The sequence below is a fragment of the Podarcis tiliguerta genome, assembly GCF_965153285.1.
Source record: "Podarcis tiliguerta genome assembly, chromosome: 8".
Lineage (NCBI taxonomy): Eukaryota > Metazoa > Chordata > Lepidosauria > Squamata > Lacertidae > Podarcis > Podarcis tiliguerta.
The window spans coordinates 68,864,565-69,007,859 of NC_139541.1; the positions used below are offsets into that span (position 1 = coordinate 68,864,565).

Genomic DNA, 143,295 nt, shown 5'->3' on the forward strand with positions numbered 1-143,295 from the left:
AAGCGACAAAACGGATCTGTGCCTATTTTACAAAGTAAAAACGGACGTCCACTTTTGCCCCGGGCGCACCTGCCATTGGCATCGGTTGTACGAGGGGTGGGTTCGGGTGCCAGCCGGACGATGCTTCGGACAGCAGAAATGTCTTGTGCCAGTCCTGATTCTGTCAGTCAAGTCTGACTGGCCAGGTGCCTCACTGGTGAGTGTGCCAAGATGGACTGTGCTAGGTTTACACACGGGATTGGCCGAACCAAATCTCAGCCCAGTTCCACGCAGCACGTAAGTGTTGCGGTGCTGGGGAAAATCCTCACCCTCTCACTGGGCTGTTTTGAGGATGAAATGAGATACAAAGAGCTCTGAATCCCATGAAGTGCTGCAGAAATTAATAATCACCCATTAATCCTATAAAGAAACACCTGCTGGGGTATTAGTTCTGTTTCATTACTTATTTGCTGGGAGAGGGTGGGGGAGGGGGGAGAGAGAGATGATTTGGATTTTTTTCCGTATAAATTTTCTTTCCTAGCGACAAGAAAGAGCAGTTCCTCCACAGTTCCTGGGTAATGCTTTGCCAAGCTAACTTGTGACCTTTCAAGCACCCTGCAACTCACACCGCAATAAGCCCTCCAGGAGCCCAATAAACTGCTGGTTTTGGATGCCTGCCCAGGGCTGCGAAAACCATGGCAGCGGGAGTCTGCGAGCGCCTGGCAAGGCTACATTCCATGGTTCGTGGGCCATCCTTTACTATGGTGGGGCCAGAAGTTGGGCAGAGCTGCTCCACTGTGAGGAAGCAGAGGCAGCGTGGTCTAGTGGTCGGAGCGTCCAATGAGGATTGGAGAGACCAACGTTCAGTTTATCCCATGAAGCTCATGGACTGGTCACGACCTCTCAGCCGTTGGGTCCTACCTTACAGGGATGTTGTGAGGATAAATGGGGTGAGGGGAGAACCATTAACACGACCTTGAGCTCCTTTGAGAAAAGGTGGACTATCACAGAATCATTAAGAATTGGAAGAGACTGGGGACTCAGCTACATTCATCAAAAGGCAGTGTTTTGAATGCGTTACAAACATGCAACACCAGATGGCGATGGAGAGCAAACAAAATTTCTTTGCGATTTCCTATAGCATTTTTTTCTTTTAACGGTTTAATTTCTGACTTATTTATACCATTCCCCCCCCCCCGTGTGTAGATCCACCCCCTGTTAAATGCAGGATCTGCAGTGCAAGATGCAACTGAAGCATGCCTGAGATATCGTATCTCCAGAGGAAAGCCCATCGCCTCCTGAGACAGTCTGTTCCACAGTTCTTATTGTTAGGTTCCAACTCTACAGTTCTATGAAATGTATAGTGCAGATGGGACCTTTAGCTGAAATCTGCTTCCTTGCATTTTCCACTCATTGGTTCTACATATAGCCCTGGGAGGAACAGAGAACAAGGACATTGAAGGTGGGGCAAAATCATGGCCCTACTTCTTGTTCTAGGCCAGGAGAGTAGGGAACTTCTTCTTTTTTCCAGACCAAGGGCCATGTTACTCTGGGCAACTTTTGCGGGGGCCACATGCCAGTGGTGGTGGACAGAAGCAAAAGTGAGTAGTGCAACTCATGCAATTTTTACCTTTATCTAGCAGGCTATTTTCTACACGGATCTCCCTGTATTCTCCATCTAGGTAGGAAAATAGCATTCCGTAACACATTCCAGCCAGGCAAAAACACTCAAGGAGGGCGGGAACCAGGCTTGGTCAACGGTGCGGCCCAAAGAGAGAGTGCGTGGAATTGTTGTAGGCTGGGTTGAGTCCCAATAACCAAATAGGATGGCTGTGTTTGGCTCCCGGGCCTCAGGCTTCCCACCCCACACTTTATGCCAGAGCATTTCAACCAGTGTGCCGTGGCACCCTGGGGTGCCTAGAATGATGGTCTGGGGTTCCGTGGGCAACACTGACCTCTCCCTCTTTTCTTCCCTCCCTCCTCTGATGCCCTCTCACATCTCTGCCTCCCAAAGGCTTGCACAACTGTCTGTTGCAGCAGCCCCTGCTACAAGCTCCCTAGGTGAATGGTGTCTCTGGTGCTGGCCAGGGGGTGCTTCCCTGTGGGGTAGCGTGAGGAGGCATCTCTCTCTGGGGCAGGGAGGCAGCTCAGAAGCTGGGGGGCAGCAGCAGCTGCCTGGAGGACTCTCAAGGAGAGGGAAAGGGAGAGGAGAGGCGGCTGAGGGAACACTCCACAAGGGAAGGTTCAAAAAGGGGTGAGGGGCTGCCAGCTCTGCAGGCAAGGGGTGATATAACTGGGCTCCTGAGCCCCACAGAAAGAACATAGTTGATCAAGGGAGCCATGGACCCCAAAAGGTTGAAAACCTCTGCTTTATGCCCTAGAGATGACTAATGTGTGGCAAGAGTTTAATGTTCTGCTCTGTTCTGTGTTGGTCAGGCCACCTCTGGAATGCCGTGTCCATTTCTGGGCAGCAGTTTTAAGCAGTGTGCAACTTGGGCTTGCAGTCTGGTACTCTGTGATTCTGAGTAGGCAGCCTATGATTGCATTAGCTTTTTAAGCAGCTGCATCACACAGCTGGCTCATGTTTCTTTCACGAGTAAACAAGATCAAGGTGCAAACTGAAGGAGGTGTTTGGCAATGCAGATAGCAACAAGATCAGTTCTCATTGCTGAGGCCTCCTCCTTAAGTACTGTAATACGAATGGCAACGGACTGGGCTCTTGGTCTAATGGCAAGACCTGTCCTCCTCACCCCCACCCCCAGGAAATTGTGGTCACTGGGGGTGGGGAGCTGGTTTAGCTCTTATCCTTCAAAGGTTCCAGAGCACAGCTCTTCACTGTCTGCTGTTAATGGATGCTACTCAGTCTTATTTGGGGTGGGAGAAAAATTAAAGCATGTCATTGGAGTCCCTAAGCTGGTGGCAGTGGGTCAGTGCACCTGGTTAGTAACCAAAAGGTTGGTGGTTCGAGCCCATCCAGGGATGGCTGGGGGCAGGATTCCGGCATTGCAGGGGGTTGGACTAGATGGTCCTCGGGGTCCCTTCCAACTGTAGAACTCTATGATGTGCCTGTGCAGGAGGAACATAACCTTCTTCCTGTTAGAATTCCTGCTCCATGATTGCAGTCATAGGATTGTATACGGTATATGTTTTGACTTCACAAAGTGGGAAGTGACGGAGACAGGATGTTTATGTTACTGTGTTCCATGAAGTGGGACTATTGTCCTTTGTTCATTCTCTTTGCTGTCTGATGCTATAGAAAGAGGGAGCCATGTTGCAGTGCTCCATGTGTGTTTATATGGAAATAAAGTAGATCAGTCAAAATGCTGAGTTGCTGAGGTCTGTCACGCATGATGCGCAAACTCTGCAGATCCCTAAGTGTGCCGGTGTCTGTTGGCATTGGTCACTGTGATGTTTGGGCTGAAGAAAGCTTATGAAGCTCCCGAATGAATGACCAGGCGGGCGAGAACATGCCAGTCTGGCATGTGTCTCTGTCAGGGTCCTACTCAAGTGTAGGCCTCCCTACACACCAGGAAGCCACTAGGGTCATTGCAACAGACGAACCCCTTTCCACTCCTCTTCCCATGATGGACAATTCACTATTCGAGACTGCTGAGCAAGGAATGGCAATAGGGCAGAGATGGCTCTACCATTCGTGCTGATTTTTGTACCCGCCTTGAGTCTTTTTGCCTGGATGGAATGTGTGTCCTTGAGCTCTGACAATATCTCCTGCATTAAATGCTTGTGTGTGTCACAGAGCAATGGTCGCTCTCCCCAGGCCCTGTATCCATCCCCTCTGTTGGGGGACAGGGCTCTCTCTGCCATTCAGCCTGTCCTGTGCCCCCTAAGCTAGCCTCCCTCATGTGTGGTTGAGGATGCTCTTCCGTCTCCACAGTTGAAATAAGAATCATAGAATTGTAGCGTTGGAAGGGACCACCAGGATCATCTAGTCCAACCCCCTGCAATGCAGGAATCTTTTGTCCCACATAGGGCTCAAACCCACAACCCTGAGATTAAGAGTCTCATGCCCTACCGACTGAGCTATCCCAGTAGGATCCAGTAGAATCAGCTGTGAGCCTGATTGACTTCTGTGCCTGGAGTTTGGAGGGGAGGGAGGCACCAGTTTTGCTCTTATCCTTGGGCAGCAAAATGTACTGAGGCATCCCTGAAGGCTTCTATGGAGCTGGATGGCTGGTGTGCTCTGCTAAAGGGTTTTGGACTCAGGGCATATTCCCTTCTGCATGAACCCTTTTTAATGATCAGCAGGCCTAGAGAGAAGAGCGTTTTCAGCTTTTGAAGGAGGATGTCCACATAAAAGCATGCAGCTGCTCAACCCCCACGCAACCCCCCCTGAAAAGGGCAGCCCCCCCCGATGGTGCATACAAAGCCTCCATGAGGGTCCATAGTCTGTGTGCATAGGCTTTTCCATAAGTTATGCTGAAGCAGGAGCAAGGACCGTGCTAGAAAACCCCTGTCTCTGTCTAAGCCCAACTCATGCGCAGAGTGCTCTGATGCCACTGGCAGAATCCATGCAGCTGGAGGACAAACCAGCTCGTATTCTGCTGAAGACATGCAGGGGAGGACTGTGGCTCTGCTGTAGTGCATCCACTTCACATGCAGAAGGTCCCAGGTTCGATACCAGGTAGGGCTGGGAATGTCCTGTCTTAAAATCCCGGAGGGCTGTTGCTAGTTAGGGTGGACAAAACTGGGCTAGATGGAGTCTGTACAAGGCAGCTCCCTATATTCCCCACCTCTGCTTAGCCAGGCAGGGCCAACCCTATCATTGGGCAGAGCAAGGCAATTGCTTCAGGCGGCAGATGCTTGGAGGCAGCAGTATGGCTATTCCTCCAGAGCCACTCTCTTCTTTGGCTGGCCGCTCTGTTGATCTGACTCTGTGTAAGGCAGCTTCCTGTGTTCCTGTGCTGTGACTGAAGGCCACCTGCCAAGAGACCCCTATAAAATATACGTCCCTTCCGCCGAGTGCCAAATCTGCTGTCTCTAAGGACACTTGGCTGAGGGAGCCTGGGATGACAAGCCAAAGGCCAGCGCCTTTACAAGTGGCTCTTGTAGGTCCAACGCGAACGAGAGCGGCAGCAAGGCGCATGGCCTGACATGCTAATGTGGTGCGCTGCAGGATGACCTGGTGCCATTGCTCTTCCTGCAATCCGCTCCGATCGCTATTATACCTGAGATTATGCCTGTGCTGCAATGCAGATCGCATACATTGGTCGTGAACTGGCACACACACTGCCTGATAGCACGGAGTGGGGTGTGCAGGCAATCCTTGCCAAGGCGCGCCCAATGCAAATGGGCATTTGTGCGCGCACAGCCTCTGGTCAGTGCAGGTGCTGCCAAGGAAAACAGGACCCTTTGTCCCTGGCAAGGTGTCTGTTGCTAGTGGTCACTTATCAGGGTGAAACGTTTTTGGATGGCAGTCCCCAAATTAGGTTGTCCCTTTTACCTTTCCTTCGGTAACTTTCACAGATGCCGGTGGCTTCCTCTGTCCTTTTGACTTTGACCATGTTTGCAGAACTTGCCTCGTCCCTAAACAGGCTTGCTGTTTCCAGGGTGCTGAGCGCCCTCCTTGTTGCAGAGTGTGTGTGATGCTGCTGCCCTCTGCTGGTAAGAGCTGGCCTGACTTTGGGCGGATTCGAATGTGCCCAGGTATTCACACAGCAAACCCTTGAACTTTTAAAGACCTGTGATCATCGCACCTATTCATGTGAAAGTGAGAGAGCATTGCTTTTAGTCACTGCAAGGAGAAGGATAATAAAATCCTGGTAAAGGAGCTGAAAGGTCTGTATAGTTAAAGCTATGGTTTTCCCAGTAGTGATGTACGGAAGTGAGAGCTGGACCATAAAGAAGGCTGATCACCAAAGAATGGATGCTTTTGAATTATGGTGCTGGAGGAGACTCTTGAGAGTCCCATGGACTGCAAGAAGATCAAACCTATCCATTCTTAAGGAAATCAGCCCTGAGTGCTCACTGGAAGGACAGATCCTGAAGCTGAGGCGCCAATACTTTGGCCACCTCATGAGAAGAGAAGACTCCCTGGAAAAGACCCTGATGTTGGGAAAGATGGAGGGTACAAGGAGAAGGGGACGACAGAGGACGAGATGGTTGGACAGTGTTCTCGAAGCTACCAGCATGAGTTTGACCAAACTGCGGGAGGCAGTGGAAGACAGGAGTGCCTGGCGTGCTCTGGTCCAGGGGGTCACGAAGAGTCGGACACAACAAAACGACTGAACAACAACAACAACAACAACAACAAAGGAGCTGAAGATGCTGTTTGGGTAATGCAAGATCTTCATGTGATCAGAAATCACTGCCCCTTTAGTACAGCCCCGACCTACTAGGAAAAATGGCTAATTTAGACTGCAGAGAGGTAATGTAGAGTTAAAAGTTCAAAAGACAGGTCACTGTTTGTGGTGTGTATATTCAGGCACTGTTGCTTCTGGAAAATAGGTTAGAAAGTGATTCCCACCCCTAATATCAGGGCCACTGGTATGTAGTGCCATCATTTCCATTCTGTTCTAACGTTTTCCATTTTGCACAAAGTATTCAAGAAGACCAGGAAATTCATTTCACATGCCCTGCGTATTCCAGTTTAAGGCCCCCCCCCCCCCAGTCAGGATTCTATGGAACCCACCCAAATCGTGGAGTCAGCACTGCCACCTCCCAGGCCTCCTCCATGGAGAATGGGGTGGATTCCTTGCCTCTGCTTGTTTTCCTTAGGTGCTCGTAAGTGATGGAAGGGGGCAGGTTCCTTAGCAGGCAGCTGTGGAGGAGGGACCAGCGCCGGCATCTCAGCCATCTCACTGACTCGGCAGTCCTACTTCAGGAGAGGTTCAGAAGAGTCAATCTCTGGACACCGGGCACTTGGAGCAAGGTAAGATCATGGTTGGTGTGTGTGTGTGTGTGTGTGTGTGTGAGAGAGAGAGAGATCAGTGCTTTCATTAATGTCCAGTCTGCAAAAAGTAATAGTTCAGTATAAATAAATTTTAAGGTTTTGATGGTAAGATAATGTTAAAATAAATTAAGATAATTAAATGACAGAAAGCAGTGAAAGAGGGAAAGGATTTGCAGATATAGTTAAAACTGGAATACAAAAAAAGGGAGGTGTGAGGAGGTCGAGGAAATAAGTTAATGAAAGATAAGGATAAATATTGGATGTGTTTTAAATTGTTTTTCTTTTTCTTTGTGTTTTGATGTATTGTGTTTTTTGTTCTCTTTTTATTTATTGATATTTTTTTCTTTTTTTCTTATATTTTTTTCCTCTTCTTTTTCTTGTGTCCCCCCCCCCCTGTAACTCTTAAACTTTTAATAAATATTATTTTTTAAAAAAACAAAAAGTAATAGTTCTGCACTCTTCTTTGCTGGCCAGGCTGAACCTAGAGTATTGCATCCAGTTCTGGTCATCACATTTTAAAAGCATTGAAGCACTTTAGAGTTTCCAGGGAGGGGAATCAGGATAGTTGCTGGGTATAGAAACCAAATCCTATGACTTGAGGAGGGACCTGTTGACTTGCTTAGCAGCCGGGGACCAGTTTACTTACCCCATATAAACCCACCTGGCTGCTTCAATATAGCAAACTGGCACGGTTACAGGCATCACTTGACACTCGCTTTTCAGCTGTAAGAAATTTTAGTGTGGCAGTATCTATACTTTGGAAGTCCCTGCCTGTTGACACCAGGCAGGTGCATTCACTCTACTATTTCATGCTGAAAAACATTTTCATTTAGGCAAGCCTGTCTAGACATGTAGATGTTGATGTGCCTTGATCTTTTATGCTGTTGAGTTTAATTGTTTTTCAAGGTTTTTATTGATAATTTAAATATTTATTGTAACCTCTTAGAGGGTTTCCTGCAATCAAGCAGTATATAAATCTTGTGCAGTAAGATAAATAATTGTTTAGCTCGGGGAAGAGAAGATTAAAGGGAGACATGATGGCTGTCTTCTGACTGTTGGATGGGCAGAAGTCGGAACAGATGTTCGCTGTTGCTCTGGAGAGGGCAGAAGGAGATCTGACGGTTGGGCATTGCAAAAAAGAAGAAGGAAAAAGCTTTAATGGCTGTTCAACATTTATATACCACTTCTTTGTAAAAAGGAACCACAGCACCTCTAAAGCTATGAACTAAAATGTCAAAATTCTCAATAAAACCAGTTATTGATACTTTCCCAACAGTGAAAGCTAAATGTTTGAGACTTTTAAGTTTGGGAAAAAAGACAACTGATGGGAGTAATTTAACAAAAAACCAGGTCACCAATGGCTGTTGTGGCCCCATCGAGTCCCGTTGCTGAGCAAGCTGGGGCTAGAAGTCTCTAAGGAACACTTGCCTGAGAGCAGAATCCACATATGAAGTCAAACAGCCCTGAGGTCAGGGAATCCAGGTGACCACTGAGTCAAGGGTCCAGATGTAGAGGAAGAAGCAGCAAGGTAGGGCCTGGAACCACAGGCATTGTTTCCAGCATCTGAGTGCTGCTGAGAGCTCCATTTAAGAAGGCTGAAGCCAGCTGTTTCTCATCAGTACCCTGTTTCTCATCAGTACAACAACAAAGGAGCTGAAGATGCTGTTCTTGAAGGCTGATCAGTTGCAGGTGGAGCCATTCCAGCTTCTCCCCTTCAGGCTGCTGCTCAGCAGGTGAAGCTGACCCCTGGCCCACGACAATGGCACGGATTGTGTGATGTGGAGAAATGGACAGAGAGACGTTTCCTCCCCTCTGTCATGATACTAGAATCCAGGGCCATGCACTGAAGCTGAATGCTGGAAGCACTTCTTTACACAACGCACATTTGAGCCATGGAGTCCGCTAACCTGTGATGTAGCTCATTGACTTCAGTTAGATAAATTCATGGAGGATGAGGCTGCTAGTCGCGAGGGCTGTATATTACCTCCATTATCGTAGGCATTATGCCTCTGGGTACCAGTTGATGGATGGGTATTTCAGAGGCACCTGGGCAGTCACTATGGGAAACAGGGTGCCAAACTAGGTGATCTTTGTTTTGATCCAGCAGGGATCTTTTTATATTTTTAGGACTCGATGCAGTGGTGCTGTTAGGAAAGGACATTGGGGGCAGGAAACCAGGGCCTTGCTCTGCGGAATGAGCAGGAGGGCACCCAAATGCAGCAAAACCACATTTTGAAGCAAGTAAAGCAATAGTATACATCACTCTCTAAAGAGCCTACCTCTGCTGCTACACCATTAAGTACAGAGCCTTAAATTACCTACGTGCATCACTGACTGGATGATCCAGCACAATGATGATCTCCCAGATGATCTCCTTATGTTCTTAAAAAGTCTTTTGCTCCTTCATATTTAAGTCTAACATCATCCACAAGGGCTCGCATGAGGGTAAGGGTGCCAATGGCCCCATCACCATCCCTTACCTTCATCTCTCACAACCGTCTCTGTGATGATTGCTTGCAGGTTTACAAGACCCCGAGACCCTGATTCTTACTTCCAGAGTGACAGCAGGTAGGAATGGTGTCCTGGGGCCTGGGCGTCCTGCTCATCCGTCTCCTCCTCAACCTGATCAACCAAGGTGAGACATACAGAACTTAAGAGGAGCACTGCTGGCCCAGACCAATGATCTATCTGGTCTGCTGTTCTGTTTTGCCCAGAGGCCAGTCACATGACTCCAGGAAGGGTCTAAGCAGGTGAGGTGGCATGGGCTGTAACCTGCCTTGTGAGAGGAAATGGAAGGACACCAACCCCTCCTTCCTTTTCACTTCACCATTGCTACCAAGTGGATATATTGATTATTCTCTGGCTATCTCCACTAAATAACCTGCTGGACTTAACTGGTTCAGTCTCAATATTGGGCAGAATGGTTTGGTTGTGCCAAACCACCCCTCCTGTACTTTTAACCTTCCTGTGCACTTTTGACCATCCTGTGCAAGTAAGCCTTTAAAGCAAAAAGCAAGCATTTTACAACTTGAGTTTTACATCCTAAAACACAATATAAAATACCCCAAAGCCCTAATCCTTCACAGTAGGACATGACAGCTTAGAGCTCCTAACAAGCTGGGTCATATAAGGAAGGATGGGGTGCAGTTCCAAAGGGGTATCAATGCATCTGTTACCCAGATCTTGTGTACAGATCTTTGGAAGTAATAATTGCACCCGATTCTGAGCTGGACAGGATGCATCTAGAGTACTGCATCCAGTTCTGGTCACCACATTTTAATAAGGGCATTGAGGAACTTGAGAAGTCCAGAGGAGGGTGGCTGGAATGGTGATGGGTCTGGAAACCAAGTTCTTTGAAGAATGCTTGAAGGAGCTGGACATGTTTCACCTGGAGAAAAGAAGATTAGGGGAGGAACAAAGGATGCTGATTTATACTGAGTTAGACAACTGGTCCAGCGAGTCCAGCATTGTCTGCACTGACTGGCAGGGGATTTTCACACAGGGGATGTTTTCAGCCCTTCTTGGAGATGCCAGGGATTGGATGTGGGACCTTCTGTATGTATAGCAGATACTCTACCATGACCTGCCACCCTTCCCCATGACAAGCGTCTTTAAATATCAAGCAGCCTTGGCTAGAACCAATGGATAGAAATTTCAAGGAAGTAGATTTCAGCTAAAGATGAGGGGAAATTTCCCAACAGCAAGAGCTGTTTGAGAGTGGAACAGAGGCTGCTGTAGGAGGCGGTGGGCTCTCTTTTGCTTGGAGGTGTTGAGGCACCGACTGGACAGCCACCTGTTTGGAAGGGTGTAGTTGCATTTGAGCTGTTCTCTGATAGCCTCCCTTTTCTTTGCTGAGTTTCAGGGAAGTGGACATTTACATGTAGTTGGCTTGGAGGAAATAGGCAGACTTTGAATGAGCATAACTGTTGGCCATCATTCATATTGTGGATCTCCTAGGTTGCTGTGCTGAGAACCTTCAACAGGCCTTCCGTGTGGAGCCGGATAACGTCACCGTCCATGAAGGGGAAACAGCTCTGCTAAGGTGTGAGGTGGACAACCTATCTGGCATTGTGCAGTGGGTGAAGGATGGGCTTTTGTTGGGACCCAACCAGGACATCCCTAGGTTCCCACGCTACAGCATGGTGAGAGATCCTAGCCAAGGTGAGAATTCTCCAGGTTTTTTGTGTCAGGGTCATTGGAACTAGTTTCCATCAAGCTGCCACTTCCAACTAGCTGCCACTATCAATTAGGGCTGGCCTGCGAAATCTGTGGCCTTCCAGAAGTTGCTAGACTACAACACCCATCATTCCTGGCCATGTTGGCTGGGGCTGATGGGAGCTGGGGTCCAACAACATCTAGAGCAGGGGTGCACAACCTGTGGCCTTCCAGATGTTGTTGGACTATACCTCCCATCATCCTTGATCACTGGCTGTGCTGGCTGGGGCTGATGGGAGCTGTAGTCCAGAAACTACTGGAGGGTTGCAGGTTGTGCACCCCTGATTTAGAGGGCCACAGATTCCTGGTCCTCCGACGTCTGGTTCTGCTTTGCAACACTGCTTCAGCTCTATTTTTGTGAATAAGGTTTTCAAATAATTTCAAGAAAATTGCCAAGGAAGGAAGGGAAGGGAAAAAGCATGGAGACCTCTCCAGTCTTTGCCAGCAATCATGAGAGCTAGGAATATATTTGTGATTTATATTAGGGAACACAGACCCACGATAGGAGTGATGGGGACATTTGTCAGGTTCTGGAGGAAAGACTGGAACTGACTAAGATGTATGTTGGGAGGAATTGTGGTGAAACTGGAAAAAAAAAAAAAAACTCCTCACATTAGGTTTGTATGAACGTGCTGATGCTGTACATTCCATTGGTGCTAAGATATATTGCTTCGTCCACTGCCATCCTACTGTTTTAAATTTTTTTGGGTTGGTTTTTTTTTTTTGGAGAGGATTTAAATGGTTATGATATTGACTTAAGTGTTCTTCCTGTGGAATCATGTAGGATTTTTTTAAGAGGGGAAGCGGTAGCAATTTCTTTATTTAAATAAAACAAAACTGAAATGAAGCCGAAACTTGGTGCTTCTGAAATAACTGATAAATGGCATTTTTAGGACACCAAATCCTGCATTAGGAAGAACAGCACCAGCGTATTAATAATTATGGAGAAGGTGACACAGTACAGTCATACCAGATGCTTCAGGTTGCGTTTTTTCAGGTTATGGACCACCGAAACCCGGAAGTACCGGAACAGGTTACTTCCGGGTTTGAGCAGTTGTGCATGCTCGGAAGCACTGAATCGCAACCTGCGCGTGTGCAGACGCACAGCTGTGGGTTGTGAACGCTGCGGGCATTCCACATGGATCACGTTCACAACCCGTGTGTGCTCTGTATAGTGAAAGAGCTGGGAGAGGATTGGAGAACCCGCTTGGATGGGTGACGGTGCCAGGAGCCGGATAACTAGCAAGAGCAAAGCAGGATTGGAGAATGTGTCCCAGAATGAGAATATTTTGAACCAAACATGGGGGGAAATATCATTTCGACTTGCCCTTACCTTTTGATACTTCAGGCAAGTTTAACCTGCAAATAACAAGGAGCCAACTGGAAGACGATGCCACGTACGAGTGCCAGGTGGGACCCTCAGAGAAAAGCAGAGGCATCATCTCTCGCAGTGTGCTGCTCTCTGTGCTGAGTAAGTGCCAGAAGGAATCTGGGAGCTCACGGTCGGCCCCTCTCCTAATCAATTCATTTGTGTTCCCTCTTCCAGAATTGGTTGAGAAACAGCCATGTGACTCTCTGCGGACCACACCCTTTCCCAGAGGCCACACCCTCTCTGGGTTCTTTTGCCTGCCTTGCACTGTGACAATGCCTCTTTCTTGCTTGGGAGAAGGAGGGAGAGATGTGTGGTGCATGGGCCTGTGTCTGTGCGCACGCCCATAGAAACCTTTGTGTTTCGCATTGCTGGAATGAAGCCTATTGGACAAGAGAAGCGTCACATCCAATGCTCTGCCCACTTCTGCATCTGAACTGGTATGCAGACCCTGGAAGGTTGATCCCAAGAGAATTTGGCCCCTGAGCTGAAAAGGGTCCCCTGATCTGACTGAATCGGCATTAACCCTTTGCACACAATGGTTTTAGCTATGAAAGTGCTGTGTGGTGTCAGGGACCGTGTTGAGGATTGCTGCACTGAGGAGGAATGGTGGGAGCCCCCCTTTCACCCTGCTCCTGCTCCTGAATCTTCCTAGTTTAGACAGTCTAGATTTGGAACAGCGGTTTGCAGAAGGGCATAGTTCAGAAGGCAGAAGTTGGGAAATACTGGATGGGGAACAGCTAGGAGAAGAAACACTGGAAGAGAGAGAGTTAACATATTCACAGCCTCTGGACAGCATTGTTCCACCCAGCCCAAGTTCGAGAAGAGCTCAGAAAGATTCAGAGCAGAAAGCGCAGAGGGTATAAGCTCAGAGTACAAGACGTAGGAGTGACATAGATTAATAGGGACGGATGGAGTGTAAGCCTTAATTGGGAGCACCACCATTCTGGGTTGACGCTTTCTTTTGTCCTTCGCTGTGTTTATTAAAGAAACTAACTGGGAAGAATTCCTTTCATTTGATCTGCTCATTTAGGACCACGGGGGCCAATTCCCTGAAGTCTGACATGTGGGGAGGATGCTTCTGGTGGTGGAAGTGGAGCGAAGAAAAGCACCTGCACCTCACCCTTCTTCACTTTACTTCTTTTCCTTATAGTTCCCCCCAAGAGGCCGCTCATTAGGGAGTACCAGGCCAACAGCACAGTGACCTGGGTGGCTGGCATGGAATATACGGTGCACTGCCAGGTGGAAGATGCCCGGCCTGCGGCCGAGATCACCTTCCGCAGTGGTGAGGAGGTTGCATGAATCCTAGTTCCTTCCACAAGTTGCGGGATTGTTCTTTGGGAGGGGAGGGGCAGGGGCTGATTTTGTGGCATGCTCCCTGCCAGCGGTTTCTGGTGCTCTTTGTGACTTGTAGGGTGGGGAGGCTAACCAGTAGGTGGCGCTGTAACCCATGGCAGGCAGAGGCAACTGATTCTAGTATTTGCTCTATCCTTCTCCCCACTGAGTTCTACAAGGGCAACAGAAAGATGGAGGAGGTGGGGGTGCCACTCTCTGGACTGAGCAGAAAGAGGACGGCAGGCAGGTGGGGCTTGGGTGAAGGCAGACAGAGGTTGGTGGGGCAGTGCCCATTTGCCCTAATGGATCATCCTCCAGTTTCTCTCATTTTCAATGAGCAATGAGATGTTTCTGGGACAATGGTTCCACTGGCTGGTTCACAGGCCCGCTCCGAGGTCCAGAGAGACCTGTGCCACTTCCACATTTTGTGCCCCCCTGGCCATAATAATAATAAACAAAATACGGCACCCACCCAGAAAACATTGAGATATAATCTGAATGTTTTATTTATTTAGGAAATGCTTTTCTAGCCTCTCTCTGTGCAAATGCATTCATCATTGATTGAGGAGGAAATCTAGCTTTTGCACAGTTATAATGAGGAATTCTCATGCATGAATAATTCCTTAGTCAACTAGAGATAAAACTATAGAGAAACTTAAATGTAACATTTCTCCGCCTTTCAACATACATTTGATCCAGCTCCAGACACCAGCAGCGGTTTGTTTATACAATCAGCTGATCTGAGAAGATACATTCACCATGGTGTAATCTTGTGCTATCAGAACCATAAATATTAATATTGGCGGACATTTTAAAGTCTCTAAAATAACACAATCAGATTTGTCGGGGTGCCATTAAAAGTAGCAGAGCAAATGGCAAGACAAGTTTTGGCCCATGGAAGTTTGGGTACAACTCAGTTCATAAAAAGAGAGCTTTGCATTGGATTAAGACAAATAGACTGAGGGAGAGTCACATTCCCATACTATCCGTGTACCTTTACCCTATCAGCTTAGTTCTCTATCTTCTTGTTGTTTAGACTGACATGACTTCAGTTGCATCCTGTTTACAGCTTCCTCCTCCTCTTCCCACTGATTCTTGGACCTCAAGAGGAGAAGTCATCTTTTACTATACTCTGAGAGAGTAGATGAGCAAGCATGGATGCCTTGTTTTCTAGACTAGTTAGGTTGTTGTTGTTTGTTTAAGGGGAACATACTAGACATCATAAAACAGAAGGAAAATTCTCTGGGTGCTTAGATCCAGGGTTTGGGGCAAGTACTCTTTGGTGAGAGAGCCCCAGCAGAGATTTAAAATCACATTCAGCAAAGTAAAGCGTGGAAATATTGGCTGCTAGACCTTTAAAATACCCCCTTCTAAGTTTCTTCCAAAGCTCCGCTTTTCCCTTAGCATAGAAAGAAACCACACGATTGGTAAGTTAAAAATAGTTTACTTACTCTTCAAAGGTCAGATTCATGTGTTTTTCCATACAGCAACAAGAAAAGACAAGCAGTACAACTTAGTTTCAAAAAGTGGGAAATGCTTCTAAGTTATTTGTATAGAAGCACAAAGATGGCTTGGAATATTCAGCTTAGATATCCTTATTAGAAGGGTTCACATGGTGGAAGAAAAAGAACAAAGAGTTTGGTAACCCTACCTCCCAAAGTGAGGGTGTGTAACCTAGCTAAGCCTGGCAGGACAGCTTACTCTGTGGTCTTAACCCCTTCATGCATCCATTAGAGTGAAGTAAGTTGGCTAAATGAGGCTGGATATATGCCACATTCTAGAACTAGAAACCTTTCTATCTGAGTTATGTATTTCCCACAATAAACAACTCCCCCTTTCCCTACACGCATCTCTCTCTGTGTAATTGCAACAGGTAAAGTCTACTCTCTAATCAAGACTCACTAGTTAAACGCTGCTCACACTGCATAGGAAAGAATTTCATTAGGTAATTGGACCCTCTTATCCCAATAGAAATTCTGTTGCACAAGCTGTCATTGAAATGTCCTGGAACTGTGCCAGAGCATGGAAGATGGTGATCTGTGCTTAGAACTTAGGAAGCTGCCTTGTTCTGATTCAGACCATTGGTACACGTGGCTCAGTACTAGCCACACTGCCTGGCTGTGGAGTTCTAGGGTTCCTGGCAAAGAGAAATTCCCTGTGCAATCTGGAAATAACAGTGATTGAGGCTGGGACCATCTGCCTGCACAGCAGACGCTCTCCCACTAAGCTCTGGCCCCTGCCTCATAATCAGAGCCCTGCTAGATCAGATCTAAGTCCTGCATTGTGTTCTCACAGTTGCCTCTGGCAAGCCCTCAAGCAGTTCCTGAGCATAATAGCGGCCTTCTCCTGCAAGCTGGTTTTCAGAGGCATGTTTATTAGTAGGGAAGGGAGGTACCATTCTAGGGTCTCACCTTGGGCACCCAGCTAATTTAGGCCAGTTTTTCCCCTTCCTAGCATGGGGTCCCTCGGAATTCGCTTGCTTCATACTGTGCTAGTCTTGGCGGGGTGGGGTGGGAGGGTATTTTTGAGGGCTACCATGGGGGTATGTGGAAGGTTGACTAGGCCATGGAATTAGCATCCCCCTTACCAATCTTCCCTTTCTCCCCAGGTGACAAGGAAGTGACAGCTGTGTCATCCAGCATCCAACCTGGCTCCAAAGACAAGCTCTTCAGCACAGAGGCAATGCTGAGGTGCGAAGAGCATGGAAGGAGCTCTATAGCGCTAGCCCCCAGTTGCCTTTATGCAGGGCTGCCCTGGGATGCGGGTGGCGCTCTGGTCTAAACCACTGAGCCTCTTGGGCTTGCCAATCAGAAGGTCGGCAGTTCAAATCCCCATGGCGGAGTGAGCTCCCGTTGCTCTGTCCCAGCTCCTGCCAACCTAGCAGTTCAAAAGCATGCCAGTGCAAGTAGATAAATAGGTACCACTGTGGCGGGAAGGTAAATAGCACGTCCGTGTGCTCTGGTTTCCGTCACGGTGTTCCGTTGCACCAGAAGTGGTTTAGTCATGCTGGCCACATGACCCAGAAAGCTGTCTGTGGACAAACACTGTCTCCCTCGGCCTGAAAGCAAGATGAGCGCTGCAACGCCATAGTCATCTTTGACTGGACTAAACCATCCAGGGGTCCTTTATCTTTTTTGTAAAGGCTGCTCTACAGTGGAAGTCAAAAATCTGAAGGAATGTGGAGAGGGTTACATGCAGAGTAGGGGCCAAAGGAGAGGAAAGCTGGGGAAGAATAAATCCTTCCCTTGTGGTTTCTCTCACCTTCTCGTTTTTCCAATCTTAATTTCAGTTTGCCATCTTTCCTCATCAGTTTATATTAAAAAAAATATTCTCCCCAGATACACATTTTTGCATGCAAATGTTCCCTAATCAACACATTTTTTGCAAAGCAATTTCCCCTGCATTTTTGCATGCCGTTTTCACTAACTTATGCATTTTGATGCACACATTTGCCCCTGGTTAGACCCATTTTTGCACCCATTCTTTAGCTGGACAACTGTATTTCCAAATTAGGAGAAGTGAGAATTTCTAAGGCAGCTGCAGTTTGGATTTGTGTATTCCGTTGGAAAGTGCAAATGATGTAGGTTTGTGTGAACCAAACCAGAGCCCCCCCCCCCCAAAAAAAACAATTACTAGCTTTGAATCGCTCCTGTGGTCTCCTCCTCTGCTTTCTTCCAGGATCACTCCCCAGAGCTCAGACAACAGGCAACGGCTGACGTGCGCAGCTTCTAACCCAGTTGCCTTAATCCCAGTTGTTGTCAGCTTCACCATGAATATCCTGTGTAAGTCACTCAGAATGCTTGGTCAGACCTTTCCCTTTTCCAGGGCTAAAGGTAACCGTCAGCATAATCGCCACTAAGTGCCCAAGGAAACTGTTATTTCTTTCCTAATAAAAAAACAAACACAAAAGGATAAGGAATGAGGAGGTGGAGGAGGAAGCGAGAGATCACCCAGGGCAGCTGCAATAAAAGGCAGAAGAAACAAGAGACGATAACAGAGCAAATGGACAAGGGAAAGTATGAGATAATTAAAGGGTAGGTTTGGGTTTTTTTTTTTAAGGTTCTTTTAAAAAAAAGACAAGGTCAGCTTGTGATGGAAATAGCTCGTATCAGCTGGGGTCCAATCCACACCACACTTTTAAAGCACACGTCTTCCCCCAAAGAATCCTGGCAACTGTAGTTTACCGTTCACAGAGCTACAATTCACAGCACCCTCGACAAACTACAATTCACAGGATTTGTTTGTAGGAATACATGTGCTTTAAATGCACTTGAAGATAATGGTGTGGATGTCACCTAAATCTTTAAGGTCTGGTCAACCTGGCCAGGCAAACACCATCCTCCTAAGTCCTTGCAAACAGCCTGTTTGATTTGGGTGTGTTTAGTTTCCTCTGTGGATCAGCGCCTGTCATTCAAAACAGACTTGCGCCCCAGCTTTTGCCCTATCATTTTGACAATGATAACTCAGTAGCCTTTGGCTGATTTAGAGCAAAGGTGCAGAATCTCTGGCCTCTAGATGTTACTGGACTCCAGCTCCCATCTGCCCCGGCCAGTCTGGCCAGCGGTCAAGCATAATGGTCAATGGGGATGACATCTTTGACCATTCCTGAACAGGGAGAGCTTGGCTACCGTAGTTGATGCACTGGTGACTTCAAGACTGGATTACTGCAATGCATTCTATGCGAGACTTCCCTTGCGCTTGCCCTGGAAACTGCAGTTAGGCCCTAGCCTGACACTCTAACCACTGTGTCACACTGTTGCCTTTTATTGCAACTGCCCTGGGTGATCTCTCTTCCTCCTCCACCTCCTCATTCCTTATCACCTCTCCACCCCTATGGAAAAGGAAGGTTGCTGTAGGTAAACAGGAACTGGTGGCCTTAGGGACCTCCTTTCCTTTGAGTTTCAGCCGTATCATTCTTCTCTCTTTGACAGTCCCACCACAGCCACCTTTCATCAAGGGATACGATGGCCCCACAGTAAAAGCCAAGGACAAGATAGAGCTGACCTGTATTTCTTTGAGTGGGAACCCACTGGCTACCCTGCAATGGCTAAAGGTGAGTGGGGGAACTTTGAGGCGCTAGTCTTTTTGTACTGTCTTGTTTGCTGAGTTGAGTCCCACCCGCCCCATTGAGCTCTGGGGAGAGGAGAGCCGTTTTCGTGTGTGCACAATTCTTTTCTTTTTGTGTGGGCGGGACGACAAATCATTTGCTACTGGAGAAAGCCCAGATCCTCCCCCAGGTGTCTGGAGCTTGAGATATTGTACAGCAGACCATGACCCCTGCTCTCCTTAACATTTGGGTGGACATTTCTGTGACTTCTAGGCTGTAAATGCAAAAACGTTGCAGTGAGTGCCACCTGGTGGTAATTATTCTGTTAGCAGCCAGTGAGGGACCTGCAGCCAGATTTTCTGACAGGCTATGTGTTATGACCCCACAATTCCCCTTCTGCTACATCAGCAACAGTACAGCCCTTCCTGTCCCATTATCTGGTGTGGAGTTTTAGCTCAGCTTTCTGTTCTCTTTGATCTCTTCCTGCATTCCTCAATCCACTCTGTCTGTCTTTTAGCCCTTGGCCTCTTCTACCTTCTCCTTGACTTGCTGCAGCCTCCATCTTTTTTTCCAGTCACCTGGTCTTCTTCCCTGCCTCCTCCATCCTTGTTCCTGGTGGGTCTTCTTCTCTTTCAGCACCCCAGCCTCCCCTCTGTGTTTCTCTTTCCTTTCTCCCTTCTTTATAGCAGTAGCTCAACGTTTTGCGATTTGCCCTTCCCTCTCATCAGTTGGAATGTTCATGTATATTCATTGGTGACAAAGCAGCTAAGGATTGCTCGATGTATTGCGACTCTCACATGGTTTGAAACAGCCTGCCTATGGCAGTTGCTCCACATGGTGGCTGTTCTACTGAGGAAGAGCCACAGAGCACATGGCGTTCACACAGAAGACCCAAGATTCAATGCTAGACTTCTACAGGAAAGACCCCTGCCTGAAACTCTGGACTGGCTGCTCCAAGGGGTATAGCTAGATAGACCAGGAGTCTTACAAGCACTAGAAAGCAGCTTCCAACATCCCTGATGTTTTCCAGTGATGGTCATAGAGGTTTTATGAATGGCGGCAGCAAGCCACATGTTGTCCAATTTGTGTATGGTGTTACAAGGTTTGCTGGGCTCTAGGCTCTATCCTCCTTCTCCTCGCCTCTAAGAGAAAGAAGGAAAGAAGTCTGGGAGCCCAAAACAGGTTATTTCCCTGCTTGGTTTGAGAACATTTGCTATTTGCTCAGCCCCTGTACTCATTGAGCTCTGAAGTCATGGTGCCTTAGGGCCAGCCAGATGTTTCTGACTGCCTACTGCTTCTGTCCTCTGCTTCTATCCTGGCATACTACTACTACTGCTAATTTATTTATACCCCACTCATCTGTCTGAGTTTCCCCAGCCACTCTGGGCAGCTCCCAGCAGAATATTAAAAACACAATAAAACATCAAACTTTAAAAACTTCCCTAAACATGCTTGCCTTCAGATGTCTTCTCAAAGTCAGATAGTTGTCTATTTCCTTGACATCTGATGGGAGAGCATTCCACAGGGCGGGTGCCACTACCAAGAAGGCCCTCTGCCTGGTTCCCTGTAACCTCAATTCTCGCAGTGAGGGAACTGCCAGAAGGCCCTCGGAGCTGGACCTCAATGTTTGGACTGAACGATGGGGGTGGAGATGCTCCTTCAGGTATACTGGGCACTGCCAGGCCCCGCCCCTATCTTGTCAACACCGCCCCCTGGTTGGTCAGGTCCCCATCCTTCAGCTTCCAGGCTCTTCCCCCTGGATCTCAGCTATGGGCTTGTGCCTTACAGAACGATGAAGTGATTTCCACGAACTGGGAGACGGACGACACTGGCCAATTGTCCCGGAGTTCCCTCAGCCTCAGCATCACAGCAGAAGACAACATGGCTACAATCAGCTGCCAGGCCTTGAACCAAGTCTTGCCCCTTCCTCTGCAAGCCAGCATCACTCTGCACGTGGTCTGTGAGTGTTGGGACTGTCCCTTCCCAAAACATGCCTGGGTAGTTTGTCATGAAGTTGACTTGTTTCAACCAGGACTTGACTGAATATCCTGCCCTTCCTTTCCTGGGACCACTCATCGCCATAGAAGAGGGAGATATTTGGTGACTTGGGGAGGGGGCAGGCAAATGCTCATTTGTGGGTGCTGTGGCCATGCTTTCAAGTATGAGGTTGCCATTGTGTGTTCTTTTTGCAATACAGTAAGTTTTTCCATCACTTCAAGTGACAGTAGATCACTGGTATTCCTGGAATTAAATGCCCCAATGGGGAAAATGCTCCCTCGTGATAGTGTTATTCCCAGAGGAACTTTTTGGAGGGGAAGATTGGTCAAGGAGCAATGTTTCTTTAACTTTTATTTTAAAAAGAAGTAGAAGGAAGACAAAACCCTCAGCTAACATCTCTTTCAAGGTAATATCACCCCTTGAACGTCCTTAGGAATTCACCCCCTGAAAATTAACCTTGTCTTCAGAAGCATATTTCCCCCTCCCCACCTTTGCGAAACTTACAAAATTAACTGGGCTCAAATACTTTGACTCAGCACTAGTTCCAAGAAACCATAGTTAAGATTAAGCTCATTTTAGGGTTCAGATGGAAAGGTAAACTGTGGTTATTTTAAGATGGAAGCGAAGCCTCCAATCTCCTCCTTTCCACCAGAAGAGAGGGATGGGGAGTATATGCACCCAAATCTCTCCTTGTCTCCTTCCTGTAACTAGAGCTTTTTGCTACATTTGAATACAGACACTATCCTGCACAGGGCTGTCTTAAGCATATGTGGCACCGGGGTGCAAAGATCTGCCCGCGCCCCCCCCCCAAGTTGCCCAGTCCCAGGCGCGCAGGAGGGCGGAGCTGGCCAGCCGCCTCAGCGCGCCGCTGGCTCGGTTGCCCCCGAACGTGCGGCACAGCAGAAGAGTCCGCTGCGGTGCTCCGACCAATGGGTGGGCTCTTCCCCAGACTCAACTTTCGGACCCCAGACTCTAGGCCTGGAGCCCCTGAGAGCCTGGCGCCTGGGTGCCCCACACCCCTATTGCCTATAGGTAGGACGGCCCTGATTTTGCATACCCACTAAACCAGCAGTTCTCAACCTGTGGGTCGCCAGATGTTGTTGGACTACAACTCCCATCACCCCTAGCTAGCAAGGCCAGAGCTCAGGGATGATGGGAGTTGTAGTCCAACAACATCTGGGGACCCACAGGTTGAGAACCGCTGCACTAAACCTTGAAGGCACATTTACCCCCTCAAATAATACTGGGCACTGTGGCTTACACTTCACAGAGTTACAATTCCCAGCAAGCCTTGACAAACTACAACACCCAGAATTCTTTGAGATGAAAAATGTGCTTGGGGTGTATACACAGCCTCAGCCACTAGGTCCATTTTGTAAACGACGACAACAACCTTGCATCCCTTCGCAAAAGTCAAGCATGTTGTACTTTCCCAGAGGCACTTGGAATGACAAACAAAACTGCAACCAACTTTCTTCTCCTGGTGAAAGGGAAAGAAGGACACAATGATTTGAAAACAAAAATGGGCACATCTAAGTCTTGCACTGGGTGACTAATATACTTCTCTCTCCCCCCCCACCCCCGGGCTCTACGTTTTGGATGACAGTTCTCCCTGACCAGGTGAAAATCATAGGCTCAAGTAGCACTGAGGAAAACAAGGAGGTCTCGCTGTCTTGTTCCACCTCTGCCAGCAACCCACCTGTCTTGCTGCGCTGGTGGCTGGGCTGGAAGGAGCTCAGCGCCACAGAGGTCACTGTGTCAGAGGTAGGCAATAGCAGGGGCCCATCCTGCTAGGAGGCTGAGTGAGATGGGTCCTATGTGGACGGTAATTAGAGGGCGTCAGTGGACATTTCATCCTCTCTTGTTCCTGAGCTAAGGAAGGGGCAGGAATTTGAAGGCAAACTTGTTTAATCTTCACTTTCTGAAATGATAGATGAATCAAAACACAGCTGCCCTTTGAAATTCACACTTCTATGAATGTTGCAGTGCACATAATGTGTACGAAAATGTGTATCCTGGAGTCAAACGTGCATCAGAAGGCATGCGTAAGTAAAAATAGGAGACAAAAATGCATTCTGTGAGGAGGAAGTGCTTTGTAAGAATGTGCGTATTGGGCAAAATTGTATAAAAATACAGTGGTGCCTCTGGTTATGTACTTAATTCGTTCCGGAGGTCCATTCTTAACCTGAAACTGTTCTTAACCTGAAGCACCACTTTAACTAATGGGGCCTCCTGCTGCTGCCACGCCGCCGGAGCACAATTTCTGTTCTCATCCTGAAGCAAAGTTCTTAACCCGAGGTAATATTTCTGGGTTAGCGGAGTCTGTAACCTAAAGCCTATGTAACCCGAGGTACCACTGTATATGCATATTGAGAGAGATTTGCACTAAAATGCTGCTGAGTTTTCATGAGGACTTGTCTTTATTTGGGTTTGTTTTCTGTTTTTTTGGTGCAAAGTGTTATGTGGAAAGGTGAAGAACTGAACTTGAGATTGGGAAAATGAGAATGGAGGAAAACCAAACTTGACAGATTCTCCCTTCCCTACTTTTAGATGTCGCCTGCCAACTTTTCCAGACAAACAGGAGATTTTTGAATCCAGGGGGTTGTGTGGGGGCACAAAATGGAGGTGAGGTGGTACATTATGGCAGAGTCCTTTGGGACACTCTCTCTAAGGGTGTCCCAATTTGGAGAGTACTCTCTTTCCAGGGCCTCCTAGCCGATGGGTTCCCAGTGGAAAGGTTCCAGCCCATCAGAGCCTGGGTTGGGGTCCACCACTTCCACCGCTGGTCTTCTGAATCCAGTGGATTCCATTGTCTCCATGCCAAGACTTATCTGCTGGTTCGGATCATGACAGGGAGGGCCTGAAGCATGAGTTTCGGGGCCATGAGCGTGGGAAAGTAAGGGCCTCTGAGAAGACTGTACTGTCCCAGATTGTAGGGGAAGTAAGAACATTGTGTGAACATTGAGGAAGGTTGTAGCTCAGTGGTAGAGCATCTGCCTTTCCTGCAGGAAGACCTAGGTTCAGTCTCTGGCATTTCCTGGTTGGGTTTGGAGTTTCCTCTTCTCTGAAGCCCTGCTGCCAGTCAGTGTAGACAATACCAAGTTAGAGGGACTTGTGGACTTTCAGAGTGCTGGGAAATCAGGGAAGCAGCCATTTTGAAACCAGTTGTTTAGATCTGCCTCTTCTCCCTTCTCAAACTGACAATTGCTGACTGAGGCCTGATATCCTCCTACAGGCAGCTCATGGCGGGATGATCACAGTGTCTAACATCACATACACAGCACGCCGTGAGGACAACGGATTGTCTCTGATCTGTGAGGCCTTCAATGAAGCCATCCTCTACGCCAAGAGTGCAACCGTGACCCTCCGAGTACAGTGTGAGCAGGAGGGATGATTGTGTGTATGTCATGGCAACGGTTGTCATGTGTGACGTGTTTTGAATCCCCCCTTCTCATATCTGTTTCCTCCTTCTCTTCCCCATTCTTGTTTTTGTCCTTCAGATCCACCTCAGAAGATCTGGATTGATGTGCCACCCCCAGAAACATGCTTTCGAGTGGGCACCGTAGTCAAGCTCACCTGCTTTGCCAGCGGCGGACACCCTCTGCCTCGCCTCGAGTGGTACAAGGTGGTCCAGCATTACTGCCTCCAGGGCCAGCGCTACCATTAGGCTGGGTTGGGAAACCTTTTCAGCCTGAGAGCTGCTCTACAAGTCAGGTGGTTGAGGAACAGAGGCAAAACTTGGCAGAACAACGAATGCAAATTTTATCTTCGTACAATAGGCTTGTTTCTAGACACCCATCCTCATACGCTGTCCTCCTTCTTGGCAACCAAGGGACGTGATCAGTGTTCAAGGGCACATCACAGCCAGGCAAAAATACCTGAGGAAGTTGCGAAGCCAGGACAGTGAGGGGCATGGTCTGGGTGAGAGGGTGTTATATACTGAGTTGAATAGGATCCAAACTGCAGCAGTCTGATTGGTCCTAGAACAATAGGATCCAAACTGCAGCAGTCTGATTGGTCCTAGAACAATACAGCAGTATGATTGGTTGGCAGGAACCACCCAATCATGCTCCAGATATAAGTGAATCCACAACCTGATTGGCTTACAGTAGAATTCCAGAATTAGCCAATCATGTGCAGCCCATTGTGTAAATAATGTATATAAAGCAGATACTTTGAGGGGACTTTCATTCATTCCTCCTCACCACTATGAGCTGAATAAAGAGCATGAAATCACTTTGCAACTCTGAGTATATTTCAGAGGGTGTGGTTGGGGAGGGGCTGTCACCCAGAGAGAGTCTCAAGGACCCAGGTAGGAAGGTCTGGAGGCCAAATTTGGGCCCCGGGTCTGAGTTTCCCCTCCATTGCATTAGACAAAGTGAGGTAGATGACAAATGGTAGATGCTGGGGGCAGTAGAAGCGACCCCATGGCTCTTCTTCGTAAGAACCCCTGGCCAGTCCTGAGTGATGGGTGCCCAATTGGCCAATCCCCCCAGAGTGGCTGCCTCTCCGCTTACCCCCACTGCAATCTGGATTCTTTCTACAGGAGAGCAAAGTGGTGAGGGACGGGACAACTCCGGGGTCATCGGGGAACATTGTCTCCAAGGAGCTGCTCCTCACCACGACTGCCAGCGACAACATGGCTGCTTACTACTGCAAGGCATTTGGAAGTTCCAGAACCCCAGCGCTCACTGCAGAGACTCGTCTGCACGTCCAGTGTAAGCTTCAACACTCATGTGCACCCTTCCGGGCTTGATCTGAGTGGAGGGCATGTTTGTGGGGGGACATGTGACTGAGACATAAGAGCAAGATGCTCAAGAGAAATGTAACTGTCTACAGAATCACAGAACTGTAAAATTTTAATGGACCTCAAGGGAGAATTAGTCGAATCCCCTGCAATGTCTATCAATGTCAACGTGGTTCCCCATCTATCTTCTCCATCCTGGGGCTGGGGCAAGGCAGGGTAGTGGCAAGTCTGGGACTGCACCGGCGGAGCCAATCTGACCACTTCACTGGTGCGACTGCAGAGCCCCAGCCTCGTGGCCACCTGCCCCAGCCGCATCTAGGCAGGCTGCAGTGATGCCAATGTCAGAAAAGTGGCTCCATCCCAGTGGGTGGGACAATACCAGGTCCACCAGGCAGCAGGAGAGACCTGATGGATACGTCCGAGCCCCTTTAAACCCAACCAGTTGCCTTGGAGGGGATGGAGCTTGAGACCGCCACCCAGTGATGGCAAGGCTGCTTAAGCTCATTGTTTGCTCCAGACTAAACTATTGATGGGACAATGTTCCAAGCTGGCTGCTCTTAGGTGCCTTGTGTACATCCTGCCTCTGTATTCAGAACCACAGTGAGCTGTCCGTGGTCCTGCCCTCCTCTGAAGCAGCCTGGGTGCCTGCTGAGCTTCACCAGTACATTGTGCAGGGTGCAAGGGCAATATGCCAGGTCATAGCATCTAGCTCACTATTGTCGACAGTGACGGGCAGCGGTTTCCCATGGTTCCAGGCATAATAAGTCTGTTTCCAGCCCTAGCTAGAGAAACCAAGAGTTAAACCTGGGACCTGTTGCATGCAAAGCCCCTCTCTCACTGAGTGGCAGCTTTCACACACAGTCTAGTAGAGGGTGCCTGGGAAGCCACCCTGGCCTCCATTGGGAGGAAGGGTGGGATATAAATAAAATAAAATTGATGACTCAAGCAAGCAAGCATCCTGGGAAGAAGACTGGGCTTTAGAACTCCTGCTCTGCTAGCTTTCCAAATGCAAATGATTTACGATATGGGTGAAACCCATAAATATGGGATTTCCCTCTTCTATTATTTTAAAGTGATAGCATCCATAAGCAAGAAATATTCTTTTTGGCTTGTTTGTTTCTGGTGTATTGATAAGCTCAGCCCCAAGAGTTGTGGCACCACAAGTGGAAAGATAGCTTCCTGAACATAGGAAGCCGCCTTTTACCAAATCACGGCACTGATCTATCCAGCTCAGTATTGTCAACACTGGATTGCTGTGGCTCCCCAGGATTTCCAGAAAAGAGGCTCTCTGAGCCCTATCAAGAGATGCCAGGAATTGAACCCAGGGCCTTCTGCATGTGAGCCAGAGGCTCTGCCACTGAGCTATATCTCCTATCTGTACATATCTCCTATCTGGAGTACTGTGTCCAGTTCTGGGCACCACAGTTCAAGAAGGACACTGACAAACTGGAACGTGTCCAGAGGAGGGCAACCAAAATGGTCAAAGGCCTGGAAACGATGCCTTATGAGGAACGGCTATGGGAGCTGGGCATGTTTAGCCTGGAGAAGAGGAGGTTAGGGGGTGATATGATAGCCATGTTCAAATATATAAAAGGATGTCACATAGAGGAGGGAGAAAGGTTGTTTTCTGCTGCTCCAGAGAAGCGGACACGGAGCAATGGATCCAAACTACAAGAAAGAAGATTCCACCTAAACATTAGGAAGAACTTCCTGACAGTAAGAGCTGTTCGACAGTGGAATTTGCTGCCAAGGAGTGTGGTGGAGTCTCCTTCTTTGGAGGTCTTTAAGCAGAGGCTTGACAACCATATGTCAGGAGTGCTCTGATGGTGTTTCCTGCTTGGCAGGGGGTTGGACTCGATGGCCCTTGTGGTCTCTTCCAACTCTATGATTCTATTCTATGATCAATGCAGAAGGTCTGAATACAGACCTTATACGGCCTTCCCCAATCCACACCCGTCAATTTCTTCTGAATCACAACTCCCATCATGGTCACTGTGGCCAGGGCTGGTGGGAGTTGTAGTTTAAGGCATCTGGAGGGCAGCAGGTTGGGGAAGGGTGGCATGGAGGGTAGAGCTAGGAGGTGGCGCCGAAGCCTGAGTCTTGACAGCCAGCCGCTTTCTTTCCACAGTCCCGCCCCTAAGTGCAAAAATTACGGTGACAGCCAAGGAGGTCAGGCCTGGCCAGTCGGTGACACTTCACTGCAAATCGGGCAGCAGCAACCCTCCAGCCAGCCTCACCTGGCTCAAAGATGGGAAAAGGTAAGAGGATGTCTGACTTCCCCAATGCCCATCCTACATCAGCTTCACCTGCAGGTCTCTCTAGATCTTCAAAGGCCCTTGTCCATTTCTGCCAGGGCTAGTCCAATACATTTTGGAACCTTGGGTAGGATTGTGTCCTTTGACCTCTCACTCTTTGCTCCTCCAGTTTGCTGGAACATCTTAGGGCTCAGTCATGGACAAAGGTGATGTGGACACCCAAGTCTCTCCAGCTTGTTTTCCTGTGTGTATTATTATTATTTCCACTTATAGAGCAGTTATTATCCAAAGTTTTCCAAGTGGTTTACAGTAGGTCAGCGTTCTTCAGCCTTGGATCTCTAGATACCGTTGGGTGACAGCTCCCTTCATCCTTAGCCTTTGGCTAAGTTGGCTGTGGATGATGGGAGCTGCAGTCCAACAGCACCAGGGGACCTGGAGTTGAAAAACACTGCAGTAGGTTACATATGAATTGTAAGTATTGTAAGTAAGGCAGAGGGCCTTCTCGGTAGTGGCGCCTGCCCTGTGGAACACCCTCCCATCAGATGTCAAGGAAATAAACAACTATCTGACTTTTAGAAGACATCTGAAGGCAGCCCTGTTTAGGGAACTTTTTAATGTCTGATGTTTTATTGTATTTTAAATATTTGTTGGAAGCCGCCCAGAGTGGCTGGGAAAATCCAGCCAGATGGGCGGGGTATAAATAATAAATTATTATAGTATTATTATTATATAAGTTCCACAAAAACCATGCTCGGGAGTCACAAGTGGGCAGAGTTGCTGTTGTCCTCAGGTCCTCCTTGGAGGCTTTCCGTAGGCATATTTTTGGCTACTGGGAGAACAAAATTCTGGACTAGATGTGCCAATGGCCTGATCCAGCACAGCTTTTTCTTGTTCTTATAAGTTCTTGTTAGTAGTGTTTCTTCTTCAGGTTGAAGGCAACTAACCCAGAGCAGAAGAAAGCAGAATTTGGAGGGTTTTCCACTTCAGGAAAGGTGACTCTAGTGGTGTCATCTGCAGATCATGGGATGAGAGTAGAATGCCATGCATACAGCTCTGTCCTCTCTGAAGGTGTGAATACCTTCTACCAGCTCACTGTCCTATGTAAGTATGAAGTAGGGAGGGGAGGGAAGTTCAGTTCAGTTTTACATTTGAAGGTGAACCTACCTAAAATTAATGCAAAGCTACCTAAGCCACACTTTCCGAAACAATGTGTGAACCGAAAAGCATCCGCCCTTCAAAATGCATGGTTCTCTGAATTTTGCACTGCAGTTCCCCAACCATGTTTGTAATGTGCATAGAGTAAAATGTGCATAGAAATGCATGAAAATAACAAAGAAAGATGTATTGTATTAGGGAAAACAGCTTGCAAATAACCCAGCATATTAGGCAAAACTGCAGAAAATATGTATGTGGAGAAATGTAAAATAAAATGCTGTTGGATTTTCACAAGGATTTCAAAAACCATTTTGCAAACTGACGGAGAAATGAGGAAAGCAAGCTGGAAGGAACAACCAGGAGGCGGGAGCTGTCACTCATGTGTGTCTTCCATGACCACATTGCAGTTCATTGGGCTGAAATCATGGCTGATTTGTTTACAGTGTTAGCATGTGTTGTCCCCAGGGCGGATGTAAGGCAACGTTTACCCAGAGGGTTTCTGTGGAAGCTCTTTGAAATGTAAGCCTGGCTCTTTGAAATGTACCAGCAACAACCTGCCATATGCTCACATTAGACACCTTTGGGCTTCAAGAAGCAGGAGGGAAAGTCAGTGGGAAAGTCATCTGAGAATCCCTTATTCCTCTGCTTTTTGCACAGTTCCCCCAGAGTTCTCCTCTGAGCAACCTCTAGTAGTGCAGGCCGTGGAGCACGGAGCTGTTCAGCTGCCCTTGCTGGTGTCGGCCAGCCCTCCAGACATCACCTATCGCTGGAGCTTCCTTGGTGAGGTACTCTTGACAGGTGGGTCCAGCATCATTCTTGGAGTGAAGTCCCAAACTGTTGCTGTTATTTTGTCACCAGTGTGCCCGTCTTTTTGCAGACAAATGAGACTGGTCCTGGCTACAAGGAGCTTCCAATCAAAGGGCCAAATTAGATGGGGCATTGAATATCTTTGCATTTAATTTGCACTTTTAAAAAAATGCAAATAGCATCCACACAGTGAGTTATGATAATCACCTGGCTTGCAGCAAGTCAGGAGGAATTTTACCATTTCCTCTCTGGCTGCGGTTCTAAGGAAAGTCCTCCTTTCGAAGCTATTTAGACTGGAAGGAAAATATATTTGTTGACTAATACAGGGGTAGGGAACCTGTAGCCCACACACTGTTGCGGCACTCCACTTCGCATTATCCCTGACTATGGGCCATGCTATCTGGGAGGGAAGGGAGTTGGAGTTGAACAAATATCTCGATGGCCACAGGTTCTCCATCCTGAGTTAATATGCCTCCTAGAATCCTTAGCGGGCTTCATCCTTGTAATGGTTCTAGGGGTTGCTCGTGCGTAAGTTGCCGCCACTCCTGGCTAGGTTGCCTGGTTGAACCCTTTCTGTCTGGACAGCCTCAAGTTTCGTGGCTGCCTCAGTCGCTGGCAGAATCCATCAGTGGGCGTTTCTTGAACCTTTTCCAGCATAAAAGCTGTTTGACGCCCAGTCTTCTCCTACTCTCCCTGCACGGAAGTCTTCTGCGCAGAGAGGGTGTGGGCAGCGGAGTGCCCGTACTCTCTCTGCTGGTCTCTGCGAGGAGTCCTGGAGCCTCCTCTCCGATTCCCTCATCTGCCCCCCTTCTCCCCTGGTGTTATGCTGATTTCCTTCCCCAGCGGATGGGCTGCCTCTCTCCCTACTGGGACCCTCTCCGGCATCCCTCTGGAGCCTTCTCTCCGTCTCCGGCTCCGATGGCAGTTCCCTGACAATCCTTCTGGTGAAAAAAATGCCTTGCAGCAAAAGGGTAAATTGTGCAATGACAGCTGGGTGGGCCAGTGTCAGGAGCAATAAATCACACGGCATCAGCCAACTTAACTCTTTATTCAAGGAAACAAGGTCTGCCTAGTGAGCACAGCAAGTCATCCCAGTAGGTCTTGCCCCTATGAGGCAGTTGTGGAGATTGAAGGTCCCCGCCTCCCCACAGTTGCCTAAGTCTCCTCCTCCTCTGAGTCCTTTCTAAGTAATCTGAGATTCTGTCGCTGTGCCTGTCTTCGCTCCTCCCTCTTCATAACTCTTTTGGTTCTGGGAGACCAGGAGGGAGGGGAGCTGGTCACAGCAGCAGGAGGAGACACCCTGGCTTCCTCACCAACCTGACTCATCTCTGCCTCTTGGCCTCCTCTCTTGCCTCTGATTCTGGACTGCTATCTTCCCCAGACTCTCCCTGCTCACTAAACCCTGTTAGCTCTTCAACTTCCAATCATTCCTCCTCCCAGGCTTTGCCCTCTAACCACTCATCATCATCCCATCACCAACCCCTGGCTCTGAGTCTTCTTCCCTTGGGGGTTCCCCAGTTGCTGCCTCCTGCCACTCCTCTGCATCCAGCCAGTCCATGACAGCCAGCCTGCTCTCTTTCTCTCTCTGGTCTGTTGCTCGCCTGTTCCTAACCCAGTGAAGACTGGTCCATTAGGCCCAGTTGGGCATTGCCCCACCAAGCTCAGCTGTCCTCGGCTAGCCCCCACTTGCTTACCTCTTTAATTGCAAGGGCTATCAGCTTCCTCTTCCTGAGTCTCAGGGTTGCCTTGGTAGAGCTCAGCTGGGCGGAAGACAGGGACAAAAAAACAGAATTAGTTCACTTTCCCTGTCATTGGTTCTGGCTCCTTGACCTCTGTCCCACCAGGTCCAATAGCCAACAGCCACCACTGTCCTTGGCCCTTGCTGAGAGCCAGTGTGGTGTAGTGGTTAAGAGCGGTAGACTCGTAATCTGGTGAACCAGGTTCGCTTCCCTGCTCCTCCATATGCAGCTGCTGGGTGACCTTGGGCTAGTCACACTTCTTTGAAGTCTCTCAGCCCCACTCACCTCACAGAGTGTTTGTTGTGGAGGAGGAAGGGAAAGGAGAATGTTAGCCACTTTGAGACTCCTTCAGGTAGTGATAAAGCAATATATCAAATCCAAACTCTTCTTCTTCTTCTTCTTGTCTGCAATGCTTTCCTTAAGATTGGTCACCTCTCTGTCTTCCTTAGAGGGTTCCCCACGGTATCACCTGCGGGATGGTGGCTCTCTAGAGATCTGGAACCTGACCAGGGCGGATGCTGGCAAGTACAAGATCTACTGCGAGAACCCAGAAGGCCACAATGAAACGGCCCTCTTGTTGGATGTGCAGTGTGAGTATCAGGTGGAGAGGGCATACCATGTATTCCGTCACTTGAAGGATGAGGGGCCTCATCTGTGCTTTTCTGTCCTTTGTGATTATAGCTCTGGCATGCTCTCCTCTGCCTTCCTTCTCTTGGTGTCTCAGCACACATCCTCTCGCAGCTGACCTGGGTTTAGCTTCATGGCTGCTCTTGGGAACCAATGCTACATCACACTCTCTTTGTGCGGTGGTGCGACATAGGAATGGGCAAATCCTTCGGTTTCAGTTTCCATCATTTCCCCAATCTGAAGTGCTATTTGTCACATTTCCCGTTACACACACACACACACACACACGTGTGCATCCCTAAGGCGGTCGGATGGTGCCTTGCTCACCTCCTTCTGGCAACTCCTGAAGCCCAACCAGTGCCAGACATATTGCTCTGCTTTCCTTTGGACCACATCAGCAAAGCTGAGAGGGGTTCTCAACATTTGGGTAGCCCAAGACCTCCATACACCCTGGCCAGGCTTTTGCCCCAGAGAGGTGGTTTGAGTTCACTCCCAGAGGTGTGCTCCATTCTCTCTCTGAACAGCTGGATGCCAACAACGTATACTCTCTCTCTCTCTCTCTCTCTCTCTCTCTCTCTCTCTCTCATCTCTTTATGACATTTGTCAGCATTTTGGAGTTCATTTCTTTTTAATATACACATATTTGAATGCCATCTTACCTAATGCACACACCTTTCCCAGCAATTTCCCTTAATATACACTTAATATACACTAGTGGCCAAAATTGTGGAAACCTTTTGGAAGAAGTGTATTTTTGAGGTTTGATGGCTCATAACACCACTCATAATACCATAAAATTACATATCAGTGGAAAGATAATTTAATGAAGAATGTAATGCAACAAAGTTTGTTCACTTATCTGTATTCTATAAAAAAGTTATTGCCAAATAACCAGAAAAAGGAAGCACAGCTTGCTTAGGCTGAGATGCAGTAGGTTTCCTTCATCTGAGTCTAGCCAATGAGCAGGAGTGTTTAGAGAGCCAATCAGGTGTTTTGAGCAATCAAACTTGGGAATACACTTTCCCCAAAAGTTTTCCACCATTTTGGCCACTAATCTAATTCACTTTCATATGCAATGTTTATAATTCTCTTTATTTATTATTGTGCACACTTTCCCCTGTTAGACGCTTCTTTGTTTGGGAAACTGCATTGCTAAGTGTGCATTTTGCAGGATAGCTGCTTTGGGGGAGTAGCTATTGTTTCGGGATATGTGAATTAGTTAAATTTGCATTAAAATGTGGACCAAATTGAAATTCTTGCCGGTCGATAGCATGCCACCTACCTTTCCCCCCATGAACAGATTCGCCATCCATCCGCAGCATTGGAGACCCAACCTATGTGGACCTGGGGGGCACAGCTGAGATTGAGTGCCAGGCGGATGCCAACCCCACACCTGCAAACATGTTCCAGTGGAGATGGCTGGTAAGTGGCTAGTCTAGACCAGAAGCTGAGGTTAAGGGTGGAAAAAGACTTTCTGTTTGCTTCAAGCTTTTACCCTGTGGCCCTGCTGATGATGCTGGACTACAAATCCCATTATTGCCAACCGTTGGGCATGCTGGCTGGGGCTCATGGGAGTTGGAGTCCAACTATATCTGGAAGGCCGCAGTTTCCTGACCTTTCCAGTCCAAGGGCCGCACTTCTCCTCTGGGTAACCTTATAGGGGCCACACGACAGTCCTGGGTGCACCCAAAGCCAAAATTGGGTGGAGAAATGGATGTGACTCTAATCGACATTCCAGCCATTCAAACAGCTGCATCTCTCCATCCTTGATGCAGGGGAGCAAGAGTCATGAGTTCAACTGTGTCAACAGTTCGATGACACAGTCCAGACAGGCAAGAGCACTGAAGGCGCTGTGGAGCAGGGCTGGTAAAGGGTGTGGTTTTGTGACCTAGAGAAAATTCCAAGGACCAAGTGTAGAGGTTCTGGACAGGACTGGCCCACCCATGAGGGACCTGAAGCAGCTGCCACAGGTGGGAGAGTCCCTCAGGGTGGTGCCTCTGTGGATAATCCCCCTGCCACTGCCAGAGTCACATAGTTAAAGCAGCTTTGGGTGAGATCTTGTGGAGTTTGTGTAGGATCTCACCAGAAGTCACTGCCATGCAACCTTGGTCAGTAGAGGGGGAAGTGGTGGGGTTCTGTTTCGCTACAGGCGGCAAAACAGGCTGGGCTGTCTCTAAGTCCCCCACCCATGCTTATCCTCACTCCCATCCAAAATGCCACAACAGAGGCTGTTACTTGTGAGTAAGAGAGAGATCTTTATTCAGGCTAGGATGGTACAAACTCAGCAGCACACTCAGGGTCCATAAGACATGAAGCCAAAGTACACCAGCAACAAAGCCTTAAGCTGCTTTATTCTGTCAGCCAATAGTCTCACCAGACTATTTATTTCCGCACTTGGCTGCAATATATACTGAACGCCGATGCAATGTAGAGCATCTTTTACTCTCGATGCCAATAGGTTTGCGGGTTTGTTTGCTCTCCATTTCATTAATGCTTTTAGAAATTGTTTATCGCACTTGCATTTATATTGATTGTATTGCGCAGTTTTTATTATTAGGTTATTTGCCGCTCTGGGTACTTTTAGCAGAAGAGAGGGATATAAATAAGCAAATAAATATTGACAGCTCCGTTGCGGCAGTAAAAAATATGAAACCCACTGCACCATGGTTAGTTTGCTTCTGCAGAGAACCAGACAGTTCTTACTCTGTTAAGCTGATGTGGCTTTGGTTGACCACAAACTTGACATGAGCCAACAGTGTGACGCTGCAGCTAAAAAAGCCAAAGCAATTCTGGGCTGCATTAATAGGAGTATAACATCTAGATCAAGGGAAGTAATAGTGCCACTGTATTCTGCTCTGGTCAGACCTCACCTGGAGTACTGTGTCCAGTTCTGGGCACCAGAGTTCAAGAAGGACACTGACAAACTGGAACGTGTCCAGAGGAGGGCAACCAAAATGGTCAAAGGCCTGGAAACGATGCCTTATGAGGAACGGCTAAGGGAGCTGGGCATGTTTAGCCTGGAGAAGAGGAGGTTAAGGGGTGATATGATAGCCATGTTCAAATATATAAAAGGATGTCCTATAGAGGAGGGAGAAAGGTTGTTTTCTGCTGCTCCAGAGAAGTGGACACGGAGCAATGGATCCAAACTACAAGAAAGAAGATTCCACCTAAACATTAGGAAGAACTTCCTGACAGTAAGAGCTGTTCGACAGTGGAATTTGCTGCCAAGGAGTGTGGTGGAGTCTCCTTCTTTGGAGGTCTTTAAGCAGAGGCTTGACAACCATATGTCAGGAGTGCTCTGATGGTGTTTCCTGCTCGGCAGGGGGTTGGACTCGATGGCCCTTGTGGTCTCTTCCAACTCTATGATTCTATGAGTCTATGATTCTAGTAACAGTGTGAGCTAATAAATAGCACCGAGAAAGCAACTGATCTGAGCAAGTTACATGGTCTCCTCCTAACCCCCTCCATCTAGTTCTAAATCTATTCTGTAGTATAGTAGATCAATAAATTTCATAGCTACCAGTCGAAGACAGTAGGTCAGACTTCAGCTGGGTGATACATACAAAGGTGTATAGGTGGGAGACAGAAAGAAAGGGGAAGAAATATAAATCATACAACCTACCCACAATGCCCTCAAAGAACCAACTAATCCCTCCCCCCACATATAGACATTTTTGTTTCAATCAGTAATTGAAAATGGGGTTGGACTTTTCCATCAATTTTGCATAATTTCACTACTTGTGTTGGCAGACCGTCATAAGACGTGGAATATGAATGGCCATAATCTACTTGGGAAGGGCGAGAAAAAAAGAGAGTAATTGAGATACCTGCTGTATCACTTGTGCTCCATGCAGGGCACATGGGCATATGACAGCTGTCATGGGCTGACTGGGAACCCCCAAGGAAACCCGCAGGGGAAGAAGGTTTAGAGCCAGGGAATTGATGATGGAATGATGATGAGTGGTCAGAGGGAAAAGAGGGTCCAGACTGGAAGAAGGAGGTGTCAGAAGCTGAAGAGGCAACAAGGTTTAGTGAGTGGGAAGAAGCTGTGGCAGAGAGCAGTCCAGAATGAGAGGCAGAAGCAGAGGCTGGGGGCGGGGCAAGAGGCAGAGATGAGTCAGGCTGGTGAAGAAGCTGGGGGGGGGGGGTTCTCTTCCTGCTGCTGTTGTCAGCTCCCCTTCCCCGCAGGTCTCAGGGCGGTTCACAGTATAAAATTGCAATATAAGATGAAGGTGTGCTGGAGAAGGAACCAGGGGAAGAGTCTTAGAGAGTGATGGAGTGATGGAGACCTTTGGTCCTCACAATTGCTTCTTTGGGGGCAAGACCTACTGGGAAGAGCTGATGTGATCACTAGGCCTGAGCTGTTTTGATGTCTTTGAATAAAGAAATAAATAAGTCAGAAATTAAACAGTTATCACAAAAGGAAAAAAAAACTGCTACGGAAAAGCGCTTAGATTTTTTTTTTTTGCTCTCTAGTACCATCTGATGTTGCATGTTTATAACACATTCAAATCACTGTTTTTTGTTTTGTTTTTGTTACTAATGTAGCTGAGTCCCAGGTGTTTTATTGTTGACCTGCTCCTGACTCTGGCTCCTGATACCAGCCCTGGCTTGCCAAAATAGCTGCCTTTCATTTTTGCTTTGGCTTCGTGGCCATTTGCTGCGACTGCAAAGGTTTGTGCAAAGGTCCAGGCAGCTTACACAAAAATGACACAGACGGGCGATAGCGTTGTCCACCTTAATCCACTATGGCTGCACCATGGTGTGCATTAACATTTCTATAACGGCTGAGAATGCAAGCCTAGGTAGGCCCAGATTAAAAGGGAGCCTCCCCATTTGTCCCATGAGGCTATTTCAATGAAGGTACGTTGACCTGTCCTATACCTAATGTGTATGACATCAGATGGGCAGGTAAAGATGCAGCTGGGCCACAAAGAGGTTTGCAGGTCAGCTGTGGGCTGGGCTTTGCAAGCTCGGACAAGAAGCTGGTCATTGGGGCTTGCAAAGCACCTTGCCTTAAAATTATTAAAATTCCTATGAGTTATATTGAAGGATAGCAACTGACTAATATCCAGAATGCAGTCCGGATTTCTGCAGAGAGGCCTCAGTTCTCAAGCATGCTCCAGTCAGTACTAAGAACTGATCCCTCTTATCTTGATATTGTACCCAGAATGATTTGGAGCAGAGCCTGGAAGAACTGGGGATTGAATTGCAGTCGGACGGGCTGATAGGGCGACTTCGAGTCCAGGAGGCAAAGCGAGTCCATGCCGGACTCTACGAGTGCCAGGCGGACAATGGGATCTCCCCAGCAGCAAGGAGTAGTGCCCGCTTGATTGTTCGATGTAAGTTTCCTCCTTAGTATTTCTGCAACCCCAACCTCTATATTTTGCCCTGCCCCACCTTCCCTGTGTCCGATGTCCACCATTTATTTCATTCCAATTATATAAAGAGTAAGATCTAAAGATATTGGGTTGTAGCCAATGCTGGTCTTACTCAGAGTAAACCCACTGAAATTCCTGGACATGACTAACTTGGGTCTGTTAATTTCAATGGGCCTACCCTGAGTAGCTGACTAGAACACATTGAGATCTATAATACTAGAAGGCTTACAAACAGTAATAGAGCAACCCAGTGCGCAAAATTAAGCAGGCCGGCTCGGCTTTTTAGTTATTGAACAAAATGTATAGATTGCTTAATCAAAAAAACAAAACCAAACCAAAGCCCCCAAGCAGTTGTCATAAAATGGCGTGAAATATTTATCAAAAATTACAGCTAAAATTAACATTCCTTTTTGTTTTAAAATGAACATGTGTTATGAAATGATCAAAGATACAGATAAAAGCAACAAAATTTAAATCTGAACCCATGTAATAAAACGCCACAATACATAGCACTGTGTTCAACTCAGTTCTGCTCAGAGAAAACTCACTGAAATGAATGGGTCTATGTTATTTGTGTCCATTACTTTTACAGGGTCTACTCAGACTAATTTGGGATCCAGCCCCTTGAGCTCGTAGAGTAGGTCCACTGGAAAAGCCCATTAGTTTCAGTGGGTCTGCGTAGGACTCTCATCGGACACAACTCATAATTCATAATACCCACTGATTTACATAAACTTACGCAGTAAAATTGAAACAAGAATTAAATACTGTGGTTTTATTGCTTTTGAAGTTGGAGCTGAAACTCGGGTGGCTGTTGCAAATATGCTCAGTCTCCTCACAGACCATTCCCTTATGAATGCTGCAAATACTCTCATGATTTCTTCCTTGTTCTACTCCCCTCACTTGTACCGCAGACCCACCAGAGATCATCAAGAGCCCTGGACTGAGGAAAGTGGCGGCTCCAGGAGATGGGAGAAGCCAGGCAGCGCTCCAGTGCCGAGCTCAAGGTGTTCCCACTGTGCACTTTAGCTGGGCCAAGAATGGGGTGTCCCTTGACCTTCAGAGCCCCAGGTGAGAGTTCTCAGGTGAACAGGTAGGTACTTGAGCAGGGAACCTGATAAAAGGCATGAGAAGAAATAGAAGAATCCATCAATTCTGATTCTTTCATTTTCTCATTTATCCTGTCTTAAACTTGGTTCTCCACTTTTCTGTAGCAATTTGCTCCCCCCCCCCTTAAAAAAGGAAAAATAGTGCATGAAAATTCTTGAGCCTTTTGGTGCAAATTTCGCCTGATAAGAACATTTTTGTATGCAATATTGACTGCTGTAGACATTTTTGCAAGCAATTTGCAGAGTGGCTGGTGCAACCCAGCCAGGTACAACAACAACAGCAACAACAACAACAAAATTTCCCCATATATAATCCCCATTTGCATATCCACACACTTCCCCCAAATATATGCATTTTTGTAAAAAATTGTTTGGAGAACTGCGCTGCAAAATCCAGATAACTGCAAATTTCAAAGCCTGCCTGTGTTTCGGTTCTTGTAGTGTTTCGGAAGGAGCAAATCTGATCAAGTTTGACTTTAAATGCGAACTGAATCAAATTTCTCCTCCCATCCTTAGCCAGGAGCGGTTCATCTGTGGGGCGGAGCCACAACAATAACCTCCTGGCGAAAGCGCTGCTGCTGTATGCCAAGAAGGGTCTGTGGTGAGGGCAGCGGCAAGGACACGGCTGTAGAGATGCACTGGTGGGCGCATTAGATTGGCTCTGCTGGTGCATCTCCACAGCCCCAACCTTTCTGCCAATTCCCTCCTCTCCTTCCTGTAACACCAGCAACGCTGCTGATGGGAGGTTCGTGTGGTGGGCCTGCCCCCGCTAGGTGGGCCACTGCTGATATGTGAGGATGCTGTTGAGGTTCATGTCCTGCTCACAGGTTGTTCTGTCATCTGATTGGCCACTGAGAGAACAGGATGCTGGAATAGATGAATCTTTGGCTTGCTGCATCATGGCCTTCCCAATGTCCTTAGTTTGTCTTATAGTGTAAAGGCTATAGCACCATCTCACACTCTCATCCCCTGGTGCCCTCCTAGTTAAGTGCCCCAATAACCCTGGCATCTGCAGGAGCCTAATGTGCAAGTCTTCTGAGATGCATCTGAAATGTCAAATATTGTTTGATTCGAAGGTGTTGCAGGGGCAAGCATCCAGGGACAAGCATCCTTCCGCCAATCCTGGGGAACCCTGCCTTGCTTGCAGGGCTGGGTTCACCTTCATCCTGCATGCCTCTGTTGTCTCCCCCTTCCACTTGTTCCAAAGTAAGCTCCTCTGTCCTGACACAGCAGAAGGAATAATAATAATAATAATAATAATAATAATAATAATAATAATAATAATTTATTTATACCCTGCCCTCCCTGGCCAGGGCCGGGCTCAGGGTGGCTAACGCAAAATATAAATTACAATAAAACGTAATAGAAAAAAACAAAAACAATTAAAATACGGCTTAAAATACAGCCTCATTTTAGTGTAGCCCACAAATCAAGACCATAAAGGGAGGAAACATCAGATATTCACCTGAGCCAGCTATCTATGCTGGTCCTATGTGGGCCAGCAAAAAAGCCAAGGGAAAATTTATATGCTGTTGATGGCAGGTGTTCTCGAGGTTTTTTGAGCAAGTGTATAGGACCCTCACATTGTTTTCAGGGGAGGGTGTGGGATGCTCATGCAACCTGAGTTGTTTTCATCTCAGAAGGGGGGAGGGCAAGGAAAACCTGTGGTCTGCAGGTGTTGTTGGACTCCAACTCCCATCAGCCCCATGCAGTATGGCCAATGGTCAGGGGTGATGGGAGCTGCAGTCCAGAGACATCCAAAGGGCTGCATCCCTGATGTAGGGAAACAGAAGGTGAATAATGGGAGCCGTGTTACTAAAATGTTCAGTTCAGTTCTGGCTCAGATTCAGTTCTGGCCTGAAGTTTGTTCTGACATGGATGCTGGCCAATCGAAGCAAATAAAGACCTGGCAAGAGGTCTGGTAGTCACCTGGAACCGGCCCAGTTCTCATTGAATTGGGAAAAGTTTAAAATACCACTGATGTTCCTGTGCTGATTTGCATAGCAGAATGGGGGTGGAGCAGCTTAACGCGTCTAATTTGTTCCAGCTAAATGTCAGCCATAACCCATAAATAGTATGAAGCATGTCTGAAATTAAAAATAACCAGAACACTTATCTGTAAGTTCATGCTTTATATATAAATTAAAAATGGGATTTTATTTTATTTATTTATCTTTTTTTAAAAAAACATTTCAGGCAAATTCCACTCCTAAACCTTAAAGCAATTTTTATCCTGTTTCCTGCTTTAGGCATTTTAAGGGCAAGAGCTATTGTTGGCTACTAACCCAGATGTCTTTGCTCTACCTACACTGCTGGAGGCTGTGTGCTTCCAAATGCCATTTGCTGGATACCTCAGAGTGAGAGGAGGATGCTGCTATTCTCAGGTCCTACTTTTGGCTTCTCCTGGGCATCTGGTTGGCAACTGTAAAAACAGGAGGCTGGATGAGATGGGCCACTGGCCTGATCCAGAAGGCTATTATTATTACTATTATTATTAAAATTTATAAACTGCCCTTTGTCAAAAAACAACTACAGGGCAGTTTACAACACAGAACATAACAAAAAAATGTATGTGCAAAAATAACATTTTTGAAGGTGAAGGTAAAGGTAAAGGACCCCTGACAGTTAAGTACAATCGCAGACAGCTCTGGAGTTGTGGTGCTCACCTCTCTTTACAGGCCGAGGGAGCTGGCGTTTTTCCGGGTCATGTGGCCAGCATGACTAAGCCACTTCTGGTGAACCAGAGCAGCGCACAGAAATGCCATTTGCCTTCCTGCCGCAGCGGTACCTATTTATCTACTTGCACTTTGACATGTTTTCGAACTGCTAGGTTGGCAGGAGCAGGAACCGAGCAAAGGGAGCTCACCCCATCGCAGGGATTTAAGCCACTGACCTTCCGATTGGCAAGCCCAAGGCTCAGTGGTTTAACCCACAGTGCCACCCACGTCCCATTAGCATTATATCTATAGGATACCCCCAAAAATCCTCAAACCAGTTGGCTCCACCTCTTTGTGGGGACACGTTGCGGGCAAGCCGCTGAGCCTCCCCCCTCAGCGTGGTGGCAGGACTGTGTCCCGCCCTACGCTGGGGAGGCCCGGCCATGCCAGGTAGGCAAGCGGGCAATCAGGCGGCTTGGGGTGTGTGGCCAGGGCCAATTTAAACCATGGTGCGATGCTGAATCGCCCCTTTTCAGCCTCGTGCCCATTAACATTAACCTAAAATTCTGTGTCCTTGCGTCATTATCCTCATGGGGGTGGCTTGGGGGCTTTGACACGCAAATGCAATTACAGTGGTACCTCTGGTTGTGAATGGTATCTGTTCCGGAGGCCTGTTTGCAACATGAAAGGAATGCAACCCGCAGTGGCGTGTCTGTGCACACGCGGGTTGTGACTCGCCACTTCTGAGCATGTGCGTAACTTCATTTTGGGCATTTGCACATGCGCAAGCGGCAAAACCTGGAAGTAACCCTTTCAGGTACTTCCAGGTTGCCGCGGGACGTAACCTGAAAGAACATAACATGAAGCGGACGTAGCATGAGGTACGACTGTATAAGTATAAGGAATGGATGCTAAAATACAGATTCTCCTAAGCTAAGTTATTACCTACTCATCTCAGGTACAACTAAATCAGTGCTGTTTTTCTAGAAAAAGAGGTGCCAGAACTCACCACAAACACTTCCCTTGTTATAATGACAATGCTGCCCACATGAGAGGTGTCGGAACTGAGTTCCGGCTTGGGAAAAAAAGTCCTGACCTTAATACACATCTAACAGTGAAGTCTTAAGAAATAAGGGGGGGGGGGTTGGAATCAGCAGTACAGAAGCAGTGCAGAAGGACACACTCTTCTCTCTTTGTAAAAGTAGCTCTTGATCTCCATCCCCGCAGAAAATGAAGTCCTTGTGTTCTTATTGACAGAGTGCTTCATTACATTGCAGCTTGCCTTCAGCTTCTGTTTTCAGTGGGCGAACTGAGATATCATTTGTGTTTTGATCTTGAAGTACAAATCTGAGAAGAGCCCTTGTTGCATCAGCCAATGGCCAACCCCCACCCAGCATCCTGTTCTCACAGTGGCCAAACTGGTGCCTACAGGAAGCCTGCAAGCAGGAACTTAGAGCAACAACAACAGCCCACACTTGTGACCCCCAGCAATTGGCACTGAGGGAGCAATGACTGTGGAGGGAGAACATAGTCATCGTGGCTGGTAGCCACTGATAGCCCTATCCTCCACGAAAGATCTGGAAAGATTGTCAGTCGGTAGGAGACTGCCTAGCTAGCTCAGTTGGTAGAGCATGAGACTCTTAATTTCAGGGTTGTGGGTTTGAGCCCCACGCTAGTCTACCTAAACCACTCCAACTCTATGATTTCTTAAAGGGGTAGCTGAGGAATGGTAGAAGCAGCAGTGACTGAAAGCTGGGTGGGTGGAGAACTTCTCCTGGTCACCTGCAAGACTCACAGAAAACTTGTTGGTGGATGAACAGCAGGTTTGGCAACTCTTGGAAGTCCAGCTGGCAGATTCCCTGGAGAGTAGATATCCCTGGAGAGAGTAGATATCCCTGGAGAGCCTGGGCACTCACTCGTTGTCAAATTCATGCCTAGATGATCCTTGTGGTCCCTTCTAAGTCTACTATTCTAGGATTCTATTATTCTTTTCTACCTGATCTCTTGCCGTCATTACCTTCTTCCAGGTATACTGCGGCTGCAGAACATGAGGGCTCCCTGCACACCGGCACCTTAACCATTGCCAATGTGAGCGCCGTTCTTGACTATGCCACCTTTACCTGCACAGCCAGCAATGAACTGGGCACAGATACCCTTGACATCCAGCTACTTAGTACCAGTAAGGACATATGGGCTGCTAAGATCTAAGCTGTAGACTTGGCTTGTGTATCGACTGAATATGAGGGGCAAAGACTCACTATCCCTTTTTACAAGTTCTTAAACAGTTCATTTCTTTCTCACCAGGCCGCCCTGACCCACCATCAGGGCTAAAGGTTGTAGGTGTTGCCCACAACTGGCTGGCTTTGAAGTGGAGCCCCGGCTTCGACGGAGGGCTTCAGCAAAGCTTTCGCGTCAGGTAGGAGTCATTTGGCAAAAGCCACAAACATTACTCAAATGGGAATCTTTAAAAACGAAACAGGTCCGTTGTTTAAAACAGGGAGCTATGGGAATTGGTTTGGCGAGGAGATCTCCTGGCTCCTTAACAGTTCCAAAGAATCCCTTGTGGATAAGCTTTGGTAAAAAAATAAAAAAAAAAAGCCAAAATGACAGTGTACGCCCTTGCACTATTAGACTAAAAGTAAATATATCTTTGTCTGGCTTCAGAAAGATGACAAAGTCGATCCCAGAGCAGCTTCCTTGGGGAGAGCATTCCACAGTAGTGGGGACACCGCAGAAAATACTGAGTATTGATCCAGAGTAGATTCCAATGTATAGTTAGCAGAGTAACAACTTAAACACGTTGCAGGATTCCCCCAAAATAGACCAGAGGCAATTGTATATCATCCAGCAGAGCTTTCCTGCTACTGAAGGCAAATGAGCATAATGGTCACAAATCCAATACATCCAGGACTGGCACTGTCCATAAGAAATCCATTTGCAGTAGACTTAACTTAAACTTACAATAACTTATATAAGACTAAACCCTAACACTATATACAGAACACCACACCAGAAGGAAGAGAGAGAGAAAGAAAGAAAGAAAGAAAGAAAGAAAGAAAGAAAGAAAGAAAGAAAGAGAAAGTGAAGAGCCAGGCTCCTTCTGGCCTATTATTACAGTTAGCATGACCTTGACTGAAAGAGATAACAGAACCAGTGTAAACCAGCTGTACTCAGCTTCCCTGAAGGAATAACCCAAACATCACGAACCTTCTGCTTGTTTCTTTCACACGGAGAAGCTTGAATGAAGTAGAATAGGAAAGATCTCTATACCTCAGATCAATACTTTCTGCACTAAGAAATGCAAACTGACAATTCTCTCATCGCCACCCTCCAAACATCTTTTGGAGGGAGCACATAGAGAAGGGCCTTAAATGTCAACCTCAGGATTAGGTGGTTCATATGGTGAAAAAGTGGTCCTTGAGGTCCCAAGCCATGCTAGGCTTCAGAGGTCAAAAGCAACCCTTTGAGTTGGGTTTGAAACTGATTGGTAGCCAGGACAAGCAAGCCAGAACTGCAACTGTGTGTTCCTCTATCTGTCTGAAAAGCAGAATAACTTACCTGAATATATTTCTTGAACCAAGTACCACCATCAGTTTTACGGTGGGAAGGAGGGAGGAGGCAGTGATGGCCACCAACTCGGATGGCTTTAAAAGAGGCCTCATCCAGCAGGCTGAGCGTATGTTCTTATGGGGATGTTGGACATTAAATGCCATTTTTCAATTGCGCCTCTTTTTCGCCCACTTCCATCCAGGTACCACTGGCCAGCGGCTCCCAGCTTTAGGTATGTGGATGTCTTCCCGCCGCAGTCTCCTGCATTCACTTTGATGGGCCTGCGCCCAAACACCGTCTACAATGTCTCCGTCAATGCCCGCAATGCCCTTGGTGAAAGTGACTTTGCTGATGGTGGGGCAGGACTGAGTGTCACCACTACAGGTAAGGAGCATCTTGCTGCTTAGCAAGGATGGAGCCAGCACAAGGGTGTGGCTATTAAAGGTCACATTCAACCATACTTTCACTGCATGAGTATACTTGTGTGTAGGCACCTTGTTAGAAGCTTTCAACCATTTAGCAGAGTTTCTGGAAGCAATGGTCAGCAACTGAAGCTACACCTTGAGAAGAAACACTCAGAGACGCCGTAAAACTCAGCCAAGTGATTTATTGCTTGATTGGTCATAAACGCATCACGGTAGCACTGTTTACAATCATTATAGCAACAGTTGTAATGTTTCGGTCCCTCTTTCTCTTTAGCAACGATGTAGGCAGACACAGTCTATCGGCAGTCATGACGCAGCAGCTTGCAGACAGCACTTGTTGGTCAGTCGTCTGCAAAAAGTGAAAACGGAAGTTCTCCTTTTATCGGCACTTCCAGCTGAAGCTGCGCATGCTCTGAGTGCCACTCCCACTTTCTGGATGAATGACTCCCTAACAGTGGCCTGCACTTCAAGAAGCAATCGGTGGTACTGTGTAGTAGACTGAGCATTGCATTTGGACCACAGAGATCCAGGTTCAAATCTCTGTCCAGTGATCAATTTCTGACCTTGCGCCAGTTGCTCTCTCAATTTGCCTGCCTTTCACGGTTGCTGTGAGGATAATAAAATGGGAAGGGGTGGAGAGGGAGGCAGGTAAACTACTCTGAGTTCCTAAAGGAAAGTAAGGTAAAGGTAAAGGGACCCCTGACCATTAGGTCCAGTCACGGACGACTCTGGGGTTGCGGCACTCAACTCGCTTTACTAGCCGAGGGAGCCGGCGTACAGCTTCCGGGTCATGTGGCCAGCATGGCTAAGCCACTTCTGGCAAACCAGAGCAGCACACGGAAACACCGTTTACCTTCCCGCCGGAGCGGTACCTATTTATCTACTTGCACTTGATGTGCTTTCGAACTGCTAGGTTGGCAGGAGCTGGGACCGAGCAACGGGAGCTCACCCCGTTGCGGGGATTTGAACCGCCGACCTTTTGATCGGCAAGCCCTAGGCTCTGTGGTTTAACACACAGTGCCACCCGCATCCCTAAAGGAAAGTATAAGCATGTAATAAGTGAGAAACAGAGTGGCAAAATGATCCTGGATTAACTGTTATGCTAAGCATGCTGTAGAGCTGGGTTACAACAGAAGAGCTGGTTAGCAGTGACTCAAGTACTTGAAAGTGGCAGATTTCTGTGATATCGATTTCCCCCCCTGAGGGTATGGGATTTTGCTTACCCTTCCTGACCCAGCGTATATCATCACATTGATATGACCATCCTTGTATTAGGCAAATTGTCCTGTTCTGATGCTATCAGAATCTGGACGCTATGTTCCATCGCGGTTTAATGTGTTCTCTTCTAGGGAGTGAGGAAGAAACAATTGACAGAGAACCCAAAACACCATCTCTACCTGAACCAGGTACAAAAATGTTAACAACTAGTAGAGTTGAAGTCCATGTTGTTGAGAGAGCCATTTCCTGCTGTGGCCCTCTCTGCCTTGATGCTCTGTTGCAGTCAGGGCTGAATGTATGGATAGCTCAGTTGGTTAGAGTTTGGTGCTGGAAATGTCAAGGTTGCAGGTTCAATCCCTGTAAGGGACAGCTGCATATTCCTGCATTGCAGGGGGTTGGACTGGATGATCCTCAGGGTACCTTCCACCTCTAGTTATCTATTAATAATTGCTGAATTGCTGAAGTCAAAATGTTGGTGTGTGATACAGTAGTCAGTATCCCAACAACCACTGTGTTCCTTAAAACAGCAACAGATGCAAACCTATGTTTCTAGTCTACAGATATAGGTTTGCTGTACAATGGTAATACAGTGGTACCTCGGGTTAAGTACTTAATTCGTTCCGGAGGTCCGTTCTTAACCAGAAACTGTTCTTAACCTGAAGCACCACTTTAGCTAATGGGGCCTCCCACTGCTGCTGTGCTGCTGAAGAACGATTTCTGTTCTCATCCTGAAGCAAAGTTCTTAACCCGCGGTAATATTTCTGGGTTAGCAGAGCCTGTAACCTGAAGCGTATGTAACCTGAAACGTATGTAACCGGAGGTACCACTGTACACAGGAATATTTTGGAATGCAGAGGGAGCCTGAGTGAGAGAAGAGGTTAGCAGCTGAAGCCTGAGCCCTGTGATGTCTCCAGTGTTTAGTACAGAAGCAGAACAATAGAAAATTTGCAAAGACACAATGCTGATATTTTTCCAGGTCTTCTCTCTCCCTCTCTCTGCAATTTGGATTTTGCTTTCGGTTTCATTTTGGCAACAAGTACAAGCAGCTTTGATTGTCGATTGCATACGGCTTCTGGCACATTTAGTTTATTGCACAGTGAATGTGTAAAAGTTTCCATTTGATGTGCACGCTCCATCAATATGCTCGAGGCGGTGAGCCTGTTGCAGGGATATTGCATTTTCCAGGCACTCTTCAATCTTTTATAGTGGTTGCTTTTGCCAGATAATGGATCAATGGTTGATCAGAGTCTACTGTGCGGGATGTGGAAATGCAAGTATGTTGGGTAGGTTTGCCAGCCTTTTCAGCAGCACCTGCTCCTCTCCCCCCAGGCAGTCATGGGAACTGTAGACATTAGCAAGTGACAATGCTCCATACTGTGTAAAATGTCACGTGACGATTTCTGTAAGTCACACACAGATTAAAAGCACAGAAGCAGGCCACACCAGACTGTATGGTCAGTTGGCAAACCTCCTCGCTGGCACCAGCAGGAAACTTTTTTAAAATGATAAACCAGTCATTAGTCAATTACCACTAGGAATGGAGGAATCTGTCAATTTTGGTTTCTCTCAGTTTCTCATTTTTCTGACCCTAAATGTAAAAATACTGAATTCCACGTGAAAATGTGTAAGGGTTTCAGTGCAGATTTCTCACAGGGTTGCCACATATCCTCTTTTTCCAGGACACATCCTCTTTTTCGCGGGTGTGTAAATTGAGAGTCATCATAGCAATCCATAGTTAAAAGTAGAAGTCGGCAAATGTGTCCTCTTTTCGGCTCTTCAAAATACGGGAACCCTAGCAAGCATTTTTTGTATGCGGTTTTAACCAGCCTACACATCTTTGCAAGTGATTTCCCCCAGCACAATGCATTTTGTATGTGCTTTCATGAATATATGCATTTATATGCACACTTTTCTATAATATATCGTTTTGATATGTAGGCAGTTTCTCACTGAAATGCAAATGAAATCAAAATTCTCTCTCTTCTCCACTTGTATCACTTAGCGCATTATCATACCACTTTGCAAACCAGTGTAGTTTTAATTTCCCTTAAGGAAAGGAAAAAAAGCTTTTCTTTCAAACCTGTGCCCTCTCCCTCTCCTCAGCTGGAGTATATGAGACACTCAGGTTTTGGGGGAAGAGGGGCAGACATCAGAAAGGCTGCAGTAAAACTATTCCTAGGGCCAGCACATGACAATGGGACATCTCTGCCTTCTCCCATCCTGCTTTGTTTCTCGTGATACGCTGCCCGAGTAATGTATACCCCGCCCATCTGGCTGGGTTTCCTCAGCCGCTCTGGGCGGCTTCCAACAAAACACCAAAATACAACAACCTATTAAACATTAAAAGCTTCCCTAAACAGGGCTGCCTTTAGATGTCTTCGAAAAGTTTGGTAGTTATTTTCCTCTTTGACATCTGGTGGGAGGGCGTTCCACAGGGTGGGTGCCACTACCGAGAAGGCCCTCTGCCTGGTTCCCCGTAACTTGGCTTCTCGCAGCGAGGGAACCGCCAGAAGGTCCTTGGTGCTGGACCTCAGTGTCCGGGCAGAACGATGGAGGTGGAGTAAAATGATGGAGGTGGTTGCAGTAAAAGAAGGACTGCATGTTTAGGGAAGCTTTTAATGTTTAATAGGTTATTGTATTTTGGTGTTCTGTTGGAAGCCACGCAGAGTGCCTGGGGAAACCCAGCCAGATGGGCAGGGTATAAATATATTATTATTATTATTATTATTATTATTATTATTATTATTATTATGGTGGCGGCGTGGGAGCTGCTTTCCTCTGTGCCCTCACCTTTTAAACTTTTTCATTCTTCCCCAGTGAGCCCTTTGCTGCCTCTTCCTATTGTTGGGCTCCTCAGCACCTTAGGGGTTCTTCTGATAGTTTCCAACCTGTCCTTCCTGGGCTGTTTACTCTGCCGACGACAGGTCCGAACTCTCAAAGGTAAGCAGACCCATAGCTCACTACTAAGGAATGGGGCATGGGGAGTTTCACACGGTCTGCTCTGCATAAGAGCCCTGGAAACACGGGGCACTGAAGGTAAATTCAGAATCATTGGATGGCCCTCCAGTTCTAATAACATGAAAAAGGTTTTTGCTCCCTATCCACATTTTTCACGCCATTGCATAATTTTATACACCGCTATCATGTCCCACCTAAGTAGCAAGGAGTGAATCTGCCCACTTCAGGTTCTCCCCATTTCTCATTTCCCCAGTCTTCTGTTCAGCTCTCCCTGTTTTCACATCAGCTTGTGATGTCATTTTAAAGCCCAAATGATATTTCGCCAGCATTTTCATGTGAATTTATATTAATAGACTCCTGTGTTTAAGCATCTTGTTCCTGAGAGATACATTTTTTGCAAAGGAATTTCCCTTAAAATAATCTATTATTTTCATGGATATATGCATTGTGCACACACTTTGCACCAGTACATGCATTTTTGTACCCATGTCCTGTGTGGTGTATTGCAAAATCCAGTGAATGGTGAGTGTCAAAGAATGACTGCATTTTGCTTTGGGATGATTTCAGAAAGTGTGACTTAGTTGGGTTTACCTATAGATGCAAATTGAATCCAGTTTCCCTCATCCATTTCCCTTATGTGCATTTTCTCTAAACTCACCCCCTTCCCCTTAATGTTGTAACTTTTTCGGACTGGGGAACTGCTCCTTCAACAGTGTTGGACTCCATTGACTCCCACCCACCCACCCACTATCTGCCTTTGTATGACCTTTCTTTTGTTTCTCTCTCTCCTTGAAGTTGATGGAACCCAAGAAGATGTCAAGTAAGTATTAACTGGGCAGGAGGGAAGGAGGCCATAGGGGGGAAAACTGCCCACCACTTCCCCCAGAATTATCTTTTGCACATGTAGCAACAGTGAGACTAGGAGACGCTGCTTAGAACCATCAAGTTGGAAGGGGTTGTGGAAGTCATCTAGCCTAACCCCATTAAATTCAGGCTCTGCAATGCAGGATGCAACCAGAGCATCTCTGACTGGTGGCAGTCAACCCTCTGCTTTAAATGCCTCCACCACCTCTTGAGTCAGTCTCCACTGTCAAACAGCTCTTCAGGTGAAACCTTTCACAGCAGCACATCCACTTGCTATGTGTGTCTGGAGGGACAATGCACTGACCAATTTTCTTTCCTGGTTATGTGGCTGTTAAAGGCCCAGGAGATCTCCCCCCCCCCCAAAAAAAAAACTTTTAGGGGAAATCAACTGCTTTGAGCACTAGACACCAGTGCTTATAGGGTACCAAGTGGTAGCTAGCGGTTCAATAGGACTCAGAGAATTGAAGGCGGTGAAACCGATGGTAGGTGGATCCAGAGCCAATAAGAGTTGGAGGTGGAGCTAATGAGAGGAAGAGCCACCCTCTGATTGGTTGTAAGTAAGACGGGCAGGCAGGGGCTGACTGAGATTAGTGGGGCACTCCTCATTCGCCCTAGTTGACCACCCTCCCCAGAATGTTGTTGCTATTTCAGGGGAAAGGTGAGATTTGGGAACAACTACGCAGTAAGCAAATGGCTGAAACTCGGCACACGGACAGCCCAGCTGGAGGAGCACAGCTCTGAGGTAAGCACATCTCTCTGGGGCCTGGGAATTGTGGGTACAACATCCAGGTAGCATGTAGGACCAGAAAAGAACCCAGCCAGGTCTAGTCTTGTGCCTTCAGCAATATCTCCCTTGGCTGATATTAGTAGGTGATTTTTTTTTCGTGATACAGAGAATATAGACTGCCTGTTGTGGTCTGCAGATGGTCTGGAGATGTATGGGTGCAGAGGCTGGTACAAAAAGCAGCAACCATGGCAACAAGAGTCCAGGAATACAACAACCACAAAGAAAAATAAATCTATGGGGGTGGGGAACAGCTCTATCCTTTGTTCCCAGTGCTGCTTTTTAAGTTTGCTGTTTTCCCCCCCAAGGGAGGCAAACTTGACATTGAGACAAAGGCAACTGGATCTGCTCACTGGTAATACACATTCAACATCAAGGCTTCAGCCCCCGAAAAAGTAAATGTTGCAGTGTTGTGCAACAAGGTTGTGTTCAACGTTAGTCCTACTTGGAGTAGACCCATTGAAATTAATGGACATGAGTAATGTAGGCCCATGCATTTCAATGGTTCCACCCTTAGCTGGGTACAATGCACAGTCAGTTTTACAGGGACTTCAGAATTCTGCATCAGTCAATCCAATTTCTGTAATAGGGATAACTTACACCAGCCGGTGAAGTTTAGCACAAATTGTGGGAGGCAATTAAATGTATGAATCTTTGTTACTCACTTGTGTGGTTAAATTTAAAATATTTTACCTACAGATTCAAAGGTCTGTTACCATGTTCCGTGCAGCGGCAAGGAGGACGCAGGCAAAATACTGTAGGGTAGAAAATGCAGCAAGATAGTTTCAGACTAAACAGAGTCATCTCCCAATAGGCCAGCCTTCGCCAAGCTGATACTCTGTAGATGTTTTGGACTACAACTCCCATCAACCCAAGCCGGCATGGCAGGACTGGCTGGGGCTGATGGGAGTTGCAGTCCCAAAACATCTACAGAGTATCAGGTTGGCCAAGGCTGTTGTAGACCATGGTTTCCAGACTTTCCATGATCAGGGTCAACCTTCATAGGAGTGCGAGAAATTTGATGTTGCTTTGAAAAAAATATCACAGTAGACCTTAGGATTTTGAGCTGCCAACAAGGGCTCTGATAGATTCCTAGTGAAAAACTGCCTAGTACCTGAGAAGTCCCCTATGTGAAAGTTAGATGGCTGGAAGCCACCAAAGAAGGGACAATGGATGGGGTCAGTGGACCTGATACAGGCAGTAGATATAGTCCTTTTTCCTGGGAATAGAGCTGGTTGTTTGCTCTCTCTCTGCAGGGCAGCTCTTCCAAGACAACATCAACCGGCACTGAGGCTACTGCAAGGGGCTGGTCCCAGCCAGGCCACCACACTGACAGTGAGATGGATGCTAGTGTCACAGGTGGGTGGGTGCTGACATGTTATTTCTCCTCTGCCCGCTTTTTCATCTAGGCCACAGTACCATAATCTGGAATCGTAGCAAATCCCAAATATCAGTGCTCTGTTTCAGCACTAGGGTAATATTCTCATCTGGGCAACTTTCCGTGGGTCACGTGTCAGTGGTGGGAGAAGCAGCACATTTAGTTTCTGCCTTTGTACATTAGGCTACACTCTCTCTCGCTGTCTTCGTCCAAACAAGCAAGAGGAACCATCAGAGTTCAAGGATACATTCCAACCAGGCAAAATGCTCAGGGGGAGAAGTAGGACCACTGAGAGGTGGGGCCTGGGGAGAATTCCAAGGACCAGGCAGAGAGTGGTCCATCCTTGCTCTTGAGGAACAATCTCAGGTCCCTGAAGGCAGGCTTCCTTCATCACTGCAAACCCCAATATTGCACCCACAGGGTTTGGTTCTCCAGGTCAGCACGAGTACGAGGAAGTGAGGCTGCCCCGGCAGTATGAAGAAATGAAGCCTCTGTATGAGAGATGGTACCCTCAGGAGGAACCGTGGATTTATGAGTATGCTGTGAGTACCTGGGGAAGAGGCTTAACGGTGGGGGAAGAGTCACAATGGACTCTCCTTCTGAACCAAGTCCACAGAACTTGTCCTCTCTTGTCTGTTTCATTGTGAGTCATGGATCCCCTTGTTTCCTCCACCTTCCTCATTTCAAAAAAGACACCCAAAAGGAAGTCAGAGAGTGTCCCATCTTAGACCCATAGTGTATATCATACAGGAAGATAGGAAGATGCTTTGTACTGAGTTAGACCATTGGTCCATGTAGCTCAGTGTTGTCTACACTGACTGGCAGTAGCTCACCAGGTTTCAAGCAGGAGATTCACCCAGCCGGGGATTGAATTTGGGAACTTTCTACCAGCGACCAGATTTGCCCAATGAGGAGAGGAAGTAGACTGGCAGCTGCTGGACTGGTAGAAAAAAGGACTCCACAACCTTTTTTTTCAGATTGAAAAACAAGTTCTGGAACATAGAAAGTTGCCTTATACTGAGTCAGGCTGGTACGGCCTACTCTGACAGGCAGTGATTCATCTCAGGCAGAGGTCTCTCCCACCACCCCAGGTCCTTTTAGCTGGGATGCCAGGGGTGGAGCCTGGGACCTTCTGCACATAGAACCCTCTGCCTCTGAGCTATAGCCCTGCCTCCTTAGGAAGCTGCTTCACACGGAGTCAGATCAATGGTCCATCAACTCAGAATGGTCAGTGCAAGGAATGGGGAGCCTGTGGCCTTCTTGAGGTTGTTGAACTACAGCTCCCATCATCCCTGATAATTGACCATGCCAGTTGGGGCTGATGGGAGTTGCAGTCCAACAGCATCTGGAAGGCCACAAGTTCCCCATTCTTGGTCTACACTGACAGTCAGCCACTCTCGATACTTTCAAGCAGGAGTCTTGCCACGTCTTGGCTGGGATTAGAATCCTAGAACTGTAGAGCTGGAAGGGACCATGAGGATCATCTAGTCCAACCCCCTGCAATGCAGGATTCATTCACCCAATGCAGGGCTCAAACCCACAGCCCTAAGATTAGGAGCCTCACACTCAACCGACTGAGCTATCCATAGGGATATTTTACCTGTTTTCTATTTTAGGATTGAACACACAAAGCAGATGCTCTGCCACCAAGCTGTGCCCTTTCTCATGAAAGGAATGGGGGCTGGGGCTTTGGCCTTGATAGATGAGGCCAGAATCCATTTAGCCCAGCTCTTGTCTGTCAACCTGGGCCAACCAGATGCAGGACATGTAGGCAATGGCCTCCTGCTGTTTGGCCTGCGTGGCTGGTGTTCAGAGGTAGAGTGCTCCCACACATGGCGGCTCCATTTAGTTACAGTGGTGGTGAGTCACTGACACCTCTGGCCTCCACCCACTGTCTCCTGCAGTTGGGAAATGGTAGGGAACCTCAGCAGGTCTTTCTTCCCTTATGTCTAGGGTGATTATCAGCGAAGGAGAAGATCAGTGGATGGCTATGCGGAAGTGACACAGGTCTATGACCCTGTGGCAGATTTTCTGGCCCTGGATGGGGAGCTGCCTTTTGAGCAACGAGGGGAGCTGGTCTGAGCAAAAGCTGCAGCAAGGCTGCTTCTGATCCGTCACCCAGGATTCGAATCCTTACTCAGCCATGAAGCTTTGCTGGGTGACGCCTTGGGTCAGGCATCGTCTCTCAGCCTAACCTACCTCGCAGGGTTGTTGTGAGGCTAAAATGAGGAGCGGGGGGGGGGGGGATATAGAACCATGCACACCCACCGTGAACTCCTTGGAGGAAAAGTTGCAATAAATAAATCTACCATATATTTTTGGAAGTGATTTGTTTGCTCGCTATGAATTTGGACACCTTGGAAGACACCGCAACCCAATTTCAGATGATGGCTCTGAGACTGAAGAGCAGCTTTGGATACAATCAGGTGCCATTTTGAATCAAGATGGTGGACTGAAAAGAGGCGCTGACTTGCGCCCAATATGGAGGGGGCCCAGCATGTGTTGTGTGTTTGTGTGTGACTGTTGCATTGTCTAGAGGAGGCCACTGCCACCATACCTGACCTGAGGAGAGAAGGTGCTGCCCCACATGTGCCTCCATCTCCCCTACTGCTCCTTGGCTACCACTGCCACCCCCTCAAGGGACATGCCACCTTCCTTTTCTTCCCCTGGACCTTCCCCCTCTGGCAGCAATGAGGAGGAATGCAGGCGGCAGCAGCGCCACCTCAGCTCTACTCAGCCTCCCCACATCCCAGAGGTACATTTCAGGAGCAGAAGGTCCCACACCCTGACGGCTGCTCTCCAGCGGCGGTGGCTTCCTGCCTGACATAGCCCTTGCCTTGCTAACAGCCCAAGATGCTCCCTCCACAGACCCTTAGCCTGGCTCCTGGCATTCTTCATTCATGGAGAGCTGCCTCTTCCTCTTCCTCTTCCTCTTCCTCCCTGCGTTTGGCCTCCTCCACCCACTGAACCTTGAGGGGACCCGGTCCCCTGCCAACAAATATTGAGGGGGCCAAAGACACCTCGGCCCCATAGAGTTGGCGTGCCTGGGACCGACCCATTCAAACCTGCCCTGATTTCAACTGCTGATTTCAAAGCTACACTGCGCTTTTGCTTTCTCCGGGTTCCCGAGAAGCACCAGGTACACGGCTGGTAGCAAAATGAACAAATTATCTGGGGCTTGGCTGCATGGCATGAAGTCGCTTCCGATAGCAGACCTCAACCCTTCCCTCTCTTGTGTTTCTATTCCCTCTTTTCCTTGGTCGTGGGGCTGAGTGGTCCAAGAATGCTGGCAGTGAGACAAAAGCGGAAGCAGGCAGGCGCTGATGGGTTCACAGGTTCTGCACCGGGGCCGGAGTGTAGGCAGTGTGAGACGGAGACAGCGGAAAAGATTAAAAAGTGTGCTTCTTTATTGCCACAATTAGCTTGCTTCTGTTCCAATAACATATGGTTCATCATAAACCCTGGCATGTCCTCGCCTCCATTTAAATATTCCATTAGCACAAGCTTGGAGTGTTTATCAAGCTGAACACAGAGGAGGGCATGTGAAAGGTTGCCAGACAGAGAGAGAGAGAGAGATGGGAAAGGGGAGGGATAAACACAAGATTATAGGATGTTGCCTTCTACTGAGTCAGACCACTGAGTCTATCCAGCTCAGTATTGTCTGCATTGACTGGCAGCAGCTCTGCAGGGTTTCAGGGTGAATTTTTTTCAGCCCTCCAGGGAGATGGACTCTAGGACCTTCTGCATGCAAAGCAGATGTCCTACCACTTTGGGAAGGGTTCCCTCCATAGCTGTCAAGCGTCCCTTATTTGGCGGGACAGTCCCTTATCCCAGGGCCATGTCCCGCTGCTGTCCCTTATTGATGATGTCCCTTAAATAAGCTACTGAAGGTAATGGGGCCCTTTCTATGTCCAGCTGTCCTTTATCAACAACAAATTGTTGCTGTTTTTGTGTGTTGAATATATGATATATGGTAATTTAGAGGACCTAATAGGTATCTAAAGCCATTTGCACGCAACAAAATATGTATTTCATCAAAGTAATTGTTGATCCCTTATTTTGGCTGCTGGTCCCTTATTTTCAAATCTGTAAGTTGACAGCTATGGTTCCCTCCTAATTAGTGAGCAGGAATAATTCTCGCAGCAGCTGAATCTGCAGCAGTATTTTGCGGCAGAAGAAGCTGCAACTGCCAGAGTTCTCCCTTTCTTCACATCAGTTAAGAATTCCCAGGGAGACTGGATTGGGTGTCTGGCAATTTCAGATGGGCAGATCTACTCGTTTTGGTTTCTCTTCCCTCCCCTCCCCCCCCTCTGAAGGTCAGTTCTTTGCATTTCTGCATTAGTTTGCAGTTCATTCACATTTGAAGGTGGCGAATTAGGTTGGTTTGCCTTTAAATGCAAACAGGATCTGATTTCTCCCTACCCAGCAACGGGAAAAGAAGAGAAAGTCAGACTCCTCAAAGAACTGTGGAGAGCAGGAATTGGTGGGACAGCGTGGCTTAATAAGGCGAGACCGCCAAGAAACGGGATGGGTGGGGAGGATAGGAAAAGAAAGGGGAGGTGTGTTAATTTCCCCACTTTGTGGGGATACAAGCTGATGCAGTCATGGAGAGAGAGAGAGAGAGAGAGAGAGAGAGAGAGAGAGAGAGAGAGAGACTGCTTCCTTGGCAATGAGCCAGAGATAAGAGTGTGAGCTACACAGAGCACTCTCAATTAAGCCAGGGACCTGGCTACAGGTTTCTGCACACAGATGCTGTGAGCGGGTGCGTCGCAGGCCGGAGCCTAAATCGAGAAAAAACACGCAGTGTTTATCCCCGCAGCTTAGAACACGGAAGGCCCCCACCTTGCCTGAGGGCCTCCAAACCGATTCCAAGAGGGGCAGCACTGAAAAAGTGTGCATATTGTCATTTGCCTCAGGTTATTGTGAGGCGTAATTAAGTCGGCTGCCAACTTCATCTCCTGAGAGGGCACCTCTAACTTCTTAAAAGGGCAGTTCTCTACCACAACGTTGTTTCGAGGCTGACTTAAGTGTTGCAGCTCCTACCTCACCACAGGGACTCCTGGGAACTGTCATTTGGGTGAAGGAGCTGAGGCTCCTCTTAAAAGACCTCTCACTGGAAGTACAGTTCCAAGGCTTCCCTGGTTGTGGAGAGAGAAGGAACAACAATTAAGCCAGTTAATTTTGTAGAGAAATACCCGGAGGCGGGGGCAAGACACCCGTAGACCTCCAGACGTTGCTGAACTTCAAGTCCCATCATCCCTGATCTCTGGCCAGGCTGGACTCCACTCATGGGAGTGGTGGTTCAGCAACATCTGGGTACCACAAGGTAGCCCCCCGTGTCCTAAGATTTGCACAGAAGGGATAATTTCGGCAGCTGTGGCTTGGAAGATCACTCCCATGCCACAGTTGCGAGAAGCTCCAACCAGTGGAATTTCCTTCCCCCCTTCTGTGCAATTCTTTGAATTAAAAAGTTACAGGAACTCTCTTAGGTTTTAAGACGTAGCATCAATAAGTGGATCACACCAGAGATGGCCTAAACAGCAACTCAGTTTCACCAAAGTAATTCCTCCGGCAAAGGCCAGCCCTGTGCTACTATACGATCCAAATTTTGCCAAAAACCAATATGGTTCAATTACAACGATCCATTTCACAGAAATGATACTTGCGGCAGCTAAGAGGATAGAGAGGGGCGGACCTGGCAGCTGCCTCCCCCTCCCTTGCATGCAAGGATACCAAACAGGAGCACTTAGAACTCCAGTGGGAGAAGCAGCTGGTCGACAGAATTCGCACTCGGAGCCTGAACGGTTTCCTTGCTGATGAGGGTGAGCCCAGTGGTTCTGGGTGGTGGTGGAAGAGTACCTTTGTTCCCTGCCTGCTCACTAGCCTGGGGCTGAAAGGATGCAGTGACAGTGGGGAAGGCAAAGCCCTCCACACTGCCAGCATTGCAGTGGGAGATAATCTGGCGCCACTGGGGTTAGACTATTGGCCGGCATCAGCAAGGAAAGTCAGGCACACAACCCTCCCTATCCAATAAGTTAGTTAAATACAGGCAGCACAAGGCAAAGTTTCCTTGTCACATAAGATAAAACAACATAAACAACAACGCCCCCCAAATTGACACTCCTTCACTTCCTGGGCGGCTGAAAAAGAGACGGTGTTCTGCCGAGGAGTGTAGCTTGACAGGAGGTATTCATGGGAAAGGGGGGAGATGAGCTGGTCCGGGGCCCAAACGGCGGCTCCTAAGCAACAGGCGTAGCTGCAGAGGGAAGGAGACAACAATCATTCAAAGATGAAGGATAGCTATTCCTTCTTGGGCTCTTCCCTGTCCTGATGCAGCTAGGGATGAACAGATCTGCCCATTTCAGTTTCTCCCAGCTTCTCATCCTTCCAGTCTTCAGTTCTCCACTTTTTTGCATCAGTCTACTGGTTTATTTAATTTTTTTTTTGCAACAAGTGCACTTGAAAATCCATCGGCTTCTTAGTGTGCATTTCTCCTAACGCAGACATTTCTGTAGGCGATTTTTATTCAGCATACACATTTCCCCCCAAGCAATTTCCCCTAATGTCATGCATTTTTTCTCGGGGTACATTAGTTCCTCTAAGCACACAATTTTTTTATGCCCCCTTTCGCTTAACATATGCATTTTTTGAGCAGGTGGGAGAACTCCACCGCAGAATTCAGAGAAGTGCGAATTCTCAGGACAGCTGCATTTTGAGCTGTGTGTTGCAAAGTGAACTAAATTTAGCTCCCCCTGCCCACTGCCGCCAACCATAGACCCGCCCCCAGCTGACCTGTTCTGTCGCTGGGCCTGGTGCCAACAGGTGAACTGGTTGTTCGTTCTCCAGGTTCCGCGCACTGGGATCAGCCCAGTGATGCAGCAGGAGGCGCACAATCTGCTCCTGAAAGGGGTGTCCATGCAGACCAGCAGCCATGTGCAAGGCTGTGTTCCCGTGGGCCTGAGGACAGAGATTTCCCCTCCAAGTTAGCCTGCACAATATCCATTTATTGCAGATTTATTAACCCAAACTTACTGAAGCAGTGTGCAATAAAATAAGACAAAATGCAAAAAGATTGCAAACTCAGCGATGCTAAAAGCAGTAAAGCAATTTCTTCCATTGTGAAACTGTTGTTTTTTTTCACATAAGCAACTGCATCACACTTTGGGAAAGGCTTCTTAAAGAAAAAAATGTCTTCAATAGCCGCCTAACTGCTAAAAGGCTAGGTGTTTGCCAGATTTCGGCTGATAACTGATTCCAGGCGGCTGGAGCTGCAACACTAAAATCCTGGTCTCTAGGGCATATCCAGCTCATCTCTGGGGCATGTGGTACTCTCAGCAGTACCCCATCTGGGGAGTACAATGGCTGGACATGGATGGGTGGGTCAAGGCAGTTCCTCAGGTTTATTCTAACTCTTTCCAAAGTTCCAGAAAATGCTGACGGACATGTCAGATAATTCTGACAAAGACAGAAATGGAATCAGAAATTGCCGATGCTCATTTCTTCATCCGGTGGCCAGAATGGAACTCAGTCCAGTGAATACAAGGGCATTTGCTGTTTCCTGATGCTTTCAGTCCACAAGTGACATGTAATTGATTACATTAACCCCCCCACTTGCATTGTGTTTCCTTTGCATCCTGCAAGGCCGTGCTTTGGTTTCCGAACGTTTTGGAAGTTGAATGGACTTCCGGAACAGATTCCATTCGACTTGCAAGGTGCAACTGTACAGGGCAGAACAGAAAACGATGGCTTCTTACATCCCTGAGGAACAGGACACCTCAGCAGCACACTTGTTTAACATGCCATTTCTGCCTCTCCCCTTTTAGCTGAGCCTCTGTGCTACTCAGGATCAGTCCTGGGGAAGCTGGAGCAGCCTTTGGGTCACGGCAGCTGTGAATCACCTCTCCAATATTCCTCTTCGCTTTTCAAAGGAAGCATCCATTGGCATCAATGGCATAGAATTGTAGAGTTGAAAGGGACCACCAGAGTCATCTAGTCTAACCCGCTGCAATGTAGGAATCTTTTTGCCCAACGTGGGGTTCGAACCTATCACCCTGAGATTAAGAGGAGCATGCTCCCCTCGCAATGCAAAGAGCAGCGTTGGAGAGATCATCATGGGAGAGAGGGAGGAAGAGAAAGTATAACTTTCCCTCTCCCTTTCTTAAGGTCCCAAAGCTGCAACTGACATAGACAAAAACCTGCATGTCAGCTGCTACGGTCCAAATAACCTCACATGACGTTTGATTCTCAGAGCTGGGCCCTCTGCTGCAAGGTGCTGAGCAGGCTTGATCTGCTCTCCGAGGGCCACCAGTTCTACCCACCTTTCTGCCTTTCATGATACAAAGCAACAACAACACCATAATGGAAAAACACCTTTCTATACCCAACCTTGGGCAACAGTGCCCCCTAGCAGAGAAAACCCAGAAGCACACCTTCATGTTGACAAAGTTCTGGAGTTCTCCTTCAGGCAGCTGGAGAAGGAACTGGATCAAAGGCAGGTTCGCAGCTTGGACGGCCAAATGCAGAATGGTTTTGCTGCTTTTCAGTTCCTAGAAAAGGGAGGAAACTGTCAGGAGGCCAGGTGCAATCTACTGGATGGGCTGGCCAAGCTTTCTTGGCTAATCACAAAAGAGAGTCTTATCTTTGAACCGTTCTGGGTGGGAGAACATCTGTTTTGCATGCAGACGATCCCAGGTTCAATCCCTGGTACCTCCAGGTAGCACTGAGAGAGAAATTCTAGAAAGCAGCTGCCTGCCAGTGTAGACAATATTGAGTCAGATAAACAAACGGTCTGATTCAGGGTAAGGCACTTTGCCAGTCCTGTTTAGAAGTGCTTCCATAATGTCAGTATGTCATGATGTCAGTGGGAGAGCTTCAAGTGCACACGAGATATCTAGATTTATGCAATTAAAGTGAATTAAAGCATTTTCTTGCCCTGGTGAAACAAATCCATTTCTTTTTCCTTTTCTTTTTTTAAAAATACTTTTTGCAGCTAGGAAAGTGATGAGGAAAGTCGCTGAAAAGTGTGAGAGGAACAAATGGGAAAACACTAGCAAATGAATAATGCTAATTGTTAAAGAAATCAGAAGGAATTTCCAGTAAAGACAGGTCGCAGTCTAACCTCCGTGTAAGCTTTGCGCAAACAAATCAGGGTGAATGCTCAATAAACAGGCCATCTGGAGAATTGCAGAGCACCCTAAGTGGTACACATTGCATGGTCACATTCTTCCCCATGATGGCAAGATCTATTTTTCTATTTTAATTATGGCAGCAGTAGCCAAATTCTGCAAATGTTTTGCTATGTCTCATTCTTTTGCTCTCTTTTTGGTTGATGCAGAAGTGGCCACCTTGGTCTGCTGGCCTGGGGAGAAGGAAGCCCTCCACAGAGCCCACCCACCCACCTACCTGGCTCTTGTAGTTGGCTCCGAGTTCGAGGAGTAAGCGAATACAGAGCAGGAAGTTCTGGAGCTGCTGCTGAGACAACGGATCCATGCTTTGGGACTGGAAAGCAGCATTGTGAGCTATGACAGCACAATGCAAGGGGGTCAGACCTACCGGAACAGTGCAGAAAGGGATGTCAAAGACTCCACACATTAGCAGTGTGCAAAATAATATGCATTCAAAACTTGAGAATGTTTCTGGGAATACACAGCACTCTCTGATCATCTTACCTTCAAAATTTCTGGCATCGACATTGACTGGGATACCAGTCACCATGACAGCCTGGGAAAGAATTTGGAAGAGATTGTCATTCTGACATGTACTTAGAACAGATTAAATCCCAACCTGCAACCTGAAGAGTCTGTAACCTGAAGCGTATGTAACCCAAGATACCACTGTAGACCTTTTCCCTGCTGTAGTTACTATTGCATCACAGCCTGTTTCATTGGTTTTAAAGGCTCTGTAAGCTGCCTCAAGAACATCAGTTGGTCGGCAGGTTATAAATACTCCTAAACAAATAAATAGAATTTTATCGGATACCCATTGTCCATGCATGGAGATCAAGCGATGGGGAAAGCATTGGCCTGCTGTATGTGCTATCGTGCTGCTAACATTTGCAGGAGTATAAAAAGGAACAAATGACGGAAACGCTGCTGCAATTTGAACTCTGCGATGAGGCAGCGTGAGGCCCAGATCCCACCAACCCCAACTATTGGCCCCGCTGGCTCATGGGAGTTGGAGTTGGTGGTGGCTGGGTGCTATAGTAGAGAGTCAGTGTGGTGTAGTGGTTAAAAGCGGTGGACTCGTAATCTGGTGAACTGGGTTCGCTTCCCTGCTCCTCCACTTGCAGCTGCTGGGTGACCTTGGGCTAGTCACACTTCTCTGAAGTCTCTCAGCCCCACTCACCTCACGGAGTGTTTGTTGTGGGGGAGGAAGGGAAAGGAGAATGTTAGCCGCTTTGAGACTCCTTTGGGTAGTGATAAAGCGGGATATCAAATCCAAACTCTTCTTCTTCTTCTTCTTCTTCTTCTGAAGGAATGGCCCGGCTGCTGCCCTTGAGCTTTTGCCACCCGAGGCAATTGCATCACTTTGCCTGATGATAGGGCTGGCGTTGCTAGCAGCGATGGGACCATAGACAGCTGCCTTGTACTGAATCGGGCCATTAATATTGCCTGCAGTGACTGCCAGAGGCTCTTCAGGATTCCTGGCAGGGAATATTTCCCACAGGGGCATAGCTAGCTGCTCCAGTACCTGGAACAGCGGGGGCGGGGTGATCCACGCACAGGGGTGTCATGGCGAGCTGCCCACAGAGTCCGCCTGGTGGATGCAAGCTCCATGCTGCCATTTCGGGCAGTGCGGGGGCCCGAGCCACTGTGTCACTCCCAGGAGAGATGTGTGGCTTGGGTGTGCTGCAGGCCACGCCCCGTGGTAAGTGCTGCCCTCCATGGTGTACTATTTTGTCACCCCCCTCAAGGATGACACTCGGGGTGGACCCCACATCCCGCGCCCCACTTCCTATGACCCTGATTTCCCAGCCCTACTGGGAGATGCCTGGGATTGAACCAGAGACCTTCTGCATGCAAGACAGGTGCTCTACCACTGAGCTATGCTTTTCCCCTGTGGCGCTCCAGGTATTGTTGGGAAGCGACTCCCATCATTCTTAAATGTTAGCCATGCAATAGGGACACTCACCTCAATGACACTGGGCAGCCCATAGGTGGCGCCAAGGTGCAGCACAGTCTGCCCCTTCTGGTCTGCAGCGTTGATGTCCGCTCCCAGCACGATCAGGTCCTTCACGATCCCAGGCTGATTTGCTGCAGCCGCCACTAGCAGCGGAGTCTGGGCACACAGAGAGGAATAGCAGTGAGTGGCTGTGGCTGGGAGTGGCAGAGCTCAGCCTTGCCAGGCGCCTGGTTCTAGGCAGCTATCTAGGGCAGCAGTTGATAGGCAACAGGCACAAGTTGACGGAAGGGAGCATTCGCTACTTCGATGCATATACACCAGGCGTGCAAAGCCTGTTTCAGCCTGAGGTCTGCATTTCCTTTTGGGCAACCTTCTGAGGGCCACATGCCAATGGTGGGCGGGGCCATAGGCAAAAGTGGGTGGAGCAATGAATGCAAATATCACCTTTGTAGCATAGGCTAAGTTTCTGAACACCCATCACCCATCCCAACAAGCAAGAGGCATTAGTGGACTGCAAGGTGTTACAGGGGAGCTGGACAGGAGGCACATTTAGTGAAGAGCAGAGAGATAATAATAATAATAATATTTATTTATTTATTCATTTATACATACCCCGCCCATCTGGCTGGGTTTCCCCAGCCACTCTGGGCAGCTTCCAACAGAATATTAAAAAACAATAATCAATTATACATTAAAAGCTTCCCTAAACAGGGCTGCCTTCAGATGTCTTGGCTTCTCACAGGGAGGGACACTGAGGTCCAGCACCGAGGGCCTTCTGGCAGTTCCCTCACTGCAAGAAGTGAAGCCACAGGGAACCTGGCAGAGGGCCTTCTCAGTAGTGGTGCCTGCCCTGTGGAATGCCCTCCCATCAGATATCAAGGAAATAAACTACTTTCTGACTTTTAAAAGACTTTTAGAAACTTCCCTAAACAGGACTGCCTTCAGATGTCTTCTAAATGTGAGATAGTTGTTTCTTTCTTTGACATTTATTTACTTTTTATCCCTTTATTTTATAAATTGCCTGATGGGTTTTAAAATAGCTGTCACAGCGGGATCCAATATGGAATAACAGAGAACATAAATTGAATTTCTAAACATGTATGAACCAGAAATGAAGTACATATACCGTTAGAATGGCAGAGTAAGTGCATTTGAAAACACACACAAGAAAAGAAATCAGAATAATCAGTGAAAGTCACAACAAATAGGTTGCCTGGATACCTGTAGGAAAGAATAGAGTGATAGTCATCTAAGATACTCATAGCAGACCCTCTGAAATGAATGGACATAACTCCATAGACTGGCGTTTGACTGACCTTGGATGTATTCCATAGCAAATATGTAGCTTATGAAATAAATTCTAAATGCTATAGGGCTGTTGCCAATGCTAGTCCAATGCTAGAGTAGACCCATTCAAATTAATGCATTCAAGCCTATCTTTAGATCCATTAATTTCAGATGAGTATGCTGGATTCAGATGATAAGCAAGGAGAGTCTGACTAAACATTAGGAAGAACTTTCTGATGGTAAGAGCTCCCCCAGGAGGTGATGGACTCTCCTTCCTTAGGTAGCCATCTATCAGGGATTCTTCAGCTGTTTTTCCTGTATTGCAGGGGGTTGGAATAGATACCTCTCTGGGTCCCTCCCAACCCTACTGTTATGTACTAAGCTTGGATCCTAGAACAATAGGCAGGTAGGATCCTAGAATGCAACAACTGATTGGCTTGCAGGAGAAGACCAATCAGGCTCCAGGAGGAAATTAATCAGCCTATTAGGCTGGTAGGATCCTAGAATGCAACAACTGATTGGCCTGCAGGAGAAGACCAATCAGGCTCCAGGAGGGAAGCATAATCAGCCAGTCAGATGGGACTCATCGTGTAAATAATGTACAGTCATACCTTGGGTTACGGACGCTTCGGGTTGCGCGATTTCGGGTTGTGCACCGCGCTGAACCCGGAAGTACCAGAACGGGTTACTTCTGGGTTTCGGCGCTTGCGCATGTGCAGAAGCGCTAAATTGCACTTTGCGCATGCGCAGAAATGCCAAATCGCGAACTGCGCGTGCACAGGGGCGGCGCTGCGGGTTGCGAACATGCTTCCCGCATGGATCACATTCGCAACCCGAGCATCCACTGAATATAAAAGCCTAAGGTTTGGGGGGGAATTCAATCACTGTTTTACAAGCTGCAGTAAAGAGCATGAAATCACTGCAGGACAAGTATATTTCACCTACAATTCTATGATTCTATGTGTAGGACATACTTGGAGACGACCCTATGAGACAGCTGGAGAAAGATATTCATGTGCCTCCTCCATGCAAGGAGAATTAAGCCCAGGCCTCATCCTCACCTTCCCCCTGTGCTCTTTGACGTCAAGCTGGCCACACTCCCGGAATACCTCAGCAGTAGCATATGCCAGCGGCCGGTGTCCTTTGGCCACATATAGATGCAGAAACCTGAAGAGGAGAGGGGCACGAAATAGTTTAAGAACTTGGCAATTGGCAGACAAGACTCTTCTCCCCTGGCAATGCTGCGAAAGAACCGCCTGATGTAGTGGCTGGAGTCTCGGACTAGGACTAAGGAGACCCTGGTTCTGATCCCTGCTCAGCCATAGATTTCACATGGGCCAATGGTTCTCCCTCTTCCTCAGAATTAGCCTGCCTCACAGGATTGTTGGGAGGATAAAAGCTGGGGACAGAACCATGTGTAGAAAGGTGGCATCTAAATGTCAAATAAATGTAATAAACATACAATATAACAATCTGAACGTATATAAGAACCAAATTTTGAAACAATGACTATAAACAGAAATAGAGCACATTTCACCATAGTGAGGAAGACTGTGCTAAGGCATACCTGCTCAGAGTCACTAAATTGTCCATGGGCAATTTCCCTACTCTCCCTTCTTAGGGTTATTCGTCTTTATCTGTCCAACTGGGGTCATATCCACATGTGATCATACATTTAGAGCACATGCCTTCCCCCAAAGAATCATGGGAACTGTAGTTTACAGCTGCATTTCCCGGTACCCATATCAAACTACAACTCCCATGATTCTTTGGGGGAAACCATTTTTTTAAAATGAATGTGACCCTGGGCCAGACAGAGGACTATCTGCTATAAAGTAGGACACACAGCCACCTTACTTCAAAGGGGACAAAGTGAGGACCCGAGTGGGATGGTATTCAAAGCAATTTCCTGGGGGGTTGGGGTGGGTGGGAATCAGTGCCCTCACCACCGGCAACAGACTTACGTGTCTCCATCCTCATCTTGATGTAGCAGAAGAGGCAGTTCTGTGTTCCGGATCTCTGCCCGAGCTTGGGCCAGTTCCCCAGGATCCACTTCCATGGATGAGGCCGGGAAATTCTCCTCGGGAAGGAGGCAGGGGTTGTTCATTTCCTGCTGCAGGCAGACACCCCCAGAAGCGGGGAAGAGGTCCAAAGGCCCGGTTTCAGAGACTGCCGTCTGTGTGGAAGAAACCATGGTAAAGAAGCATTGCAATATTACCAATCTCCCCCCCCCCCCCCAGATATACGTCAGGGTTGCCAATGTGGGCACATGTATGTTCACAGAGGCATTTCCAGGGCCCCCTCCTCCCACCAAAATTAGGCTTGGAAACAGTTTCTGACTCTGAACCTCCCTGGGGCAAGCATTCCACAAATGGGGAATGGAGGTACATTCCCATGGATATCCTTGGAACAGGAAAATTGCTGTTTAAAAAACAGATCAAGATGATAGCATGAGCCCCTTCCTTGTCTCCAGTTTGTTTGTCCCCCCCCCAATTTTTTTTTTATTTTTCCCCAAATACCTTAAACACAATACAACTTAACAATATTATTCTCCTTTCAATCTATATCTTATCCGAATTAACTTCCCTCCACCCCTCTTCTGGCTTCTCTACATTGCTCTTACTTAAGCGTGATTACTCTATATACATTCTATAAATGTCTATAATTCCTTAGTAAATTTTTGTATTATACTTTAGTCATACATTCCTTATTATATTACAGCATTACATATTGTGGTCTAACCAAATGTTTACAATAAACGTTATGAGTTTTATTTCAGTCCTGTGAGTGTCTTTATTTATGTACTGTCTCCAGTTTGAGCCAATCCTCACCCACCCACATCCCCTCATAATTCCACATTCACCTCATAATCCACCGCTGACGCCATCTTGGAACCGTACACTCCCTCGGTGGTACTAGGTCCTGCAGGCCCATAAACATTGGCTTCCAAAGAAGTAAAGGGGTTGATGATGCCATACTGGGGCCCTGGATGTGGAAGGAGGTAGTTCTTGGTGGGGTCCACTGGCTGGTAGTGGCAGTCGGCAGGGAAGGCTGCTTGGCTTGAGGTGTCTGGCTGCCAGGTGGGAAAGGCCGCGACTGGGTACTCGGGAGCAGCTGTCTGTCCTGGAGTCGGTCCTCTTCCCTCAGCTGCTCTGGGAGGCTCTAGGAAGAGGGACTCAGATGAGCAAAGAATACAGAAGCAGAAGAAAAGCCCTGCTAGATCAGGCCAGTGGTCTCTCTAGCCCAGCATCCTGTTCTTACTGGGGCCAACCAGATGCCCATGGGAAGCCCGAAAGCAGGACCCAAGCTCAAAAACACCTCTCCCTTCCTGTGGTTTCCAGCAACTGGGATGCAGAAGCATACTGCCTCCACCAGTGCAGACAGAACGTTAGTAGCCGTTACAGGCGCACCGACTCTATGGGGGAAGGAAAGCATCCCAGTGTGTCCATATCCACTCACCTGTTTGGTTGGCTTCGAAAACTCCTGGGGGTACCTGCAGAGGAAGAGTAAAAAAAGAGGATCAGTAATGAGCCTGGTAAAGGTAATAAAGCGGTTGTGTCTGGACCAGTGTGGTGTAGTGGTTAAGAGTGGTGGACTCGTAATCTGGTGAACTGGGTTCGCGTCTCCGCTCCTCCACATGCAGCTGCTGGGTGGCCTTGGGCTAGTCACACTTCTCTGACGTCTCTCAGCCCCACTCACCCAACAGAGTGTTTGTTGTGGGGGAGGAAGGGGAAGGAGATTGTGAGCTGCTTTGAGACTCCTTAATAATAATAAAATTTTATTTATATCCCGCCCTCTCCAGCCGAAGCCGGGCTCAGAGCAGCTAACAACAGTAAAAATAACACAATTTACATAAAATCACAATCAACTAATTGAAATACATTCTAAAATCAATTTATTCTAAAATCAATTCAGAATCAAATGGCACAGGGCCAATAATTTGAAAAAACCCTGGCTCTGGTAGTGTAGTGATAAAACAGGATATCAAATCCAAATCAAAACATGCTATGGTTGCCACCCTAGACTAGGCTGCCCCTTAATCTGCCGCAAATGTTCATTCGCATGGTCCCCAATTCATAACGTAGGAAGAAGCCACCTTCTGCTGAGTCAGAACAATGGTCCATCTACCCTCATGGACGATGGACCAATGTTCTGACTCAGCGGAAGGCAACTTCTTCCCATGTTATGAATTGGGGACCATGTGAATGAACATTTGGGGTACATTCTATCCTATGTGGTGGACCTGTAAAAGGGTAAAAGAGTATTGGGAAATAATTCATAATGAATTGGGGGGAAAAAGTTTAAAAGTACTTTTCAAAAACAAATAAACCAGGGTCCTTTTTGTTGGGAAGAATTCAGACAGAAATTCCCAGATGTCAAAAAAGGTTATTTATGTATGCCACTACTGTGGCCCGTGTTTTGTTAGCCCCCAAATGGAAAACGAGCAAAGTCCCAGCTAAAGAAAAATGGCAACTTAAACTGATAGAACATATAGAATAAGAGAACAAGAAGAACATACGTTTAAAAAAAGATTGGAAAATGTTTATTGAATATATGGGGGGGGGAATTGTGTATATTTGAAAACATGGGCAGCATTAAGATAAATTCAACAGTGTAAATAAGTTTTGGTGGATGTAATAATGGAATACTGAATGGTTTAGTTTATATAAAATATGCAGAGATTTATGCTATGCAAAATGAACCATGGAAAGAGAAGAGGGAAAGTCACTGATATTTTAAGGTTGCTTAAATGAGTATTCTAAAATGTAAAACAGAAAATTTAATAAAAATTATTGGGGGGGGGGGGGAGAACATTGGTCCATCTAACTCCACTGACTGGCAGTTGCTCTCCAGGGTTTCAGGCAGGATCTTTCCCCAGCCTGACCCAGAAATGCTGGGAATTTTATTTGGGATTGAACCCTGGGCCTTCTGCATGCAAGACAGATGCTCTAACACAAGGCTAGAGCCCTCGTCTCAAAGAATGCAAACCAGGTGCAGCTAGTCTAGGTGACGGACCCTAACTTAGAAGGCTGAGACAAATTCATTGGACGAGAAGGCTGTCAACAGGTACCAGTCATGATGGCCACATGGAACCTCTTGTTAGAATTCCTGCTCCGTGATTGCAGTCATGGGATTGTTGCCCATCACATAACGGTGTATGTTTTGACTCCACAAAGTGGGAAGTGATGGAGACAGGATGTTTGTGTTACTGTGTTCTGTGAAGTGGGACTATTGTCCTTTGTCTTTTTCTCTTTGCAGTCTGATGCTAGAGAGAGAGGGAGCCATGTTGCAGAGCTCCGTGTGTGTTTATATGCAAATAAAGTAGATTAGCCAAAATGCTGAGTTGCTGAGGTCTGTCACATGAACTGCGAAGACTCTGCGGATCCCTAAGTGTGCCGGTGTCCGTTGGCATCGGTCGCTGTGATGTTCAGGCTGAAGAAAGCTTTTGAAGCTCCCGAACGATTGACCAGGAGGGAGAGAACATGCCAGTTGGGCATGTGTCTCTGCCAGGGTCCTACTCAAGTGCAGGACAAGCTCCTGACACCTCTATGCTCAGAAGCAACAGCCACTGAATGCTTGCTGTGGGGAGCAATAGCAGCAGGAGAGGGCTGCTGCCTTGCTGTCCTGCTGGGAAGTTTCCTGGAGACATCTAGCTGGAAGGGGCTGCTGGAAGCAAGGAACAATTGCAACTGGTTTCAGCGGATGACTCACCTGGGGTCCAGTGCTGTGGCCAAGGACCATCTGCTGTTGCCTTTTTTGTTCCAGTAATTCCCGCACAGTCTGGGGTGCTAAACTGCTGCGTGGAACTTTGCAACCTGAAAGCAGAGAGAGCAAATGGAGTTGTCAGGATTGAGAGGAGGACAGCTCTACCTTAGGATCAGATCATTTCCTAAAAGCATGCAAGCATCCCACCTTCTATTTCAGGGGTAGGCAACCTAAGGCCCGTGGGACGGATGCAGCCCAATCGCCTTCTCAATCCGGCCTGCGGACGGTCTGGGAATCAATGTGTTTTTACATGAGTAGAATGTGTCCTTTTATTTAAAATGCATCTCTGGGTTATTTGTGGGGCATAGGAATTCGTTCATCCCCCCCCCCAAATATAGTCTTGGCCCAAAACATGGTCTGAGGCACGGTGGACCAGCCCACGGCTGAAAAAGGTTGCTGACCCCTGGTCTATTTCATCAGTGGGGAAGCTACAGGCTAGTTAGCCCCACCAGGCCTCACCATTTGGCCCATGGGGCCATTTTTGCCAAGCCATACTGACGCACCCCACTAGGGCATGTTGAAATTTCAAAAAAATGAAGGGTGCTGAAACATTGTAACATGACTTGGGAATTCAAAATATATTTTGGTTAAATTAATATAATTTAGTTTGGCTTGGTAAGTAAAAGCTGTGTAAAATTGTATAGAAATCATGAAAAATGATTTGCCAAGTTAGATTACATTCCTATTATTCTTATTGTTAAGCATTACCTGGCATTTTCAGAAAACAAAATTGAAATTCTTTGCCTTCCCGAAAGCCTCATGTGCTTCTTCCTCAAATGTAGACTTTCAAGTTAATGTTGTCCAGTCACAAAAAAGAATAGCAGCTCTGAATTTCTCACACCCCAAAACTTATTTGTAAGACCCGTCACTGAAGAAATTTGAAAAAATTAAGTTTCAGCAACTAAAATGGCACTCCCTACTACACCACTCTTGATATAACATATGATATCAGTCAGGTGTAGGGGAGGTAAATCTGCAAATTCCTACTGAAAATGGGGTTCGAAGGCCCTGCCAATCACCTGAATGTTGGCTCTTTCAAAGCCCTGTGCATTTTCCAGGCAGAGGATGTCAGGTGATTGACAGGTAGGTGACCACACCTGTCAAAGTTGGCCTGACTGGGGATGAGGAAGCTAAGAATCTGATCTACTAATCCAATCCATTTCCCCATCCCTGGTCTTCTTGAAAACAGACCCACAGCAAAGCTTCCCTGCTTGCAGAAAGCTAACCTGTCAAGAAAAGGATAAGCATCTTCCTTTGTGATGCAACAACTTCCCTGCACAAAGACTAAAAGGAAAGTTAAATGGCATACGTACCCCAGAATTGTTTATAGTCTGCACCTAGCAAAACTGCACCCAGCTAGCACAAACCTTGCACTGAGAAAAGCTGGTATCTGCACTTCTTGCAGAAAAGATGGTGAACATTTTCAGACCAGCACATCTTGAGTTATTTTGCCACTTTCTGCTTCCACTGCATATTGCAGGGCAAAGTAGCTCTACCCTGCAACTAACAGAAATCCTATTTTGGACCTAGCGCTAATTACTGCATTTTCACATTGCAACTGCAGAATTCTCACACTGCTCTGATTCCACTGTTTCAGCATGTCAGGGGCAGAGATGTGTGAACAATATGTCAATGCCTATTTCTCTCCATTTCTCACTTTTCCAATCTGAAGTTCACTTTTCCACATTTCTACATTGGCCTGCATTTTTTTTTAAGCTCATGAAAATTCAGCAGCTTTTCAGTGTGAATTTTTCCAACAAACAAAATTTCAGTATCTAATTTTGCCTACTACACACATTTCTTGCAAGCCAGTTTCCCTTAATATAATACATTTGTATATGTTATTTCACCAATTTATGCATTTTTACATGCACTTTACCGCAGTATATGCTTTTTGTACATACCGTATTTTTCCATGTATAAGACAATGTTCTTTGCTAAAAAAAATACCCCAAAATTAGGGGTTCAGGCTCTGGTTCAGGTGGCCTGGGCTTGGGTTTGGGTTTAGGCTCTGGCCAAATTTCTTAATTTTGGGCTCCAAAAAATAGGGGTCGTCTTATACATGGGGGCGTCTTATACACGGAAAAATATGCTATTACTTGGCTGGAGGACAGCATTACAAAATTCAGAGATTTTGAAAGACAGCGGTGCTTCGATTTGCATATTGCTTCGGAAAGTGTGAATTAGGCAGGTTCTCCTTTAAATGTGAACTGAATCAAATTTCAGATGATATAAGATGATATAAGACTACAACTCCCACAATCCTTTGCTCACAGGGGAAGCCATGACTTAAAGTGGTAGCCTAGTGTTTTGAATGCATGGTGGGAATGTGGTCTTGAGGCTAGTCTGGCTTCCTCATCCATTCTGTAGGAAATTGTAGCTGTGTGAGGGGAATAGGGGTTTTCCAGTACTCTTAATGAACTACGGCTCCCAGAATCCTTTGGGGGAAGGCATGCTTTATTTGTAGGATTAGACAATGATGGCTGCCCAATGAGCATTCATTCTGATTTGTTTGCGGGGAGGTTAGATGACATTACATCAACGGAAGTGTTATCTCACACCTCCCAGGGCATTTCCCCATCACTTTCCTTTCTTTTTATATATATAAAAACCCAGATCTTTGGGGGAAGCAGTTTTCTTGCACAATTCAACTACAATTGCACAACCTGAAATTGCTAGTACGTGCTTGCATCCCATTCAAGAATAGCAACAGTCCGGAAGTGCCCTTGAAGTATTTGCTTTATTCATCAACGTGAAGAAGCAGAGTACATCAAAGGAAAAGTAGACATTCCTATGAAGCAGATCCTTCAAAGACTGTCCATTTCAGCTTTCCAGAAATTCTTACATGTGGTGTCTCTGTCTGTCTGTCACCCATACACATGGCCATTGTCCTTACCAACCTGCCAGCTCCCCTATCTCACATGCATAGCTGCCTCATCAGTGGGGCACCACCTCCTCCAAACTCCTGTTTCTCATTCAAAAATGGAGAGAGGTTTCTAGCTACCCGGAGACCATGCCATACAGCCCATTGAAAAAATACCAGCAAACCATTCTGGGCTGTTACCACCAATCTAACAAAGGAACAGCGGATCTGCAGTGCCAGTAACAATATATTCCAGACCCGAGCCTTGACAGCAAATTAATCTTTCCTCCAGGCAACCCGTATATTCAACATTCACCCTCATTTCGCTAGCACAAAACTTGCAGTGCGGCTAGAATGCTGGGTCTTTTTTGAGCATTTGCTCTGACTTGTTTATGGGATGGACAACGAGTATTTATCCTGCATTCATCTTGATTTGTTTCTAGGGTCTTCACACGTCTTCCTGTTACTCATTACTTCACCTCACGCTTTTCAGTGCATGTTCTCTTCCCTTCCCAAAGTGCAAAATATATGTGTTTTTTTTTTTAAAAAAATCAGATTAATGCACCAGGACATTTATAATTACAAACTCCCCACCCCCGACCAATGGACCAATTGATAATCACTGAGGGTCTTAGTGAACCATTTCTGCCCATTGTAGCAATTTCAGAGTGCTGTGTGATTTTTAATTGCATTTCTATTGTTTCTTTTCTTTTGTATGTGCTGTATTTGACTGCATTACAATCTGAATTCCGCTGAATTCAAAATACAACGCTGTAAAATGCGACATAGGGAACGGTGAAGCAATTAAAAACTATAGAGCGATAAGGAAGCAATAAAAAGGTAATTAGGGATCAATATAAGAAATAAAAGAAGCAATAAAAATACAGTTAAAAATCAAGGCGGATCTTTAATGGGGAAACGTGAATGAAGTCCGCAGACCCCAGTTTGAGAAGCCCTGTGCTCGGGCGACAGAGCGATTTGATCCAATTTTTTATTACAGAGACCTAAAGTTCCAGTACATGCTCAGGTTCCTCCTGCAAAATAGTGACAGTCTCAGAAGGCCCCTCTTAAATTCCTGAGCACTTCTGTGACATGATTCAGAGTTTGCCCTGCCTGCTACTGGGACAAGGCTGCTGGCAGAAAATAACAGCTCTGTGCTGCTCATGAATCCTGTTTTGACCCAACCTCGGCCTTTCATCTCCGTCACTTGTGGTTTCCCTTCTCGACGCACAAGGGATATTTTCCAGAGCAGGTGATGCTCAAACGCAGATATTGTGGCCATCCCCCACCTCCCCGGTCCTCTGTTAAAAGCAATGTGAGGAGGAGGGGAATGGCAGGCAGCATGCCAGCTCAAAGGCATGTGCTGTGGTTGTTGTCCTGGCTGCTGGTGTAAAAAACAAGGCAACTTGCAGTGCCGTCGCTTCCGTTGACGGAAGGCATGACACTGTGAAGGAAATGATGTGGAAGAAAAACTCAGCCAGCAAGGGCTGCTGGTCAGAGCTATTCCTCCACTCAACTACATTTCCTTTCCGGATCCTGTGACCTAAACCTGCAAGGTTCAGGGTGAGTCCCCTGGTGCAGATGCAAGTGTGTAAGTCAAAGGAGTGCTCTCTTCCTGTTGCTGGACTCCAGCCCCCACCAGCCTCAGCCAGCATGGCCCACAGCCAAGGATGATGGGAATTGTAGTCTACGGCGTGGTATAGTGGTTGGAGCATTGGACTAGAGAGAACACTTAATGCTGGGCGGAGGAAACAGACTGCCTTTGTAATTTTATTATAGAGAGAGGAAAACAGTGCAAGGCAGGCATTGGGAAATTTGAATCAAGGTCGCAGGCAGTGTTTCGGCACTTCAGATCCCTGTGGGCGGAAGAACTTACTGTTCTGATCTTTCCCATGCTGCAGCGCCACCCTTGTAATGGTCAGGTACAGAGCAGGTACTGCAGATCCAGGATTCCATCCCTAGTCTGAACAGTATGTCTTGCCCATGTCCAATTTGGATTCTCTCTGTTTCTCAGTTTTCCAACCTAAAGTTCATTTCTCCACATTTCCACATCAGTTTATGTGGTTCTTTTTTTTTAAGGGTTCAGGAAAATTAATCAGTATTTTAGCGCAAATTTCCTCTAATATGCACATTTGTATGCAATTTTTGCCTAAGATAAGCATTCCCCCCCCCAATCTCCCCTAAGTAATGCATTTTTTCCTATGTTATTATCACAAATACATGCATTTTAAAAATACAAACTTTACCTTAGCATATGCATTCATGTACACATGACTTGGATGGGGAAATACATTGTTGGTGCAAGGAAAAAGGTAGGTATAAAAGGAGAAATCCTGGATGCCAAGATCCAAGGCTGGGGCAAGTACTCTGCAATGAGAGAACCCCAGCAGAGATTTAAACGTAATAAAATATGCAATAAAGTAAACCATGGAAATATGGGCTTAGGCCTTTAAAATATGTCCTTGCGGGTTCCAAAACTTCCCTCTAACCACACACATCTGGTAAGTTTAAAATGGTTTACTTACAAACTCTCCAAAGGCCGGATTCATGTGCTTTTCCATACCATACAACATTCAGGAAAAGTTGCACAGGCAGTAAAACTTAGTTTAGTTCCAAAATGGTGAAAGTTTGTAAATTATTGGTATGGAACACAAGAATGACTTGTGAAAGCTGTTCACGTAAGCTGGAGCAACCAGCTTAGCTTCTTCACACACCGAGATCACCAGGTAGACTGAGAGGAGGTACAATAGTCTTGATTACCTATATCCTCTAAGGTAAGGGAAGTGAACACAGCTAAGGACAGCTGGCAAGACAGCTTACTCTATGGTATTAACCCCTTTATGCATTAAATAGACTTAAGCATGTTGGTTAAATGAGACAGGTTATCCCCCATACGTTGCTAAATTTGGGGAAGTTCGAATTTAGAAAGGATGTCTGGGTTTCAATACTCTTATTGTTTTGGAAAGTGAAAATTTGAGAAGTTCACCTTTAAATGTTTACCAAATTGAGTTTTCTCTGCAACACTACTTTCCTGCTTGACTTGAGGGTGGCAACAATTAGTCCATTCTTGGACATACCCTTTGCCTTTCCTAGAGCTCCACTTCAAGTCTCTTTAGGAACTACGCCAAGGCCTGCTAGCAAGCTTTGCTGGTTTAGATAAATAGTAGAAGCAGAGTACTAGATTTGGGAGACGGAGGTTTGTGATGGAAATCCCTCTTTTGCTACAGCACTTCAAGTTGCCATCCTTCTGGGGGGCAGTAAAATGGAGCCCCTCCTGCACACAATCCCATCCTACACATACAATCTCATGCACCAGGAAAGAAAAATTAACATCTAGATTCCTGAAAATGATATCTTAACTGAGAGCTTGAAATTAATGTTTGTTTTTAATTCAGAAATTCCACCTTCAACAGTTCTGAAAACTGTATCTTGGCCCAGACCGGGGATTCTTGCCATATCCCTAAATACCCCTTCACTTTCAGCTATCCTACACACTCACAGGAAACACCCAGGCTGGAGACGAGTCCTACTAGGGTTTTCTTGGTCTTTATAGAAGTATTATCTTGCCAGTGTTTTGAATTTTAAAAAATTATGGTGGACCAATATGGCAGCAAATATTCCATAAACCAGGAGTGGGAAATCTCCAGCCTGGGGAACAAATGTGGCCCTCAAAGCCCCATTATCTGGCCCTTGGAATTTTCCCCAGGCCACACCCCCTCTCCAGCCACACCCTTTACTTGCCTGGCTTTGAGCCATTGAATGAATTTTGCCAGGCTGGAATGAGTCCCTGAACTCTGATCATGCCTCTTGCTTCCTGGATGGAGGACAGAGAGAGTTGTGCACCTAAGGCACAAAGGTACCATTTGCTTTAATTGCTCTGCCCAGTTTTTCCCCTGGCTCTGCTCACCTCTGTAATGTGGCCCCTGGAAGGTTGCCCAGCAGGGAATGTGGCCCTTGGGCTGGAAGAGAATCCCCACCTCTGACATTGTTCAAAAGAGGAGATACATCCACCTACAGTCTAATGTGATCTAGACTGCCTTGCCACCTCCTCATTGGGTTGCCTGCCTCATTCAAGGGGTAAATAAATCAGCGGAAAGGAATTGAAAGTGGTATACACAGAGATGTGAGAGCCAGATTAAATGCCCTCCAATAATTCGCCATTGTAAATCATGAATGGTGGAGGTAGAGTAACCCCTCTATCTTTATACTGGAACTGGGAGCCATCAGAGGAAACTAGAGGGACAGTGTTGGTGGACTACAGCTCCCATCATCCCTGACTATTGGGTGAGATAGCTAGGGATGATGGGAGTTGTAGTCCATCCCAGCAACATCTGGGGAACCAAGGTTGACTAGCTTGACAAATCTGTGCCCTTAAGTACAGGGTTGTTAAAACACAAACCACCAGTTTGGGCCTTCCAGTCCAGACTAGGAGCTTAGCGTGGTAGTAGAAGGCTTTAACCCCCTGCCCTTGGCTATGGTCTTGATCTCTTTCAGGCTCCCTGCTGTGGCTGCAGAATGCATAGGGAAGAGAAAAACACACACGTCTCTCTCACTTACTTCAATGGAATTCCCTGCCTTCCCCTTGTCTCCACCCACCACTGTACGGATGGAGAATGTAGAGCTCCTGATTTGGACTGGGGCCATAGCAGAGCACTGATATGTAGCTAATGTATGACCCAGTTTAATCCCAATTAGCAGGCTGTTAATCCAGTGTAAATGCAAGGAAGCGTTCCCAACAGTGCAGCTGTCAAAATTATATCATTAAATAATCTTAATATTATTGATTAGGCCATTCGAGTGGCCCTCATCCTACTCTAGGTGCCCCCACCCCAGAAGTAGTTAAGAAGGTTCTTCCTTGGTAACTTCTTCTGCAAAAGCAGCCTCTAGAGGAGGCTGATCACTGCTATCATTGGCTAATCACTGTTGATGGAGACCTATCCCTCTTGAGATCGCTCAATTCTTTTCGAAAGCCATCTCAACTAGTAACCATCAAGCAGCAGTGCCAAAGCTATGGAATAATCTCCCTGGAGACCCTCGCCTGCTTCTATTTTCGTGCCAACTTAAAACACGGAAGGTCACCTCCTGACTGCCTGAATTTTGCGGGAGGGATTGACGTGCATTCTGGAAATGTAGGTCTGCATAATTCAAGTGGGTTTAAGCACTCTGTCACCTTGGCGGAACAAATCCACTTTTAAAAAAGAGAGAAAGCGAGAGAGAGGACTTTTTTGCAGTTAGGAAAGTGACGGGGAAAGTGTGGGGAGAATGATAAACAGGAATTCATTTAACCATCACAAAAGCAAATAAGGATGAATGCTCATTGCTTTATCACCTCCCGACCAACAAATCAGAACCCATACCCAATAAAGACCAGATGTAAGCTACCCAGTGCACAAGCTTTGCACAAGCAAATGGATATGAATGCTGATTCAATAGATCACCTGGAGGAGCCCTTATTTGAAAGAGATTTTAATATCTGTTAGCTGAATGAACTTTATGTTGTTTGCAAACTGCTGGCAAAAGCAGCTGTTGCAAGCACAGTGCTTGCCTTGCCTTGTATTATCAAGGCTACCCATGCAGGAAATGCCAGTCTCTCTCTAGTCTTAAACTGTTGAACAAGAGGTCAATATAATAGATATAGCATCTTTTATTACGGTGGGAAACCTGGGCCTCTCTGCATGCTGGTATGTCTTATAGGGGCGGATGAATCTGTTGATTTTGGTTTTCTCAGTTTCTCCTTTTTCCAGTCTCATGTTCAGTTCTACAGCAATTTGTGATTTATTGGGAAAATTCATACGCATTTTAGTGCAAATCCCCCCTAATAAGCACATATTTCTATGCAGTTTTTGACTAATATACAGAGTCTTGCAAGCAGTCTCCCCTATTATAATGCATATTTGCATATTGTTTTCACTAATATATACATTTTTATGTACACTTCCCCCAATATATGTACATTTGTAAGCATTGGTTGGTTGGAGAACTCCATCGCAAAATTCAGAGAAATGCGAATTTCAGAAGATAGCTGAGTTTCAGTTCTTGAACCAATACTGTACACCAAGTGTGAACTAGGGAGATTCTCATTAGATAGAGTATCATTAATTAGTTGATTTTGCTTCTGTATTAATGAGAATCTACCTATCTCCCCTTTGTCTAGAACTGTAATGGTTAGTGCGTTAGATATGGACATGAGGACGAGGGTTAAAATCCTTACTCAGCCAGCAAACTCCCTGGATGACCTTACTTCAGTCACTATGTCACAGCCTAGTGGAGCAAGGATGCAGGGAAGAACTATTTCTTCCAGTCTTAGCTCTTTGGAGTAAAGGTGGCATAAATATTTAAATATGTTGTACATCCAGGTGTATATCCAGCCTTCAGCCTCAGCCAGCATGGCCAGGGATGATGGGAACTAGGTAACAATTGTGAATTTTGACCTGTTTTGTGGGGGAGGAAATCTCTGCAGGAAGAAAACCAGCCCATCAAGGACAGTGGGTTCTGCCCAGTTTTTTCCCCTCCCACATTACTTTTCTAACCTACAGGGCATCTGTGAAACAACAGATTCCCTTGGATAGCTCAGTTGGCAGAGCACGAGACTGTTAATCTCAGGTTTGTGGGTTCGAGCCCCACGTTGAGCAGAAGATTCCTGAATTGCAGGGGGTTGGACTAGATGACCCTCGTGGTCCCTTCCAACTCTACAATTCTTTGAACAATGGTGTTGCAATCGGCACAGAGGGACCACCTGTGGTTTGCAAGAAGAACTTCCACCCACTTGGTGTGGGCAGGGGAGTCAAAACCCCAGAGACCCAGACTTAACCCTGAGAGCACAAGGGGCTTTCATGGGGAAGCCAGAGGACATGGGGATTCCGAGTCTCTGGTTAACCAGCAGACCGGCAGACATCTGGGCCTGGCTCTGAGCCCAGTGCTTTCTTTTTTTTCTGGCCAAGGGACTACCATCGCCCCCCTGCCCCCGGTGGCAGGAAAGAGACAAAGTGTTCTGCTGTGTGTGGCCATGTGTGATCAGCCCCCGCACTCGGCAAAGTAAAGAGGCCGCGTGCAGAATGGAATCCCCAGCGACGCGTCACTGGGAAACCCCAGATTGTTTCCTGTCTTCTTGGAAGCGGCCAGATGGTTCGATCTCTTGAGATGGTGTGTGTGTGTGTGTGTGTGAGAGAGAGAGAGAGAGAGAGAGAGGGAGAAAGAGAGAGAGGGAGAGGGAGACATCTGGGGGAAGCCACCCACCTCAAGGGGCTGACTCTGCCCAGGTCCCTTCTGAAACAAGAGGAGCAGGAACCCAGGCGTCCTGGCTCTTCTGTTTCCTCCCCCCTCCCAATCAATGGAACATCAACGGCCCACGCTTGCATCCTTTGCTGATACAGCTCTCTTCCTGTGTCTGCCGACAGCTGTGCTGCGAATACACAAGTGGTCCAGGGGGTGGGGAAATCTGTGGGTCTTTAGATGTTGCCGGACTCCATCAACCCACCACTGACGGCCATCCTGGCTGAGCCGAGGGCATCCCAAGACTAACAACATCCAGGGTCCTTACTGCAGCATCGCTCCTTCTGCATGATAGTTGCCAAGTTGCCCAAAAAGCAGGACACTCAAACACAACAGCCCAATCTTTGGCAACACTTTGCTGGATGGCAGGTGGCAGAGCCTGAAGCCTTTCACAACACAGTAACTCCTGAATACCTGCACACATCAAGCTGCTCGTTAAAGGTCCAGCAGCAGCTTTTTCAACTTGCGATTGGAGCAGGAGGGAGGTAGAGGGCCCTTAATGAAATAAATATACTAGGTTCACACCCAGGGTTGTATCCAATACTCAGAGGAGATCCACTGAAATTAATGGGAATGATGATATTTGGTTCATTAACTTAACTGGGTGTAATCGGAGCAGAAATCAGCTTGTGGCAAACCCCAGACACTTACCGATTATAGCCAAAATGTACCCCCCCAAATAATCTTTTTTAAAAGCATAGTGAGGGGGCACCAGGAAAGGCCAGCCTCCCCCCGACTACAGTGGTACCTTGGTTCTCGATCTTAATCTGATCTGGGAGTCCATTTGACTCCCAAAACTATTCGAAAACCAAGGCGCAGCTTCCAATTGGCTGCAGGAGTTTCCTGCACTCAAGCGGAAGCAGCGTCAGACGTTCGGCTTCTGAAAAACGTTTGCATACCGAAACACTTACTTCTGGGTTTGCGGTGTTTGGGAGCTGATTTGTTCGGGAGCCAAGCCATTCGAGAACCAAGGTACCACAGTGCTTCTAATTTTAGCACTGAAAGCCATGAGTCAGAATGATGCAATTCATGTTGCATAATGTGGCTTGCGCAAAGAGGCTCCTTCTCTTACGCCGGACTGGGCTCCCCACGGGGCTGGTGCCACTTGAAATTGTGTACGGCAGGTAAACACACCTGTCTGGCAAATGCAGTTGCGTTCTGATCTGCTTGGTTTAGGAGCCCAAGCACAAATACCCTCCCACAGTAGGCCTGTTTGTTTATTTATGAAACAGTACCCTGGCATGGAGGGAAGCGGGTGGTGCTGTGGGTTAAACCACAGAGCCTAGGACTTGCTGATCAGAAGGTCGGCTGTTCGAATCCCCGCGACGGGGTGAGCTCCCGTTGCTCGGTCGCTGCTCCTGCCAACCTAGCAGTTCGAAAGCATGTCAAAGTGCAAGTAGATAAATAGGTACCACTCCGGCGGGAAGGTAAACGGTGTTTCCATGCACTGCTCTGGTTCGCCAGAAGCGGCTTAGTCATGCTGGCCATGTGATCGGGAAGCTGTACACTGGCCCCCTCGGCCAATAAAGCGAGATGAGCGCCGCAACTCCAGAGCCGGCCACAACTGGACCTAATGGTCAGGGGGCCCTTTACCTTTACCCTGGCATGGCGACATGTGAGAGTGTAAATCAGCCTCCTGATCTAACTATAAATGTGTCATTTTAGAGCAGCGATTTCTCAAAGTCAACCTGCTCCTTTGGGGACAAAGGGCACTGGATCACCTCCACACTGTATATTTCAAGTACACAACTCCCTCCCTCAAAGAATCATGGGAACTGTAGTTTCTGAAGGGTGCAGGGGATTTTAGCTCTCTGGGGAGTAAACAACAGATCCAATGATTCTTTTTTTGGGGGGGGGGTGGAGTCACGTGCTTTGAATGTATGGTGTGGATGTGACCTATAACAGACGCAGCTGCAAAGGAGGGGGATGGCAGAGTGTCTGCATGTCAGTGAATCACCACCACTGCATGTCCCTTCAAAAGCGTGGAGAGGAACCAGATTGACAGGACCAGGCAATCGCTGTTTAGAGACCACCAGAGTGTGTGGTACCCTAGCTGAGTCACATGAAAACGTGACGGGTGGAAAGTCGACGGCACCTCTGAAGAACACCATCACTTTTGTTTCCTAGCTCTTGTTACTTCAAACAGTGACTTCACCCTCCAGCGGAGTAGGCCTGCGACCTCAAATGCTCTTACCGGGGACTGGAACCTCTGAATAAGCATTTCTTAGGGTTGCTGAGTCAGTTTCCCACGTCCCTTTATTTCCATGCCAAGGGGGGAACATGATACTCCCCCTTGCATCCCTAATTGCAAAATGTAGCCATATCCTTAGCATGCCAAGAGGGCAACTCCAGAACAGCATGGACATAAATACGGCACTGAGCTCAAGGCAGTATAGGTCTAATCGAAAAGCCCAGTTCCACAATGATCTTCTCTTGGAGAGACAGTCCACTTCTAATTGTTAAACGTTACAGTATACAAAATCCATCTTTTAAGAAGGCTTGCCAGTGAGGATTGCTAATCTTTCCTTTCTGGCAGGGCTTCTGTGCTGGCGCTCTCTCTCTCTCTCTCTCTCTCTCTCTCTCTCTCTCTCTCTCTCTCTCTCTATGTTTATTTATGGATTTCTGAGTGCAAGTATTGCAGGTAAGTAATAGTGTTGATACAAATATTTAGGTGCATCCAGTAGTTCTAACACGTCAGGAGCAAAATTAATAAGCTTGAAATTGCCACGCTCAGGACCACACATAGGGAAGGCAAAAATGTTTACGGCTGTGTTCCTAGTAGAAAATCAAGGTCTATTCCAGAGCTGGAGAAAAGCTTGTGCCATATTTAGCTTCTGTTTAGTTGCCTTGACATAATCCCATGGACAGATGCCAGATTGCCAGATTACCATTGGTTTAGCTCTTCCTTTAGCAAGTTTTTACGGCTTCTGTGCTCTTTAACACCTGCAAAAGCAGGCAGAAATTCAACTAACGAAACTTTTTAGCCCATGCTAAGGAAAAGCGTCACCTGTTGAATTGCCTGCCTTGCAGCTGTTAATAAGAAGCCTTCTCTGGGAAAAAGCTGAAGCAATTCTTTTGCGTCTAAAGGGGACTGTTTACACCCCAGAACAGTCAACAAAGCGATTACACCATCCCCCAAAAACCCAAGGCTTCTTAAGGAATCTGCCACTTACCTTTCTGTAGTCTCAGACCCATCTCCAGCCCTTGTGGGGCACCAGACCCTTTCCCTTCCTCCGCCACCTTCCTCTGCTGCTTCTGACACAAGGCAGCCGTCTCACAAAGGAACTTTTGAGCTCATGAAGAGGAAGCAAAGCTTCAGTTTATACTAGCGAGAGGAAGTGGTTGCACAGCCCCTTTCAAGAGAACCACGCCTCCTTCCCACCTGTCTAGAAATAACACACTTTTTAAAAAGGGGAGCATGCAGAGCGGCCACAGAGCCAGAAATATTGTGGAGGGGAGGCTGAAGGCAAAAAAACCTTTAAGAGAGAATGCCGTGTTTTGCGAGGGAGGTTGTGAATTTTCACTTTGTTTTTATTCATTCTGGTTTCATATAATTTTATTTAGAATATATATATATGAATATATATATATGCACAATATTTCATTTTAATATTTGTTAAGTGGAACAATGCTTCCAATACAATATGATACAATAATCTTTATTGTCATTGTCCCATACAGAACAACGAAATTGAAAAAATCTACACCAGACATTCAAAAACCAATAAGCCTGCTATCCCAGCTATCCCAGCCTGGATAACCCCCCTAAAAACTCTGATACCCCATAATTAAATACAATATACTCCCATAGAGACTACCTTACACTGCGTTTAAAACCAAAATTGCATTTGGATAGAAACTGTTTCTCAGGCGGCTAGTCATAGTCTTTATAACCCTGTACCTTCTTCCAGAAGGCAGAAACTGAAAGAGATCATTTCCGGGGTGCGCACTATCCTGCACTATCTCTGCAGCTTTCTTATGCCACCTGGAAGCATAGATTTGATCCAAGGCTGGTCCAGCACATTTGCCACTGGAGGGAAAATTATGCCACTGCCTCCAACTTTGTTGGTTACTCCGCCACTGCTGTCATCTCTCCCACCTACCTGCCACCTCCTGAGGAAAAAAAAGGCGGCGAAAAAGGAGGTCTGGAGGGAGTGGCAGAGTCACTGTCATCATCATTGGAGGAGGAGGAGGAGGCGGGGTGGCAGCAGAGAAGTTGGCAGCAAAAGAGGAGGAGGAAAATGCAGGAGATGGCAAGTGGCATGCTCCTTGCAGGCCCAATCTGTTGCCCCTCCCAGCTGTCCCAAATTTGCCACCCAAGGCAGTAGCCTCACCCAGTGGCATAGCGTGGGGGGTGCAGGGGGGGCCGGCCGCACCGGGCGCAACATCTGGGGGGGCGCGCTCGCAGCTCTCTGCCCCTACCTGGCTCACTCACTCTCTTTCACTGCAGTGCTGGCTGTGCGAATCCGATCCGAGCCACCGGGTCGCCGCCCACTGTGGAGAGGGGGGGTGCCAGGCGTGCGGTGCGGAGCGGAGAGAGAGCGAGGGACTATCTGGGGGATGGACACTGCAGTGGGGGGCGCAAATTACTTGCCTTGCCCTGGGTGCTGACAACTCACGCTACGCCACTGGCCTCACCAAGCCTCCTGGGCAAGTCTGCTCTGCTATCATCATCATCATCATCATTACAATGGTACCTCAGGTTACATACACTTCAGGTTACATACGCTTCAAAATGTGTCATTTTAGAGCAGTGATTTTCCAAAGTCAAGCTGCTCCTTTGGGGACAAAGGGCACTGGGTCACCTCCATACTGTATACAAGTGGTACCTTGGGTTACATACGCTTCAGGTTACATACGCTTCAGGTTACATGCGCTTCAGGTTACAGACTCCGCTAACCCAGAAATAGTTTCAGGTTAAGTACGGACCTCCAGAACGAATTAAGTACTTAACCTGAGGTAAAAGGTAAAGGGCCAGTCGTGACCAACTCTAGGGTTGCGCGCTCATCTCGCTCAAGGTACCACTGAGGTCCCACTGTATTAAAAAAGGGGAATGCTGTGATTTGCCCAGAGAGCCTCCTCTGCCGATCTTAACACTTGAGAAGGTCTGTGGAGAAGGAGGCAGTCTTTCAGATACCTGGGGTCAAAGATGTTTAGAGCTTTAAAGACCAATTGGGGCACCTTGAACCGGGCCCAGTTTGGAGGTTATCTACCAGAGGATGGAGCAGCCAAGTCATCTCTGTCCAAATCAATACAGGACTGCCAGAACCTAAAAACAAGTAGCTTAATATGTTTACGGTTTAGTTATGGCTGACATTTCATGCACGCTTAAAATGGAAGTCAGCCCCGCGGGAAAGCAACAAGATGCATTTCCAAGTATGCAAGGAAAGTGTGGCATTGCACTGTTACTGTATTAAATTTTATTGTAAGCAAGTCTATTCCAGGCCTTTCCTTTCCATATAGCTCATTCTAATAGGCTGCAGAACAGTACCATCCCTCAGAACATTCAAGATTGCCCCTTGTACAATTCCTTCTTCCAAACAGATTCTGACAGTTTATCCATAGCTGCCAGTTCAATACATTTCAAGAACCAGTCCTGCCCATCCATTTCCCAGCCCAAACGATTTCTGCAGCTGTTCTTAAGATAGAAGCTGAAAGTATTTGTCTTTTATCAACAGGATCAGCAATATTGTGGGTCCTATTACAAAAGCCAATTATATCTGCAACACATTGCAGGGTTTTTCTCCGATAATTTGTTACAGACGGACATTTTCACTGCACGTGCGCATTGCTGTGTGTAGTCTGCCTGGCATTTCCGACACTTAAAGTTGTCAGCTCTGTAAATTCTTTTCCATCTTGCTGGCATTAGATACCATTTCAATAGCAGCTGATACCATGTTATTTTAATTGATAAAGATAAGTTATCTACTTGGTTATCTATCTACTTCCACACTTGGTTATCTATCTACTTCCACACTTCATTCCAGAATGGCTCTCTGATATTCCTCCCTGGTTCTCTTTCCCATCTCAGTCCACAGACTATTTCACTCTCTTGTATCCATCAAGACCTAATAGTTTCTTGAAACAGATCCCTTTGTATCAGCTTTGATACTCTTCTTCCATGCTGTCTTCAGCCTGGGGGACAACCTAGGCCGCAGCAACTCCATTAAGAAAACCATCATTTGAAAATATCGATGCCAGGATGGTAGCAACCTCCCTGGACTTAAAGATATTTCATGTCTTGTTAATAGACATCCATCTGGAATAAACTCACCACAGCACAACATCCCATTTCTCAACCAATCCGAGAAATCCGATTTCTCCTAATAAAGCTGCAATGCCAAATCACCATGTCATGGATGAAATGTAAGAACTCAGTTTTGTTTCATACTTATCCCTCTTTTTTAAAATTAATTTTTAAGGAACTATGGGGTTTTTCACCCTCCCCTCCATCCTTCCTTTATACCCACATTAGTTTTGCTGGAGGGGAAAATCTATAAATAGCTATCTTACTGATGCAGGTCTTCCTCTTTCTTCTGGGAAATCCGTAACTTCGGCTGTAATAGCTGTGCTGCTTTGCAATATCTAGCTAGAATCAGGACTGCGAGCCCTCCTTTCTGTTTTGATGTATGCATGCTGTTACTATCTGCTGTAGGATGCTTATCTTGCCAAATAAAATTCTCAAGACTTTTCTCCCAGCCTTTCAGCTCTCTCGAGACAACCAGCAGGGGTAATGTAATAAACAAAAATAAAAAATCTCTGTAATATTCTCATCTTTATTGCATTAATCCTGGCTAACCAAGATAACTGCAGCTTACTCTGCCTATCTATATCAGACTTCGCCGCCTATCCCAGAGGATCATAATTGATCTTCCCAATTTTATTGACATCATCTACCAGCTTAACCCCAAGGCACTTTACTGCTTTTTTGGTAACTAACTCATATGGTTGCGTGATCTGTAGTTTATCCTGTGCATCAAGGTTGATTGCAATAACCTCTGTTTTGTTTTTCTTCTCATCACACTCAGAAACAGGCCCAATAGCTTCTATAACATAAAAATCACAACACTGCGAGTTTTTCGTCTTCAGAGGCATTCGTCTTGCAAGGTACCACTGTATTAATTTGACCGTTTCTTAATCCAGTGCAGTGGAACCTTGTTTCTCGAATGGCATAGTTGACAAACAAATCAGCTCCCAAACGCCATAAGTCAGGGGTCAGCAAACTTTTTCATCAGGGGGCCGGTCCACTCTCCCTCAGACCTTGTGGGGGGGCCAGACTATATTTTGAAAAATAATAATGAACGAATTCCTATGCCCCACAATTAACCCAGAGATGCATTTTAAATAAAAGCACACATTCTACTCATGTAAAAGCACGCTGATTCCCAGACCAACCGTGGGCCGGATTTAGAAGGCGATTGGGCTGGATCCGGTTTGCCTACCCATGCCATAAGTGTTCTAGTTTCCGAACATTTTTCGGAAGCTGAGCGTCAGACGCAGATTCCGCTTGAGTGCAGGAAGCTCCTGCAGCCAATTGGATGCTGCCCCTTGGTTTTCGAATGGTTTTGGGAGTCAAATGGACTTCTGGAACAGATTAAGTTCAAGAACCAAGGTTCCACTGTACCCTGTATCTCTGGTTCACATCTAAGAGGCTACAGGCTCTATTGCTTTCGAATAGCAGCAGTGACACTGGACAGCCTTTTCTTGCATAACCTCCAACATTCCTCAAATGAAAAGAGGGACATTTATCACTCAGTCTCCCCACTGACCCTCCACGAGACCCTCCCCGCAGAACTGGGAACTGTAGTTTATTAAGGGTGCTGAGAGTTTTTAGGATACACTGTATTTCCCTCACAGGGCTAAAGTTTTCATAGTTACCTAGGATGAGGGATTGACTGTGAACCCAACTCCGAGAATGGCAGCTCTGTGAGGGGGGTCTCGTAACCACTCTCAGTGCACTTAACAAACTACAGTTCCCAGAATCCTTTGGGGGGGGGGGAGCCATGGCTGCTTAAAGTGGTAGGATGCTGCTTTCAGTGCATAGTGCAGGTGGAGTATTTTATACGTGTCACATTCAGGACCCAGGGATGTTCTTCTTTGTTTAAAATAAAAAAATATATATTCTAAAGGCAAATTTCTAGGATTGATGGAGAATTGGAAAATGCTCTCAGCAACTTGAATTTAAATAGATTAAAAATTTGTAAAGAGGCAAGTGGTGCTCCACAGTGTCACCTTGTGGATATTTGTGTGAATTTTCTGCATAATCACAGTGAATATGGAGTGCAGCTGCCAGTCAGTGTACACAGTATCAAGCTAGATGGGCCAATGGGTCTGACTCATCATAAGGCCTCCACCTGTAACAACAGCTCACCAAGCCCGACCACAGAACCTCTACTCTGTTCCACTGAACTTTCTAAGAAATGTATTCAAATTCACAAACAGTTCTCTGCCTTTCCTGAGAAACCGGTGGTCTCACCATTACACACACACACGCACACACACACACACACACACACACACACACTATTGTTTGTTACGTGAGCGCTGGCACAAACGGCTTCTCAAAGCTCTCAGCCCTGTTGGTCAGCGGGAATTTCACAGAATTTATTCGGGGCGGGGAGATAAATTCCCCCAACAGCTCAGTTAGGGGCTAGACTCGCTGTTGGCAGTTGTGACAGCAAGGCTTCTTTTCCCTCAGCCCTTTTGCCACTGGCAGCAGCAGCAGGTCTGTAGACAACCAGGCTTAATTTCTGGCGTCCATTTGCAGTATCCTGGGCTGAGCATCATTCCAGGGAGTGTGTGTGTGTGTGTGTGTGTGTGTGTGTGTGTGAGAGAGAGAGAGAGAGAGAGAGAGAGAGAGAGAGAGAATGTGGTGCTGGGAATGCTGGCTGTTCTCAGTATATTCCTGTGCCTGTGAAAGTAGCCTTGATCTAGGGAGTTGAAGTAAAAATCCCCTAGGCAGATGTGTACAGAGAAATTCTAGCTCCGTTCAGTGTCTTTCTTTGAACAATTATTTATGATTGTTTATTAAATTTACGGCCCACCCCTTCCTCCCAAAGGGGGCCAGGGCAGCAAACACGCAAACGATAAAAACATCTCAACACAATTCCGACTGGGGAAGATCTCTGCCCAAGCAACCCATCTCTTGAATATGGTCAATGACTACTGTTCCAGAAAAAAAGGAACTTTGCGCAGATATACAGAACAGTACTGTTAAGTTGTGGGTGAACATATCAGACGACACAGCGATTCTTCAAACAGCTCTTCTTTATTCAGAGGCCTGAACATAACTGAACTGAAGGGCTCAGTCAGCCTGCTTATATAGAGCTCCAGTACAACGTAACTGTAGCAACTTTCTAAAACTATCCAATCACTGAATGTCACTTTCGATCCTTCATTTGCATAACTATCTACAGTATCCATCCAATCACTGAACGTCACTTTTGATCCTTCATTTGCATAACTATCTACAGTATCCCCCTGCTGGCCCAGGGTGAGAACTTCAGTACATAACAAGTACCAAATGAAACAAGATAGAGAAACGTAAAGGCAGAATTTCTAATAACTGTATCGCAATGCAAAATGCCAGGCGTATAGAACAAAATTCTAAGTTTGTAAAACGAGTCCCTGGCCCAAGTTTCACATGCAGCAGCAAAATATTTAGCCACAGTCTCTGCTTAGAAGGCCATACCCTCCAAAATCTTTCAGATGAAGTTGGGATATTTTCATCTGAGGAATGCAAGGTATTTTTGGTTCTGGAAAAAGCAGGATGGGGGGGGGGATACATGTGCGCCCACTCTGTACATGCCCAAAGGTGCTACTGCCACCCCTTCATCACCTCACATGTTACTGGGTGGGACCCTAGACCTCTCCCCGATCCCTCAAGCTGCTGAAGACTCACCCACCACCGCTGCTGTTTCCAATCTGCACCGCGGCCCTTTAAGTCTCTCTCTCAGTCTCTCTGCCTACGGCTCCCAGTGGTGCCTTGGTGAATGACATCAGAACACGCCGCCAAGCTTGGAGCCGGCTGCCATGTTTTGAGGGGCAGAGAGGCAGGATGGGTGAGGATCAGATCCGAAGCACCTACTTTGGAGAGTCAGGCCCCATGTGGCCTCCGTGATCTGCCACTGCTCTCTCTCTCTCTCTCACTTGCTGCCAGTGAGGGAGAGAAACAAAGCCTTGAAATCAGGATGCCCGGTTTCAAGTCAGAAGCTGTGAGGGCAAAACTGGGTCAGTTAAGGGGTATGAAAAGCTTGTTGGAAGAGGAAGGTCTTCAGTAGGCACTGAAATGAAGTGGGAAAAGTTGCTGTTGCACCCAGGACCTGCTTTCAGGCCTCCAGTTGTCCCCTGGTTGGCCAGTATGAGAACCAGATGCTGGCCTGACCCACAGAGGTCTTCTTATATTGTGTCCAGTGGCTGGGGTTGATAGGTGTTGTAGTCCAGCAAGAGCTTAACGACCTCAGATTCCCCCATATCTGATCCCAAGTTGCCTATAAACCCATGATGTTGACAACTGCTTCATTAAATGTTCCTGTATTTTCTAATTGTTAGACACAAACAGTGGGATTTTGAATGGGATAGCCACATTAGTCTGTTGCACCACAATAACCATCTCGTGACATCTTAAAGATTAACAAATGTATTATGGGATGAGTTTCTATGGACAGTTTGTTTGTTTATATTTTCGGAAGATAGAATGATGCACCAATTCTTTTATACTGTTTTGGAGGGTTAATATGCCTCTGAGAAAGGCATTGAGGGCACAAGGAGAAGGGGATGGCAGAGGATGAGATGGTTGGACAGTGTTCTTGAAGCTACCAGCATGAGTCTGACCAAACTGCGGGAGGCAGTGGAAGACAGGAGTGCCTGGCGTGCTCTGGTCCATGGGGTCACGAAGAGTCGGACATGACTAAATGATTAAGCAACAACAAACAATGCCTCTGAGATATGACATGGCACCATTCTCTCTTAAGAGAGTTCTTTCCTGACTTAGGTCTGGCCTACGGCAGACAATAATTTCAAGGTTATAGGCAGGTTCCCGGGTGTGTGTCTGTGTCTTCTGTGAATGCTCCACGGTATGGAAACTCCTTGCTAATTAACAACATTGAAAAAAACACTTAGCCTAGCTCATCCAAGAGTGGTTCTAGCCCCAGACTGTTCCCCAATCTGCTAATTTTCTAGTTGGAAGGGGTTCAAGAATATAAAACAAAATGCAATCCCTCCACTTGTTGTCTGCAGTGGAATAGTACATTCTACCACTTGCCCCCTTCATCAGAATCACCTCATTCTCCTGAAGTCCAGATTGAGAAGCACCTTCTCCCAGGCTTACTTGCTGTCCCAACTGTCCATGCCCACCATTTTTATGGCCTTGGCTGTGCCACACTAGAAAGCCCCACTCTAGTCTACACCACACGAACTGCCTTGGACAGACTGATTTGCCCTCGCTTTAAAAAGTTGCATTTTATAGAAGCGGTAATTATAGCACACATTGAAAACAAGGGGAAGTGATGCGTCACTGGGCGACATGAACAGGAAATGGGAACAGCGAGGGGCTGTGGGTGACTCTGGTGGTCTCTCACTTCATTACTCAGAAGAGAGGGAGGAAATGGAGGGGTAGGATGCAGCCATAAACAACTGAAGGGCTTTGCAGTTCCTCACATTTGGGAAGGTGGAGGAGGGATAACAAAAGGAGGAACGATGACAGCTTCCGAAACAGAAACCCAGCACTCATCTCTTGACTCGTCAAACTCCTGAAAGTTTAGGGTCTCTGAACTGGTGGAGGGCAGCAAGCTGATTCATGTCGGGTTTTCCTAAACTAGCTAGCTTGGTGCTTGAATAAGTTTCAGCAATGTTCCCCTCTGCAGCTCAGATGGGGCACCATCTATTGGGAATTTCTCCTCGACAAGCCCTTGTTGGAATGAACAGAAGGGAATTGAGGTGGGAAACCCCTGGTGGACAGTGTCAGAAGCTAAACACCCTTCCACAATCCACTTACAAAAGCCAAGTTGAGCAGTGTTAAGAACATAAGAGCCCTGACAGATGAGGCCAAAGAGCTGTACAGTCCACCATTCTGTTAGAATCATAGAATCATAGAGTTGGAAGAGACCACAAGGGCCATCGAGTCCAACCCCCTGCCAAGCAGGAAACACCATCAGAGCACTCCTGACATATGGTTGTCAAGCCTCTGCTTAAAGACCTCCAAAGAAGGAGACTCCACCACACTCCTTGGCAGCAAATTCCACTGTCGAACAGCTCTTTCTGTCAGGAAGTTCTTCCTAATGTTTAGGTGGAATCTTCTTTCTTGTAGTTTGGATCCATTGCTCCGTGTCCGCTTCTCTGGAGCAGCAGAAAACAACCTTTCTCCCTCCTCTATGTGACATCCTTTTATATATTTGAACATGGCTATCATATCACCCCTTAACCTCCTCTTCTCCAGGCTAAACATGCCCAGCTCCCTTAGCCGTTCCTCATAAGGCATCGTTTCCAGACCTTTGACCATTTTGGTTGCCCTCCTCTGGACATGTTCCAGTTTGTCAGTGTCCTTCTTGAACTGTGGTGCCCAGAACTGGACACAGTACTCCAGGTGAGGTCTGACCAGAGCAGAATACAGTGGCACTATTACTTCCCTTGATCTAGATGCTATACTCCTATTGATGCAGCCCAGAATTGCATTGGCTTTTTTAGCTGCCGCGTCACACTGTTGGCTCATGTCAAGTTTGTGGTCAACCAAGACTCCTAGATCCTTTTCACATGTACTGCTCTCAAGCCAGGTGTCACCCATCTTGTATTTGTGCCTCTCATTTTTTTTGCCCAAGTGCAATACTTTACATTTCTCCCTGTTAAAATTCATCTTGTTTGTTTTGGCCCAGTTCTCTAATCTGTCAAGGTCGTTTTGAAGTGTGATCCTGTCCTCTGGGGTGTTAGCCACCCCTCCCAGTTTGGTGTCATCTGCAAATTTGATCAGGATGCCCTTGAGTCCATCATCCAAGTCGTTGATAAAGATGTTGAATAAGACCGGGCCCAAGACAGAACCCTGTGGCACCCCACTAGTCACTCTTCTCCAGGATGAAGAGGAACCATTGATGAGCACCCTTTGGGTTCGGTCAGTCAGCCAGTTACAAATCCACTGAGTGGTAGCATAGTCAAGACCACATTTTACCAGCTTCTTTACAAGGATATCATGGGGCACCTTGTCGAATGCCTTGCTGAAATCAAGGTAGGCTACATCCACTGCGTCCCCTTCATCTACCAGGCTTGTAATTCTGTCAAAAAACGAGATCAGGTTAGTCTGACATGACTTATTTTTCAGAAATCCATGCTGACTATTGGTGATCACAGCATTCCTTTCTAGGTGCTTACAGACTGTTTGCTTAATGATCTGCTCCAGAATCTTCCCTGGTATTGATGTCAGACTAACTGGGCGATAATTATTTGGGTCCTCTCTTTTCCCCTTTTTGAAAATAGGGACAACATTTGCCCTCCTCCAGTCTGCCGGGACTTCACCTGTTCTCCAGGAATTCTCAAATATGAGTGCCAGTGGTTCTGAGATCACATCTGCCAGTTCTTTTAATACTCTTGGATGCAGTTCGTCTGGCCCTGGAGACTTGAATACATCTAAACTAGCCAAGTATTCTTGTACTATCTCCTTAGTTATTCTGGGCTGTGTTTCCTCTGCTGAATCATTTGCTCCAAATTCTTCAGGTCGGGCATTGTTTTCTTTATCGGAGAAGACTGAGGCAAAGAAGGCATTGAGGAGTTCAGCCCTTTCTGTGTTCCCTGTTTGCATTTCACCATCTTCTCCTCTGAGTGACCCCACTGTTTCTTTGTTCTTCCTTTTGCTACGAACATACCCATAAAAGCCTTTTTTGTTGCTTTTAACCTCTCTAGCAAGCCTGAGTTCATTCTGTGCTTTAACTTTTCTGACTTTGTGTCTACATGTGCTGGCTATGTGTTTGAATTCCTCTTTGGTGGTTTCCCCCCTTTTCCATTTTTTGTACACATCCTTTTTAAATCTTAACTCAGTTAAAAGTTCTTTAGATAGCCACCCTGGCTTCTTTAGGCACCTTCCATGTTTCCGTCTCATTGGTATTGCCTGAAGTTGTGCTTTTACTATCTACCTCTTAACAAACTCCCAGCCATCATGAACTCCCTTTCCTTTTAGTATTACTGTCCATGGGATCTCACCCAGCACCTCCCTAAGTTTTATGAAGTCGGCTTTCTTAAAGTCAAGAAATTGAGTCCTGGTATGCTTGGCTGCTCCTTTCCGCTGTATAGTAAACTTCAGAAGAGCATGATCACTCGCGCCTAATGATCCTTCAACTTCTACCCCACTAACCAGGTCATCAACATTGGTTAGGACCAGATCTAAAATGGCTGTTCCTCTTGTTGCTTCTCCCACTTTCTGGACAATGAAGTTGTCTGCAAGGCCAGTGAGGAATCTGGTTGACCTTATGCTCTTGGCTGAGTTTGACATCCAACAAATATCTGGGTAATTGAAGTCCCCCATTACTACTATCTCCCTTCCTTTTGCATGCTTGGCCATCTGTTCCAGGAAGGCATCATCTATGTCCTCCGTTTGGCTTGGGGATCTATAGTAAACTCCCACAATGAGGTCTCTGTTATTCTTCTCTCCCTTAATTTTGACCCAAATACTCTCACTTTGGCTTTGAGGTTCTAAATCATGGATCTCTTCACTGGACCTCGGTGTCTGGGCAGAATGATGGGGGTGGAGATGCTCCTTCAGGTATGCTGGGCCGAGGCTGAAGCCAGCTGGTTCTCATCAAAGCCTTCTCCTCTGAGTCCTTGAAGGCTGATCGGCTGCAGATGGAGACCCTCTGCCTTCTCCCCCTTCAGGCTGCTGTTCAGCAGGCGAAGCTGGCCCACGATATTGTGGTTCCAGCAACTCATACTCCAAAATGTACTCCCTTCCTACTGGACCCAGCACCCACTTATCACGACTTGTCTTGATAGGCTTCTCTGCGAATATAAAAAGTAAGAAATAACAACCCCATTTTGGAACTGATTTTAACGAAGAGTCTTTCATAGACTAAATAAAGAGAATCTCAGCTCATCAATGGTAACAGGACAGCAATGCTCACTGGATCTAGAAGGGCAGTAGGTTAGCTGAGGGGGCACCAATTTAAGCCATTTTTAAAAGGGGATTAGATAAACCTACAGATAAGGCTATCAAGGTCATGATGGCTTTGTACTGCCTACAGTACAGATGGGAAACCTCTGGTCAATGGGCCTAATTACTGATGGCTCTTATGCATGATTTTGCATGGACACTGTTTGTGTGGGCAAAAGCTGGTTGCCTGACATCATTGTGACAGCCAATGATTGACAGTTGGGCAACCTTGTCAAACATAGCCCCCAGAGGGTGGGAGAGATAATGAAACAATTAATTAAACAATTGATGGTCTTTTAAACTGGGGAGGGGGCACTTATTGTTTTTGTTGGTTATCAATATATATATATATATATATATATATATGTTTTTATTGTGGGAATGTTCAGGGGTGCAGGAGAGGATATATTGTGAGATTATATCCTAATCCAACTTGTGCTAACAAGTTCCCAAAATATCAGCAGAGTTTATGACATTCCCCTTTTAGTTCGCAATGGTAACGCTTGCACAGGTTCGCTAGAACCTCTATAATAATTACTCTGGTAATTTCCCCTTTTGTTCCCTCTTAAAATACAAGACACGACACAGTCTTCATAAAAGTATAAAAGAGTTTACTCACGTTCTGTTCACAATGTGATCCCAGAAGGCAGACAGCTTAAAAAAGGTTACATACACTTAGAATCTATCTTGTAGCAAGATCGTCCTTATCTCCTCTCTTGGCTGAGAGCCAAGAGGGCATGCTTAGATGTTTGCTCATCGAAGGAAGATGGCAGAGAGAGAGAGAGATGGCTGCCTGCCCTGTGCTTTTATCATTTACCTGCACAGGTGAGGCCACACCCACCTCTGGTCACATGCGGAGGAAGCCCATCCCCAGGAAGTTTACCTGCTTGCTGGACTGACATCCCTCCCCATGTTCTAACATGTACACTCTAGGAATGTTGTCATTGACTGTCCCTGTGTTTACATCCCACATTTATGTTGTAAACGGCCCTGTGATCTTCAGATGAAGAATGGTTTAGAAATTTAATCAATAATACTTTTAAAAAAATGTATATAAAAAACCATCTCTCGCCACCAATGAGCAATATATTTTACATTTTGACAGTAGGAGGAACAAGAGAAGAACAAGACTTAATTCACAATTTTGGTATATGTGTCTGTTGGAGATGGGCAGAGAATGCATGTTTGTTTGTTAGTTTGAAGAAATATTATTTACAGATAGGGGTGCCAACTGACCAGGAAAAAAAGCTCCTCTTGAGTCCCTCATCATAGTGAAACCTGCAGAAATCAGCAGGCAAACCTCTTTTACAGAGCAGCCTGCAGATCCAGCTGCTGCTGCGAAAGACAGAGCCACAGAGTTCAGCTGGAAAGTTGGCAACCCAGTTTGCAGCGCTCTCCTTTCATCTGCTGCAGTTCAGCCACCCCGGAGCCAGCTGAAGTCAGAGACTTGTGGCTTTGAGGAAGTCAGTGGGATGCAGCAACACAGATGGCAGGGATTGCCTGCTCTTTGGCTTCGTGGAACTCAGGTCTCATGATTCTCCATGGGCCATCCCACATCCTGCTCAAGCATCAGAGGATGAGGCAACCCATTTTTTCCTTTTTTTAAAAAAAAGAGCCTCATAGCTGGTTGTGCAGTCCGGAGACCAGTCTCAGAAAGACCATGTGGGGCTTTACTGTTTGCATTTTCTGCCTGCTTGCCGGTGAGTGTCTTTGGATATATATTTTTTAATGGTTGGAGTTTGTACTTATGTGCCTCCAGGCTCCCTGTAGCTCTAGTGGGTAGGCAAACTAAGGCCTGGGGCCCAATTGCCTTCTAAACCTGGCTCGTGGATGGTCCAGGAATCAGCATGTTTTTACATGAGTAGAATGTGTGCTTTTATTTAAAATGCATTTCTGGGTTATTTGTGGGGCATAGGAATTCGTTCATTTCCCCCCTTCAAAATATAGTCCGCCCCCCCTCCAAGGTCTGAGGGACAGTGGACTGGCCCCCTGCTGAAAATGTTTGCTGACCCCTGCTCTAGAAGCTTGGCTACAAATAGTCCCTTCATCTGGTTTGATGCTTGTTGGAGACTCAGCTCATGAACGTCACTCTCTCTATACAGTGGTACCTCGGGTTACATACACTTCAGGTTACATACGCTTCAGGTTACAGATTCCACTAACCCAGAAATAATACCTCGGGTTAAGAACTTTGCTTCAGGATGAGAACAGAAATCGTGCTCCTGCAGCATGGTAGCAGCAGGAGGCCCCGTTAGCTAAAGTGGTGCTTCAGGTTGAGAGCAGTTTCAGGTTAAGAACGGACCTCTGGAACTACTTAACCTGAGGTACCACTGTACTGCCTTGAACAGGTAGGGCCATAGCTCAGTGGCTCAGTACATACTTAGGGAGCAATCCAAACCCAATATACCTTGGGATGAGTGAAGTTTGGAAAGGGGAGATCTCCAGCTGGGCTAAGCCAGGGCTATGCCAGCCAAAGTCCTACATCCTAACTCAGCTAAAGATTCACTGGTTTAAGTCCTCCATCCTGGCTCAGCCTTCTCAACCAGGGCTCAACCAAAGCAGGGGTAAATCTAAAAGAAAGAAAAAGAAGGGGGGTGTTTCAGGGGTGTGGCCAAATAGGACAAGGGGAAGCTTATCTTTATTCCAAACTTGATTGTTCACCTGTAAAGCTCTGATATTGTGATGGACATTGAAAAGAAATATGTTCTGCATTCCTTTCTTTTCCTCTGATTACTTTCCTTCTTGTTGTGTTGCTTGGAAGCTTAAAAATAAAAATTACTAAAAAGAAGCACCTGAAATATCTTGAAAAAACTTCTCTGCCTGAGACCATGGAGAGCATCTGCAAGTCAGAGTAGACAGTATAGGGGTTTAATGAATTAACTCAGTGTAAGGCAGCCATGTGTGATGCAGCTGATGGCTTTGCCCATTGTCTGCTTCTTGTGCTCCAACAAGATATTTGGCGGATTGTTTTTAATGAGAATTGATTCTGAAAAAAATATGACCCTTCTTTAATTGGTGCTAGAACCTATTTGTTTATTTCATAAAATTTATACACCGCACGATAGTTGCTAGGTTCATAGCAGGGGCAATCAGAATAAGGGCCACTAACTGACGGCATATTCAGGACTTTAAATTGTGCTCTTATATCAAATTTCCTTTTCTGCATATACTGTAATGTTTTACTGTTGCTATGGCCATTGGCTAATGCGAATAAAGTTTTATCTCTCTATCATCTCAAAATTGTTTACAAAAGATGAAACTGCAAAATCAAGAAAAAATGGCAGCCCTACCTTAAAACATACAGAAGTTGAATACTAAAACAGATTGAAATGACCTTGACTTTCTATGCATCTGGGTAGGCTTGTCTCAACAGGAATGGTTTTAGTAGGTGTCGAAAAGAGTACAGCGAAGGCACTTGCTTAATCTCAAGAGGCAGGGAGTTCCAGTGTCTAGGTGCTGCCACACTTTTTACCAATGTGGAACGGGTATTATGGGGCACCTATAATAGTGCCAATTCGAGTTAATACATAGAGAGGAAGGGCACCCTGACACAGAATCATACTATTGTCGACTTGGAAGGGACCTCGAGGATCATCTAGTCCAACCCCCTGCAATGCAGGAATCTTCCACCCAACATGGGGCTTGAACCCATGTCTCTAAGATTAAGTGTCTCATGCTCTACTGACTGAATCCTCCCTCAGGGCTATAACCAAACTCTTGGTGTGGGATTCGGCTAGCTGTCTTCTAGTGGTTTGAAAGTTCATTAGCTTACATCTCAGCTCAGCCCTTTACTCATGAGGTGACCTTAACCAAGCTGCTTCTATCAGCTTCAGCCTCTCCCCTGCCACTCCCAAGTACAGTGGTACCTCGGGTTAAGTACTTAATTCGTTCCGGAGGTCCGTTCTTCACCTGAAACTGTTTCTAACCTGAAGCACCACTTTAGCTAATGGGGCCTCCTGCTGCCACCGCATAATTTTTGTTCTCATCCTGAAGCAAAGTTCTTAACCTGAAGCACTATTTCTGGGTTAGCGGAGTCTGTAACCTGAAGCGTATGTAACCTGAAGTGTATGTAACCTGAGGCAACTTTACACTAGTGTTATCAGGATTAAGGAAATATCATATAAACATACACATTTAAAGCACCCTCCGCCCCCGGTCCAAAGAATATTGGGAACTGTAGTTTTTTAAGGCTGCTAGGGATTGCTGCTTGGTGAGGGGCAAACTACAGTTCCCAGGATTCTTTAGACAGGGAGTGTGTTTTAAATGGGATTTAAATGTGTGGTATGTATGGAGCCATAGTTTAAGAGGGATCTTGTTTCAGCAAGTGCTTGTCCTTATGTAGCTGAAACAGTGCCAGCTATGTCAAAGAGGGAGGTAACTTCTTCAGGGGAATCCCAAGGTTTACAGAAGTACAAAAAAAGAGAGAAACCGTAAGAGGAACCTTCCTCCCCACCCCCTGTTGAGGACTGAGCATGCTCCGTGGCTGTTCTAGAGAAGTGGGGAACCAATGGAAAGCTAGTGCAATGGGAGAATGGAATGGACTACCTGGAAAAAGGCCAGTGTGCCAGCCATGAAAATGGAGCTCCCCACGCTGCAACATTTTGTTGCAGGTCCCGCTTAGTATTCGTCACACAGTATGCCTTGTGGATGAGTGGGGATCCCAACCCCAGTCTCCTCAGCCTAAACCCAACACCCAAATTGCTACTCTCTTGAGACCATGCATGCAAACGGCTTTGAACACCCATGCAACATGCATAAAGTCATGTTGCTGTTATGGGTGGCAACGGTGATGTCATGTGCCTTCGGCTTTGTGCCGATTTAGCTGTGCAAAGCTGAGGTTAAGCTAAGGGGGTTGTGGGTCTGTCTTACGTAGGGGGAGAGGGTCCCCTTCTCAAAGCTGTTCTTTGCAGAGTGTGACGGGGGGTTTGCCCATGTGTCGGAGGAACTGAAACTGCTAGCGGTGTCTGTATTCGTGTGTGTCTGGTGGGAGGAAAGGGGGTGGGAATGCAAGATGGTGTGGCAAGAGGAAGTTGCAGCAGCTGACAGGAAAACTATATGCACTGTAACCACCGCTCTTTCAGCCTTCACACAGTCTAGTGTCCCAGATAACCTCTCCCTTTCCTTCAATGCATCTAGTCTGCAGAATTCACAGCTTGTCCTCATCCCACAAAAAAAATAGAGGTGAGGAACCTCAAGCTCAGGGGCCAAATGCAGCACTCTGGGCCTCTTTACCTGAGCCTCAGGAGTCTCCACAGGTGAGACCTCTTCTCCAGGTCCCATCCTCTCTGCCTAGGTTGTCCCTCTCACTTGTCCTGTTCTATGATCTTGTCAAAGACCCAGAATTGTTTTGATGCTTCTCACTTGGTGGCCTGCATGGACCCCTACCATGGATAGCTCAGTTGGTTGGAGCATGGTACTGATAATGTGGGAATGTTCAGGGTGGCAGGAGAGGATATATTGTTTATCAATATCCTTCTGAATTTGCGTTACCAAGTTCCTTTACTCAGCAGAGTTTACATTCCACTTCTAACACACAGCAGATAGCTGGTTGCAGGCTTGTGTAAACCTTTCACTATCATACAGTTCAGTATTGAATTGTATGTTCCTGGTAAGTTCCCTTTTATCCCTCTTAAAAAGAATAAAGGCACGGCAATCTTATTTAAAGTCAGTAAAAGTTGTTTACTCACATCAGTTCACAGTTGGATCCCTGAAGGCAGACTTTGTTACAAATATGTACATGTGGATCTACCCCATATGGGGGGTTAATCCCAGTGCTTCTGCTAGCTGGGAAGCTAGCATTTCTAGGTAAGAAGCTGGTCCAACGATGAAGAAAGTGAAAAAGAGTGTGGCAGCATGCCTTGGCCTTTTGTTACCTGGGCAGGTAAGGTCACGCCCACCTCTAGTCACATGCAAAAGGAAGGATGTTCCAGCCCAGGAGGAAACAGGAAGTTTCGACTGGCTGGACCAAACATCCCCTTGCATGCCCATTCTAGGAAAACAAGGAATGCTGTGTTTGACTGCTCCCAGTGGGATGCAGTGATGCCAACGTTGCAGGTTTGGTTCCTGACAGCTACATATTCCTGCATTTCAGAGGGTTGGACTAGCTGGTCCTCAGGGTTCCTTCCAACTCTATGATTCTATGAAACATATATCCGTTACTCTGAGTATATTTTTGCCTTTGGCCTTGCCAGCCAATGATATGCGGACCCCAGAAGGATGCCCAAGAGGGAATGCAGGCCTCAATCTGAAAGTGCTTCCCCATCATTGCATAGAAATTAACTACTTGCAGCTGTACCCTGCTTTTCCTTCAGGGAAGCGATGCATGAGGTTACTACCCATTTTGTTTTCAACAGAGCCTTAGCGAGAATGACAGGCTGTAGGGCATGCATGGAGCTTCATGGCTGAATGGGGATGTGAATCTAGGTCTCCTTCAAAGGGATGGGGAGAAATTTGATTCAGTTCACATTTAAAGCCAACTTTGTCACATTTGCACTTTCAGAAACAATGGGGGAACTGAAACACAGCCACCCTTTGAAATTTGCGCTTCTCTGAATTTTGCAATGCCGTTCTCCAACCAAATCATCTTTGCAAAATGCATTGATGAGGAGAAAGTGTGCCCCCAAATGAATATATATTTGAAAATAATATGCAAAAATGTAATATATATATATATTGCTTTGCAAAAATATGTACATGTGTCAAAACTGCATAAAATGGGGTAATTTTGCAATAAAATGATCTATAAATAGAGATACAAATCACTGCAGAAATGTGAAGAACCAACATTAAGATTAGAAAAATGAGAAACGGAGAGACCCAAAATGACAGATCCTTCCATCCTTGTTTCATCCCAATGTACCACACCACGCTGGGTATACCCAAAATAAAGCCAACCTTGTTTATTTTCATGGCAGTTCATTCAAATTGCTTATTGTGAAAGTCACACATTTTTCCTTTGAATATATACAATTATTCAAATTGTCTTACATTCCCTCCACAAACCTTCTTGCAACAGTCCTCTAAGGTAGGCCAGGAATTATTATTAACCCTTTCCCCGCTTCCCCTCAAATACTGATGTTGATGGAAAGTAGTGTTCTGACAGCCATCTAGCAAACTCAAGTTTTAAACTGGCAAAAACAACATAGGGTAATACCCAACGTTAGTCACACTCAAAAGCAAACCCATTTAAATCAGTAGACTCTGATAACTTGTCCATTAGTTACAGTGGGTCTACTCTACGTATGGTAGAACCAGTCCCCAGGCAATCTCGTGACACCTTAAAAACAAACATTTTAATTTTGATACAGACTTTCAAGCTATTATGAACCTGTTAGTTTCTAAACTGCCATGAGACTTCATGTTATTTTTGCTGAAGCAACCTATTTCACTACTGTTTTGGAAGGTCTGTGTCTAGGCGTTCCTGATTTCGCACTCACAGACAGTGCTGTCCTATGAGTCACATGCAGGTCTGCGTAAACACCTTATATTTGAAACACATGCCCCCCCTCCAAATTCTGGGAACTCTAGTTTGTTAAGAGTGCTGGGAATTGCAGCTCTGTGAAGGACAAGCTACACAGTTCCCAGGATTCTTTGGAGGAGATCGTGTGCTTTAAAATGTGTTTGAAATGCATGGTATGTACACAGCTTGGACCCAATTAATTTGAATCCCAAATTAATGTGCTGTGTATAGAATCTCAGCATCAGTCTCTTAGCTACTACACAGAGACTCCTCTCTGTATCAAACCTCCCCACAGACAGAGCCTGTTCCATTAACCAATAATATAGGGCGGTATATAAATTAAAATAATAATAATAATAATAATAATAATAATAATAATAATAATAATAATAAGGGACTCAGCTACATTAGTCAAAAAACAGTGATTTGATTGCATTATAAACACACAACACCAGATGGCACCAGAGAGCACAAAACATTTCTATAGCTTTTTTTACATAGGTTTTCCTCCTTTTCATTATAACAATTTAATTTCTGACTTATTTATAGCGTCCCCCCCCCCTGTGTGTACTTCCACCCTTGGTTGCCACCATTTTGTTTTATTCTATTTTTCAATGTCCTTTGCAAGTGACACTCCTTTGCACAAACATGATGCTCATATATATCTTTTTAACAACAGACTGTGAGCCAGTCTCCCCTCTCTCTTCCTCAGAGGTGATTGGTGCCTATCCATCTAGGCACATATTCTCCCCTTAAAAAGGAGAATTTACCCTAAGAATGGTAAAAGAGTGCCCTTCAATAAAAGTTCTCAGGGTGGTGTATGGCAGGGTTGGAATGGGATCACACAAGTAATTCTTGGATTATATAAGTGTTGTCCAAAAAGCTCAGGGCAGTATAATTGGCTTCTTCCCCTATCTCACTTTCTGTGGTTAACTCACCCTTTAAAGTTGGCAAGGCAGCATAATATTACCAAAAGCCTAAGAGCATAAAGGAATATTTCCAAAATGCTTCTGATAAAAAGCTTTCTGAAGGTGGCTGACAAACTAAAACATAAAAAGCATGAATAGTAACATATGTGTAAAATACAATTAGCTAAAATAACAGCTGGTAGGCTATACAAATTTAATCCCTTGAGTTGTGTGGGACCAGAGGAACTGCTTGCAACTTGCTATTGATTGGGGAAATGCTAACAGGCTTCCTCCTCTCCAGAAAAAGTCGAAAGGAACCCATTATTATTATTATTATTATTATTATTATTATTATTATTATTATATTTGAAGATGTACCAAGGAAGTTCAGAAACAAATAAAAGTCAACAGCAAAATACCAGGAATAAAACCAAAACCAATACAAAAAAATAAAATAAAAACACAGCTACCAATAAATTAAAATATATAGTAAAACAACATTAAAACATCCATAATTAAAATGCATAATAAACAAGCCCATTAAAACAGCAGAACAGTTAAGGCCATTATGGCTGTGTTGTATATTTATCAGGCTATCTATGTTAGGAAGCTACTTGCTTCTTACGAGAAGCAAGTCTGCAGTGCACAGAGGACCCCTTCAGGCGCAGCTGGCCCTGTTGTTAGCAAGAGGGAGGCAGCTGCCTCAGGCAGCAAATGTGGAGGGTGGGGAGCAGGAGCGAGGGGCTGGAGGCCAGCTCTGTGGGTGCTACGTGGCCTTCGCCCGTGCCCTGTAAACTAGTCTGACTCCGGCATTGGGGAAATATTCAACAGCAGCTGAAATGGGGAGAGTGGGGGAAGCTCTTTTGTTACTTGACATAGGCAGCAAAATGCATTTTGTGAGTCTCCCACCCCTCTCTCTCTGCCATCCACACAAGCAAAGGGCAAGGTCAGAGTTCAAGGACACGTTCCAGCCAGGCAAAAACAGCGAAATCAGGGCCAACAAAGAGGAGTTCCAACACTAAAATTCAGGGACCTCCAATGAAGCTGAACATTGGAGGAAGATTCGGGGCAGTACAAGAAAGTATTTCTTCATGCAGTGCCTAGTTGAACTCACCCTCGCGGTGGCCACCAACTTGGATGACTTTAAAACAGGATTATGGAGTAGAAGGCTATCAGTCAGAAGCAGTAAAGCTTCTGAATACCAGCTCCTGGAAACCACAGGAGGAGAGCGTCTCCACCCCCATTGTTCTGCCCGGTCCAGCTGAGGTCCAGCGCCGAGGGCCTTCTGGCAGTTCCTTCGCTGCGAGAAGCCAAGTTACAGGGGACCAGGCAGAGGGCCCTCCCACCAGATGTCAAAGAGAAGAACAACTACCAGACTTTCAGAGGACATCTGAAGGCAGCCCTGTTTAGGGAAGCTTTTAATGTTAAACAACCACTGTATTTTAACACTTTGTTGGAAGCCTCCCAGAGTGGCTGGGGAGGCCCGGCCAGATGGGCGGGGTATAAATTAATTAATTATTTTATGATGATGATGATGTTTGGGTCTTGCTTGCAGTGGCTGACCACTTTGAGAACAAGATTCGGGACAAGTTGGGACATTGAGCTGATCCAGCAAGCTCTTCTTTTGCTTTTAGGCATGGCTGGGAGTGGTGCATGGCCTTGGGAGAGTCCCGAGGGCCTGACAGAGGGGCTTGGAGGCCACATTTGGTTCCCCGCCCCTGGGAGATGGAAAGAAGGCTTGCCTTCTGAGACGGGATTGTTATACCTGTGGAGTGACAGCGTTGTTTTCTTTCCCTCTATCCTTTTCAGCAAGCACCGCCGCTGGGACAACAGGTAAGAGATTTCAGCAGATCGTCACAGGGTCCGGAAGGACGGCTTCGTTTTCTACGAGTGATTCACACATATGGAAACAGCTATGCAGCCAAGCGTGTGAGAAACAACAAGTGCACTTGGGCCTTCGAAACCACTGGGTTTCCCCACCCCAAACTCAACCTGTTCCCCTGGGGAATTGGCCTTTGAGTCAATGCTTTCGGGCTGGGAAGGTTCACCCGACTTTGCCTTTGAGCAAAGACCGAGGAGCTCTTTGTCAGGTGCCACACCAAAGCAAGACTCACTGGGTTTCCCCTCTCCCTCTAGGCACCAGCTCCTTGTTGTGATACAGTAGTCTGATTAAGGCATCCGTGTTCTTAAAATCTGGGGGAAGTACGAGGGAGGCTGCCCACCCAGAAGAGAACTCCCCTTCGTGGACACATGTTAGTCTAAATGCATCCCGTTACGTACTGTCAGAGGTTAGGGAGGGAGCCACATTCTGACATCTGTATTTATGCACGGCTATGCAAAGGAAATGGGACGCGGGTGGCGCTGTGGGTTAAACCACAGAGCCTAGGACTTGCCATTCAGAAGGTCGGTGGTTCGAATCCCTGCAACGGGGTGAGCTCCCGTTGCTCGGTCCCTGCTCCTGCCAACCTAGCAGTTTGAAAGCACGTCAAAGTGCAAGTAGATAAATAGGTACCGCTCCAGCGGGAAGGTAAACGGCGTTTCTGTGCGCTGCTCTGGTTCAGCAGAAGCAGCTTAGTCATGCTGGCCACATGACCCAGAAGCTGTATGCCGGCTCCCTCGGCCAGTAAAGCGAGATGAGCGCTGCAACCCCAGAGTCGGCCATGACTGAACCTAATGCTCAGGGATCCCTTTATCTTTACCTAGCATTCAGAAGCTGTCTTATACCAAATCAAACCATTACTCCTTCTAGTTGAGTACCGTCAACACTGACTGACAGAAGCCCCCTGTGGTTTTAGACAGGTAATCTCCCCCAGTCCTACCTGGAGATGGCAGGGTTTGAACCCGGGACATTCTGCATGCAAAGCAGATGCTCTACCACTGAGCTATATGGTGTGTGCGTGTGTGTGTGTTTGTCCAGATGAACAGTGGATAGATCTTTAGCAGATGTAAAGAAGATTTATTTCAGCAGGTGCTATTTTTTTCCTCTGGCACCCATACACCAATCTTTTTGGTATTGTTGCTTTGCTGAAATTTCCGTTTACATGACAGAGGACAGCTCTGACGTGAAATTACTTGCTGCTTTCCTAAGCATTCTTTGGGGCTGAGCAAAAGAGACTTCACCCCAATTCTGGATCCTGTTTGCAGGTGGTGAAATTGGGGTCGAGGCATTTTGTTGAATTTTGTTGTTTTTGGTGGTAGAAGGATTCATCAATAATTTCTTGTGAGGGTTCACCATTCACACCTGTGGCAGGCAGTTTAATTTCCTTCTTGTTCCCTCAGTTTTGTTATCCCTCCACCACAGGTTACAGCAGTGGCAACAGCCGTTTAGCGCAGTCTGGTAGCCATTTTGCGGCCCTCCCTTCACAATACCCTCAAGTAATTTTGTTTGGGGGCATTGTGTGAGATGGGGTGTGTGTGTGGACAGCCTCCACTATAAAAATGGCGGAGCAAATGTTTGACAAAATGACCTCTTTTTACAAGGGGGCAGGAGGCTGAAGGGGGAAAATCTAGGTGAAAATTGCATTAAAACTCTTCTGAAAATGCTTGGTCTAGGTCTCCTTCCTCATGAGGTCCACTCATAGCCTCTGATTCAGGCTTCCTCAACCTTGGCCCTCCAGATGTTTTGAGACTACAATTCCCACCATCCCTGACCACTGGCCCTGCAAACTAGGGATCATGGGAGTTGTAGGCCAAAAACATTTGGAGGGCCAAGGTTGAGGAAACCTGCTCTGATACCATGTAACCCAGAGATCATGAATAGGGGAGGGCTATTGTATTCACATTTGCGAGTGGGAAAGGGTTAGCATGCTTTTCCATTGAGATTGGACTGGTCACTGTGAGAAGAATGGGCTTTTGGCTTGAATCTGAATCAGAATCATGGAATTGTAGGGAAGGGACCACAAGGATAATCTAGTCCAACCCCCTGCAATGCAGGAATCTTTTGCCCAGTTTGGGTCTTGAACCCATGACATTGAGATTAAGAGTCTCATGCTCTACCAACTGAGCTGCCCATCTAATGAGTCCCATCAGATCTTAGGGCTTATCCACACTTACTTTTTGCGCCACACTTTCCAGGCACAGCTCTGCATTTTAAAGCTCTGTGTCTGAGCGTTCTCTCCCCCCATTTTGGAGTCCCCACCCACAAAACCCCGCTCTTTAAAACTGAAGCACAACAAACGCCAATTCAGGTTTTCTGCAGATTACTGTTCGCTCCGATTCAGCAGTAAAGAGCGGGATTTTGCGGGGAAAGCTCTGGAGGAAAAAAAATAAAGAGTGCTCAGACACGGAGCTTTTAAGCACAGACCATGCCTGGAAAGCACGGAAGGAGGGTAATTGTGCATAAACCTGTTTCTCAAGAGGAGGGACAACTTGACGACAAATGGGGACACAGTGCCCTCTGGTGGTAATCTGGGGTCACTGCATTTTGCTGCTGCCTTGACTCGAATGGGAGAAGAGAAGCTGATGACCGGTTCTTTCCTCTCACATTCAGGGCATTATGAAGACTGCTATCACATCACCACAGGCATCATGATTGCCATTGTGGCCGGAGATGTTGCTCTCACCTTGCTCTTCCTCATCCCTGTCTATTACTGCATACGTCCAAAGGGCAGCAAAAACAGTGACTCTGGTAAGCGAGGCACACTCAAGCTGGTCTCCTGTGAGAAGCAAGACAAGTGCGGGACCTGTTCTGGAGAACTGTGGCAATTTGAAGGAATGGCTCTTTGGAAGAAGGGGCGGAGGAAGGGGGTGTGGTGGGGCAGACTGTCCCGGGTGTCTTCATTGAGGGGGGTGGCATTTGGTGCACCGCCAGTGACTCCTGAGCCTACCCCAAGCCATCGGGGGAAGGGGGAGCTGCGCCATTTTGCTGGTGGCATTCCCCCTTTTCCCTTTGTTTTGACAGCTTGGGGGATGCTTTGGAGTCGTGGGCGGGTGGTGCGCCAAATGGGTGGCTTGCTCCGCCCCTGGCTGCAGGGTGTGCGCGCCACTCCATACACCCGAGCGGCTATCCTGCACCTGGGTGGGCACCCTCCGCATCCCACCCCCCTCAGGGGTATGCCCTGCCCCCCTTGGGAGCGCGGGCATATGCTCTGCCACTGTTTGGAAGAAGGGCAGATTCATAGCCCTTAGCGTCCCACAGGTGGTTTCTGAAGCCTGTTCTGAGGTAGAGTAATTTTTATTGATTGACCTCCCACTTTTCAGCCAAGGAGTTCAAGGTTAGCAGACTTAGCACCTCCTCTTTCATTTTCCCCTCACAATAACTCCGTGAAATAGGTTAGGCTGAGAGATCATGACTACACTAAGGTCGGCCACTGAGTTCCATGGCTAAGTGGGAATTTAAGCCTTGGTCTCCCAGGTCCTAGTCCTTTGCTCTAACCTCTACACCCTGCTGGCTTTCATAAAAGGTCTGATTGAAAGTGCTAATAATTAACACACACTCCCCCCAAAATGGGTAGGATAGATACAGGGCAGAAGTTATTCTCATTTTTTCTTTTATTTATACATTTTAAGTTTATACATTTCACTAATTTTACAATCATTTTGACATTTCAAAACTTGACTTCCTTCCCCCTTTTTCTGTGGTTCCTTAAATTTGTTTTTAATATCTTCGGCATATCCAAATTAACTTAATTTACTCATTTATTTGTCTTCTTTAAATATATACTCTTATCAAACTGCAGGTTATTACAATAATCCTGTCCATGTTTTTATCTGTTTATAATTTATCTGTAAATAAACCATTTCCATTCTTTTGTTAAAAAAAGGGTTATCTTGATTTTTTATTCTTCCGGTAAGTTTTGCCATTTCTGCATATTCCATAAGTTTTTGTATTCATTCTTCCTTTGCTGGGACTTCTGCTTCTTTCCATTTTGGGGCAAGTGGCGCTGTGGGTAAACGCCTCAGTGCCTAGGGCTTGCTGATTGAAAGGTTGGCGGTTCGAATCCCCGCGGCGGGGTGCGCTCCCATCATTCGGTCCCAGCGCCTGCCAACCTAGCAGTTCGAAAGCACTCCCGGGTGCAAGTAGATAAATAGGGACCGCTTACTAGCGGGAAGGTAAACGGCGTTTCCGTGTGCGGCTCTAGCTCGCCAGAGCAGCGATGTCACGCTGGCCACGTGACCCGGAAGTGTCTGCGGACAGCGCTGGCCCCCGGCCTCTTGAGTGAGATGGGCGCACAACCCTAGAGTCTGTCAAGACTGGCCCGTACGGGCAGGGGTACCTTTTAACATTCTTGTCGCTGTAGTAGCATACATGAATAAGTTTCTATACATTTTAGGTAGTTCTGTCCCTATAATTCCCAAAAGAAAACCTTCTGGGTTGTTTTTTTTTTTACAAAGTTTATTTTAAACATCCTTTTCATTTCATTATATATCATTTCCCAGTAAGCTCCAGGGCAGAAGTTATGAGAGATGCAGGGCTGCCACTGAAAGCTGCAACCCTGCACTCTCCCTGGTAAGGCCTAGTGGGGCTGGCATAGGACAATTTGTTGCCTGAGGCAAAGGACAAAATGGTCCCCTGCTTCCGTATACAGTGGTACCTTGGGTTAAGAACTTAATTCATTCTGGAGGTCTGTTCTTAACCTGAAACTGTTTTTAACCTGAAGCACCACTTTAGCTAATGGGGCCTCCCGCTGCCACCGCGCTGCTGGAACACGATTTCTGTTCTCATCCTGAAGCAAAGTTCTTAAGCCAAGGTACTATTTCTGGGTTAGCGGAGTCTGTAACCTGAAGCGTCTGTAACCTGAAGCATCTGTAACCCGAGGTACCACTGTACAGAAGCCCTGCAAGATCTTGCCGGAACCCAGAAGCTGCAGCTGTGTGACCCGGGTTAGCAAGGCTTGGGTGGGGGTGGCAATGATGGTGGGTGGCATATGTAGGGCAGCACCCTTCTATTTTGCTTCAGATGGCGAAATGGAATGGGCCACCCCTCTCTGCTGCTTTCCTGGATAGGGATGGGACGATGCAGCACAAGACAGAGGTGGGTTCCCTGGTGAGAGTGCAGGATCCATTGGCAGTGGTGGTTTGTTGTTGTTTAGTTGTTTAGTCGTGTCCGACTCTTTGTGACCCCATGGACCAGAGCATGCCAGGCCCTCCTGTCTTTCACTGCCTCCCGCAGTTTGGTCAAACTCATGTTTGTCTCTTCGTTTGTATCTGTCCAACCATCTCGTCCTCTGTCGTCCCCTTCTCCTTGTGCCCTCCATCTTTCCCAACATCAGGGTCTTTTCCAGGGAGTGGTGGTTTGCCTTTTCGGTTTACCTCCCCAGGTAAGCAGCAGCAATGCCGTTGTAGGGAGGGTAGCTCCTTTTTTTATAGAACATTTTATTAATTTCCCCAAAATAACAAAGATAAAACAATAACAATATCATATCAAAACAAAGCAAAACAAATTGACTTCCCCCAGTCCATTCCTTGGTTCCATTGTTTATCAACATACTGCATGTCCATTGTAAAGTTACAAACCATTGAATTACTCATTGTCCATTCAAAATTAAATTACAAGTAGTCTTAAAACCCTGCTAATGTATTAACCTGAGTACATTGCTTCTGAATATATGCAACAAACTCCTTCCGTTCTTCCTTAAATTCGTTATCGTCTCTTCCTCTGAGTTTCATTGTCAGTTTTGCCATTTCAGCATATTCCATTAATTTAACTTGCCAATCTTCTTTAACTGGGACACCTTCGTCTTTCCAATGTTGTGCTAATAGTATTCATGCCACTGTAACTGCATACATAAATAGATACTTTAGTGATCTTGGTAAATCCACTCCTGTAATACCTAGTAGGAAAGCTTCTGTTTTTTTTTAATAAAGTTATTTTAAACATCTTCTTCATTTCATTATAAATCATTTCCCAATATTTCTTCACAATTTTGCAATCCCACCACATATGAAAAAATGCCCCTTCTGTTGTTTACATTTCCAACACTTTCTTTCTTTTCTTTTGTACATTTTTGCTAATTTGACTGGAGTTAGATACCATCTATACATCATTTTCAGGGAGGGTAGCTCCTTGGCTGTGCCCGCTATGCAAACCATTGCTAGTGTCAACCCTCTGTGCAAACATAGCCCCCATATCTGGTCTAATTGTGAATCTTTCCATCTTTCTCCAGCAGAAATGCACAGTTATGTGAACGTGATTGGAATGAATAAATGACACTCCTTCCCATTTGGATCTCATCACAAGTATCCAGCAGACATGACCAAAATCAGGGCCTCTACAATACATTTGCAAGCAGGGGGGAGGTCCTCTTTGTGTTGGGTGGGCTGAAACCTGACATTTTGGGTGTGCGAGGGCTTTGGTGCTGTGTCTCTTAATGGGCAGAATTTAGCTCCATCTGTTGATGTACATTTTATTGTGAATTCCCACTGATTCAGTGGGAATTCCCACTGATACAGTGATTTTTTTGTGTATTTTTTATCACTAGCAAAAGCCTTTTTATCCAAGCTTTATATGTGTTTTTGTACATACTGAGCTGTCTTCAACTAAACATTACTCAGAAGAGACCTATTAAAATTAATAGGCCTAAGTTAGTCATGGCCATTAATTTCAGTTGGCCCTCTTTAAGTAAAAGTTAGTTGAAAACAACCCATAATGTGGCTGGAGCTTTGTATTGCAAAGAAGTGTGAATTTTGAAGAATGGCTGTATGTCAGTTTGTGTATTGTATCGTAAATAGAATTGTAGAGTTGGAAGGGACCACAAAGATCCTTTAGTCCAAACCCCTGAAATGCAGGAATCTTTAGCCCAATGTGGGGCTTGAACGCACAACCCTGAGATTAAGAGTCTCATGCTCTACCACTGTATTTACTGGCACTGACATAATGGAACATAATGGGACATAATTTCTAGCATAAACATGTTCCAAAATTCCTTGGACTGAGACTGTTATTTTGGTACAAAAAATGCTTCTGTGTGTTTCCTCTGAAATATAAGGGCACAAGGGGAGTCCAGGTAGATCGGACCAAAAGGTCCATCTATATCAGCATCCTGCCTCTTGCAGGGTCAGGGCCGACCCGATACATTTTGCTGCCTGAAGTGAAGGGCAAGTTGACAGCCTCCTGTACCATTTACAGGAGCTCACTTGACCAGCAGCTAAATTTTCAACACTGGCAATAGGACATCTTCTACTGTATCTGAGGGCAGTGGGTTGCACAGGCACACACCTCCCAGCACCTTGCCACCACTTCCTGCCTCTCAGCATTTGCCGCCTGAGGCAGTCATTTCCCTCTTTCCTAATGGTAGGGCTGGCACATGGATTGGCCTGCCCTGCTGGAAAAAATAATAATTCATGAACAATGTGCTATCCCATCTGAAGCCTCAAGATGGTGGTACTGCATACGTCTACTATGATAATTCGCATTCAGCTTATCTTCCCTTCCTGCATCAGGCTTGCAGTTTGTGGAACTGCATTCTCTTCCACAAGGTCACCTTTGGGGGCGAAGTTAGCAGTCAGACCTCTGCAATGCTGTGGGATGTTTATATTCAGCATATGTGATCCAAAGATAAAAACGAGCCCGACAAGTTTCTCTGTCTCGTTGCGATGAAGGGTTTTCAGAGGCCCATCTTTCTAGCAAAAGGATAGCGATGAGATCTTAGGATACAACATTTAATTGCATCCAGTCTTTGATATACTTAACGGTGTGAAAACAACCATAAGAAGGAAGCACAGAGAATTAGTAGCTTATTGGCGCTGTGGGTTAAATAAACCACTGAGCTTAGGACTTGCTGATCAGAAGGTTGGCAGTTCAAATCCTCACGATGGGGTGAGCTCCTGTTGCTCGGTCCCTGCTCCTGCCAACCTAGCAGTTCGAAAGCACGTCAAAGTGCAAGTAGATAAATAGGTACCACTCCAGCAGGCAGGTAAACAGCGTTTCCGTGTGCTGCTCTGGTTCACCAGAAGCGGCTTAGTCATGCTGGCCACATGACCCGGAAGCTGTACGCCAGCTCCCTCGGCCAGTAAAGTGAGATGAGCACCACAACCCCAGAGTCGGCCACGACTGGACCTAATGGTCAGGGGTCCCTTTACCTTTATAGTAACAGCAACCAGAATAACACATGCAAAAAATAAAAATAAAATGAAGGCAGATGGGTATATAGTGGTACCTTGGTTTGCAACCACATTGGATTACAACCATTTTGGATTACAACCATGTCAAACCCGGAAGTGCGTATCCCTTTTTTTGTATTACAACCCATTTTTTTTGGGATTACAACCAATTTTTTTGGGGGGGAGGCCCCATTGGCAAAAGCGCGCCTTGGGTTACAACCTGTTTTGGTTTACAACCGGACATCCAGAAGGATTATGGCTGTAAACCAAGGTACCACTGCACCTTCTACCAAAGAATGGTATGAGAAAGTCTGGGAATGGCAAAAACAACCCTGAGGTAAAAAAAAAAAGGGCAACAGAAGCAAGATACTGTCTGGAGGGAAGTTGAGACATTTGTATTCAGTGTAACAGGTTTAGGAAGGACATACAGTGGTACCTTGGGTTAAAAACTTAATTCGTTCTGGAGGTCCAGTCTTAACCTGAAACTGTTCTTAACCTGAGGTACTACTTTAGCTAATGGGGCCTCCTGCTGCCGCCGAGCAATTTCTGTTCTCATCCTGAAGCAAAGTTCTTAACCCGAGGTACTATTTCTGGGCTAGGTTATGGATTCACACTGTTTTGAATATAAGTACCAGTGGTGGCTTCATTTCTGATTTGCAATATAATGCATGCTTGATGCTGCCTGTAGTTCTTTTTCTTGTCATTTATTTCTCTTTATAGTCATCATAAAATTAAAAAACAAATAATTATACCAGGAGTCCAAAGCAGTGCCTGAAAATACTGGTTGATGAAAATACACAAACACGGCTTCACAAAGACATCTTTGGTTATGCAAAGCCAATGTGCCATGTCCCTGTTGGATGCGCTGGTCTGGGTTCTGGCAACCGCAGGAGAGCAGTCTTGTGTTCAGGTGCTGCTTTGGGGCTTCCCATAAGGAATCTGGATGGCTGCTGTGAGAGCCAGATGCTGGACTTAAGGGGCCACTGGCCTATGCTTGCAAGCTCTTCTTACGTTTGTATACTTTTTTGCATTTTGGGGAAATGGAGGGTGGCTGCAGCCTTGCCAAGCCCTTTGCTTTCCAGGACGAGCACTCCTGGCCTTTTGCCCTAGTGAGAAAGTTGGGGAGGGGGAGAGAAAGAAAGGGATGCCTGACTCTGCCAGTACCCATCCACAATCAGTAAGCTTATCAGGGAGCGAGCGGGTGGTCATGATGAAGAGCACACTTTGCTTATGCACGGTTGTGGTCCTCGTTGTGCAAGGGGAGCACTGCTCAGTGGCAAAGCGCCTGCTCTGGATGAAAGAGGATCTCAGTTCAATCACTGGCAAATCCAGTTAAAAAGAATCAAAGGGTCAAAGAAGCTTCTGGGATCACAGGTAGGTATGGACAGAGGCATCATTGTTGGTTCTCCAGGTTTTTGCTTTTCCCAATCTTAAATCAATTCTCCACATTTCTGCAGTAAGTAAGGGTTTTAAAGAAATCATCATGCATATTTGTAATCATTCTAATGTGATCTTCTCCCAATAAACACATTTTCGTTTGGAGTTTTGACATACCAATTTGCAAGCAATTTTCTTAAATACACTGCATCTTGGCATGCAATTTTCACCAAAATATACATTCGTATGCACATTTCACATTTTCTTACCTGTTGACCAATAGGAGAACTGCATTGCAAAATTCGGTGCAGTACAAATTTCAGAGAATACCTATTTCAGTTTACGTATTTGTTTGAAGCATCCAAATTGGGTAATTTCTCATTAAAATTCTGCAAACAAAATTGAATTTTAACTCCATGCCTACTGTGGACCTCCAGAGGTTGTTGGACTCCCCACTCCCATCAGCCCCAGTCACAAGGGGCAATGGTCAAGGATGATGGGAGTTGTAGTCCAGCCAAATCTGGAAGGTAGCACCTTACAGCTGCAGTAGTGGGTGGGCTGGACTTCTGAGTTTGATCAGTGGTCACTTGTGTGACAGAGAGAAACTTTAAAAGGAGCAGAGAGAGAGAGAGAGAGAGAGAGAGAGAGAGGAAGGTCAGATGGTTTGAGTGAGTCACATCATGTGCTTCTTGCTGGGCTGTGGCTTCAGCCAGACAACAGGGACTGTCGTGCTGATTACCCCATGTTCTCAGACAACACAGGAAATATGGTAATACTCTAGCTACAGCACACCACACAGCTAGAATGGAGCTTGTCATTAGAGCAGCAAGGAGGCATCAGAAAACCAGGCCTGGCCAGTCAAGAGGCTTTTTACTGCCAGCCAACTGTAGGCCACAGTTTTTGCACACAGCTGTTCTTGGTTGCACCAGCAGAGGATACTGAAGCTTGGATACCCATGGTCACTCACTAAGTAAGGTTCCCATCTCCAGAGCCATATATGTGTGAAAGATTAAACATAGGGATAAGGGTGTGTACACAAGCTCTGCCCCCGATGTTCTCAATGGACTGTTAGTCACATGAAGATATGAAGAGACTTTTCTATTCATAGGCATATATGGCCTAGGGGAAGCTTTGGCCCTCCAGATGTTGCTGAATGACAACTTCCATCAACCCTGATTATTGCCCATGCTGGTTGGGGCTGATGTGAGTTGGAGACCAATATCATCTAGAGGGCCACAAGTTCCCCAAATCTGACCCGGGACTGGGTTACTTTACCCTACAGCCCAGCTAAAAGAATGGACCTGCCTGAGATGGGCATCAGGGGCCGTTGTCTCCGGCCTGACATTTGCAAGGATTTGCTGTCCCCCCAGGAAATCTAAAATGCCCCATTTCTCCCTATTTTTAGGAGAGATCTGGAGATGCTTGTGTTCCAGAAGGACCTTAGCTTTATGCTGGTTTCTTTGATTTCTGTACCGAAGTGTGTGTGTGTGTGTATTCAATTTGCTTTTCACCATGGATTGTTTTAGGTTTCATTTTATTGTTGCTCTTATGTATATATTGGGCAGGGCTTGCTAAATTTGGGGGTCAAATGATTAAAACAAACAAACAGGTCCAAATGAAATGAAATGTTTGGGTCACTGCTGGCGTTGGAGAAAAGGAGATGCCGTTGACCTATCTGGGGTATGTGTGTGTGCATTGATAGGGGTAACATGCTATGTTACAAGTTCAAAATATGTCCTCCAGATTGGGGCAGCCTTAAACTAAGAATCATTTGTTTGTGGAGCTAGGAGCAGGTTGAGTGAGTGGCAAGGATGCTGTTCTTAAAAGGGCCATAACTCAGTGGTAGAGCAGCTAATTTGCCCGCAGCAAATCCCAGGTTCCAATCCCCAACATCTCCAGATATGGCTTGGCATGAAAACCTTATCATGGAACCCTGGAGAGCTGCTGTCAATCAGTCTTGTCAATACTAATCTAGATGACTGATAGTCTGACTCAGTACAAGGCAGCTTCCTGTGTTAAAAGTGCCCTGCCCAAGCAGCAGCAGCCACTCACTTTGTGCCGTTGCCCACCATCCTGCCCACCCAACATAATTCTTTAGGTTCAGCCTTGGCCCAACTGCTGATTCCTCCAAATCGAAGAGCAGGATCCTCTCTGTAGGAAGGAATGAAAAACCTCTTTCCCCACCCCCTCCACAGCAACAAGGCAGCAGGAAGCTGTCTGTGGTCTCACACCGCTTGCTCCTCCCGCTGAGAAAGATCAGATTAGAAGCAAACACAGCATGCAGTGAATGGTTACCCAACTCTTACTTTGCAGCCTGTCTCAAAAACAGGAATAGTTAGCCCACACTAGATCTAACAGACTGGATGATTTTGCATCTTACATTCTGATTTCTCAGCCTTGCCCTGTCACCCCTTTTCATCCAACAACTCTGACGGCAACAATGTTGTAGATCAGGGCTTTGATTGCTTTTCTGCGCTTTCCCCCCACTGCTGAATGTCTGAAGCGTTTGGAATCTGAATGATCATAATTTAGCAGATCTAGACCAGGAGTAGTCAACCTTTTTATACCTACCACCCACTAATGCATCTTCCTTGATGGTCAAATTTCCTTACTGCTCACCAGTGCTAGATGGAAGGAGGATTCAGCTTGTGCCGTAGAACCCCCTACCGCCCACCTAGAATCCTGAAATGCCCACTAGTGGGTGGTAGGGACCAGGTTGACAACCCCTGATCTAGACTAAAACATTCAATCGGTTTCATAGCAGCTTTACCATCAAAGCATCCCCACATAGGAGTTTGGCGGGTGGCGCTGTGGGTAAAAGCCTCAGCGCCTAGGCCTTGCCGATTGAAAGGTCGCGGTTCGAATCCCCGCAGCGGGGTGCGCTCCCGTTGCTCGGTCCCAGCGCCTGCCAACCTAGCAGTTCGAAAGCACCCCCGGGGGCAAGTAGATAAATAGGGACCGCTTACTAGCGGGAAGGTAAACGGCATTCCGTGTGCGGCTCTGGCTCGCTGGAGCAGCGATGTCACGCTGGCCACGTGACCCGGAAGTGTCTCCGGACAGCGCTGGCCCCCGGCCTCTTGAGTGAGATGGGCGCACAACCCTAGAGTCTGTCAAGACTGGCCCGTACGGGCAGGGGTACCTTTACCTTTTTACTGGTGAGGATGCTTAGAATTCTGTATCCATTCTCTTTAGAGAATCACAGTATCATGAAGGACAGTTGGAGAGGTCCAGAGGGCTACATTTGTCCCCTGGGCCCCATTCCCCCCACCCCTCTTCTTAGGGACATCAAGCACAAAAGAACAGAAGCAATGTGTCATGTCCTGTGAGTGCCTGGAAATAATTTCTCAGTGGCCCTGGTGGATGGGGATTACTAACAGGAAAATCTAGAGCAGGACTGACAAAGAAATAAAGTGATCAAATAGGGGTGGCTGTCTTTAGTAAAAAAAACAAAAAAAAACCCCAAACCCTCCTGCCCAACCTGGGTTATATATTTCAGTCCCGGAGTGCTCCACCACTGTACTTAAGGAGTCTCTTGCTTCTTTCACTGTAAATCGGACAAAAGTATCAGTTTACAGCAGGGGTAGTCGGGATTCAGGTTTATGAGATAGACTCTTTTTTTGTGTGTGCTCTAACTCCCCAGGTCCATCAGTGAGAGCCAGGAACAAAATAAAAATATCTTGTGGTGGAGCCAGATGTAGAATGGGGGTCTTAGAACTGGGGAACATGCTGTTAGACTATTTATTTTTGGTACTACAACTCTCATCATTCCTGACCATTGGCCATGCTGGCCGAGGCTGATGGGAGCTGGAGTCCATCACCAGCCTAAGAGAGCTACAGGTTCCCTATCCCTGTCTTATGGCTATTGAGAAGATATGAATTGTGACATATTTGTAGAACAACAACACAAAAGCATGTTTGATTTGTTTAATTATTTATTGGAATAATTACACTGCATTTTTTACAATATATATTTGGCATATTTGATACAGGCACCCCCCCCCATTTGCACTGGGGTTACCTTGCAGGCCCCCATGCTCATAAGCAAAATCATGAAAATTGGGGAGTGCCCTCTAAAATGCTTCCAAATGTCCATTTCCCCCTGCTCTCAAGCTCTTTCTCCATGATGCTCTGGGGCTGGCTGAAGAATGCAGAGGAAAGCAGCAGCTGCTGCAGTGCTACCTCAAACATCAGCTGCTAGATGGTTTGAAAATTATTTTTTATAAGTCCTCATGAAAATACATCAGTATCATAGTGCACATTTCTCTGAAAAGATTTTTTTGGTATGCAATTTTGCCTAAGATGCCCACTTTTGCAAAGCTAATATCATGCATGCTTGTGTGTCATTTTCACAAATATATGCATTTATATGGACGGCTTCCTCATATATATGGATTTTTGGCTGGAGAACTGCATTGCCAAATTTGGGGAAGTGCAAATTTCAAAGGAGGGCTTTGCTTCCATTCATGCATTGTTTCTGAAATTAGGTAAGTTGGCCTTTAAATGTCAGCCGAAATGGATTTCTCCTCTAGTCTTATGCATGACACAGCATTACCTGGTTTGCTGTGGCATTTGGCTACCAGCCAGAGTTTCTATGCTTGAAGAAGGGGGTCCTGGTTGAAGAAGGTGGGCTCACATGTCCCAACCCCCCACCACCAAGAGCTCTGCATTGTGTCTCAACTCATGGCAGTTCCGACCATGTTGCAATTGATGCATGTGGGTGGGTGGGGGATGGGACACAACACGCTCCACAAAAATAGAGCAGACGATCTCTGTGGAGGAAGTTCTATATTGAGAAGAAGCGAATGAAAGTTCACAGTTAGAAAGCTTTTCTTAAAGTACAACTTCTGAGAAGGCCTGCTGAAGAGGAGAAACTGAACAGCAATCTTGTACAGTGGTACCTCAGGTTAAGTACTTAATTCGTTCCGGAGGCCTGTACTTAACCTGAAACTGTTCTTAACCTGAAGCACCACTTTAGCCAATGGGGCCTCCCGCTGCTGCCGTGCCGCCGGAGCACGATTTCTGTTCTCATCCTGAAGCAAAGTTCTTAACCTGAAGCACTATTTCTGGGTTAGTGGAGTCTTTAACCTGAAGCGTATGTAACCTGAAGAGTATGTAACCCAAGATACCACTGTACGTAGAAGCTCAAAAGAGCAGCACAGAGAAGGAAGACTATTTGTAGTTTCCAGGGCCGGGATTTTTGAGATCACTGTAAATATCCACTCCACGGACTTGGAGCTCCTGTAAGGTAAAAAAGAAGCAGAGTGTCAAGGCATATCTTCATTATTTGGCTGGCTGAATAGTCATTTCTTCTCCTTTGTCAGAAGTGCAACAGCCGGGACAGGGGCGTCTATTATAGGGGGTGGAAGGGGCTTCAGCCCTCTGTCTGAATTAATCTTCTTTTTGATACTTTGCTACTAAGAATGGAGAGTAAGGGGACTTGACTTTACAGTGGGCAGGAGACTTGGCCACCGTCTGCACATCCTATGGGATACATACATACATATAAATTAGTACATGGAAAATTTATACCTGACTGTGACTTCCCTTCTGAACATGCATTTCCTCATTTTTGGGGCAACGAATTGGAGGCAACCCTGACCACTATGTGCATTTTGATTTTCTGCCCTGGCATTATAATTTATTAATTAAATAAATTTCATAAAGTCTATATACTGCTGGACGACAAAAAACAAAACAAAAACCTCAAAATGGTTTACAAAAAATAGTAAAATTATCAATAAAAATGTTTTTTTTAAAGCTATTGAAAATGGGAAAAAAATTAAAAACAGCAATAAACTAAAAACAGATTAACGCGCACACCAGTATTCAACCTATCAGGGTATAATGCCTTGGTTTGCCTTCCCACTGTGGCAATGATTCAGGGCTCATCGTCATGGCAACCACTTGGCTCATCACAACAGGCCTGCTTAGTAGGCCTCAGGGTCGAAGTAAGGAATCACATGGTCACACTCACCTCATATGGGGATTCATGTGGAGGGTTCTTTAGGTCTCCTAAGAAGAAGAAAAATAAGTGTTTGCATGTGGGAGAGAAACAGTTCTGCTTCTTATTCCATCTGTGTAGTTCAGGTACTGCTAACCCGTCACCCTCTGTATGTTTTGGGTGAAATAGCTGGAGGATGACAGGCTGACATAGATGCTATTTTTCAAGCATAAACGAGACTCTGGTATTTGAGAGTTATATCAACATTTGTCAGTTACGTGTCTGAGGGCTTATCCACACTTCTTCTTGTTCTGCTGCTTCCCGCCGCCCCCAGGAAAACCGCTCTTTAGCTCTCAATCAGAGCAAACTCCAATTGGGTATTCTGCATAATGCTGTTTGTTCTGATTTAAAGCTAAAGAATAGGTTTTCCCTGGGAAAGGAGCTGGGCTTTCTAGCCGTGGGACAAGCAGAAGCGTGAAGGAGCCCTTAGTGTGAGGCATTCCTCTCAGATATTTGCCCAGCACACCCCTTAAGGCGAAAGGAGATACAGTATTGAAAGATTCACTGGAAGGGCCAGCCTCTCACCGGTGGCAGTGCTAGGAGGAGGCAGAGGAGGAGCCGTGTGACCACAGTGTCTGGCTCCTCCTGACGTCTTGACGTTAGGTGCGCAACGTTGGGATGTTGCACATGTGTGATGTCACACATGCAATAGTGCCCCCCCAATCACCCTCACAAGCCGGTGCCTCTGAGCTAGCATGACAATATCCTGGCTAAACTTGCTTCAGGGTCCTACAAATGGCTGGCCAAGAATAACTAGGATGGCTCTGAAGTTTCTAACCCTCCCCTGCCAGAGTCTTGTTCCTCAAAGGCAAATAGGGAGGCAAAAAAGCCTGAGCAGGTGGGAGCTGAGGTTACTTTGTCCTCCCTGCTCAAGGGAGGAAGGGTGTAATGCTGGTTAAAGTTTGTGGTTAAAAGGGTTCGGTTAAAACCTCCGGCTGCAAGCTGAGAAGGCCAAATTAGAAGCGACGCAGAGTTCTGCAAGTCTTTTCCTTGGCTTTAAAAAAGGAAACCTAGTGCAGCAAAAGATTGCTGCACACTCTTACATGTCACAGCCAGCTAAGCCCTTCTCCGGGATGCTCCATTCCATCCTCCAGCCTCCCTTTTCCATTTTTCCCCTTTCCAATTAACATGCAACATCCTGTGGCTAATGAGCGTGCTCAGTCTGCATTAGTCTGTTTCCTCCCCCATTGCTATTTATTGTCTACTTGTTGACTTGTTTGTGTCTGCAAACCTCTGGTTCTCACAAACTCGCTGTGGTCCTGTTTTGACTCCAGCCACAGAGGTGCTCTTGGGGAGCACGACTTCAAGCACAGAGTTTCTGGGGCACCGGAGCAGCTCTGCCACTATTACTCCAATGGAAGATGAGAGGCAGGGAAGGGCACTGGATTTTGGCATTACACAGAGCGCCACTGAAATATGAGACACCAAGTTCTGCCACTCACCACGTCCATTTGCTATTAAAGGGAGTTATGGAAAGTAAGCTCAGGAGCTGCAAACAGTGGCACAGTTGGAAGGGATTGGTTAGTCCTTTCTTAGCCTGCCATTTGCCTGCTTAGAAAAACAGAATCACCTTCCCAAACTGCTTTCCCATATCTGTGGGGGAAAGATACTTTTTCCACTTGTAGAGAGAAAATAGTTTCTTTGCATCTGTTTATTTCTGTGTTTCTAGCAGAGATGCACGCAAATTAGCACAAAGGAGAAGTTGGGGAGACAATTTCACTCCACAATCTTTTTTGCAGGTAAGGAGGAGAAATCATTCAACAGTTTCTTGGGAGTGGGTTCATGATTAGCAGCGACATTTCCACAATTCATTCCTTCCTTCCTTCCTTCCTTCCTTCCTTCCTTCCTTCCTTCCTTCTTTCCATGACATCAGCAGTAGCAATTATGCTGGCAGCCAGCTTTGCATCCTCCCCAACACATCCTTCCCAATGCCCAAGACCTAATGTCACTCCATAGCATTGTGGGGGACATGAGAATGGTGACTACCACTAAAAAAACCTTCGAATATTTGGAGAAAATTCTGCAAAGTGGCCTCCTTTTTCTTAGGGGGTAGGGTGAGAAAAAGAAGAATCTCAGAGATTTTCTCAACCCAGTATTTTGCAGTTCTCAACCCCAGTATTTCTGCTCAGCTCTAGTTTCTAGTCTTGTACCCATATCCAATCAAGATACACTGAACTTGTATGACTAGGTGGCTGGGACTCTGCTTTTGGCATAAGATGTACAGATTTTCCATATATAGGTTCTACACCCAAGTTATGCTAAACTGCAGAGTAGACGGGCAGGTTCAGCAGGAACAATCCCCCACTCCCCGTGCGCATTCAGTGGACACCCATGCAGCAGGTTTATAGACTTCTTGCCTTGTTCACATCTATGCATGTAGTGTTAACCTCTGCCATTTTTTCAGAAGGGGAACGATCAACCAAGCTCAGGGAACAATAATTGTTAAGTGCAATTCTTTAATTGACATAGAAATGGAAAATGCCTGTATGTGTATTGCTAAGGGTTTTAACAATAGGAAATTCTATTTGAGTATGCTAAAACAAAGTTTTGAGCTTCTAGATGGGCTAAATGTTGATGTTCGCTGCTCTTTCACATGAGTGTTTAACCTTAGATCATGTGATTAAGGTATTTGGTTGCAAATTGCCATTTTGAAGGGAGTTGCCTTTGGTCTTCTGTTCCCGGATACAGTGGGAAAAAGATGTGAAAATGAGTCTCTCTGGAAGATAATACAGCTCCAGGCTAACAGAGACTGTAAGGAGAGAAATACATTTGATTCTAGGTTTGTTTAGAGTTATTATATTTCCAAGAAGATGCTGAGCCTATGCTTGGACAAGTATATGTCTTAGGGAACTATCTGGATGCATTATTGATTATTTTTTTTACCTGTTTTGAATAAGTTCTGGCTAGTAAAGCTTTGAATAATACTTATGGGTCTGGACAATTTTTATTTGAAAATGAGTCATTTTTTATGCATCCATTTGCTTCAAGCTGCACAATATTAATATCCGCAATAAGAATGGCTTTTCTCTCCTTACCAGCTGATTGGCGTTGATGGATGCAGGCAGCCACGTAGTATACAGCCAATGCAATGAGCAAAGTGAGCAGCAGATCTCCCAGCACCACGCCGGCAATGGTGCCTGGGTTGAGCTGGTAGCAGCTGCCACAGTCTGGGGAGAAACAGCAGTGGAATCATGAGACACACAGAACAGCAGCCACTAGGGTTTAAAAAACCCCCACAAACTTCTCGACTGGGGACATTGTGAAAGGCAGGATTTAATATTATGAGAAAAAATATTAAAACTCTGGAGGGCCCCAGCTTCCCTGTCCCCACCATTGGGCAACTGTCAGCACTTGTCGGATCCAACCACCTGACAAGGCTGGGTGTCTCGATAGTGAGAGACTGAAAGTAGAAACTGTGAGTGGTGCAAGAATCTGGAGGAACCACAGTCAAGGAATTGAAACCTCAAAGAACAGGTGCCCCCTTGCTATATCACTGTTAGGAACTGAACAGCCTAAATAAAAGTTTCTTTATCACAGGCTCCCATATTCTGCTTGCATCATTTATTTAAAACAGTAGCAGCAGTAAATAATATGAAAGAAGGTGTGAAAAGGTTCTTACCTCTCTGGGCTTGGACAGCTCCTACGAAAAGAAAAGGAAGAAAAGAGAGAGGTTTGAGAAAAGAGAGGTTTGGCATGTTTCCCCAGGGCATTCCCACCACCATCTTGAGCCCCATCTGCACTGTATATTTAAAGCCAGTATCATGCCACTTTATAAGCAGTTATGGCTTCCCCCAAAGAATCCTGGGAAATCTAGTTTAAGGCTACTGAGAATTATTAGGTGAACCCACGTAATTTGTATTAGACATGCATCAGTTAAGCTGTTTGGAAGCTTTCTTCTTCAAAAATCACAAGCATGAGTTGCAAATAAATAAATAAATAAATAAATAAATAGTGGAAAAGCTGGAATTAGGCAAAATTATAGTACTATTGAAAAATGTTTTAGATTACAGGGTCTAATAAAAACCACTAGTGCTTTTTGTGTTGATGGTCATCTGCCCGGGGCAGCAGAAAATTTTGTTCTGGTGCCTGTGATGTGAGTACTGGCACTACATTTTTGACCAAGGGAGGGGAAGCATTGGATACATCTCACATGTGCTGCCTTGCCCCCGCAATTGAGGGGGTCCTGGGTCATGCAAAGTCAGAATAATGATTGCTTTGCTCATGATCAGTTTCTGTACCCAGAGAATTACTGACAGGCAAAGCAACACTCCACCTCCAGGTGACTAATCTAGGAAGCTGGAATCAAATGGAAGCAGAGATGTGAACTAGACCGCAATGCTGAGGCTTCTTTGAAATTAATCTTTTCCTGTTGATTGGTAAGGGCTCGAAAGCATATCAAAGAACAATCAGATGCTGGACTGGCTGGTGATGAAAAAGGGTCCAGAATAAAAAGTCCACCTCATGGTAGGGAAATCAACACCCATCTCTAAGCCTCCTGCAGTCAGCTGGTGCTGTTGAATCCATCTGGTGGAAACTGAGGGTGAAAACTGCATGTTATGTATAGTTCCGCAATTCTTTTTTGGGATAGGCTCTTATTTTTTTTTAACCAATGCAGCTGCTGATGTTGCCATTTGAAGTAGAAAACCAGCAGGGGTTCCTTAATTCTCTCACTTCACATAATTTTTCTACCAAAAATTGCCCCTCCAAGGTGTTTTCGTCTTCTTTGGAGAACTTTCCCCAGGAGCAGGAAAAACAGGGTGGAAATAATTGCATAAGGGGAGAGGGTCCAGAAGCCCTGCTCCCCTGTTCTGGCCTTCCTCTTCTAACTGCAGCTTCATCAACTTCCTTGAGTTAAAAAAAGAAAAAGGTCTCCAAAAGCAATCACCAAACTATCTGGAGACGAGACAGGGAACTTTTAATTGGCTCCCAATTCAGCCAAGTATAAAGAGATCAGTCTTCTAAGCTGTTCCAGTTTTCTTCTTTCTTTCTTTCAGACTTCACAACCCTATGGATCATAAACGTACAAATAACAGGAAAGGCCATAATCTCAGTTACCTTTCTAAGAGTCCTGTGCGTCTTTCTCCCCATGAGTTTGTGCAAGTATGAGTGTGCATGTGCATGTGTGAATGCACATTAATGTGCCTGTAGATCAGCATTGGGGGGCATGTACATGTGTTTGTGTGTGTGTTAATATGTGTGGGAGTGTGGTTGGCTCCAGCCACATCTGCCGGCATAACCATGTGCCTTAATGTATCTGTGGATGAACATGTCCCTTCCATTTCTTCAAGTCTGTCTATAAACAGGATAACTATCTGAAGTTACGTTTCACCCTTACTAGGTCCGCCTTATCTATTCTCGCTGGTAGCACTTTCCGAGGTCTCAGGTGGATCTCCTCTTTAGCCTTTCGAGATTCTTTGGCTAGGCTGCAGACTTAAAACCTGATGGATTCACTTGGTACATGCCCATGTTGAAACTGCCTGTACATCTCTCCTCTGAACAGCAGCCCCAACAGTAAAACAAGCCAATTCCTAATCCAGGGGTGGGGAACCTGGATATTGCTGGACTCCCATTCCCATCACCCTCAGTCAACACAGTCGACTGTCAGGGGTGATGGGAGCTGCAGTCCAGAAACATCTCAAGGTCCCCAGATTCCCCACCCTGACTTAATTCATAGGACCGGTGTTGCAACTAGGCAGTTGTAGACTTTGAACTTAACAGTCAAGCACATTACCTTACTTACTTGGGAATGTGATAAGACAGCCCTGCTGCTTTTCCCCTTCCAACTCATTCTGTAGAGTGGGACCCTTGACATCCTGCCCTAAGACCACTGACCTATATCAGGTCAGGCTCCTGATTTTGAGCCCCACAGCAGTCAGCGTCCCTGAATCACAAGTATCATTGTGTGTCCTATAGGTGGGATCATCTGTGCATGAGAGTTCACATATCATAGGGGAGGGGAAACTTTCTCAACCTAAGGGCCACATTTCCTTCTTGGCAACCTTCCAGTAGCCACATGCCCTGAGTGGGCAGGGCCAGAGGGGAAAAATGGGTGGAGCAACCAACATTAATTTTACTTTAATACAGTATGCTAATTTCTACATGGATGAACATATGTCTCTCTATCCTTCATCTAGATTTGCCAGGGGCATTGTCAAAGTTGAAAGGCACATTCCATCCAGGCAAAAACAACCATGGAGGGCACATTGTGGCATGCTGACTGGCATGCTGACCATTTAACAGCAGCAGCAGCAGCAACAACATCAGAATATCTTCTCCCACTGTCTGGTAACTTGTAAACAGAGGGGGAGCAGGGAGGAGAGTGGCGTAGTGAGCAGTATGGGGCATTGGTGAGGGGGTGCCCAGCATGGATGCAGCACTAATCCACATGGATTATGCATGTTTTTATGCATCTCAAAGAAAGTTTTGGTCCCTCTCATCACTTTTCTTACATATTGCCTAGGGAGCCCTTGCAGAGTAAGGCACCAGTGTTTTATGTATTGATTTATGCAATGCTCAGGGTGTCTAGGGAGTAAGGCTGCAATTCTAGGCGATGGGATGAGGAATCTGTAGCCCTCCAGAAGTTATTGGACTCCAGCTCTCATCCTCCCCAGTCTTTAGTCATGCTGGTGGAGGCTGATGGGAGTCGTAGTCCAACATCTGGAGGGCTACAGGTTCACTACTTGGTCTACAGCTCCCCCGCTCCCCCGGTAAGATCATTAAATCCAGAGTGAAAAATCATTTAGCTGAGCAACAGATGAGAATGGTGAGAGTGAATGCTAGAACATGTAGCTCTGTAGTTGAACTGATTGACATGTAGCTCTGTAGTTGAACTGACTGACGGTGCATTGAGGACAGACAAAAGGTAGACACTTATTGGATTGAGACACTGGAGCTGGAAGAGTGGGCTTTAAGCCTTTTCTCCATGCCATTCGCCTGAGCTAAGTTGCCCCTCTGCCACACAGAGGAAGCTGCTTTATAGTGAGCCTGATAAGTTGGCTTATCTAGTTTAGAATTTTCTGTTACACAGATGGGCAATGGAGCACCAAGGTTTCAGATGGAGGTCTTTCTGAGCCCCACCTGGTGATGCCAGTGATTGAACTTGGGACCTTCTGAAAGCAAAGTAGGTGTCCTATTAGCTGAGTGACATACCTTCCCCAAGAAAGCTGAAAATATTGCTACAGCAGCAGAAGAAAGACAGGCATAGTAGAAGAACTTGTCTTTTTTTTCTCTTTGGTTCCCCAGTAGATAGCAGCTTGGATGATAATGAAATTTAGACATGAGAAATGGTGGGGAGAGGTGTGTTAAACAAGCTCTCCTTCACCACAAATGCACTGATCGTGCACACTACCAGAAAGTGGTTTTAAAGTGGTTGGAGGGAAAACCAGTTTGGGGGAATCTGCTCACAGATCTCACAAGGCATGTTTGTTTTGGCCCTGAATGGCTTGTCACTTTCAGGAGATGGGCCCTTCAGAAGAGAGATAACGCCACAAGATCAGCCTGGGCTCATGACAACGGTGACACTTAAAAACAAAACCATTATCTTCAGGAAGGACTATCTGACAGGAAGAGTTGTTCGACAGTGGAACACACTCGCAAGAGAAGTGGTGGACTCCCCTCCCTTGGAGGATTTTAAGCAGAGGTTGGAATGGCCACCTGTCATGTATGAGATTCCTGCATTGCAGAGGTTTGGACTAGATGACTCTCAGGATGCCTTCCAGCTCTAGAATCTGTGTTTCTGTCTAAGGCTGTTGACTATCAGATGCTGCAGAGAAGCACAGATCTGCTTTAGATCATTCCAGAGACATCTGGCTGGTCACTGTTGGAGACAAAATACTGGGTATCATGGAATGATGCAGCGCAATCCAACCTATGTTTACTTTAAAGTCTGCTTCACTGCGTTAAGTGGGGCTTACTCCCAGGACCCATAGCTTGCTCACCTTAGACTAATGACTTGTACTGCTCAAATCTTCTGTGCACAAGTGTACAGGCTGTACACCTCTGGTATAGGGTAAAATGGATAGGGTCCAACTCAGGGCAATCTGGGGTTGCATCAACCCAATCCGGCCAAATCTAAGGTCAACCCAAATACAATTAGCGTACCATTCTACCCCATACCAGAGGTGTACAGTTTTTTACATGTAATGTTCAGTGAGTGCAGAGCCTGTACACTTGTGCGCAGAAGATTTGAGCAGTACAAGTCAACAAGTGTAAACGATTTCACCCAAACACTTGTATATGTGTTGGACCAGCTTGCAGTTGTATTCAGTGTAATGTGTGAACAAGCCGCTTGCCTTGCTGGATTAGTCTAAGGTGAGCAAGCTATGGGTCCTGGGAGTAAGCCCCACTTAACGCAGTGAAGCAGACTTTAAAGTAAACATAGGCTGGATTGCGCTGCATCATTCCATGATACCCAGTATTTTGTCTCCAACAGTGACCAGCCAGATGTCTCTGGAATGATCTAAAGCAGATCTGTGTTTCTCTGCAGCATCTGATAGTCGACAGCCTTAGACTGTGAGAGAGCAGCCCTTCCTCTCTCACAAGATGGAAAGGGATAGAAAGAGACATAGCAGACAAAAGCTGCAGTCCTAACCTGCCCACTCCCACCCCAGTGTGGGGTTAGGATAGAGTACAGGTGCTTCTCCACTCAAACTATAGTGAGACACCGGTCACACAATGAGCCCAGGTAAGTGAGTGTACCTGTAACTCCCAAGGCTACCTCTGATCAGTGGGTGGTCTTGCCTAATCACCGATTATTCAGGACCAACTAAATAAATGTTGCTGTGGCATTTCTTCTTCTTCCTGGGGTTTTGGGCTAGTGGGCTAATGGGGGGAAACAAACAAGATATGTGTCCTATGGTGAGTTTTTTTGTAGGGAAGTTTGAGTTTTTGGAAGGGAAGGTGTGGGGAGGTCTGGCTGCTTTAGAAACTGTCATACTGATGTAAGCATTTAAAATTTTTAAGTGCGCAAGCACGGTTACGCACACACACACACACGTCAGTTCTCCTTGCTCTGTATTACCGGAAATGGATGTTCAAGAGTTACACACACCAGCTAATGACTCATATACACCATGCTTGCTGGACCTGACTTGGTCTGCTTCTAACAAACAGATGTCATATCTTTATTTTCTAATAGTACCTGAGTACAGAAGAGCAGTTTTATTGCCTGGTTTTACCCACCAATATCCTAGACAGGACAAGGATAGATGGTGTCTTTGTCCCCGTTTGGAGTTTGAAACAGCGTCTCGTGTATTTTGCTACTGTAGATGTTACCAAGGGGATAGAGAACATGTAATTTATTCCCTTATGATGCAGTTTCCTAATCAATCCTTAGGGACACTTTTTTTTTTTTTTTGGCGTCTCAAAGGAGGTCTAATAAATCCATAAGAGGCAGATTTAGGGAAGCGCAACCAGTTTGCCTGCACTGGGAGCCGAGAGGGTGTTGCAGGACCAACAATGGAAGGTGAGAGGTTGGGGAGGGCACCGGCTCAAACCGGGCGCTGCTGAAATATTAAAGCTGCATCCACCACACCAGCTGAAGGAGAACTATGCTTAAGCAAAACCTTCCTGCGAGAACAGGATGTTTGAAAGCCTCAGCCCTGTTGAAAGCAAGAGGTAGCGGCCACAGATGGACTAATTTTCCCACCCCAGGTGAATGAAGGGGAAAACAGGAACTCTCACAGAAGAACATAGCCACCACTGCCCCCCAGATGTTATCTGACTACAACTCCCATCGCCCCAACCATTGTCCATACTGCCTGGGGCTGATGGGTGTTGGGAGTCCAAAAATACCTGGAGATTGCCATGTTGGCTGCCCCTGGGTTAGAGGCTGGCTGCTCAGCTTCCTGCACTGCCAGCCCCCAAACATTCTCCAATCTACAGCACCGAGACTCAGGCTGCATACACGAAATATATTCGTGCATTGGAATCACACCTTTCCCCTCAAAAAATTATGGGCACTGCAGTTCGCCTCACAGAATTACAAATCCCAGCAACCCTTAACAAACTAAAGTTCTCAGAATTCTTTGAGGGGGGAAATGTGCTTTGAATGTGATTTAAAGGGATAGTGTGTATGTCACCTCAGACCTTTCGATGCAATGTATTTAAGGTTACTGCTCAGGTTGTGCTCCTGCCCTGTTCACCCTCTTCCCACAATCACTTTTCTCTCTGCTAAGGGAGAAGATAAGCCGAGCCGCTGGCACCCAGGAGAGTCTTTGTGGGCCCTCTGTTTGAGCAAAGTAACAAGGCAAGCAATTAAGCTGATGTTTTAAAATGGCAGTTTTTAAACTGAACACGGGAACATAGGAAACTGCCTTATACAGAATCATCTAGCTCAGTTTTGTTGACGGTCACTGGTAGCTTCAGGCAAGCTTACTTCCCAGCCCAGCCTTCAGATGCTGAGGATTGAAACTGGGGTATTCTGAATACAAAGCAAATGTTAAAATGTTGAGCTAGGATCCTTCCCCAAAATAAAATGAGAATGAGTACAAAGCTGATTGAGCAACACAGGGAGGTAGAAAAAGAGAAAGAACGGCTGAAACAGTCACACAGTCATATTGTTCACGTATGTGTCAGTTGCCCCTAAATTTGGGGAAAGAAAATATCCTAGTGAGATTATGGGCATGGGAAGCTGCTAGAAACCGAGAGAAAGCAACAAGTCATGGTCCGATAGAACTACCTGTGAGTTTGTGCGGGGTGTGTGTGGAAGAGGGGAAGATTCAAGTCTAGCTTGTTGTGTTAGTTTGGGACGGACACAACAACCTTTGGGCAAAGGTTGGAGGTGTACTTTAGGGCAATTTGTCCCAAGCTCTGACAAGAAAAACTGTGTAGCCCAAGACAATGCAGAGATGTCGCATTTGTTGAGAGTTGTTTGGTTGGTCAAGGGCTGGTCGTAGCCAAGGAAGAAGAGTCACAGTAAGCAGAGGAGGAATCAGGAAGTTCAGAGGAGGCTGAAGAGATGGGAAGTATTTGATCCAACTCACCCAGCTGTGCCCAAGCCAAGCCCAGAAGAACATGGAGGACAGGGAATCCTGGACGGCCCATGGCGAAACCTCCTAAATTGGGGATCAATCTGACGCTGACGTCTCCCTGGCTGAGGATGATCCGATTCTGGGTTCCCAAGGGTGCGGAAGCCAAACCCCTAGAGACAGCAGTGGTTGTTTCTGGCTGAAGAGCAAGGAAGGAGAACTTGAAATTGCTTCAAGCAGGAAACCTCAGAAAAGAGGAAGGGAGATGTCAGAGGGGCGGGAGTCAGATTGTGGGCCGTGATCTACAATCTAGTCCACAATCCGAATGGAGAGAAAAGAGACCAAAGGACGAGATGTCATCACTGCTCACCCACCTCACCAATTCCATCAACTTAAATGGACTTGAAGATGCCTTGGAAACGTCAACAAGTCCAAAACACATCAGCCAGATTCCTGGCTGGGCTTCTCTGTAGAACTCGTGTAACTCCTGTTTTAAAGCAGCTACGTTGGTTGCCAGTTTGTTTCCAGGCCCAATTCAAAGTGTTCGTATTAGTGTTTGAAGTTCTAAAGCAACCCAGGCCCCAAATATATGAAATACTGTTTCTTTCCTTTCTGGTGTTAAGATCAGCAGAGGAGTCTTCTTCATAGTTCGGCTGAGGGACTCACCTGCTGCTGAGGGCCTGAAGGGCCTTGCCTACCTCCTTCCATCTGGGCAGAGATGAGCCAGTGTGGTGTAGTGGTTAAGAGCGGTAGTCACGTAATCTGGGTAACCGGGTTCGCGTCTCCGCTCCTCCACATGCAGCTGCTGGGTGACCTTGGGCCAGTCACAGTCTCTCAGCCCCACTCACCTCACAGAGTGTTTGTTGTGGGGGAGGAAGGGAATGGAGAATGTTAGCCGCTTTGAGACTCCTTAAAGGGAGTGAAAGGCGGGATATCAAATCCAAACTCCTCCTCTTCTTCTTCTTCTTCTTCTCTGTTTTTGTTTTTTAAATTGCTTTTATTTTTTTACCTATGCCATTTTAAATTGTAATTGATATGAATGCTGTTTTAGATTTTATGATTTATGTGGAAATTGTTTTCCATTTGGTTCTGCACTTTTTGATGTGTTTTAGTTATTGCTTATGACTTTTGTTACCTTGGTAATTACGTAAATCTTGTCATGTTGTAAGCCGCCTTGAGCATTGCTTTAACTATGGAAAGACGGCATACAAATAAAATGATGCTGCTGATGATGCCGCCCTCAGAGGTTCGGGGGTGGTGGCCTGAGAGAGGCCATTCTCTTTGGCACCTCCTAGGTTACAAATTCCCTCCCCGCAGAATTGTATCTGGCACCATCGCATGCTGAAGATGCAACTCTTTCCCTTGCCCTTTGACACCTGAGATGTGTGAGGACCAACCCATATCTGGTGGCTGTAATTTTACTGTTTTTAATATTGACTTTTCAATGTGCTGTGAGTCCCACCCAGGAACCTGATAGCAAAGGGTGGGTAGTAAATTGAAACAACAACAGCAACTGAATTTTAACACCGATGGGATGTTTTCTACCACACCAGAGAACAGCAGGCTAGCTAGGTGATAGAGGAGAGGCCATGTGGCACACACAAGATTGTCCCCAATATCTTGCTGTCACTCTGGGGGGCCCACCAACTATTGCCTGATGTCAGTGAGAGTTTAATCCCATGTAAATGAGTCAAAAATTGCTATCTGATTGTTTTGCTAATGTATAAATATTATCTGTCTTTATTAATGCATTTAGAATTTTGTTAAGACAATTGCTGTGCTTGTTACTTGTTAAATCCATTGTGTCTGTTTCAAGCAGGGGTGTGGACCTGTGGCCCTCCAAATGTTGTTGCACTCCAACTCCCATCAGGCCCAGCCAGCATGGTCAATGGTCAGGGATGAAGGGAGTTGGAGTCCACCAACATCTGAAGGGCCACAGCTTCTCACCCCTTATTTAAACCACGTAGAAAGGACATGCCGTTTCTTCCTGGTGTAATCCTGGCTCACATGTAGCCCTTGAGTGGTGTCCTTCACATTAATTTCCAAAGAAGAGTTTAAAGAATTGTACCGACAAAAAAGGGAGCATTGGACACTTTGTGTAACTATACACCCTAGTCCAGTGATGGCCAAACTTGGCCCTCCAGCTGTTTTGGGACTACAACTCCCATCATCCCTAGCTGACAGGAACAGTGGTCACTGCCCTAAAGGTAAAGGTAAAGGTACCCCTGCCCGTACGGGCCAGTCTTGACAGACTCTAGGGTTGTGCGCCCATCTCACTCAAAGAGGCCAAGGGCCAGCGCTGTCCGGAGACACTTCCGGGTCACGTGGCCAGCGTGACATCACTGCTCTGGCGAGCCAGAGCTGCACACGGAAACACCGTTTACCTTCCCACTAGTAAGCGGTCCCTATTTATCTACTTGCACCCAGGGGTGCTTTCGAACTGCTAGGTTGGCAGGCGCTGGGACCGAACAACGGGAGCTTACCCCGTCGCAGGGATTCGAACCACCGACCTGTCGATCAGCAAGCCCTAGGCGCTGAGGCTTTTACCCACAGCGCCACCCACGTCCCTCAGGTCACTGCCCTAGTCCTTTCAAAATGTTATTTTTTTCGTATGCTCTTTATCTTTCACATTATGAGCTAATTTCATTTGGATTATGACACACCTGTTCTAACGGTACTCTCAAGTCAAATGTCACATGGCCTTCATTTGGTTGTTTGATTTTTTCGCCTGTTCTGGATATATTTGACATCCAACACATTTACAAAAGCACTTTTATTTATTTATTTATTTAGTAGCCTTGGGACTGCCTTTTGCTACCAGGGATGAGCTTCCACTAGAGAAACTAACCAGCCAACAAAAACTGGATTAAAATGTTCCACCAGAGGTTTCTTGCAGAACATTTTAATCCAGTTTTTGTTGGCTGGTTAGTTTTGTAATTGTGATGCATTATCTTGTATAGTTTTTGTTTAAAACTGAAACTAATTTTGAAGGAAGATTCACAAGACATGTTTCCTATCTCAAATGCACTTGCCACAATTCAAATGTATTTATTCTCCTCAATCAAGGCACTTCTAGACGGTCATTATTTTCAGGTGGGATACAATCTCTGGCAAATTCAGGCTGCACAATAATTGTTGGTTGGGAGGTGTTGTGCAACAAACCCACTTCCCCAAACGATTGAATTTTTATGTGATAATGAGAGTGGGGGAAGGGCGAGATGCGAGATGAGTGGAAATTGTGAGATAACACTCGCTTGGAAGTAACTGCCACCTAAATTCCCTGCAAACAAATGAGAAATAATACTCATTAAATAGACAAATCAGGATGAATCTTCAGTAAACTGGGCATCTGGAAGCACCCTCAGTTCTTTCCTCATTATCAGGGATTGATTAATAATTTTTGAGATTTAGGTATTTTTTTAAAATAATAATAATAAAAGTTGCAAAATTTTGCAAGTTAATATGTCACAACCTTCCTCTTAAATTCCTCAGCAAGAGTTAACATTTTCATTCATTAATATCCCTCAGAATGTAAATATCAGAAGCCAAAATGTTAAACTTGTAGTCAGATTTAAATCCTGCAATGTCGTAATGGGGACCTTAACTGTTTTATTGGTCTTCCAACTGTAGGTAGCACTGTGTCTGAACTGTGCCAGTCAGCAAAGCTGCTGTTCTAGACAGTTCTTAGCAATAAAGCTGTTCAGTAACGCCTGCATTTTGGCCTGGCCTTTTCTCAGAAATAACTTGACATGGTATCAGACGTCTAAGCCTGATACCAGGGATGGGGGACCTTTTTTTCCAGCTCAAGGGCCACATTATCTTCTAAGCAACCTTCCAGGGGCCACATGCCTTGGTGGTTAGGCCCAGAAGTAAAAGTGGGTAGAACAAAAATGTTAGTGTCTCACACATCGCTATCTGTTATCCATTCAGGCAACAAAGGCCATATTCCAGCTAGGAATGGAGGGTTACAAAGCAGGGCCCATGAGGAGCTTGGCCTGAAGAGAATATTGTGATTGCAGAGGTGGCCTGGGGAGAGTCCTGAGGGCCTGACTGAAAGCTCTGGAGGGCCACATTGAGAGCCCTGAGGGCTAGATAGAGAAGGCTGGACGGCCACATTGACCTCCCCACTCTGAGCCTGCCATCCCTACCTTAAACCTTTTAGAAGAAGAAGAAGAAGAAGAAGAAGAAGAAGAAGAGAAGAGTTTGGATTTGATATCCCGCCTTTCACTCCCCTTCAGGAGTCTCAAAGCGGCTAACATTCTCCTTTCCCTTCCTCCCCCACAACAAACACTCTGTGAGGTGAGTGGGGCTGAGAGACTTCAGAGAAGTGTGACTGGCCCAAGGTCACCCAGCAGCTGCATGTGGAGGAGCGGAGACGCAAACCCGGTACCCCAGATTATGAGAGTACCGCTCTTAACCACTACACCACACTGGCTCTCTTATAAGTTGCTTGTCATGGCGTAGTGGACAGACTGGAAGGAAATATTTCATCATTTCTGTACAGCGACAAAGCTCCACAAGGAAGGGAAGTTCCCCCGTCATGTCATGTGGAAAGGAAGCTTCACATCCTTCACCCTTGCCATTAATGTGAGAGATAGATGAGGTACAGTGGTACCTCGGGTTACATACACCTCAGGTTACAGACTCCCCTAACCCAGAAATAGTACCTCGGGTGAAGAACTTTGCTTCAGGATGAGAACAGAAATCATGTTCCGGCGGCACGGCGGCAGTGGGAGGCCCCATTAGCTAAAGTGGTGCTTCAGGTTAAGAACAATTTCAGGTTAAGAACGGACCTCCAGAACGAATTAAGTACTTAACCTGAGGTACCACTGTACCTTATTTTAAGGAATGTAAAGGAAAAAAATTCCGGGGTGAGAGACTACTCAACAGCCCAGCTCGTCGGGGTGCAAGTCCCCCACAGGTCTATGCGATCAGTAAAAGAAGGAAGTTCCAGCCAAGTAATTTGGAGCAAAACAGCGGTCTGTAGACCATGATCTTTATTGTTGCGCAACAGGTCCCCACAGGAGTAAGAACCCTGAGCATTGGGCGACATCCTCTTTTAAAACTTCCCTCTTTCCCCCAGAATAGACTTTGAGCAGCATCATTGATACATCATCACTACATCACTAGCATGTCACAAATGGGGAGGGGTATACAAGGGTTACACAAGTTCAACATTAGGTCACTTTATCAGACACCTTTCCCAACACCTCTTAAGTACTCATCACCAAAAGTACAATAAAACTCTTTACATTTCCTTGCCCTCAAGACTTGTCTTGAGATGGGCTTTCAGAACACCCAATTTGCTAAACTGCCTCTGTGGATGTCTATTGCTGCCCCCTTGGTCACTCCCTGGGTGGGGTGCCTAGTATGTGCTTTCACGCTTGGGGAATTATGGCGGGATGCCCTGTTCCTGCTGCCTACATGACTTCCTGCTTCTTGGTTCATGAAGGCAGTTGGAGCCCAAATTTGCCTTTCTTTAAGGGTTAAAATGGCGTTGGAATGTGGAGAGTCGGTTAAAGTATGGATTTTCTATGAATTTATAAAGCTACGTATTTTCCCTGAGCTGTCAAGTCGAAAGGATACATTTAGGCATAATATTTGTAACATTGTAACAACTTTAAATATGTGCCCCCCCCCATCATTTCCATAACAGGAATAGTCAGTCAGTCAGTTTTATTGCACATAGCCAAAGGCTGCCGCAATGTACACAGAATTATTTGACAATTAAAAGAAAATATACTGAATTGGTAAAAAAAGACTTAAAACATTTATATTATTAAAACATTACGTACTCTAAACAAAGCTATAAAAGTACCCCAATGTACAAATAAAAACATTAAACAATAAAATTCATAAGGTAAAATCTTCACATGGTCACTAATGTTAAAAACAATATCAGTTAATACAGTGTGCAATTTATACTCAGAGTTTGGTGACAAAGGTAGAGCATAGCCTTGGGTAGATAGATAGGATCAAATAAATTCATCTCCTTTACAGTTAATGGCTACCTTGGCTATATAATTTGCTCTAATTTTCCTAGCCGCAGTTGCAAAAAGTGCTACCCGCCAGGTCACATACTTATCTGTGTCTGCAAGGAGATATAACATCATATCAAGGGGGTTCTGGCCAGGGGACCCATAACAGGAATAATGAGAATAATGTTATTACAGTGGACACTCGGGTTGCGAACGTGATCCATGCGGGAGGCATGTTCGCAACCCGCAGCGCCTGCAACCCGCAGCGCCGCATCTGCACGGGTTGCGATTTGGCGCTTCTGCACATGCGCAAAGTGCAATTTAGTGCTTCTGCGCATGCACAAGCGCCGAAACCCGGAAGTAACCCATTCCGGTACTTCTAGGTTTTGGCGTGTCCGTAACCCGAAAACGCTCAACCTGAAGCGTCTTTAACCCAAAGTATGACTTAGCTTCAGGGTGGCTTCTGAATTTGTAACAAGAATTGCCCTGATTTTTTTTTTTTAATGTAGTTCCTTCTCATAGCACGGCTGCCACCTTCCTCGCCATCATCCCCACCACCGCTGGCATGCAGAGACAGTGTGCTCAATTTGCACCACCTCCCAGAAGCAGACGGCAATGCAAATCAAAGCTGGTTTGCATTCTTGGAGAGGATTGGTGGACAGGCTGCCACTGCAACGTGCAGGAAGAGGAGAAGGGTGGTGGTGGCGGCAGTTGGCCTCCGTCACGATTCAGCCCCACAAAGCCAGCCCCTCACTCTGCTGCTTCTGCCTCAAATCCAGTCTCTAGGAATGGGACAAGATAAATACACTAGCAAGATGGTGACTCCACACTGAGTACAGCCAAGTCCACTGCAGAGCTCTTTGCCCTATGCGGAGCAAACATGCATGCAGAGCTTACACCGAGGATGTTTGTGTGACACTTCTCAGCTTCCCTGTTTTCCTTCTCCCTTGCTAAACCGTCGGGGAGATTGATTAGCTGGCCAAACCAGTCCTCGTTTGGAAGCCAACCATTTCAAACAAGAAAAGGGGTTTTCTGCTTAACGACAGGCAGCGATAATAGACTTAGGGGCATCTCAGCTGCAGCCATGCAAAATTACTTGCACACTATAACAATGGCTGGCGCGGGTGGAGCTGTGGTCTAAATCCCAGAGCCTAGGGCTTGCCGATCGGAAGGTTGGCGGTTTGAATCCCCACGACGGGGTGAGCTCCTGTTGTTTGGTCTCAGCTCCTGCCCACCTAGCAGTTCGAAAGCACATCAAGTGCAAATAGATAAATGGGTACCACTCCGGCGGCCAGGTAAACGGCGTTTCCGTGCGCTGCTCTGGTTCGCTGTACGCCGGCTCCCTCAGCCAATAAAGTGAGATGAGCACCGCAACCCCAGAGTCGTCCGCGACTGGACCTAATGGTCAGGGGTACCTTTACCTTTATAACAATGGCTGCTTCTTGAAATGTGTTGCTGTCAAATGTTCTGCTGGGCTTTCCAGCTGCTGCACCTCTGCTGCTTTCCAGAGGTAGGACTGGCTGTTCTTGGAAACTGATTACTGCTGGACTGGATAGAGCTACGCTCTGATGTAGCAAGGTTGTTGTTGTTCTTTTACTTTCAAGGTGAGTGTGAGGCCAGTGGAAGGCGGCATCATGCCAACGAAGAACTGAGATAACTTGATTTCAACAAGTTGGAGCTGCCATGAGATGCTGCAATGTGTGTCAAATTACTAATCTGTTGGCAGCTTTTGATTGAACTTCTGTGGGTAAAATAGGAAAAATTGATAAAACTCAAAGTAAGTCAGACAACATGGTAAAACCTTAGGCAAATGCGTATTTAAAGGGGGGGATTGGAGGCCAAGTTTAACTGAATTACAAAACAGTGTACGAAGCAAGTATCAATTAAGGAATGAAAGATTGTATACTTCTATTTTTTGTGTGTGTTTAACATCAACTGATCGTCCTTGTTATGTTATGCAGTTTTCTTTTATAAGTTTTTATTAAGATTTTTCAACAAATTTTAACATATTCAGAAATTCAAATTGCATTTTATATTTTCAATTACCCCCCCCCCCACGCAACTTCCCCCAACTTCCCTTTCTGGTTTATAATATATTTATTCATTCTGTTCATAATTTTGTATACCTTATATACTAAAACTAAAATTATATTCTTAATCTATTCTTGACCTTTTTAACCTCATACAGTGGTACCTCTGGTTACGTACTTAATTCGTTCTGGAGGTCCGTTCTTAATCTGAAATTGTTCTTAACCTGAAGCACCACTTTAGCTAATGGGGCCTCCCGCTGCTGCCGTGCCGCCGGAGCACAATTTCTGTTCTCACCCTGAAGCAAAGTTCTTAACCTGAAGCACTATTTCTGGGTTAGCAGAGTCTGTAACCTGAAGCGTCTGTAACCTGAAGCGTCTGTAACCTGAAGCGTATGTAACCTGAGGTACCACTGTATTTGTGTTTTCTATTTACATTTGTCAAATCCTGCAAGTGAGTTCATTTTAATGCATTGTTTCTTTTTGTACATCTTAAAGGGTTCCCAATCCTTTTTAAAGTCATTATTGTCTTTATCTTTAAGTCTCTCAGTTAACTTCGCCTTTTCTGCATATTCCATCAACTGTTCTTGCCAATGTTCTTTCGTTGGCATTTCCTCGCTTTTCCATCTTTGAGCTAATAGGATTCTGGCCACAGTTGTCGCATACATAAATAAATTCTTTTTCTCTTTTGGTAACTTTTACCCTACAATGGCTAATAATAATGCTTCTGAACTTTTAACAAACATTTTTTCCATTTCATTATAAATCATATCCCAATAATTTTTGATTATTTTGCAATTCCATTACATATGAAAGAAGGTACCTTCCTTTTCTTCACATTTCCAACACTTATTAAGCTCATTCTATACATTTTTGCCATTTTCACCAGTGTAATATACCATCTGTACATCATTTTCATATAATTCTCTTTCAACAATATACAATCCGTAAATTTTAAATTGCTCTTCCATAACTTTCCCCCATCTTCCATTTGTATATTGTGTTCTATATCTTGTGCCCATTTAATCATTACTGATTTCACCTCCTCATCTTTTGTCTCCCATTCTAGCAATAAACTGTAGGTTTTCTTTAGTTACTTACTATTCTCTTCTGTTATTTCTCTTTGGAATCTAGATATGGTGTAGTTAAATCCTTTCTTATTATCTTCCTTAAAGATCTCATTTAAGTGCTCATGTTGCAGCCAATCATAAACCGAATCTTTGCTTTCATCATAATCTTTTAATCTTAATTTCCCTTCTCTTTCTATCAATAAATCTCTACATGTCGGCCATTTTGCCTCCATATTTATTCTTTCGATTGACATTGCGTCTGTAGGGGCCACCCACCAGGGTCCTTTTTGCTCTAATACATCTTTATTTTTTTCCATACCTTTATCAATGCTTTCCTAATTATATGATTATGAAATCCTTTATGTATCTTCCCTTTATTATACCATAAATATGCCTGTCAACCAAATCTATTATCGTGTCCTTCCAAGTCTAATAAATCAGTATTTTCTAATTTAATCCAATCCCGGATCCAAGTAATGCAGCGTGCCTCATCATACAATTTTAAATCTGGAAGAGAGAAGCCTCCTCTATCCTTCACATCTGTTAATATTTTATATTTTATTCTCGGCCCCTTCCCTTTCCAGATAAATTTAGATATATCTTTTTGCCACTTCTTGAGGGAAGCCGCATCACTTATTACTGGTATTGTTTAAAATAAAAACAGCATTTTTGGCAAAACATTCAGCTTGATTGCTGCAATTAATCCTATGAAGGAGTATGTTATGCAGTTTTCAACCAATAAAGCTCAGTTCTGACTGAGTTGTTTTAAACCTCCCTCAGGAGTTACTGGTATGATGGTGCCACAGAGCCACCCTCCCAACACCAGGATTTCTGCCACTTTTAATTCATTTATTTATTAAATTTATATATGAGGATTGTGACAGGGTGGAGCAGGGCAGGGGTGAGGGCAGGCGTGGACCTACATCAGGCTTCCTCAACCTCGGCCCTCCAGATGTTTTGAGACTACAATTCCCATCATCCCTGACCACTGGTCCTGCTAGCTAGGGATCATGGGAGTTGTAGCCCAAAAACCTCTGGAGGGCCGAGGTTGAGGAATTCTGACCTACATTTTGGGACCCTGAAGCTTGAACTGCTATGGGGCAGCATACAACGTACAATTAAAATAATTATTTAACATGCTGGATACAGTGGTATCTTGGTTCTCAAACGCCTTGGTATTCAGACAACCTGGAATCCAAACACTGCAAACCTGGAAGTAAGAATTCCAGTTTGCGAACCTTTTTCAGAAGCCGAAAGTGCTCCATTTTGAGCACTCTGCTTTTGTTCTGAGTGCCACACTTCCATTTTGAGTGTTACGCTGAGGTCTGCCTGTTTTTGGTATTTATTTTGCGTTTTTGTTTCATGGCTCTTTTTTTTTGTTTTTGTGATTGTGTGGAACCCAGTTCAGCTACTGATTGATTGATTGTGTGACTGCATTACATTGATTATTGCTTTCATTTTATGGATCAATGGTCTCGTTACATAGTAAAATCCATGTTAAATGGCTGTTTTAGGGGTTGTTTTTAAA

The 143,295-nt window shown here is 46.2% G+C and overlaps 3 protein-coding genes across 3 annotated transcripts; 1 reads left to right on the top strand and 2 right to left on the bottom strand.

Moving 5' to 3' along the window:
- Positions 1-6,483: 6,483 nt before the first annotated feature.
- NPHS1 (NPHS1 adhesion molecule, nephrin) lies at positions 6,484-54,816 on the top strand. The gene is made up of 30 exons (XM_083454749.1): positions 6,484-6,865; positions 9,407-9,521; positions 10,844-11,047; positions 12,450-12,572; positions 13,624-13,755; positions 16,414-16,495; positions 17,484-17,587; positions 18,737-18,858; positions 20,641-20,812; positions 22,457-22,614; positions 24,086-24,227; positions 24,351-24,475; positions 25,397-25,568; positions 27,726-27,855; positions 28,781-28,953; positions 29,665-29,805; positions 32,003-32,143; positions 33,481-33,602; positions 37,351-37,522; positions 38,476-38,632; positions 43,355-43,506; positions 43,632-43,743; positions 45,079-45,260; positions 46,651-46,707; positions 49,337-49,459; positions 50,273-50,297; positions 50,993-51,083; positions 52,382-52,484; positions 52,924-53,045; positions 54,457-54,816. The coding sequence occupies exons 2-30, from the start codon at positions 9,461-9,463 to the stop codon at positions 54,583-54,585; spliced, it is 3,729 nt and encodes a 1,242-aa protein (XP_083310875.1). The 5' UTR covers positions 6,484-6,865; positions 9,407-9,460; the 3' UTR covers positions 54,586-54,816.
- A 1,071-nt stretch (positions 54,817-55,887) lies between these two features.
- On the bottom strand, positions 55,888-85,495 carry NFKBID (NFKB inhibitor delta; the record flags this gene model as incomplete). The annotated part of the gene is made up of 14 exons (XM_083453467.1): positions 55,888-58,759; positions 59,296-59,460; positions 60,933-61,049; positions 61,906-62,051; positions 62,172-62,223; positions 63,634-63,780; positions 65,973-66,078; positions 66,876-67,087; positions 67,775-68,073; positions 68,371-68,404; positions 70,624-70,727; positions 83,986-84,105; positions 84,916-84,925; positions 85,451-85,495. 14 exons carry the CDS (start codon positions 85,493-85,495, stop codon positions 58,694-58,696), a joined length of 1,623 nt encoding a protein of 540 aa, XP_083309593.1. The 3' UTR covers positions 55,888-58,693.
- Positions 85,496-119,638: 34,143 nt separating this feature from the next.
- TYROBP (transmembrane immune signaling adaptor TYROBP) lies at positions 119,639-132,935 on the bottom strand. Its single transcript, XM_083453379.1, has 5 exons — positions 132,708-132,935; positions 125,345-125,365; positions 124,761-124,892; positions 121,699-121,736; positions 119,639-120,962 (listed from the first exon to the last, which is right to left on the bottom strand). The coding sequence occupies exons 1-5, from the start codon at positions 132,766-132,768 to the stop codon at positions 120,894-120,896; spliced, it is 321 nt and encodes a 106-aa protein (XP_083309505.1). The 5' UTR covers positions 132,769-132,935; the 3' UTR covers positions 119,639-120,893.
- Positions 132,936-143,295: the final 10,360 nt, after the last annotated feature.

Excerpts from the sequence above, each read along its gene's own strand:
- NPHS1 (XM_083454749.1), top strand. The coding sequence starts at position 9,461 with ATGGTGTCCTGGGGCCTGGGCGTCCTGCTCATCCGTCTCCTCCTCAAC. Across the intron at positions 17,588-18,736 it reads CTTCACCATGAATATCCTGT|TCCCACCACAGCCACCTTTC; the intron begins GTAAGTCACTCA and ends TCTCTTTGACAG. Across the intron at positions 43,507-43,631 it reads CATCCAGCTACTTAGTACCA|GCCGCCCTGACCCACCATCA; the intron begins GTAAGGACATAT and ends CTTTCTCACCAG.
- TYROBP (XM_083453379.1), bottom strand. The coding sequence starts at position 132,768 with ATGGGCCGTCCAGGATTCCCTGTCCTCCATGTTCTTCTGGGCTTGGCT. Across the intron at positions 125,366-132,707 it reads CTTGGCTTGGGCACAGCTGG|GAGCTGTCCAAGCCCAGAGA; the intron begins GTGAGTTGGATC and ends TTCTTTTCGTAG. Across the intron at positions 120,963-121,698 it reads CACATGAATCCCCATATGAG|GAGCTCCAAGTCCGTGGAGT; the intron begins GTGAGTGTGACC and ends TTTACCTTACAG.